This window comes from Balearica regulorum, chromosome 22 (genome assembly GCF_011004875.1).
Source record: "Balearica regulorum gibbericeps isolate bBalReg1 chromosome 22, bBalReg1.pri, whole genome shotgun sequence".
Lineage (NCBI taxonomy): Eukaryota > Metazoa > Chordata > Aves > Gruiformes > Gruidae > Balearica > Balearica regulorum.
Window position 1 is genome coordinate 2,990,370 of NC_046205.1, and position 136,426 is coordinate 3,126,795.

Genomic DNA, 136,426 nt, shown 5'->3' on the forward strand with positions numbered 1-136,426 from the left:
AAGTTCCTTGTATGCTTCCATACCAGGAGGAAGCATCCCACAAGGGATGCTGTGCCTTCAGCTCCAGCTCTCCAGCTCCAGCAACGGTGCTGCGGAGGGAAGCAGACCCCACAGCCAACACAGAAACCTGCTCATCCCATATTTTAGCAAAGGATCAGGACACATCCATGGATTTATAGTTTCAATCTCATTCTAAAAGATGCATCCCTGTGCCTCAGAATGACTCATTTCTGGTACAGGGCAGCTTTTTCTGCCCACCGCCTGGAGTTGTGGAAAATCCCAACTCAAGTTCAAGTCCCCAGCCATATCATTGCCCATCAAACACTATCTACTCCTTTATGCTCAAGCCAAAAAAATGCAAACCTCAAAGACAGAAAGAAAGAAACCCAAACCACCATGTTCAGTCCCAGACAGTACAGTCGTGCGCTTCTCTCATTAACACAGGCTGCCTCCAAACGCCAGAAGTGCAGCAGAGTTGGGGCATCACCTGGGATCACACTGCTGCCTGGAAAAACGCAGTTGGCTGAAGGAAAGGTGATTATCCCTTGGCTGGGTTTTTTGTTTGTTTTTGTGGGGTGTAGGGGTATCTTTTTCAGTAAAAATAATGGATTGGAACTGGTGGCTCAGTTTTCTCATTTGGGGCAGGTGACGTGATGGCTGAGGTGAAGGTGAGAAGCGGAGAGGAAAGCTTAGGGACAAAAAGAAAAAGCCCAGATGTTTTGGGATTTTACTTATAAACCCCGCTGTCATTGAGGATGGGTAAAGCCCTTTCAAACCATCAGGACCCACATTGTGTGGCTCTGTGTGGTCACCAGGGCTAGAGCCAGAAAGAGAAGCCACCACCATCACTGGCAGGTGCTGTGGGTTTGCTACAGGCACAGGGCTCCTTAACCCAGCTGCCGAAAGCCAATGCCTCAGCACAGGGTTGCAGTGCACGGTGTAGACAGACCCTAAATTGAAGCTGATGGTGACACCGGGAGCCGGACCCGCAGCAGCCCCCAGGCACGCAGCTCCCCACGCATTCCCTGAGCTCTGCACAACCAGCACTGGTACTGTCTGCAGGCAACGTCCCCGGCAGAGCCGTGCGTCTGACATGCGTATGATGCAGCCCTTCTGCTACCGGAAAGCAGGAAAAAAACCCCATCTCTCACCCTCTCTGCCAGGCCCCAGAGGACAAATCTTCCTGGCTTGGGGCAGGAGATAACTCGTGTGCCTCTTGGCCCCGCTCGATGTGTTTGCAAATCCTGCCGGTGTCAGCTGGCTCAAGGCATCCTGCAGCATGGAGAGATGGTCTCCATCGATATTCAGGGCACACAGACGCAGGGAGAGAGGAGACAGGTAGGGAGAGCCTCTCTGCCACGGCCAGACGCATGAATCCTGCTCAGAAGGCAGAGCAGGAGGGCGGCAGTTTGCAGGGTCTGTGTTCTGCTGCAGACACCAGCCAAGCTCTGCTCTCACAGAATCCTTTCATCCCTGTCCACAGCTACCCCACACCGGCACTGTGCTCCGGCGTTGTGCTCCAGCCCAGGCCCACAGGTCATGACCGGGACCCCAGAGCTGTTCCAGGGCTTTGCACACTACAAAGAAGTGCCCCCCCCCAACTCTTAATTAGCCAGAGAATGTAAACGAGCATGGCGTGTGCCCAGGCCTCTCCTGCAGAGCCCAGGAGAAAGTGCCACATGCTCCTGGGATCACTGTCAGTAGATGAAAAAGCCATTTGGCACCCAGGCTGCCGGCAGCGGGCTTGCAGCAGGCTCTGTGGGGCAGCACGAGCAGCAAGCACCCACCAGCAAGAGAGACCAGCCAGCTCCCACACCAGCTCCCAAGCATTAAAATCCCTGGGCCCTACATGCATCCAGGTCAGGGACCACAGAGGAATCATTGCCCAGGACCAAGACCAGTGTCCTGGTATCATCGTTCTCTCCTCCCCATCCATCCATCCATCCATCCATCCATCCATCTCACTGGCCATTGCTCCCACCACCAAACCCCAACCACCCATCCATCCTTCACCCTACATGCTCCTCTCTCCATTTCTTTAGCCCTTTTTCAGTCTGTCTCCACTTGTTTAAGATCAGAAAGTTAGCGTTGGTCTTCTCATCCACTCTGCAGGAGTCTCTCTAGCTGTGAGGGGATAGAGGAGGATGCAAACAAGCATCCTGTGAGAGCAGGACCAAACTCACCCACCCACCCTGTGCCTGGAAAGCACCCACCACCTCCCACTGTGTGGCAGAGATTGGCGGGGGCAGAAAGGGTTTCATTAGGAGGGACCCAGGGCAGCCAGATGCCGGTAAGGACCCTTTCAGAGACATCAAAGGGTTCTCCCGTTGCTCGAGGAAACTGTAGGTTTATGCGTTGCTGGGTTCCAGCTTCGGTTTAATCCTCTCCTTTTGTTGGTGTTAAATAATTAAAAGTGACTGGTGCTGCAGAAGAGCAGAGAGCGCACAAGAGCAGAGCCAGTGACCCATCAAGCACCTGAGACTAATAAATATAGATTCTAATTATTACTGACCTAAGACAAAGTCTCTATTGTCCTTTTACTGGGTGTGGTTCATACTACTCCAAAAGGCCAGGCTGAGCCATAATTTACATTTTATTTACCCAGCACATACCAGCCAGGCACCAGTGCTCAGCACCCCTGGGCACAGGGCAGAATAGCTCCGTCTGGGCATTTCCCCCAGCCCTGGGCTGGGGTAGTGATGCTGGCACAGGCAGCGCCCAGGTAACACCATCACCCATCGCAGCATCTTTTAATTCAAGCTCTACAGGATAGAGTAATTCAAAGAGGCTAAAACAGCAAGGGAGATCAGACAGGACCTGGACTATAACCTTCCCAGCCCCGATTCCCCCCCACACTGTCCTCTGAAACAGAGGCCATGAGTCAAACTCTGCCTCTTCCCCCCCCCTCCACCTTACACCCTCGCTCCTCTCAGCTTTAATTAAAAAGAAAAAAAACCATGTGCTCAAAGCAGGGAGATGCATCCTGTGGTGCAACGGGGATGAGACACCTCGTCCCTCAAAGACATGGTCCTCCTGGGACCACGAGGGTCCTTCTGGCAGGGTGAGAAGAGCCTGGCAGCGAGGTGAAGCCACAGCACGCTCCGTCTGCAGCAGCTCCTGGGTCTCCAGCCCTGTCCTGCGCCAGTTGGCACCGCTGATGCTGTGGTGCTCTGGAGCACCCTTATCTCTCCAGGAGAGGCTTTCATTGCAGCCCTCGAGCACTAGGAAATGGAGATACTCAACTCGCTGATACTGATCTGCAAATCAATCAGAGGGGGAGGATGGGAAGGGGAATAGCTTGTCGCTGCCTGTCACTCCACGGAGGCTTTGCCCTTCACTGGTGACAGCTGATTAATTCCCAACCGAGCTGGGGTAAAAGTAGTGCCCCTGTCTGATGAACAACAAGGAAACCGCCAAGAAGTTTAGTCTCTGCCTACAAATGACCCACCATGGAGGCAACAGCCACCAGGCAGCTTGGGGGTCCCCAGGACACAGAGAGCTTCGGCCATACTGTCCATGGGTGCCTGAGGTATGATCCATGCCATAAGGGTTGTAAATCTGCAAACTTTCCTTGCCAGGAAGCTCTCTCCAGGCTGGGCTGGCCGTTTCCCTTGGCTAAGAGAAGGAGCCATTGCTAATGCCCAGAGCTGGCGGTGCCATCCCCGCTGCGCTCAGGAGGAGGGACAGCAGCAGATCTGGGAAGTTTTGGCACTTGGAGATGGGCCCAAGCTTGCTGTGGTCACAGGGCAATGAAAACACGGTGGCAAGATGGGCTCCCAGCCCCGTGGTGGGAGGATCCAGGTGGGCCCCCACCAGCTCCTGCACCTACAGCAGAGCTTTTCCCCAGGCTGCTGGGGTGGGAGCAGGACACCAAGAAGGAGGGGATGGCTGGCTGCATGCCTGGCACAGCCCCTGCCTCCGGACACCCACGCAGGGCTGCGGGGTGCCCCCTCCCTCCTCTCCCCTCCCGGCAGCGCAAAGCACCAACCTGCCCTCCTGGATGCTGCTTTTCTGCTGGTGTTTTGTGAGTCACATCACTGATGTCACCTCTCTGCGTCACCGGAGCTCAGAGACGGATTTAATGAGCCTTTGTTTTCTTCAGCTAAGAAAAACCTCAAAGAAGCTTAGTCTGAAGCATCCTGAGGAGCCAGCAGGTCTCTCTGCTGCTGCCACTGTCCCCACAGGAGCACAGATATAACCGCAAAGGGTCCAGCAGGCTGGCTGGCAGCAACTGCAGAGCATCAGAGATCTGGGGGACAACATGCCAAAGAAGTCACACAAGAGTGCTTTTGTCCTCACCAGAGCCTGCCACATGCCACCCTTCTCACTGGACACGGCAGGTGATGTTCTGCTATGCCTTGCGCTTCCCTGGGTGAAGCCACATTCTGGAACGAGGGAGGGGTGGCAAAGCGGCAGTGGCACCATGCCTGCAGTCAGGGGACCCTCCAGCATCTCTGAAGGCTTCTACACCAGAAGCGCAGATGTTGGCCATTGCTTCTGGTTGGCGTTCATACCCGTGTGCTGGCACTTACCCATCGACACCGTGCTCTTGTCCGGCAGTTTGGGGCCACCAAACCCAGGAGACAGGGCCACAGCTAGCATCTTCCTTGGGCTGCCCAGCAGCTTTTGTAACATAAGCCACACCTGAGGAGTGAATCCTGATTTACACCAGTATAGAGGGAAATTTAAGCCTGTGGTGTTTTAAATCCAGAGGAACAAATCCTTGCAAAGCAGAAGGGAGCAAAATTCATTATAAAAATCAGGGGAAATGAGGAGCATTTTTCTCTTTTTTATGAAGGTCACTAAAAAGGGAAGCATCACGTGGGGTCCCTGGGAAACCGGTAATGTAAATAGTCAGCGGACAGAGGGCATCTTCTATTAATGAAGGTGTCTTGCCAAAATACATAGGCATCATATAAATTATTAGATAATGAAATTCCAGTTAATTTGCTGCCTGGTCAGCCACAGCCCTTCTGCCACACTCCTGAGCCCAGCCAATAACATTAAGAAAGAATTACATTGGTACTAGGGCAGCTGGTCGACTCGATTCAGAAACCAGCACCTTCTCCAGCACCAGGTGGGGTGAATGCTGCAGCCCCACAGCCCTCTCTGCTGGGTCACACACCACAGCTCTCCCACAGACGATGGGTGTCCGTGGCTGCAACGCAGTCCTCGAGAGCCAAAAGAGAGGAGTCTGCACTAGTTTGAGGGCAAGGAGCCAAATACTTATTTCAGAGGTTTGCTTGGTAAGTCTCCCTTTCCCAGGGGCTCTAGAGAGCTGCTGATGTGCAAAGTCTCCAGCCGGTGGGAGTCTGTCACCTCTCAGCACGTTTTAGGGCTGACAGGCTGGGGTCTTAGCACTGCAGACCAGAAAAAGGCCAGAAAAATCCAAGGCAACTCAATATTCTTCTGTGTCAGTACCATAACCCCCAGCTCCAGGCTCAAGTGCACCCATTTCATCTCAGCCAGCGTCCTGCCCTCAGGAGCGGCCAACAGCAAATGCCTCGGGAAGGACACAAGAAGGGGATGACCACATAGGAGCTCTTCCCCAAAAGTCTCTTCCAGCCCTTACCCATTTGCAGTGAACAGCCCCTGGACGGATCCTTCTGCCCTGTTACTCCCAGACTCCACACCTTGCCCGCAGCTCCCCCCTCTCTCCTTCTGGGACTGCAGACAAGGACAGGGGTTGTCTCTGTCCATTGGGACCCGGAGGGGTTCCCAGAGGGCACGGAGGTGACAACTGCTCCCTTTGGTCTAGTGATGCCTTGATCCCATGGGTAGAAAGACACCTAAGAGGGAAAAGGCTGGGGGCATTTTTCACTTCAAAAAAGGCTGCAATGATTGAAAGCAAATACAAGGTGCAGGATCAGGTCTTGCACCTATAACCTGGGGTGGGTTTCAAGTATAAATCCCGTTACAACTCCTTCCCATTACCCTTCTCCCTCTGCTGCTCCGAACTATTGGTGCTCCATAGCACCAAATATTCAGCATGCTCCATGTAATTTTAAAACCATTATGTAAGCTGCTCTCTCCCCCCATCTCTCGATGTCTCCAATTGGTGTGTCAGAATGTAATTAGCTTTTGATGGGATGTTAAGATTTCTTGAGCTCCTGTGGAGAGGCAGCATGGGGAGAGGCAAGGCAGTGGATTGTGATTGTCACTCCCCATGGTAAGTGCTCAAAGACCCTGGAAGACTCATTTACAAAAATCTAAAATAAAATAAATAAAAAATACCCAAAAGCAACAGACCCAGTAGGCTTTAGTTTAATTGAATGAAATCACTGAGTTGTTTTTTTTTTTTTACCTCTGCTTTCTCCCACTTGGAGAGAAATGGAAATTAACTGTCTCGTGACCAAGAGAAGAGTACCATGCTGTGGCAATGGTCAGGGCTCTATTGCAAATCCAGCTCGAGAGGCTGAGAAAGTCTAAGCTGTTCATCCCTGCATGTCCAACTAAAAGCCATGCTGTAAGCTTTGCTGCGGCAACCAATCTCATGAGTACTCCTTCGCCCGCACCAGGACTAAGTCCTCCAGCACTTCATCACAAACCCACCGACCCCCAGCCGTGCCAGGGCAGGACACTCCACCCAAGCAGCAGAAAGGGCAGGTGGTAGTTTCCTGCAACCATATTCGCAACAGCACATCCGATCATGGCAAAGTGTGATCCACAGCCCAGCTTCAAACAAGATGGCACTTGAAATCCAGATCTGCAATTTAGGGGAAGTTTGGTGCCTCTAAACAGAGTGGCAATCTCAGCTGCTGTTGCCGCTGGTGCTGAGCTCCTTCAGTGCTTAGCAAGTTACAGCTCTCCACCACGGTCTGGCAGGACAGCAGCGTTACTGCATCCCACAGATGGGAGATGTGCACCAAGACATGGAGTGCTTTCACCAGGGAGCAGCATTTACCAGCAAGGCCAGATGTTTCAGCATCTAGTTTGTCATCCCCGAGTCCTTCTGCAGTGCTGGCTGTGGGATCCCACTGGAAGAGGAGGACACGGGGGGTCTGCAAAAGGATGCAAGTCCTTATTCAGGTAAACCACGTGGGAGATGGGTGCTTCAGGGCTCACGGCTCCAGCCTTAGATGCTGCAACAGAAATCTGTCATGAAGCTTTTACAAGAACAAATTCACACTGGTGTCACTTTTTCAACCTCACAGATACAGTATGATGGGGAGCTGCAGGACCTGTGCCTTAACGATCCATGCAGGAGATACCACATTTTCAGAGACTTCTCCACACTCTTCCCCACTAGCTGAACCCCGTGGCAGCATAAAACAAGGCTGGAAATTCCCCCAGAACAAGTTTTCTGCAATTTGGCCAGGCCTGAACTTTCACAAGAGCATCTGCCCCAGCCAGCAACAGCACATCAAGCATTTACATACCTACAGATGGTGCTTATATCACCGAGCAGTATGTTTGTCTACTCATCAGCCCTGTCCCAAAGCCCATTAGAGTCATCGGATGCTTTTCATTAACTTCAGCGGGCTCTGGATGAGGTCGGTTTGGTCAGAGTCTCCACCGGCGCAGACAGAGGCATTCGAATGAATCGTACAGGATGCTCAAGCACACGTGCGTTCAGATCAGCCCATAAACACAGAACTGCCACAAATGCACGTGGCCTGTTATTAATACACCTCTGGCTCTGAATTAGTTGATGATGTGAAACACAGACACATCCAATACAATAACGAGCCGTTCCCATCAAATGCCAATTCAACTGGATAATGGGCCATATTGATTGCTTGAAGGGCCAGACCAATTTCACTTGTCCTTTTAGTGATTATTATGACATTATCTATATTATTTCTGCTCAGCAAAATTAATTCCTCTCTCCCCACCCCTGTTCCTCTGGATGTGAGTCCATTCAAGTCTCCATTCTTGCTAAGACAGAAGCTAAGGAGACCTCTGCAAGGACTGGACTTAATTCATTTCTAAAGTGTTGTCAGGCAATTGGATATTTTTTTTTTTCTCTAATACTGCCACTGGCATTAATGGAAAAAAAACAATAAATGTATCTGGTCACCTAAGTAGTCAGCCTCCCCTTTCATGGCTCTGCTGACATTTCTGTCTCCAGCCTGGACAGTAATGCATTCCATTTTAATTTTAGCAAACGCTTTCTTTATGATCAGAGACATTTTTCATTTGTACTTGTTTGCATCTCCCTTAAAATTCAATATTTCATTGGGGGATGCAGGGTTATTGCCTGCTCCTCAAAATAAAGCATACATGGCACAAGGATATTTCAAATTATTTTCTCCAGTTTCCTCCACTCAAGAGCAGCAATTGCCTTTCCAGCCACTCCTGGGAGCAGGAGCCAGATCCCAGTCCCTGTACACAGCCATGGTGCATCCAGCCAGCAGGACCATGGAGGAGAAAGGGGACTTCTTGGGGCTGCCCTATAAAGCATCACCCCCAAAAAAGCAAAAAGAAGGATTTGAACAAGCTTTTGTTATCCTGGACCAAACACACCTGTGGCTGCATTTACTCCTGCGAGCAGAAGCCATATGTCCCTGCAGTTTCATCTGGACAAAACTTCTACAGAAGTCACACGTGCAGGTGAAGGCAGTTGCTGTTTCAGGGACAGCTCTGTCCTGACACACTGACCTCCCCCATCTGCCAAACTGCCAGAAAACCACGGACATCAGAGGCTGGGCGAGCTCAGGATCCCTGCTGGCTTTAGACACTTGTAATTCTTGGGTGCTCTGAATATAAAATAATAATGAGATCCCTTTGCAGCAACCTGTTCCTCCCTTCTCAGCCAGCTTACCCCCAAGAGGTTTGGGCAGGAGCAGGTGGAGCTCCCATGGCACCTACATGAAGAGGGTGCGATTGGGAGACTTCAGTCCCCAGATTTGGGGTCCAGGTCTGTGGGAGACCCCAAAAAAGTATTGGACAACATCCAAGCATTTTGACCCAGAGCAACTGACTATCAGAAGTGGTTGTCTCTGAAATATGTGGTACCTTGACACTCACACACTCTGAAAATAAGAACCCACCAGTTTTACAGCCTACCTGGAAAAAACAGGCAGATGGCTTGCAAGGTGCAGCACCTCCTCTGGCTTGGGCAGCTTACACCAAAGGGGCACTGGCCTCTCTCTCTCTGCTTTGCCTTTCCCAAGTGTCCACTCTGACACCCGTGCAACGGCATTTGCTGCCAACCCACCTTCTCCACAGCAAAAAGCAGCTCCTTTAAAGGTTGCCTTTGGGACCCGTATGTCTCAGAGGATAATTACCAGATTCTCTTACCCAAATACCCCTCTGATCTCTGGCACTAAATAAGAATTGACAAGAGAAGTGGGTTAGATATATACATAGCAATTTTCTAATTTTCTGAGTAAATTTGGTTAAAGCTGCTGAACAAGAAAGCCTGAAACCTCAGTAACAGAGCAACCAGACAGGGAGAGGAATGACAAGAGCTCTGAACTCAAACATGGTTCTGCCCTGACCATTTGAAATGCTGAAGGAGATGTTTGTCCTCCCTTGGCCATTACACCAAGGCTGCTGAGAAAGGCTTCCCAGCAAACAGTTCTTGACAATATATTTATATCTCCACTGGAGTCCAGCACAAGACTCCTCAAGCAATCTGAATCCATCCTTTGACTACCTTGAGTCAACAAAACAGAGGGAAAGGTTTTGCATACAGGCTGCTAAAGGTTTTGTATGCTGGAGACTGTGCATATACACTTTGAATAATTATAAAAAAATTGTGGGTAGGAGGAGCCCCTTTGGCAACCTATGTGCTTGCACAGGAGGATGGAAAGACAATTTAGCTGGATGTATTTCTGCAAGATGAAAGTGGCCAGCACTGGAGTTATTCTGAAAGCAGGAATCAGCACAAGAGCTTGTCTCCCAGCTTCCCTGATCTCCCGTAACAACGGCACAGAACAAAAGGTTTTGTCTCTGATCAAGAAAGGGAGGGGTGTCCTGGTTCCTTGGCAGCTGCAGCGCTGGGACACAGCACCTCTGCCTCATCTCTGTCGACTGCCATTGCAAGAGGTCTTTGGGAGCAGTAAGTGGATCGGCTTGAGGGAAGGTACCAGGAGGGACCTGGGCAGGGGGATCAGATTCCCTCGGTGCAGGACGTAGAAGCAGCCCATGGAGCTGCTGGAGGAGTAAGGCACTGCTCACCGTCAGAGCAGCAGAACCTGCCCAGAAGCAATTTTGCCCGTATTACCCACATCACGGATTTCTGATTACGTGCAATGCAGCAGCTTGGCTTTTTCCCAGCGAGACTGACTTGCTCAAGCAGCCACCGGAGCCACCAGCCTGTGCAGCAGATGTCAGGGGGCCAGGTCCACCCACGCCCCGCGTAAATGGCTGCAGTGCTGGCGGCTCTGCTGGATCCCACTCTCAGCTGAGGAAAGATCTGGCAAGTGTCCCTTGAAGCCATGTCTTCTCTGCTGTTCTTTTGCTTAACTCATTTCTGTTAGCTTTCCAGGACATCTTATCACCTTAGTCGTGGGTTTAGAGTTCATCTAATACACTAGGATGTTACCTCCTCTCTTCTACTGTCTTGCTTTCTCCCAAGCCTGATCCTTTCACACTTGCAAATATCTATATTTTGGTTTCCAATACCAGGAATTTCATTTTAATTACTCACCATCTTCAGACACAACAGAAGATGTAATGCAATTGTTTAACATTCAGAGATCCTCTAGCTCTGCGCTTTCATGTGTTTATTAGGCAGTGCCAGAAAACACCACCCAGTGAGCATCCTGGTTCCAGAGCAATGCAGTGCCCGGTGTGTCAGTCCCTCTGGAGCACACGTTGAAGGACACCTCTTCTGGTCAATGAGAAGAGCCCAGCAATAACAATCCATAAAACTAAACTGCATTAAGAAACCCCCTAGACTCATCTTCCCATATCTAATTAATTTAATGCTACTAACTAGCCCCGTCATCCATCCTTTTCAGGTTTTATTACAAGATTTTTAATAGAGTTGGAAGGAAAATTGACTTTCTCTTGGTGGGGGTAAGTGACATGTTAAATATCAGTCCCAAGAAAAAGTTAGACACTCAGTATTTAGAAAGGAAAAGAAATTGGAAAAAAGAGGAGGAAGACCAAACGAAGCCTCGGATGATGGAGAACACTTTCTGTGCCCACACTGCCAGATAATCCTGATTGAGCTCCTGATTTGTTCAGAGCCTGCCAAGAGGAGGCTAAGAGATGAGCTGCCTCTTAATCAAATCAGCTCTGTCTCTCCTACAAGCCTGATGACACCAACACATGAAAACCATGGAGATAACAGAGGGTTCCCAAGGGCACGGAGCTGACAGCAGAATTTCCTTGCTGTCTTGAAACCGCACCAATCAACAACCATTTCTTCAGAGAGGTTTGTGCCTCCTGGCTTTTATCTCCATGTTTTTTTCTTTCATCTGCATCAGCTCCTATACACTGAGGTCCTTCAGTCTGAGGAGCAGGAGTCTGGTTGCAATGACATGCCTCCAGAACATCCTAAAATCTAGGGACGAGGCTGCCTGCCTTGGGGACACTGACATGTATCAGAACTGAGATGTTCTTGCTGGACAGGCATCAGCAAACATCACAGCATCCACCAGCTCCGTGCCTTGCTCAAGCTGGACAAAGCCATATTACTCACCCCTGGTATAAGACATCACCTTTAATTTGCTAAAAATTTTAGCTGCTCCTCATAGCTCAGGTGCTCACAAGCTTTCCACTAAGAATATTGATGGGGTTCTTCTAATCTTAAGCCTAGGGATCTCTGGAAAGTTTCCCGACCTCCTCCTTTCAACTGGTAAGCTCTCTCCCCTGCCCAAATTGGCCTTGCACCGGCTCTTTTGTTAATGCAACTTCCACTGTCACCTCTCTGAAGAGCACACTTACCTGCTTTATTCATCTCTGGATGTTGCATTCACCTTCTCTGGGCAGCTTGTTAAAAATGGATCTGTTGGTGCTTCTATTGATTTCAGGTGCTATTAACACTAATCGCCCTTCCTATAAGTGGATTTCACGCTGCTTTTGCTGAATACTTGTTCCCCTCCCTCCACGCTGGCTTGGTGCGGGCTGGCAGGGGGTCTCTCCCATCGACGTGTAAGTCAAAGCAGGTTTGTGTCGAGGATCAATGCTGGAGGTACAGTAGGACTGAGCACGGGCTCAGCACTGGTGTAAACTGGGAGTAACGCCACACGTCTGTGCAGAAGGAGGTGGAGGTGCAGGAGAGGAGAGTGAGACCAGCACCCCCGATGAACACCCGGCATTTGCTTTGCTCTGAACTTTCTTGGATCAGGAAACAGAGTAATCTTGCAAGGAGGGATTTCTTCCTACTTTCTCATCTTGAAGCATCCCAGCTCAACAGGCACTGAAGCCTGAAATCCTTTGCCCCGCAGTCCTGCTACAGCAACAGCAGCACCAAGGAGAAGTGTCTGGAGGAGACAGCAGTAGAGATCAAAGGGAAGCTTCTTCCAAATGTCATGGCCTGGGCTGAGGGCAGTCCAAGGACAGCTGTGGAGGTGCTCAGAGGGGCAGAATGAGCCTGGAGACCCCCATATCCATCCCTAGCCCGGGGATCAGAGCCAGGATTAAACCCAGCAGCTCTGCACAGATCTCTGTGTCTGGCTACTTGGATGTCTTGGGAACCACCTTGGTATTTTAAGGTCCTGGAGTCAAAATAACAGCAAGTCCCAGGTCACCTCCACTCTGGAGAGCAAGCTGCTGAAATGGCAACATGTGCTGATGTTTAAATATTAACGAGTCAATAGCCATTAAATCCTGATAAACACCCAGATGCAAAACACTAAATCTGGGAAACTAATAGGATTATTAGTGCAGCGGGGGGCTTAACTGCAGCAAAATTTGCTGGCCAGTTCTGCAGCTGTGTTTGGTTGGGTCTGAACCATTCCCAGCCTGGATAGAAAGAGGAGTTGCAACCAGGGAGCTTGCCTGTGCCACAAGCCCTTTTATGCTCTGTGTGTGCACGTGCATGTGAGCATCCTCTTCCCAATCTTTACTGTGCATCTGTAGTCCACAGGAGTGGACTTTACCTTTCTGAAAAAGCCACAAACACGTCTGTCCCTTGGAGGATCCTTCAACAGTCTCAGTGAGGAAGAGACCCTTTCCCTGCACAGCACCCACATTCTGGCCAGTGGCCGTCTCACAGCAGAGACAAGCAAGACACTCCTTTACATACAAAATGTTCCTCCAGGAAAATAGATGAGCCTGCAGGTGGCCTGCTTCTGGCCCTTTTCACATGAAAATCCTTAACCACAAGGTGTTGCACCAGATGTGAACCTCCACCTTCAGCTCACAGGCACGGTCCATCCAGCCCAGAAATGGCTCGTCCAAAGCACTGTCTGCCTGGGGGAAGCCATTTCTCTCTCTGAGAGAGACTCAGAGCCACCAAACTTTCATGAAGAGGAGAAAAAAATATAGTAGAGGAGTAGCACCTGGTGTAAGAGTAGCGCATTGTGTCCACATACATATATGAGTCTAGCTCTTTCTGACTATATCTACATGGTGGAGAGCAGCATCCTAAGGAGATGTAGCTACCTAGACTCTGCAGAACACCTCACTAGCCTGGTTGCAACGCTCCTGACACCTCCTGCAGACCCAGCTCCAAGATTCCTGCCATGAGGCATCAGGATATGGGAGCATGCCAGCATTCTACAGAGGAATACTCCAAGGAAATACAAAGAACCAGCAGCGTGAGCTGGGCAAGAGACATTCATCCACATACCACCATGCACCTTCAAAGAGAAGGCAACCTGCTGAGAAAGGACAGCAAAGGCAGAGATGTTCAGCTCGCTGGAGCGGCTCCATCGCAGTTCCTGGGGGTCAGACCGTGGACCCCAGGCTGACACACAACACTCAGCCTTCCCCCCACAGAAGGGACTGTGTCCTCAGGTCAGTCTCACATCATGGGCAGGGTACCCAGGGGAAATGCAGGAGGGGGTGGGATGCACCCTGTACGAGGAGAACGCTCCTCCAGCCTCTGCTAAATCCACCTCTGCCATCCAAAGGACAGGCTCCGTAGGGAGCAATGCAAAAGCAGTGTTTGCATGGCTCAAAGAGAAGCGAGAGGCTATACTTTATATCAGCAATAAATGTCAGCAACTTAAAACAGGCTTCAATTTCTAACTGTTGATTTTCAATAAAAATAAAGGCTGAATCCTACCAAGCCTAGTTAACTTGCAGGCAAGCTGACAGACCCAATCAGCTTGGTTTTCTTTAAACACGGTGGTACAGGAGTATCTAAGAACTCTTACCTCCTCGTTACAGAATAGATCCTCGTTAGAAGTGGATCTTCTACTTGTAAGTGTGCCCTTACACCTCAGCGTATACAAGAAGTCAAGGTCAGACGTCTTCCAGTGCAAGAGCCCTCTTATCCCCCAGGTGCTCTCGTATTTACAGCATTTCTCTCAGTGTTTCTTTTTCCTATTATTTATGTCCAGCCCAGATGTAAATGACTGAAGTAATAAAGCTCCCACCATTTCCTCTGGAAGATTATTCCATGGTCTAACAGACTTTGCCAATTTTTTTTTTCATTTTTCTTTTTTTCCTTCCTGACAACTGAAACTTGATGCAGTTTAATTTCATCCCATTACATCAAGGTATGGAATGAAATGAGAAAAATCGCAACTGTAGAGAAGAGTGCCTGAGAGGGCAGAAGAACCTAGACCAAGGACCCAGAGAGGTCTGGGCAGGATGGGGCTATAGAGTGACAGATCCTGTTATAGTCCCAGTGCCATCCCCAGCCTGGTGTAGCACGTCAGATAGTCCATCTCTATCTTCTCCCCAGTCTCTGTTTTGCCCATAAACTGGAATAACAACCACCAACCTGCTGAGGCTGGGACTGCACTGAAGAGATGCTCCCAGCAACCACTGGCTGGGTAGGATAGACAGAAACCCACATAATTTTGCATGAAAGAAATAATCTCTTCTGCACTCGGGGGAGAAAAGTTCAGGGTGTTGCAGCTGTAATAGAATACGCTCCTCCTTCCCTAATCAGGATGTGTTATTGGGGAACAATTAAAAAGAAGTCAGGGGTAATTAAAGGTAATTAAATGCTCTCAGTGGGGAGCGAGATGCCTGTGGGATGCTGCATAGCTGACAGGCAGAGAGCTCTCTGCCTGCATAGCACATCTGCCCTCCAGGAAGGTTATGAGAAAACCCAGGATGGGGTGCGGGAAAGGCACCCCCAGCTCTGCACCTGGGATGGGGGCTCCCGCAAACCACACAGGAGCCGACCCTCAAGCCCAGACAGGCTCAGGCTCAGGCTTTTGGCTTTTCCCGTGTGGGACAGCTTCCCCACTGTAGAAGGCAGGGAGAGGTTTCTGAAGGAGCTTGGCAAGAACAGGGCTGGGGGAGAGCTACGTTCCAGGGAGGAGCCCGCAGTGTGACTGAGAGCACTATCCCCAAAATGCGGCGGGATGAGACCATGCCGCCTGCAACAGCTTGGCAGACACAAACAGGATCCAGGAGGGGAATAAAGTGACTGGTGGGACTGGAAAACAACCGGCTGCAAATCACACTTCAGCCTGAAGAGCTAAATCATTCCCAAAAACTCAGCAGTCACTCTCCAGCAGTGTTCATCCTCCCTGGGTTATCAGGAAAGGCTAATAACTATGGATTTATGCAGCATTCCTAGTTAGACACACAAGACATTTCATAAATATCCGCTTACAGTTTTATATGAATTTCAACAGCATCCGATTGTGTAACAATAGGTGGAGCTAGAACTACTGTCAGCTCACGAGAACGAGAGCAAAGCGATGTGCTAAAGCTAGATCCAGAGTTACGCCTGCGTGGGACATGCCCCATACAGGCTGACTTCAAGACCAGCCTGAGCACAGCTCGTGGTGCACAGAGCCTGACTGCCAAAATACTTGGCATGGGAATGACTTTTGCTTTGGGAAGGACAATATATCACAGCTCTTACCACAGGTTTTGTGCCTGGATGTGTCCACACAGCTGGCACTGCCGAACCAGGACTCCAGACTTGGACATTGTTCAGTTGACCCAGAAAGGCCAGACCTCCAGCTCTGTAATTCCAGTTTAAATCAAACTAGAGGTGCACAGCCTGCACCAAGGCACTTTGGGGTGGATCACATTGCCTGTATAGATGTTACCAGGGGATGCTTTGTTCAACCAGACCAAGAACTAGATCAAGTAAATTGCCAAGGAGTGAAAACAACCCTGGACGGTGCTCAGGAGGGAGAGCTGAGAACAGTATTTCCAGCAGCACAAAAATCCCCATAGCTTTGGCTGCAGGACAGAAGGGACCCACCATATCCAAGCTCTAATCCCTGCCCCAACTTGTTTTCCCCCTCTCCCATCGAGGAAGAGCTGGCTGAAGGGATACTGAGTGTGCGCAATGTAAGGTTGTGGCATTGGTGCAGCAGGAAGGTGCTGGCCAAGCCGCTTCAGACAGCAACAGGAGCCAGGCTAGCCTTTCCAAGGCACATCGGTACCCCTCCTCACCCACCCAAATCGTCTTTGGCAGGGATGCTGCGCTATCTTTACTCAAACCCAGGTGACAGCTAATGGCTGTTTAGCATAAATCCAAACTGTCTCTCCTGCCTTCCCTTGGGACGGAGAGAGAAGGATTTAGCTTCTCTGAAGTGAAGAAAAACAATCCTGTGTTGGAAGGGGGAGTGAGGGTGGTGGGGTAGGCTCGCAGCAGCCCCAGGGTAAGGGATGTTCGGGATGCTCTCCCCTGCTTCAGGTCAGAGCAAACTCCGGGAGCAGCCAGGGCTGACAGCTTTCCCTGGGACATCTCCTGCTGTAAGGAACTGCAAAGCACTAACCCTGCAGCTGAAAGCAGGAGGGAATTACCACCCGCTCCTGCCTCTGCAGTAGCTGAAGGAAGCAATGCCCGAGGGGGCGGGAAGGGGACGCATCCCCACTCTGCAACGGGCACAGCAGCAGCCCCATTGCTCCTACAGCAACCTGACGGTGCTCAGGAGGGCAGGTACTCTTTGCCACTGGGTTTCCCACGCTGTCCAGACAGCTCTTCCCCTCCACCTTAAGGGCAGAAAGAGGGCAAGGTGGACAGAGTCATCTGCAAAAGGCTGCCAGTGCACAAAGCACTTCTCCCAGCCGCAAAGCGCAACCACCTCTGGGCTGGCTCACAGCAACAGCAGTGGAAACGTTTAGCACAGGTTAAAGAGGACATCTCAGTTATACTGGACAAAGAGCCAGAAATACAGATAAGGAAACAAACCCTGAAGAAATAAATGGCATGGAGTAGCTCAAGAAGTGGCAAGGGCAGTAGCGTACCTTTCTCCTCTCCTCCTTGGTGCTGCTGCTCCTCTGTGGGGGACAGGAGCACCAGCTGCTCCCCCGATACCGCAGGACCCCAAAAATCACCATGGAGCCTCTCATGGGGCTGGGGGAAGAGCAGAACAGGGTTTGCTTTCCCCGGGTGATGGGCTTTGGTTTGACTGCAAAGCAGAAACACCGAAAGGCACAGCCAAGCTAAGGACTCTGCCTCCCGCACTCCTGCGGGCAATGGTGAGATCAAACACTAACCTGTCATTAAAATACATCTTTCTACTTCATGGATTCAAAGGTGAACTAGAAATCCTTGGAGGAAGCCTGAAACAACATAAGAGCTGTGGGTCACCCCACACATTTAACTCTGAAACCTAAAGGCATCCTGTGCAGGGGTGGCTCAGTGCAAGGTAAGGGGAGAGTGTCTCTCCAGCATTTCATTATAAAGTGGTCAAAATTACAGCCAAAACCAGATCCTGCAGCTTGTTGACTGGACTTAGGGCAGGGTCTCAAACATCCCAGCTCGCACTCAGACAGCCCTGAGCTGTTGCCATGAAGATGGTTCTTAATTGCACTAGGCCATGCAGAGAAAGAAAAAAGAAAAAAAAAAAAAGTTGCAAACCAACTGCTTTGATTAAAATTACTTATATTGGAGCTGTTTTGTTAAGACACAAAACAACCCACTTTATAGCAAGAGCTCTTTGCAGGAGCTGGTGTTTGTAAAATTGGTTTCTCATCTGCTCTGAAAGCAGAGCAGGAAGGTGATACCTCGAGAGGGACAAGAGTTTCCCTCAGCCAGAACAAACCTGCCTGGAGCCCTCCGTTCCAGTCCCCCATCTCAGTCTGGGGACATTTGCCAAGGCCCCAGCTGGGACCAGGAGTTCAAGCTTTCTCTGCTCACACCAGGCTCCTCCAAGGTGCCCAGCAAGCCCGAAGGCACAAACAGGCTGGAGGCACCTGCACCCACTATTGAGGGGCCAAATTTTTCCTCTGAGTACATTTTCCCGTGGGAAGATTCTTCAAGGAAATCTATGAAATTTGAAATTACACAAAGGTTTAAGCTCCTCACCAGGGCTGTGGCATCAACAAGACGCTTCCTCTATAAGCAAGGTGACCTCTCTGGTCCTCCACGTGGCTGGGCCACCAGGACCTTCAAGCATCTCCTCTCATATAAGGGGTTTTAAGGCAGCATTTTAAATGAGACCCCCTTCCCTCCTACCTTAACAAAGGGCAAAAAGCCTCATTGACAAGGCACATTAAAACTCCTTTAAAAGTATCAGAGGCAGAAGCCTTGTCCAGGCTGCAGAGCCGCTATTGATGCTGGGCACCAATTGCCCTGGTTGGCTGGGCTGCTCCCCGAGACAGCTGTGGGCAGCCGCAGGCAGCTGGGGTCATGCTGGTTTTAATGGAAACCCGTTCACCTCGGCCGTATTCAGCACACGGTGTGAAGTGCCTCTCTTTGTGAGACGCACTAAGTAATCCCGGCTTCCCGGTAAGATAATTAAGTTCCACTCAACAGCACGACTGCTACAATTTAAAGCACGCACACAGAATGAATAAAGGGTTGTGTGTGTGTGGGGGGGGTCCCCCTAATAAAAATAATTGTCTTTTACCAGTTGAGGGTGTTTTTTCTCCCCTTTTCAGCAGAATTGGCGAAGCATTGAGCTGAGCCCACTCGATGCTGAAGGTCATCCTGTCTACAGCAGGACCCCATGGATGGGGTGCTCCCTTTGCAGCACCAGCTGGATGCACACAGAGGAATTCTGCAGAGTCCATAGTCTAAATAGACAAGAAAACAACCACAGCAGAGCAATATGCCTTTAGGAGCATCAGATGATGCAAAAATAGAGAATTTCTGGGATGACATCCTTATGTTGCCTCTGTTTCTGGAGTATGTTTGACATACCCAAAGGAATAAACACCCCCGTGAGCTGGCCCTGCTGTTGCCCACACTGTACCGTGGTGACAAACAGAGACACAACGGCAATGACGACAGTGCCCCGGGGATCCCTGGGCTGGGTAAGACCGATGCATCCTCAGGCCTGTCTCCATGCATCCGTGTAGCTCTGGGAGGCCCCATATGGCCAGGGCTGCTGGCACCCGCGAGGTAGAAGAGCCGCTTGGGTGGAGGCTGTCTCCGAATCCCATCTGCTGAGCCCCTCCACATAGGACTGGCACAAGAAGGGGCTAATTCCATCCCGGATGAAGCCTGGAAAGCCAGAGCATCTCAAAGGGAGTGGGATCCAAATTCAGGAATCCATGAAATACCTAGGCTTTGGACAAGATGATTGTTGTCTTAAATAGCAACATTTTCACCTGCAGATCCCAAAGCATCTTGTAAAACACTCACCTGCTCCATCACAGCAGCAGCACATCCCTGACAGTCAGAGAGGCATCAGAGGACCTACCCAGCAGCCAAATTTGGGCTGTTCCTACGCAGCGTCTGAATCAGACCCATCTTCATAGATCTGCTGCCACTTCAGTGGAAACCAATCTATGCATGTTAGCATCAAGAAAGGGTTAAATTCCCAAGTAAGCCGGTAATTACATTTTTACTGTAGTTTAAAAAGGCCGTTTGAGGCCCTACGGAACAAACATTTTCCCTTTTAATGACACTGTAATAGATTAAGAGGGACCTGTCTCCCAGCAAACATTAAACAAAGGAGATGGATTACCCTGGCGACCGGAGCGAGTTGATCTCCTGTGCACAGCTTGTGCATTGAGACAACCAGGAAAACAGCTGCAACAGCTTCGGCACAGATGTGGCACGGGCAGGTCAGGACGGGTTTCCTTCGCTGCCCCTTCACGTCTCCAAACAGCCACCGCGGAAGTGAAGCTGTGCCAGAAATAAAGAAAACAGAAAGTGCTTTTGGGATGGGAGGAGGTGTTATTGCAGATGTTTTAGTTATTGCAAGATATTGCCTGGGAGGAGGAGTGAAAGAGAGAGACAGTGGGGGAAAGGAAATATTTATCAAGCTTCAAAAGAAGCAGATGGTTGCAATGGAAGGGAAAGTGCACGCAGGATGGCTCCAGCGGGAGCAGGATTAGCCCCAATCTTGTAATGGTTTTAAGTGCTCCCTGCTCTGAGGCCACCACGTCACTGCGAAACCCCAGGGTGCTCCGTACCAACCTGAGTGCTCCGTGCAAAGCCGGGTACTGGTGTCTGCCCAGTCCCAGGGCTTTGGGAGTATCCCCCATCAGCACCACCAGTGCTTTGCTCTGAGATCAGCATCCAGCCAGGACACAGCTCCCTCAGCTGGCCCCAGGCCACGTCACCATCCCAGGAGGCTCGGCCAACACCTGGGCTACCCTCAGGACATGAGCCATCTCCAGCCAGGACTGGCAGGGACACACACTGACCCCTTCCACCACTCGCAGCGGGATGCCAGCCCAGCCGGGGCTTGCCGGTGCAGCCACATCCAGGAGAAACGCCTGCGACCGGCAGGATGGAAATCTGCCTAATTAGCGCCAGTAAAAGCAGCAGCAGCAGCAGGGGCCCAGGCAGCCCCTGCCAAGCAAACATGTTCAAATCAAACTGCAGCTTCTTTGCTCCAAAGTTTACAAGATGTTTCTTTCAAACCCTCATTAAGCCCTTCTGTCGTCCCCCCTGCACCGCCTGGCCCCCGTGCCGAGGCCGAGATGCCATCGCACGCAGCCGCTGCTCCAGCCCCGTTCCTGCTCTGCTCCTGCTGCCGCGGGGAATGCGAATGTCGGCACATTTGGCACGGGTGGCGATGAAGGGCCCAGGAAACCTGAGGGATTGGACTTTTCCTCTTTCTGGGTCATCCTCCAGACACAGCTGCCTTGGTCAAAGGACACGGGATAGCGTTTTTCAAAGTGCTTTGGGAGTCTCGGACAGCAGGGCAGCTTCCCCTGAAGCCGTAGGTGTGTGGACTCATGTTTAAACCCAAGCTGGCCAGCCAAGACCCTGGCAGGCATGCAGAGAAACAGGTATCTCCAAGGTGCAATGCATCTCAGCCTGGGACAGGCACGGCAGGAGACGCGTCTGCGTCAGAGTCTGATGAAGGACCCAGCTTGCAGCAAAAGGCTGGGAAACTCATTGACCTTAAATAGGGGCTGGCAGGGAGATCAGCAGGGAAAGAAATTAAGATAGGTGATGGACATGTCAGATGTGTCACCGCGACACGTTAGAGACAGGCAATGGAAAGGAAGGGTCTCCAGAGGGAGAAGGCCAGACCCTGAGGATGGATGCAGGTGGGTCCGCAGGGATGGGATGGGCAGACAACTAACTGGGACACAGTGGGGTCAGCAAGTCCCTTGACATGGAGGACATTTCGTGCTTACCTTGCCTTTATTCTCTCCTCTTGACTTGCTTTTCTGCTGTTGTTGGAGACCTGGGATGATGGACTCAAAGCTCTTACATGCCACAGGGATTTCCTGGTCAGTACGGCATTGAGTGGCGGCAGGACAGTCTGAACCAGAGCTGAGCTCCCCTGGGCACACGTCCCCGGGCAAAGCAGGCAGGGATGCCGGCAGGGTGTGCAAATACATCCCTACCAAGCTGTTCCTTGGCATCAGCCAATCAATGGGAACAACCCATGCCTTGAACACACTTTTGGAAAATAAGTTAATTTCCTTGGACTCTAATAAAACGTTCGGCAGCGAGTCCTAGCTCTGGGTGAGTGCCCAGGCACCTTCCGGCATTGCAGCAGCCTGGCCTGCTGCTTCACCGCTAATTGCACAGCCCCAAACTGTCCGTTCACCAAGCGGTGCCTCAGGTGTTGGGATGCAGCATCGAGGAAAGTGCCAAACTGCAAAGCCCCACACTCTGCAAACAGCTTTCCCTCCCAAGCTGCGTACCCACCCTTCGGCACAAGGACCTGGGTGCACCTGACCAAGGGTGAAGGACCCCAAATTTTGTGCCAGGGAACAGCATCCCCTTGGCACGTCCACCCTGAGAGCAGTGAGCTGGGTCATGCCACGAGGCCCTTTCGGCACAGAGGAGCCCAGCCAGCACCGCACTGGGAAGTGGGATAGCGGGAGCAGTCTGTGTCAATATTTATTCAGCATTTTGAACAATTAGTCCTTTTCTTTTCCTTTTGCTGTGCTCATGAATGCATTAAGTGCAGTTTAGAGGCAGCAGAGAGCCTGAGAGGCAAGGAGGCAAACATCAAGAGGGGAAACGGGATGGAGCAGCTCACCCCAAGTCCCCAGCCACAAAGAAAAGCACCCCTCCTGCTGCCCTACGCACAAGCACTCAAGTCCTCCTCCTCTTGGAGCACTGCCTGATTTTCACTTTGTTGGCTGGATCAGACAACCGCTTTCCTGCCCAGTGGGACATCCCTGCAAGTATCACCTCACGCCTGGACTTTGCAGAGGCTCTGTAGCTGGCCACCTCCATCACTTGCAATTAGCAGATGATAACGCTAGCAGAAAAAGAGCTACAGCTCAGTTCTGGCCTATTGCTGATCTCCCACCACTGCTCATTACTCACACGTGGTCAGGGTCCCTACGCAGCATACCCACACCCTCCTCCTTCGGAGCAGGTATAGCAGAATTCATTGCAGGAGAGCACAGATGGTCAGTTTGGGTGAAACTAAGCAGCTGAGGGACAAGTAGGTGCTGAAGCAGAGCCACATGCGATCAGCACAGCTTGCAAAACCTGCTGGGCGAATCCCCAAGGCAGTCGCTTGTAGCTGAGGTTTGCTCTTGCCCATCCCAAGCCAACGCATTTGGCCAGCCCTGCCGTACGCTGCTGGGCAAGCGTGGGAGCCCCGGCGCCTGCCAGGAAAGCGTCGGTCACGGTGACAAGTCGTGGAGCAGGAGGTGCAGCTTGAGGTACAGCCTCGGTCAGTTTGGGAGGTTCGTGCCCTTGTGTCGGGTGTGAGCTCACAGCCCGGCTGTGCGCCGTGTCGCACAGCATCTGCACAAAGAGACGCACGCTGATAGAACACCAACGAGCAACAAGCACGGCTGTAACGGGTGTAGCTGGTAGCGCTGGCTCCAGATCAGAATAAACATCAACAAAGGATATGATAAAGGCAACTGGCAGGCTCTCGGTACTGCAGAGCAAAGGGTTTTCTCCCCATCGCTGCTCCCTTCCTCGTGATGGCACGTGCTGGGCCGCTGTGCTCCCACCGGCAATATTGCTCACAGCACACCAGCACCCTGCAGCCAGGATGGGGCTCGTGCTCGGCCAAAAGACAGGAGAGAAGGGACTTAGTAAGGAGACGTGCACAGCGGGGTTGGTACGGGGCAACGCAGACCCCAGCCCCGCTGACATCTGTCTTCGCTGCTCCGCTGGAAAGGCACCCCGAGCTTCGCAAAAATCCCTTCAGGTTTTTGAGGGGGTTTTTGGGCTGGAGGAAGGCCAGGGGAAAAGCACGAGAAAATATCTGGTTTCAACACCAACATAGTGGTGCGTTATTCCCCTTTTGATGCTACTTTTTATTTTGATTGAAAAATATTTTGTGGTCTGACACAAACCTCACTCTTGCCTGAAGAGCCAATGTCAACACAAAGTTCTGTGGTTCCTCAGAGGGAAATGTTTAAAATCACAGAATAAAAAAAAAAATAGAAAGAAGCAGCCTTCTCTTTTCCTAGCTTTTCCTCTTCCTTCCCAGGGATTTTCAGCATTTTTTTTTTTCCTCTTTTTTCCCTGTAAAACAAAGTCACCTTTTGGGGTCTTAGGCTTCCTGCCACACCACTGACAGCTGAAGCAGAGCCCAGCTCCCCCGTGGCAGGGCAGCACCCAAACCTGCTCCGCTCCCACTCCAGGGTATCGTTCCAGGGAGAACACCCTGGCAAGCTTTTCCATGCAAAATCGTTCCTCCTGGAGCCAAGCCAAACACCTTCCTCTCTTGACATGGTGTGCAGAGGCCAGCCAGGCTGCCGATAGTTATTTAGTTAATGCTGGAAAAACCTTGGATCAGGAGAAAAAACCCCAACATTTTCCCACAGAAAAATGCAGCCCCCAGCCCCTTCCTCTGCTCAATTAAGGCAACGCTGCTAATTAGGCTTCCATCTACCCATCTCACACCCTTTCCTTGGCCAGCAGTTTTCTGCCCACCCTTGTGCAGTCATTAGCCAGCCTTTCACTAAATGAAAGAGCCCATGAAAGCCATGAAATTGGGCAAGGGCAAGCATGCAAACAACTTCAGCTTCTGGATCTTGGCAATATATTTAATTTCAGCCAGAGAGAGAAACTCAGACTGAGAGGTCTTTGCCAAATGGGCAGCATATCCATGGGTGTTTAAGGCATTTGTGCCCCACCTTTGCGTTTGCTCTTGCTGCAGCAGCATGGAAAGGGAAAAACCTATACGTGCACGTGCATTTTTGTGTAACTGTCTCCATGTAGGCTTGCTCAAGCATCTGCCCATGTGGATGTGTTTCAGGCTTACTGAAGGGTGTGAGCCTGTTTATTTGTGTCTGTTTATGTATCTGCATTCTGGCTGTTTGTTGGTATGGGCTGCATTTCCCTCCGCATATGTTTCCGTGGCTACATGCCTGATTGCGTAGGAGAGTTTCCCGTGGCTTTTTTGGTGCCATTCCCAGGCAGCTCCAACAGCAAAAGGCACACGCTGCAATGGGAAATTATTAGACAACAAGGGAAGACGAGGGGAAGCACTGAGAAATGGTTAATTTGCAGAGAAAAGCAAGTGGGGAAATGAGTACCCTGGTGGGTCTCTTCGATGGCTCCTCCCAGACACACGGAGCAGAGATGAGGTTTGGGAGGGGATGCTGGGGTTGCACAAGAGGCACCCGTGGCCAAGCAGGGTGAAAGAGAAAACCATGGGGAGGTTGCAGGTGCCCTGCTTTCAACCTACGTCTCATTCCTTCAGGGTTTTAAAGGGATGCTTCCCACTCACCCTGTCCTGGCATCTAAACCAAGAAGCATCTGGAGCAGGAAACCTGTCTGCCAGCATCTGCACAGCTCACAGGAACGCCATGCCCATACTGGTGTCCTACACCACTGCACAGGGCTCTTCCTGATGGAAGGGTCTTCCAATTCCTTCCACAGTGACTCCAAACACAGCAGCCTTCAAGATAACCAACCTGAATAGCCAGCTCTGCAGTTCAGACGCTGAAACAAGACAAGGACACATCGAACACTGAGCTGTGATGGCCCCAGGAGGCACCTGCACTTCAGGAGCTGCTTTCACCCAGTCCAACAACAGACAGAGCACCACCATCCTGCAGGCATCTCACACCGTTTGACCAGACTGTTGCTCAAGCTCCGACAACCCAAAAGCTCCTCACTTCCCAGGGGTCTGTACATGAGGCCTCCCCTGGCCCTGAGGTCCTGCCTTCCTTCATTGCTCTCACCTGTGAAACACCTGAGATGTGCCTGCCCTCGCTAAGGAAGGTCAATGACTTAATGATTCATTCATCCATCCTTCATCCTACGAGCTTCCCTCTCCCTGCACCAAGTGATTGGGTGGCTTTTCCCTCCTCTGAAGGACTTACAAGAGGATTTCTGGTTGCATTGGGCCCCTAATGCTGGTTCCATATGGTCCCTCCACCCTGTATTCTGGGTTTATCCACTACTCGTGACCAAATTTCCCTTTCCTGGGTGCCTCTTTGCACGTAAGTGTGCAAAGCATGCCCTCCTACCTGCCTGCTCGCTCCCAACAAAGGTAGTAGGAGCCACTGACACCCTCTGTGTGGGGGCTCAGCCCCATAGCAGAGAACAGATTCCCCTTTCACAAAAGGATTTGGCCCTTCTGATCCCAGGACGTCCTCAGTGGCCAGACTTTTACTTTCCAAATTCCTTATAATGTTAGTGGGGTAACAGAGAGCAGCGCATGGAGGACCGTGGGGTGCAGGTGGAAATAAGCCCCCACAGCAGCCTGCAGGCACTGAGCGACGTCAGCTCCTGGTGTCTTCCCCCATCCAGACCGGTGTTGTCAGCCCCGTGGTGGACCGCCCCAGCTCTGCCCCATCGATCTGCACCCCTTGCATGGAGACCAGCCCGTGGCGCAGCCGTGGCACCATGGGGGTGCTGGGCAGGGGCCGCTCCATCTGCACAGACCCACCAGCCCACCAGCTCTTCATCCTCTCTATCTCCAAGCAGACACGTAGGTTCAAGCTTTCCTCTTACCCCACGAGGTTTCCCTCCCATCCACAGCACAGAGCAACCCACGCAGGCCGCTGCGTAGAGGCATCTCTCGGGTTATCTCCACGCCAAAGGTCTCTGGGGATCCCAGCTATTACACTCTTATCAGCACCCCTCTTTGGTTCATCTCTTTAACAAATCTTCCCTCTGCATCTTGGTGGAAACAGCCCAGAGATAACAACAGCAGATATGCGTTGACCTATGGGATTCCTGGAGCGATCAAACTGTCAGATAACAGAATAAATCTTTCTCGTGGGCTGGGGATTAAATCAGAGAGTGTTAGCTGCTGCGGCTTCTTATTTATTTCTGTTCTCTTAAATTGCATTTCCCTTCCCCCCATGAAGAGCGCTTGCTGCCTACAGCTGTAAATTACTGCAAAAACCTTTATGGTAAGTTTAGACACTGAGTCTCTTAACCTTGCAAACACCTCTTGTTTCTCTTAATGGTCTCCAAAAGCTCTTGGGAAAGAGAAAACAAAAAGGGGAATATGATTTGATAGTAAGTGCCTACCTGGGCATTGCACAACAGAGTGACCCAGTCTGAAGATCACCTAAAACACACGGGCTCAGTGTGTAACTCTTGGCTGTTTCATTGACCGCCTTCATGACCTTGGATGCAGCATTTAATCTCTGCTTCGCCCAACCCTTCATCTGTCTCTGTTCTCTGCAGCCTCTCAGGGCTAAGGACGGTCTGCACCCTGCAAGCAGGGCTGCAAGGAGCTGAGGGCACTGCACTCGTACACAAACACATGTCCTGCCCCCAAAACCGAGCGTTTCCACATTTCCTTTGGCAGGGGCTGCACCTGGATATCTGGGAATTGGGCAGCATCTCTGGGGTTTGAGTGGAAGATGACTATGACAGCTATAGAGCACAGGACTGCTGGGTTAGGTCCAAAAGAATGGATGGAGAAATACCCAGAGGGGGTTTGGTCTTTAGTGTCTATTCAGCAGAAATTTTTCGATGTGGTGAAATATGTTGTCCTTCCAAAAAAAAGAAAAAAAAAAGGAAAAAAGAAAAAAAAAGAAAAAAGAAAAAAAGAAAATAGAAAAAAAGGGGAAAAAAAAGGAAAAAAAAGAAGAAAAACCCCAAACCCATAAGTGTGAAATTTGCTGTGAAGTGATGACTCTCCTGGAAAAGTTTCTATACTTCAGTGCATAAGTCTCAGTTTCAGAGGAGGGTCCTGCCCGACCCCCTGATGTTCCACCACCAGCTCCCCAGGGTGAGCTGCCCCGGGTCCCTGCGAATTAGCAAAGCAGCTGCCTCCAGCACAGTGTATTCGGATGCCGCTGAAGACACCGGATGGGAAGTATGGCTGTAAGACCCTGCTCTCCCTCCGGCAGGATCCAGCCTCTCCTGCCCACCTCCCCACAGCCCATCACCCTGTTCCCGGTGGTACCCAGCCCGCTGCAGGCAGCCAGCCCTGCCCAGAAGATGGGGCTGGGAGCCAGGATCCCGGGAGCGCTGTTTGAGTCACACCAGACACCACAAATCCAACAAAATTAGTTTGATAGCTGGTACTATTCAGGTGCAAAAAGATCTACAACAATGCATGTCCTATAAGGAAAAAAAAAAATCTCATTGGAGCTGACATTGCCCAGGCTTCACGCCGCCGTACCGTGCCGCAGCCGTACGCCTGGCCTGCGGCGGGGGGACTGACACCAGAACCAGGCTCCGCAGGCCAAATTAGGCTGGCGGCCGGTATATCAGTGTTGAGATTGGCAGATTGATATCAAGTCCAAATGTGGCGCATTAGCTTGAAAACACCTTTTTCTCTAGGCTGGGGGAAAGCAATCAGAAAGGAGAGCAGCTTGCTGCACGCTGCTGCCTGCTCCTGCAACGCCAGCTCTCCTCTCCCTCCCCTCGGCAATTTTCACCGGAGGAAACTTTGTTTGCATATAAAGCGACATTTCTCGAGTCACCTCCAATCCTATTTGCACCGGCCGGCAGTGTTGGGGGCCAGGTCTCCTTCCTGCCTTTGCCAGACGAGCTCACAGCCGGATGCGATTGCGTGAGAAAGAAGCAGGAAGGGAGACGGGGGGAGGCAGGGACTGACGCACGGATAGATGACGGTACAGGTTTACGTAGACAAAAATCTCCTATGACTTTCTCACCCTTCCTTGGAGTAACAACTTTCTGAATCCCATCCCAGCAGTCCCCCATCCACGCCCTCACCAGGACTTCAGTGGATTCCTTGGGTCCTTGGGGCCGAGCTCGGGGACAGCCATCCCCTTCCCAACCCCGTCCTCGTCCTTCCTGCAGCCACTCCAGCCTCCCTGCCACGATCTAGACATTTCTCGCTGTAAAGCTAGTCCTGGCAAAAAAGAAAAAAAAAAAAAAAAAAAAAAAGCAGGCTATGAGACCTAGTTCCCAGCCAGACATTTCTAATGAATTTTGATTTTACAAAAACAAAAATCCCAGAGATGCCAAGTCAGCCGATCCCTCTTCAAACCGCATTAAGTGTCCCACAGAGCAGGGAGAGACGAGCTGCTCCATATTCCCTGTTTTTTTTTAAACACCATCCATTTAAGAATGGTGAAAGCTTGATCAATAGGCAGCACCAGCGTGGGCTGCCCGAGGTGCTCGTGTGCTGTTTCATTCGAGGGCGATTGCTCTGCCGACAGCCTGCCGCCCTGAGCCCACGCCGCGACCGGCGGGGGATGAGCAGCCAAGTTCAAAGCCATCCCTCCGAACCCACCCGCTGCTGCGTCAGCAGGGCTCAAGCCATGGGGGGAGGCTGCTTCAAGGTCTACGGAGCAAAGCACATGGCCCATCGTGTGCCGGGGAGATGGCGCTTCTTTTCATGTCCCAAATTAGAAAACAAAACAGCACAAGCACCCCGGGGGAGCGGCGGGAAGCTTCCACTCGAACGGCAGCGAAGAAGTTTCAGGGCTCAGCGAGAGGAAGAGAAAGATCAGCGCGAACGGCAGCTGAGCAGCGGGGGGACGGCGGTGGGGGACTGGTGTGAAGGTGGGGACGTGGGCTCGGCTGGCCGAGGGTGTTTTTCTGCACCTCCAGTGCCAGAAACATGCCTGAGCCACCCCGACACTCAGCTGAAATCCCACTGCTGCCGGCAAAACCCCTGGAAAGTCACCTACGTGTGCGATTGCCGTGGGCACCGCTCCTTTGGGCTGCACTGGTTTTGCAGCGGCAGCCCCTAGGCTCTCAGGGGACCACTTCCCTGAGTCCCAGGGACGGTTTCACCCTGCTGCTGACCTGGCTGCAGCCCCCGTGCATCCCTGCGAGGATGCTTCAGGCCCTCATTTTCCAAAGTCCTCAGTAATTTTGGGTGCATTCATCTCTGACTGCCCCCAAGAGAGGCCCAAAGTTCAGACACAGCTGAGTGCCTCCTCTTTAGAAATCTGGCAGCTTTACCAACCAGCTGAGCCCTTTTTAATGGGCAGCGAGAGCATCCCAGGCGCCCTGAGCAAGTCCTGCTTTGCTAAGCACTGGGCTGTCCTTGGCCAAGAGCTCTGTCAGAGCAGGGGACAGCAGGAGGACAGCAGGATCGTTGTGCCCAGGGTGACAGTGAGCGATGGGAGATGTTCTCCCCGGTACAGGGGACTGCCCTGAGCCCTTCCCCAGCGATGCCGCACACAGGGGAGCAGCCCACCAACTCCAGCTCAGACAATGTCATCCCAGTTTTAGGAAGGGAGAGGTGAAGTGCTTGGAGATCTTGTCCTGAAAGTCCCCCAAAGAGCCACCAACAAAACCAAGCAGCCGACCCAGATCCCCTCCGCTCTTGCCTTACCTGAGGGGACACCTTCCAGCCCACCAGCAAACGGGCAATTTTTCAATCTATTAGCACCACCAATGCGGTCTTTTTGGGACTGAAAGTCCTTCCATGAACTTCGTCACCTGCTGGGAGTGGATAGAAATATGTGACTTGGCCATTGACCCCAAAGTGCAGAGGGTCTAAGCGCACGGAGACATGGATCCATGGATCCAACACATGGAGATGTGGGTCCAGCCATCATTAATCTGGAAGGGCAGATTGAGCACCCATCGTTGGCCATTGGAGATTTCCTATTGACTCAAAGTGCTTCAGGCTGCTCAGGGAGGGGAGGATCAATTATCCGCTGCCATTAATCTACAGGGACATCCAAGACCACAGATAAATCACAGATAAAAGCGGTTCTACCTCTTCCAGTGGGAACACCTTCCCTGTCCTGTAAACCTCAAACACATAACACTAAAAGGAAAGTTAAATGATTAATTTGTTTTTCAAAACTACATCCTGAGAAAAATAACAAATTTTGTAGCTGGAGGAAAATTCTTTTGGCAGACCGAGCCCCCGTAAGCTGTTTGGGAGTTCATATTAGTTGACTGACTGTGCTTACGCATCTGTGATTAGACACTTACTGTACAGATTTTTTTTTTTGTTAGCCTCCCTATTTGAAATTCTCTCCAAACTTCCTGAGCAGGATTTTCTTGTCCAACCATTTCTATTTTATATCCATGCTGAAATACTGCTTTATAAATAGCAAGAGCTTTATCTTGACTCTAACCAGCAACCTCAACTTAAAGCTAAATGCATAATTTACTGCAAATTAAACTTAATGGGACTGGAATAATTATGTTGACTTTTGGAAGTACTTAAGGATAAATACATGATTAGATATTTTGCACACCGTGAGGAAATATTTATTTCGAAATACAAATTCTTCCCATTGAGCCTTTTGATGGAACATTTAGAGGTGACACTATCAGCATATAGATTACAGTACCATTAAGGCTACTTAAATAAATTACCCTGCTGCATTCACAGCACTGGAGAGATGGGAAGTCTCCGGCAAAGCGCGGTGTCTGTGCCACTGGTTCACTGCGCGGGCATGGGGAGCTTGGTGCTGCCCTGGACCGGGTTCTTCAGCCTCCGCTCCCCGTGCCCATCGTGGAAGAAGTGCCATGGGCATCCCTGCAGGGCCAGGCTGTCCATGGGAACAAGGTCATCCTGCAAGGTAATCCCACACAGGGACCCTCCACGCACTTCTTTCCAAAATATGAACCAAGCAACATTGGTACTAACTCATATTTTCTCCCCAAGGGATTTGTTTTATATAGAATTGCTCAATTTTAGAGCTGGTTTTCTTTTTTTTCTCCTGCAAGTCAGAAATTTAGGGAAACTTCAGCAGGAGAAGAATTTGCAGAATCCTTATCAGCAGTTCATTCTATAAAACCAATCATGACCACAAATGACTCCTGCTTTTTACTTGTGTTTTAAGCTCTGGCTGCTCTTAGCTGCCCGAGAGGTGAGCGAAGCATTTCTAGCGAAGCACTTGTCCGATGGGAAATCCCCGCTCACAGCTCTGCGGGTTAAGGCAGCCCCGTGTTAACAACCAGAACATCAGGTGGGGGGAAACATGGAAGCAAAGTGTCTCACCCTCCTCCTCCTTCTCAAGCTCTGGCTCCCACAGCCGCTGCTCGGCAAAGATAGAAATCCCCAGCCCGGACCAGGCTGCTGCCAGCGTCGCTCCCCGCTCCCATGGGATATCAGGCACCACCCTGGGCTTAAAACAGAAATGATGGGGTGTGGGGGCTCTTTTGTCTTTTAATAACGCTAGCAGGAGGAAGCTTTCCTTTTCCATCTCCTGGGGGGGCTCCCCATTGCAGCAAGAGACCGTGAGTACCCCAAACTGGCTGGTTTGGGGCTTTCCTGGGTCTCCAGATCATGGTCCGGATGGACCCGGGAGCTCCCCATCTCCCCACGCACCCGCAGGGCCAAGGGCTGAGAATAACAAGGGTGTAATGTAAATGAAACCTGGTGGTACCTGCACGGGACGGACTGAGTTACGGAGCTGAAACATGGTATGTGTTGGATTGGGGCGGGGGGGGGTCCAGCACCCCAGCTCACCCATCTGGACCGCTCCAGCTCCCAGTTTTGGAGTTGAGCTCTGCTGGTGGGAGCACAGAAGTAAGAAATAAACTGGGGTTAAAACTTTTTACACGTGGGCCCTATGTCAGCACGAGCCTGTGTATCCTGAGGAGCACCCCAAAGCTCAGCATGCAGAGGGCATCTCGCATCGCTCATCCCAAGGGCCACATTTTGGTGTTGTTGAGACCAACCACTCATGACCAGTCCAGGCTGTTGGGCTCATTTGCAAAGCAAGGACGGACAGCCAGGACAGGCGCGTGATAGGCTTGTCCCCATTCTGGTCCCATTGGATGAGCTTGGGAAGTGTTGATGCTCAGCAGGGTCTCTGGGCACTGGAGATCAGAGAGGGGATGGAGATGATCTGTCCAACCTGAGCCACGGACAGCACTTAGCCTTGCAGATACATCACAGGTGATAAATGGGCTGCTGTAACTAATTGAATTTGGGTTTCGCTTTAATGAATTAATTTGCCAAGGTTAATCTGGAAGGTTTTAACACACGCCTTCCCCAGCCCTGCTTTTGCCCTCACCCTTGACTCAAGACAACTTTTTAAATGCCACATAAAAAGGAACAAGCCAAAAGCTGAGAGGGTGAACTGCCACGAGCTGCTGAGACGGGCAGAAGTGGGGAGCCCCAGGTAGGACCCCCACACCAGGAAAGAACCCTCTTTGCCTGAAGCACTGGAGGAGAAGAGGGAAGAGGAAGTCCTCGCTGTGCCCATGATTCCTTTGGCTACCTCGGTCATGTCCCTCGATAACTGGGTGGCTCCACCCACTGAGATGGGTGGATGAGATCTGGGCACCCTCCTGACAACACTCCCCATGTCCTAAAATTGTGCCTGGGTTGCAGGCTCTCCAGGGGCTCTGCCTGCAGACCCTCATGAGCCAAAGACTCTCAAGTTCATTTTTCCTGCAACCCCCACCACCAATGGTGCCACCACCAATGGTTGAGCAGCCCCAAGGACAGGAGCGCTGGTGCGAGGAACAACCTCCCTGCACATCCCGTTACTTGCTGACCCAGAGAGGAGGAAGGAGGGGAATGTGGATTGCTCCTGCCCCAGAAAGATCAGCGCCTTTCTCCATCCCACGGCTTCATCGGGCATCATGTGCTCCAGATGGGTCTTTGTGCAGCAGTGGCTGCTGTGGGAAACGGCCATATCCAGTGACACGGCATGGGGACCACCAGCGGGTATTTGTACAGGACAGGATGGCCATGACGGGGTTGCTGAGGACAGAGTGGAGCATCCCCTGGGAACACCAACCCCTCCAGGCAGGAGGACGGGGGTTGATGGGGACAGAGGTCCCACCTGCCACCTCTGCAGCTACTGCTGGACACCAGCCAGGGGCCAGAGCCGGGCTCCCCCAGCACATCCAGCACTCTGTCAGCCTGGATTAGGGAACAAGCCTGTGAACGGAACAAGAGTATCAAGGTCACCTCCAACACCACGACACCGGCTTTGGGAAATTATTACCAGCTCTACCAGGGCACGTGCGCTCCAGATAACAGCACAAAGGAGGCATTGAGTTGGGGAATGATTCCCAAGGGCCAAAAGTTGGGCATTGGACAGCAGGTTTGGATTAGTTACCGAAATGTGACGTGCTCCTTTTAAGCGCCTCTCATCTGTCTGTGCCTGGCAGAGAGCAGCAGCGAGACCCTGGTGCCTGCGGCCGTGCCAAGGCACTCTGGGCTCTGCAGAGCGGGGAAAGAGGATTCGCCCCATCTCGTCTCCATCCCTGGGCTACCCCCCAACACATCACTCACCAGGACACGCTGATGAACCAGAGGTGCGACAGGAGGGACATCTCCAAGGGACATCTCCATGGGATGGGGACCCAGACTCCTGGTCCTGCCCCGTCTCCGCAGGACAGTGCCGTTACCTGTTGGTGCTCCTGGGCTCTCCGTGCCTCTTCGAGATGTTGCAGGGATGAAGCAAGGAATGAAAGCGATGCCACCCACTTCACCGAGCTCCTGGAACCTGAGAGAGCCACCAAACCCGGCCACCATCGCCCTTGTCCCCACAGAAACAGCTCCTCCTTTTACCTTAATGGGGCATAGCAGAGAAGGGGCAATTCATCGTTCTTGGTGGGAGCGGGGCCCCAGGGAGCAGCTGCTGTTTCTCTCTTCATTACGGACCAGTTGATGGAATGATGGCTTTCATAAAACCCCGAGGAAAGGTTTTTTCATCATTAGCAGCCGGTGACAGCAAGTGCCCAACGAGCTGTGGCTGAAATACAGCTTGGGAAGAGCGAGGCTCCAGCTCTGGTGAGGAGGGGACCACAGGGAAGAGGGTGACCAGGCACCGAAGAAATCAAAAGCAGCTCTGGATGGACGAGCCACCAAGCTGGTGGCCAGCCCAGCGGTGCCTTGGGACCGGGCTGTTGGCTGCAGGGGAGCCAGGGAAGCCGGACGCTCGGAGTCGCATAGCAATAACCTTGCAGGTAGCAATCTTTTGCTTTAGTTTTTAGAGATGCAAATTTATCTGATGCTTTCCAGTTTGGTTTGGTGTCAGGGTTGGTTTTGTTGCAGTCACTGCCACGGATAGCGAGTGGGAAGGGAAAGGAGCAGGCAGCAGTGGGACATTGCCGATGGCCTGGGGGGTACAGCTCCCCAAGCAGCGGCCGATGTCCCCAAACAGCCCCAACCCCCCCACACCAGGGAGCAGGGCACTGGAGGCTGCAGGGGCCAGCCCAGCTCGTACCCCCCACCGCCTGGGGCACTGCCGCTGCTCAGGGCCACCCTGTCCCTCCTTGGGGACGAGCTCACCCCCAGGGACACCCCTGCCAAGGGCTGACCCCACAGCCCAGAGGTGATGTGCACACCCAGAGCCCTTCCCAAGTGCCATTCTTGATGTTAATTCGCATTATCCCCCCCCTTTTTATTATTTATTGGTAAAATGTAATTACCGCATCCTTCACGAACCTTAATTAAAGATGAAAAACAGTCCTGACAAGTCAATTAGATTTTTTTTTTTTCCTTGGTCTCCATTAAATTAAGACTCAAGTGTTACTGGAAGTGTTTAATATCACAACACATTTAACTGAAGGCTGCTTTGTAATAAATAAATCACTGAAGACAAAGCAGGAGCTTTCTGTTCCTGAAGGCTTTTCTTACAATAGGATTTCATTTTCCAGCTGGGAAATGCACTGAAAGAGTTTCTTCTTCCTCCATAACGCCTTTTCCAGCAATGGAAAACTTCTGTTCAGAAGCGTCGCATGAAGCTGCGGACACCCAACAGGTTGGCTGGCAGGTCTCGCCCGGTCTGAGATCTCACCGTGCTGTTATTAGGAGGAATCCCACAGCAAAGCTCTGCAACCCCATCTCCTCCGCATGGCAATGGGCGAACACGACTCCTCTGTGCCATGAAGGTTTTGCAGTCCTGGAATTTGGCCCTGGAAACGTACTCCCCCCAAAATACCCTTGAAAAGCAAGATATGGCCCATACCGAGGTCTTTTCTACAAGCTGCCTGGTGGGTACGTGCATGTGGGCTCCCTACATCACAGCGAAAGAAATCCAGAGGCCATCACAAATTTGGAACATTTATTTATGCAACTGATTTTCTTAAAAGGAAAGAAAGCAAAAAATAATAATAATAATAATAAAAAAAAACCCAGTTAACAACAGCTGGATGTGCGTGGTACAATCCACATCAGACATGGCCCTCCTTCACCATCCCTCCCTCAGTCCCCCCTCTGCGGTGGAACCGCCTCGTGGTACCAGTCCCTTTGGCAGCAGCTCTCGGATGCTGCCAGCTTTCGGGGTCACTTTTTCTGCATATAGACCAATTGTTCCAATTTGGTGTTTTTCTCAGGTTTTAATTATTTTTTTTGTTTTGTTTTGTTTTTATCAAAAAGAAAAAAAGCACCACTCCAATCTGTAATACCAATAAACATTATCCATCTTAAGAACAGTATTTATATTTTTATATATATATTTCTATATATATATTTCTATGTACAGGATGTCCTTGCCTGATGTCATATGGGCATCTCAGTAGGAGTTGGAGATCAGTTGGTTTTTATAGCACTTTGATTTCAAAGTCTGCCCTTCACAAGGGATGCCCTAAAAACCCAGAGACAACCAGCAAGGAGATATTAAAAAAAAAAAAAAAAAAAATCTTGCTTTTAAATCATATGTACAACTCCTCCAGTCTCTGTTGTCTCATTAGGACTAAGTAGGGTTTCAATATTCCTTTTTTTTTTTTTTTTTCCCCTTTTCTTTCTGGCAACACTTTACCTGCGATTCACTGCGGGATGCTCCCTCCCTCTGGACCGGAGGGAGACACAGATGGTCCAGGCTCCCGGTGTGGGATGAAGGAGCAGCAGCATCCCTCCAGCCCCCAGGCTCTGGGGCTGAACGGTGCAACCAACATCCCAGTCCTGGGAATTTCAAAGGTTCAGCTCAGCTGTTTTCATACAAACCCAAAAAATTTCTGCACCCTGGGACCTCTCTGCATCCACCACCCTGCGGGTACCCCGGGACAGTGTGGACACATCTACAAAGAGATGGGGATTGGGAAAAGGACGCTAATTTATTCCAAGTCAAGCCTTGCGATGCGAGCTCTGGTATTACCAGGTACTGGTGTAACCAGACCGTTCTGCAGGCTCTGGTGGGGTCAACAGGGGTGATGAGATAGCGTGGGCACACGGCAGGGTTAGACAGCAGAGACAGAAACAAAGGGGAATAACGTTCTATAGCCCTTGGAATAAGTTATTGTCAGGCCATGTGCATTATTTGGCGAGCATACGGGAAAGCCAAGTGTCTGGGCAAAACCCACCGATGCTGCTGAAATGCCCATCACCACCTCCAGGAGTTTGCAAGGCTGCAGGTGGGACATCCTCCAAGGTGCAGAAAGGACACTCTTGGTGCTCTCCTCCAACCTTGCAAGGTGGATGGAACTACCTCCTGGGTTTGCTCACCCTGGGGCGCAGCTGGTTTGACTCTGCAGCCTTTGTGCTGCAGATCTGTCCGACCAAACCACATCTTCCAAAGCTTTGAGCCATGGTGTGGATCTGAATGCAAGTCCTGGGGAGATGGGTCCCCAGCCTCCGGGCAGGCAGGGCAGGGAAGCTTCCCCTGCCCTGGGGAGATGGGGCTGAAGATGGGGGGGATGAAGGATGGGGGGAGCATGAAGGACGGGGTTGCCCACATGCATCCTCCAGTGTGTGGAGGACAGTTTCTCATCTGTTCTGCTTCATCCCCCCAAACAATGACTGTGAAGGGTTCTGCCTGGCCATCCAGACAGAAGCAACCTCCCCTCCGTTCCTCAAGTCTCTGAGGCAGATCCCAGACCTGCATCCCTCTGGTTGCACCTTCTTGAGGTCATTTGCAAGGGAGAGAAAACCCTGACCACAGCTTGATCACAACAGCTCTCCCCTGTAAGCAGACACCCCTGTAATTATTATCATATCAGACAGAAAAAGTGACATCTCACACCCAACCAGAGCAGGATGAAGCCAATAAAGTACCAGGTACCTTCAATCACTGTCCCCGTACGCTTGTTCCCGGGTGGCACCAGGGGCGCAGGGACCTCCCCGTGCCCAGCCCCAAAGCACTGCCGCGGCCCAGGGCTTCGGCACGACTCACCCCACGCCGACGCCATCACCAAAACTGACCGTCCCGCTTCGCCACCCCCAGCAAAAGCCAAGCAATTCGCAAGGGAAGGGTTAAAAATGGACCCGTGGGCTGGTGCCTTCGGGTCAGCCCAGGAGGAATTAATTGCTACGGATGGAGAAGATGGTGCAGAGACACAGGGGAACCATCACTTGAAAAGCTTTGCAAAGGCGCCAGGAGGGGTCTGGGTCGGTCCCTGCAGAGGGACATCATATGCCCAGCGCCGTCCACGTCCCACCACCGTCCCACCTCCCCGCTCTGACCAGGGCTGGATACACCAAGGGTCGCAACTCACAGAACTGAAAAAAGCGAAGATCAAACTCATGGTGCGAACGGGCAGAAACTCCAGAGCTCCTCTCAGGGTCTTCGCCCCAGCTCAGAGCACGTCCCCACCAAGGGCAAAAGCCGCTGGCAGCCATCTGGGCTCCTTGGAAGAGCAGCTTCGACTCCACGCACAATTAAAAAGCAACATCTCTTCTCCAAATATCCATCCTTCCCTGCTAGGAAACGGCCTCAGCTACTTCTGTCCTCCTCCTCCCCTCCCCGGCCTCCGCTCCAGCTGCTTTAGAGATGCCTGGGCAGCGCCGCGGGGCCGCATCCTGCGCACACCAACCCCACGACCGTGACTCAAAGTGATGCAGGGACAGGACGAGTCGTGGCATCCGACCCGCGGCCACTCAGATGTGCTCAGGGCGGGAAGAAAAGATGGAGAGCGGAGGATGAAGATGGGGAGCAGCCAACACGTCCTCACATCCTTTCGTTTTTCTTGATCTGATGGGTTTCCTCCTTGGGTCCTTTGCCGTTTCCCTCCTCACCTTCAGCACTAACACAACGTCCGAGCGCGACACGCACGGTTGGCACGACCCCTGCGCAAGCCCTTGCCGCCGCTCTCCTGGCGAGGTGCTATCTGGTCTCCAGGGACTCCAGATATTCCAGTGCTATGTCATAGCAGAAATGATACTGCTCCTGTTCGGAGACAGAAAAGAGAGCGTTATGATCCCAAGCAAATGATTTCCCAAAGCTATCTCTTCTGAAGGCAAAATAAGTTTCCCTAAGGAAAAGGCTGTGAGGGGCTCTACAGGACAAACATGTCACCCCCGGCAGGGGCTGTGTCCCTCTCCTGTCCCCCGTGACAGCCCTGCTGAAGCGACAGCCAGGAAAAACTCCACTTTCGGCAAACGACACCCATCGCTGGGGAAGGGGATGAGCCACCCCTCGGATCCAAGCGCACTGCACACACCGAATTTCCTGCGTTGTGGGGACATGCGGCACCTTCGCCTGCCCCGAAGGATGGACAAGGACTGCACCGTCCCCTTACCATGAAAATACAGTTTATTCACTACACCAGGGTACAAACCAGGCAGCACCAGTGCAGGACTCCACTGACCAGTCTCACCCATGTCTGACCCCCACCACCACTGCAGTGATTGACATGTGTCAATCAGATGGTGGCAGAGCCATGGGAATGATAGGGTCTGGGGTCAGAGGTGTCTGAAATAAAATCCCAGGCATGAAATCAAGGAGAGTTTGTATTTTTGAGTTCAGCGGAGGCTGCAAATGGGGAGTGTGCCCAGGCAAGCATCCACAGTCCGGCTGCAGGATTACCGGAGATGCCCTGCTCCAGCTGCCAGGACGTTCCTCGTCACAAATTCTCCTGCTGCGGAGAAAACATAAGCCATTTTCCATCCCTGGCAGGGATTTGGTCTGGGCATTTGCTTTGTGTGGGGGACGAGGTGCAAAGGGACATCCCAGGAGCTTTCCCTTCCAAAAATCCAAATTTTCCAAGGGAAATGCCAAACAAATGAGCATTTTGGTGCTCAAGTCAAAGTCTGATTCGCCTGCGACGGCAGACCAGAGCCAAGGGGTGCGGGTGGGAAAGGTCCTCTCCGGCCTCACCCATCCTTTCCCAAGACAACTACAGATGCCGTCGGCATCCTCCCACCCTTGGCTCACCCCCAGCTGGCTCCCCAGATGCAAAACGGAAAGCCCAGCATGGCTGGCTCCTGGTTTTATAGCAAAAACCACTGAAATTGGGCTTGCGAAGGCAGTGTCGTCCATCCTTGTTTACATGACCTGCTCTTGCGCTCTCCTGTCCTCGTACAACTCGCACAGACAACTATGGGGAGTTCAGACCTTGGAAGCGCCCGTCTCCATGAGATGTTGCTCCTTCAAGCATCCAACAAGCAAAACCAGCCAGAGCAGGGGAAAAAAAAACAAAAAAAAAACCAACCAAAAATCAGTTTTCCGATGGTGCTGTGAGCACTGGGACATCGTGGGAGCATCCTGGGTGCGACAGCAGGGAGGGAAAGTGGAGAGCTCATCTCCTGAAATCCTCATCGGCAGCTCGAGCACCGGCACGAAAATCCCGTTATCCCCACGCGGGTGGGCGGCTGCTCGGGGACCCCAGGTGGGAGCAGGCAGCAGGGGAGAAGGGCTTCAAAGTGAGGAGGCTGCGACAGCTTAGATTAAAAGCACATAATGCTTTTTGGATTAAGAAAAGGGATTGTTTCCATTTATCATCGTATAAAAATAAACTCCACAGGCAAACAGAGGGGGAAGATGCACAAGCAGCGGGAAACTGCTACGCGCTGGCTGCTCTCCACTGGGCTGCGGCTCTTTACACCGGGCGAGGATCTGGCCTCCCAGTGACTCCAGTAGATTGGGATTCCCAGAATAGACGGTTCAGGTTCATTTGAGGCTGGAGGATGCTCGTGTCCTGATGTGAAATGTTGCCTTTTTTTAATACCTTTGCAATTTAGCCCAATGGGTCTGGTGGCTTCATGCTTGTCGCATCATCTTTCCATTATCTGCATCCCTCCCTCTGCTCCCCGTCCCCTCCCTCACCTCCTCCTCCACTTTAATTCCTAATGCAAATCGCATCCCCTCCACAAAACCATTTCATTTTCCAACTTGGGGATTTTATAATCCGAACAGGGTAAACATTTCCAGCTGACATGCTTTTAAAACGTTACTAGACACCTGGACTCCTCCACCACGGGGATGGACACATGCCTGCTCCCTCCCCTGTCCTGTTATCCACGGGCTGAAATCAGGCACAGGCTTTTCACCTGCTGACCCGCTGCCACCTCCAGCCTCCCCGTCATGAACCGTGGCTCCATCGCTGCCCCCCAACAGCTCGTCCACCAATTAATTCTTTGACATTTCCAACAGGAATCTGTCTGACTCCACCTCGGAGTTGCTCCCGGCACCGCGAACCCTCCGAAGAGCTGCAATTACACCCTGTGAATTAATGCGAACCTGCCTTATTACTCCTGGGAAGGATTTCCAACAAGTCCAACGCCAGCGCTAAGGACACGTCAGCACGGCAAGATGAAGGCAAGCCCGAGGCTCTTTTCAAGAGCTGCCTCGCCTCCCTGTCCGCCCCAGCCCGCAGCACGGTGCTGGCACGCTCACCAAGACGTGCTCTGCATGAGGATGCCCATAAGGCTCATCAGTATTTGGGATGGGAAAGGAGGATTTCTGGGAGGTGAACATCCCCCGGCACCTCTCCTCCCTGCCGGAGGGATGAGTGGGAACCAGCAGCCGTGGTGGATGCCGGCGGCATCTGCTGCTTACCAAGGTCTCCACCATATTTGGTTTGTAGTTGCGAAGGGTCTTTGCAGCATAGAAAACATCTGCCATGTTGTGATACTTGATCATCTCCAGGATCATGGTGGAGGCACAGAAGGTGCCACTCCGGCCACCTCCATTCCTGGTGGGAGAAACACACGTGTCGGAGGTGAGGATGGCATTAGAGCATCTTCCTGCATCTTTTAATTCCCCCCTTTCTCTATCCATCCCTGCAGCCCAGGAGATGTCCCAGAGCAGGGGCTCATACCACAGGGTCCCCCCCAAGGTGGGGGACCTGAACCAGATCCATGTGGTGGCAGGAGCTGTGATCCTGCCCTCCGGTCCTCACAAGAACCACAGCACAGCATGAAAACACTGTTTTGGACCATCGAGGCAGGATCTTGGACATCTGGGCTCAGTTTCCAGCCCTGCCACGGACAGATTCCTCGTGTGACCTTGGGGAAGCCACTGTGTTCCCCTCTGCAGTGTGACCCTGGGCTGATGGAACTTTTGGGCAGTGCTGGCTGGAGGAACTGTCCCACGTTTCACCCCGCGCACAGCTCCCTCCATCCTGGGCCAAAACCATCCCACTCCACCGCGTCCGATCCCTGGCAGCAAAGGGGACCAGGGAGAGGAAGAAAGAACATGACGTCAGTGTTTCATAAAGCTTGTTCTCAAATTATCCTTCAGCTAATGAAGACAGACAAGGCTGTAATTAATTTTTGATTAAAGGCTCGCCTGCTGTCTCTACCGATCTACGAACGTGCTAGGTCCCATCCAAGGAGACGTGCATGGGTGTTTGTCTGAGCTGGGAGAAGGGGGATGGAGAGCATGTCCATCTCGATGAGAAGCAGACAGTGGGAGATACGCAGCTCCCGTTGCATCCCTTTGGAGCCCGGTACATGCACGGCACGTGGTGACAGGGCTGGGACCTCTGCCGAGCCCCACTGCAAGGCAGGAGACCGGTGTGAAGGGCAGGGTCGCTGCTAGCGGGTGTCACTCCCACTGAGCACCCACCTCACGGAGATTTGACACGGCAACCACAAAGTGCTCGCCCAAAACTCATGTTGTGGGAGAGAGAGCACTATCTAGGGACAAAGGGCTTTTTAGAGGATTTCCAGGCAGAACCATGGACACGTGAGCTGGTGGCATCTCCCCCCACGCCAGAGCCTGCTCCCCTCCGGCTGACACTCACAGGCAGTGCACCACGGTCCTGCCATCGCCGCTCTCCTTCTGCCACCTCTCCACTTGGGCCAGGAGGTGCAGGAAGGACTTCTTGGAGTCCGGGGTGTCTCGGTACGCCGACCACCGCAGGTACTGAAAATGCCGGACCATCAGGTGCCCCTCCTGCAACTAGAAAAGCAAAACCTCATCAGCTTGAACCCACGGGTTGCCCTCATTTGCCTCCGCTGGAGGTTGGATGGAGAGCAAGAGGGGTTTGTCACACATTAATAGTAGCGGAAGAGACTGGTGCTTTAAGATGGATAGTTCAGCCCTCTCCTCTGCAGCTCACACTGGTTCCACCACCTCATCCCACCCAGGAGAAGATCCACTGACATGGTTTATCCTAACTCACAGCATCTCAGACTGTCTGTGTATCTCACCAATCCTGTTACCAGACCCCTGAGCCTCCCCAAGGCTTCTCCATCGCGTCTCTGTCTCGCACGCAGAAGATCCCAGGGCACGTTTTGTTGTGTTCACCTTAAACCGGGAGGCTGATGAGAAGCTGCCGCCCATGGAGGCGGGGAGCGGTGGAAGTGCCTGAAGATCCCGGTAATCTGGTTAGTTTTACATCCACAAAGCCAAAGGAGGCCAGACTTTAGCCAGGCGGTGTGGGGCTCTTGCTCAGAAGTACTCGGGGTATCAGGAGTACCCGATGGGATGAAACCATGGGTCACACACTCCAGCCACATCTCAGGGTTCAGTGGCACACGTGTGGGGAGCACACGTCGGAGGAGAAAGGGGAATCAGATGCAGATGGGGGATCCCCAGCTCTGGAGGGCTCCGTCCACCCAGTTTCAGATGCCTGGTGTGTGGAGCGAGCACCAGACCTCTCCCAACCAGCAGGACCCCATTCCTGTGGCTCTGCAGGGACCCCCAGCCTGCGGGGTGGGTGCTGGGGGCATCTGGTGCCCACTCCAACCAGCACACTCCAAACACGCTGGGGCTTTCCTGAACCTTTTCGGGAGCTCCGATGCGGGTCAGCGACGTGGCTGGGGTGGGCTGACCTTCCTGGGCTGGAGCTTCTGCTTCCAGCTGGAAGCCAGGAAGGCAGATAGGGAAGACGAAACAAATGAGTGGAGTTAAAAACAGGAGAAAACTCCTCTGACAGCCTGGGAAGAAAAGTTCTGGGATCTGCTTTGAAGCTCAGGTGAAAGCTCTGGCTGGCTCTGCAGGACTTGTGACACCCCCCAACGCCCGGCTCCCCTCCAGCCAGCAAGGCTTGGCAAGAAGCAGCTCCTTGCATTTACCAGCTCTTCCAACGACCTGCTCCCTGGGGAAATCTCTTCTTCGATCCAGAGATTTCAATCACGCTGCATTTTGATTTAGCAGGGGCTATACTGTACTGCCCGAGAGCAAAGCACGTTGGGTGAAGGATTTCGTGCTGACACCCAGAAAATGGCAGATGCTCCCATGGGGAGCGTGAACCAAAACCCTCTTTGTGTTAAGAGTCCAGATAATCAGGATTTATCTCCTCCAACCCCAGCTCCATGCTGAAGCACCCTTCCCAGCCAGGCTGTCAGCCAAGCCGCATGCTCCCTTTCCAAGCTCCCCAATTCCCATCTGCCGATGACTTCCACTGGGGCATTGGCCTCAGCCTCCTGGCCACCCTCAGGAGATGCCACCTCTTCACGACCAGCTTTCGTAGTTAAATCGTACAGTTCTGCACCTACATGGGCTGCTCATCGCAGTCCCTGTCCCTTCCCAATTTCACTGCATTTCTCTTCATTTAAAGGCAAGGTGAACCAGCCAAGTGTCAATGCAACAAGGACTACAGGTGAAATCTTGGGTGGATCTTCTCACCCTGCAGGCAAAAAGGGCTCTGCTGGTCCCAGGGGAGCCGCTGTGCCCACGCGGGGAGTCTCCATCCTGTGATACACGCGTGACAGAGCAGAGATGGACCTCGAGGCAGGATGAGAAAGGTCTTCCTACAGAGTTATCTAAAGTCTTGCAAGGAACTATGAACTCCAGAAAGGTTGGATGGAGCCAACGGCAATTTTACAGGCTCCTCTCTGCCAGGAGGAGAGCTAGGGCTGCATCCTCTGGAGGAGCTGGATTAGGTTGAAGAAGACACCAGCACTAGAGCACTATTCAGTTAATTTATATGGAGAATTACCTGGCCGGGCAATGCCAAGCTCTAGGACTAAATGGCCTCACTAGATACATCATCCTTCTGCTCTTCAAAGGAGGTCCTCACTCATATAAAGAAGCTCTTGGTGATACCCCAGCCCTTCCCCAAAGCAGCGGCTAACAAAATCAATCTTCCCCTGAGCTCACCCAACCCAGACCTCTGACTGGGAAATGCCTGGGGTGCACCCGGGTGCGCGCACACACACACACGCACACGTGTGAACCCCCCCCGCCAAGCACCCTTCACTGGCATGGAGCTAGAGGGGAAACCCTCACCCGTGTGATGTTCTGGACTCGGAAGAGACGGGACACGATGTCCTCATCCGCCGCTCCGGAAACATATTCCACCTCCATCGGACCGTACTGCTGGAGTCCCGGCTCAGGCCAGTACTGCAAACAGGGCTGTGAAGAGAAGAAGTACAGCTCACCACAACTGAGGACATTCACTGGGGCACGGGGAAGGGCATCATGCATCACAGGCAGCGTCAAGAGGCATGGCGAGGGGCTGCTGGCACAGGGGGTGGCCCCAAGATGGGATGCTGGACCCATGATGCCGCTACTGTCACAGGACCCACAGCACACTGCTGGATGGAGTCAGCTTGTTGAGGGACCAAAGCTGAAAGGTCAGGTCCACCCCCCCAGCATCCATATAGCCCTCTCCCCACTACAGAAACACAACAGTTGATGCTGCTGGAGATGGACTTCGCTGGTCCAGGACGATGCAGGATGGTCTCTGCCTTGGCAAGCACGGGCCTGATCCTGCACAGTGATGGAGCAGGGTTTGGTTGCTCCAGGTCTGCTATCAAACCCCACTGGCTTCAGATGCAGCTCTGCCATCAGTAGCAACAGCACCATGGGACAACGGTCCCTCTCTCCCCATGGCCAGGACACGCCAAAAGCAGCCAGGAAAGGGCTGGGGAGCAACCCCTGCTCCCCACCACGTGTCCAGCACGGCACTGATGGGTGGCTCGGCCCAAGGGTCACGGACATGAATATTTTCACACCGCGACAGCTGGGAAACCAGCACCGACACAAAATATATGATGTTTGTCACCGCGCTTTAACAGGGCATTTAGCATTTTAGGCCATCTAAGGGCTTGGGCCTAACTGCATGGCAAATGTGTTTGAGAAATAATTGGTTATTAATAGGGGCTATAAATCTCAAAGATCTCTAAGTCTTCTAGACTCAGAGCTATAATTTGGATATTAAAACTTCCTTCAGCAAGACGTAGTTCAAGTGAGGGATATACCCTCTAAGTCACCTTTCAGAGCTGCCTGCTGTAAAGGGTGATTTATTACCTGTTGGTCCTAAACTGGTAAACATTTAAGATCCAGCTAAATATTGTAACACAGACATCCCCGAAGAATAGACGTCCAGAGAGAGAGGCAGGACTGAATAATGAAGAAAAATTGCAGACTGCCTATCGGACGGTGCCAGGGGACAATGGTTGCTGCAGGGGACGGGGACCTGGGGGAGGATGGCACGGGAGCGGGCAGCTCCTGCGAGGCCGAAGGGCAGTTCTGGAGCACGGAATGAAAGAACAGGTTGAGAGAGAGAAATATAATTGGTTTCGCTGCCTCCCTCCCTGCCGTGGTCCACTGCGGCTGGGTTCAGCTGATGTTTGTGCTGCAGACAGACCTGGTCACAGCGGAGGGACAGTAATACGGTGGCGTCGCTGCAGCAATGGGTTTTCGAAGGGGCACTTGGTCCCCAATCGGTATTTCCCCTGGCTGGACCTGCCCGCTGCTCAGGCAGCATAGCCGCTCTCCTCCGTAGCCCCGCTTGCGGACAAAGCCCTTCCAGGCTCCAACACCTCTCTGCACACAGCGGGAAGCCAGCCAGGTCCATCCCACCGAGAGCAAAGCCTGCTGCCAGCCCAGAGCTCGATGCAGCAATGTGCCAAGCCCCGTCCTCGTGCCGGGACCGGAAAGCCTGCTCGCCCATGCCAGGGCCACCCTTGGGTGCTGGCTCTGCACCGACAGTCTCTGCTCTGGACTCGTAGAGAGGCAACAGCCACCATGAGAACTCACTTCTCACATTTTCAGTTGAAAACACCCTTCATGGCTCTGCTCCGAGCGTCTGGTTCACAGTCTCATGAGCCACAGACCACAGCTAAAGCCTTTGTCATCATTCCTGTGGTTTTGCACAGTCACATTTGCACGACGGACTTCAGTAAAGCCAACGCACTTGGTGTGGTACTTGTATGAGCTACTGGGAAGAGAAGCGCCGATTCCTACAGGAGCTAAATCAAACCTTGACTGAAACCCCCTCCACAGTCCTACAGAGAGGGTGCAATTTAACAGACTGCTAGAACATCATTGAGTTTCCAGCTTTTGGTTCACTATTAAAGGAAATGAAGTGTTCTCCAGCCACTCCTCTACCAATTTATCCTTGTGCCCAGTCTTCAGCCTGCTCCTTCCTCAAGAAGCTCCAGAAGATCGTCAGCAGCCATCACTTCCAGTCAATCTGGTGGGACAACGATGGAAACTGTGTTGTGATCGCAGAAAAACCCTTCAGGAAGGAAGGGCTGGGGAGGAGGGGACCCCTGGAGATCTTTGAAACCAAGTCCATGAGAGGCTTCGTTCTCCAGCTTAACCTCCAGGGATTCTGGAAGGGGATTCCCTCAGATCTGCCTCCATCAAGGAGCTGCGAGCTGCAGCAGCAGCAGGGCCTGACCTGGGCAAGGTAGGTACGTCGGCTCCTCTGCACATGAAAGAACCCTTGGGACGTTTGGTGCGGAGAGGTTCACGTTCAGATAAAATAAGCCTTTACAAGGCAGGAGATGGGGATGGGAGCAAATGGCCGGATTTTGTCTTGTGGAACATTATCAGGAATTCTCGGCGCAGGATTTCAGAGGAGCAGAAATGCTGATAAAACAGATTTTGGTCCTTTCTGCTTACTTTGAATCTCTGAAAGAGAAAAATAGTCCCATCGTACTGTGCTTTTTTGTGCTTGTTCTGTATCTGGCTGCACCAAAACTTTAAATCTTCTTGTGGCATCTGCTTCATGCTGACAAGATACACGTCAACATCAGCATTATTCCCAACGTGTCCATTCCGTGCTCAGGTGGCTGAAAATTAGCAGTACTTGGGTTTCTCCATCGGTTTTTAGGCTTTTGAAAACCATACACTTCTCTGCTCCCAAATACCGAAAACACAAGGGTGGTGAGTACTTAACAAAACCCTATCTTAACATTTTATTCAGCCTAAACTTGAGGTTTAAAATGCCCCAGAGAGTCCTTTTTAATGCCCAGGTTTGTCTCTGCTGAAGCAAATGCTCTGTTATCGGATCTTTCTCCTTCTTGCACCGATGGCAACTAACTCTTCTACTTTGCATTTTGTAGATGTTCTTACACTACAACCCCTTTTTCAAGAGAGATTACCCCAATCTCCACAGGAAGCACACATAAAGTGCTGGTGAAAGAAAGACAGCCCCAGCTGCATTCCCACTGGGCCCCACATTGAAGGAAGACCCCCCAAGAAGACGACGAGCTGACGCTCAGCCAGCGGTAGGAGCTGTGGAGGAGCAGAACAACACCCAGACATCTGGAACCCCCAGATCCGCACCGACCAAGCCTTGGGCTGACACAACGGCCCAGATGGGCAGTGCCGGTCCATCCCCACCAACACGACACCGGGAGGGGACCAGGAGGCCGCTCCCACTCCGTCCCCACCAACACGGCACCAGGAGGGGACGAGGAGGCCGCTCCCACTCCATCCACGGCTTCACCGCACCGTGTCACACCTCCTGCCCCAAACAGGCCCTTCGTGTGGGACTCCCCACGCTGCCATCTGCGCAGACCGATGTAGCTACGGTGCAGCCCCCCCCCGGGGCCGGCCTGCCTCCCCCCGCCATGCCCTGGGCCACCAGCTGCTGCCGGTCCCATGCCAGGGCCACCACACGGCCAAGCTCAACCCACCGCCAGTGCCCAACCTGCACCTGCCGAACAAACACCACACGGCGACGGGGCTGGGCTAGACACAGCAGAGATCTTGGGCAGCAAGTAAGCGCCATCGAGGTAGAAATACATCAGTATAGGAATAAGTAGCGATACTTTGCCTGATATCCCCAGTAATAAATCTTTTCACGTTCTCCTGTCCTGTCCCTACAGCCTCACGGTCACTGTCTCGACATGCAGGCCGGGGTGCTGCCGTCAGGGACGTGAAGGGTTCGGCTTCCAGAGGCCCCCGGCACTAGCGCTGCACCCACCAAGCCCAGCAAAAGGCCAACCTGGGCTAATCCAGGGGCTACACCAGCACCCAGGGCCACCCAACCCAACCCCTCGCAGCTCCTGGGCACTCCATGCCCCTTCCTCCCCCAGCTCACACCAGGGCAAGGGGCAGCAGGGCTGCAGGGACCACGCTTGGGCTTCTCCTGCCCATCCAGCATCATGTCTGGGGACAACCACAGCGTTGTGCTGGCAAAGCCATAAATTGCTGGGGGATGCCCCATCCCTGGAAGTCTCCAAGGCCAGGCTGGATGGGGCTTTGGGCAACCTCAGCTAGTGGAGGGTGTCTCCGCCCATGGCAGGGGGTTGGAACTAGATGGGCTTTGAGGTCCCTTCCCACCCAAACCAGCCTGGGATTCCATAAATCTGTCCTACAGCAGCCACACATTGGACTTACCAGAGGAAGAACCTCTCCCATCAGCATTTCCTAAGGCTTCCTTTAGAGAAGAGGTTTTCACCGGAGCATTTAAACGAGATGCTACTTCACGATCCCTTTTCCTTTCCACGGAACAGGGAATTTCATGGTTTGGTGAGAGCAGACCTCTAACACCTGCTGTAGAGGATGCTCCACGCTTCACAGCCGTTTATGCAAAAATATAATAAATATCACCGTGCTCGTAAGAAATTAGATCACGAGTTCATGGGTTCACAGTAAACACGCAGCACTACACAGCACAGTCCGGTCACGGAAACTCCCCCTAAATTCGGTCCAGAGGTAAGATTGCCGAGCGGGTGATTCGACCTCCAGACAAAGAGGACAACAGCCAATTCAACCGGCACCGGGAAGCAGCAGACAAACGTATTTCATCTCATGCCTTGTCCCGATGAGTTTAAAATGGGCATCGCTGAATCGGTGCCTTGGGTTACGGAAATCAGAGATCTTCAATAGCATCCGAGAGCTCTCCAGGTCTGCACGAAGTCATTGAAAAGCAGATCAAAGTAGGAACACGAGGTCGAGCAAGGTCCACGGACGGAAACATACCCCATGAAGTCACGAAGGATAAAAATGCTAATCCAGAGAGGGGGGTGTCACTTGTACCGACCCGGGTGCTGAAGGCTTCTGGGCTTGTAACACCGTCTCCAGCAGAAGACACCCAGATCGTTCCTCACTTCTAAGCCAGTGGTCTCCAAAGTGGGGTGTACAAGACAATCCATCGGGATGCGGCAGGAAATACTCAAACTTCTATTTATTTTCATTGTATTTCTATATTCTCACACAGAGGTGGTATATTCTCAACAGTAAATGACTTCTTCACAACACATCGGAAGGAGACAGGGAGCAACCACGAAAACCTCTCGTACCCCACAGGGATTTGCTGCTTATCTCGCAGTGAAGGGTTGGAAAGAGCCGTCGACCTTAAAGGAGTTTTATTTCACAAAAAAGACAAGCGTTGCAAACTTGCCGATGACCAGCTGCTGTTGTAGGATGCTACCTAGCAGATACTGCCCCAAAAATAAACACGCTGAAGGTGCCATTTGAACGATGAGTGAGAAAGGAACTGCTTTTTGAAAGGACCTCGTGCCGTGGAGAGAGCATTTGCTAAAAACCCCCAAACCCAACACCTGCCAGTTGGTTTGCAACCACAACTGGCTGGCACCGGGGAAGACGGACGTTTACCGGCCAAGAAAACCCTTTGTCTACACAGCGGGGGGATTGAAAAACGAGTATCGGGGCTTAATAAGCGCCTCCGACGATGCACTTCTTCCAAGTGCATCTACACATCTGCACGAGGAAATTTTTTCAGCAGGGACAGTTGTTAAAACCAAGTATTCAAAATAAACTGGACTTCCAACCAGCCCTTCGGACGGCTGTATCACAAAGTGCTAAACCAAGGATTTCAAAACTAATGAAGCGTAGGCAATCGCAGCCCTTGGAGAAGAGAGTGATCCCACCTGGCTCCAACCTTCTCTCAGGTAGTTGTAGAGTGGTGGCACACTCCTATCAGTAAAAAGTAAGGTCTCCCTTCAGCCTCCTTCTCTCCAGACTAAACCACCCCGGTTCCCTCAGCCGCTCCTCATCAGACTTGTGCTCCAGACCCTCCACCACTGGGTTGCTCTTCTTTGGACACACTCCAGCTCTGTAGAGCCTTCCTGCCCTTCATCAGATCAATGCTCCCGCACAACTTGGTGTCCTCTGCAAACTTACTGAGGGTGCACTTGATCCCCTCGTCCAGACCATTGATAAAGAGATTAAAGAGAACTGGCCCCAGTCCTGAGCCCTGGGGAACACCACTTGTGACCGGCCACCAACTGGGTCTAACTCCATTCACCACGACTCTCTGGGCCCAGCCATCCAGACAATTTTTTGGCCCATTCAAGCCATGAGCAGCCAGTTTCTCCAAGAGAATGCTGTGGGAAACAGTACCAAAGGCTCTACTAAAGTCCAGGCAGACAACATCCACAGCCTTTCCCTCATCCACTAAGCAGGCCACCTTGTCATAGAGAGACAGATCAGGTTAGTCAAGCAGGACCTGCCTGTCATAAACCCATGCTAACTGGGCCTGATCACCTGGTTGTCCTGTACATGCCGTGTGATAGCACTCAAGATGATCTGCTCCACAACCTTCCCCAGCATTCAGGTCAGACTGACAGACCTGTAGTTCCCCGGATCCTCCCTCCAGCCTTTCTTGTGGATGGCCATCACATTGGGTAACCTCCAGTCAACTGGGATCTCCCCGGTTAGCCAGGACTGCTGATAAATGATGGAAGTGGCTTGGTGAGCACTTCCACCAGCTCCCTCATCACCCTTGGGTGGATCCCATCCAGCCCCATAGACTTGTGTGTCTCTAAGTGGTGTAGCACATCATTAACCATTTCCCCTTGGATCATGGGGGCTTCATTCTGCTCCCCATCCCTGTCTTCCAGCTCAGGGGGTTGGGTACCTGGAGAACAACTGGTCTTAGTGCTAAAGACTGAGGCAAAGAAGGCATTAAGTACCTCAGCTTTTTCCTCAGCCTTTGTCTCCATGTTTCCCCCCACGTCCAGTAAAGGATGGAGATTCTCCTTAGTCCTCCTTTTGTTGTTTATGTATTTATAGAAACACTCTTTATTGTCTTTTATGGCAGTACCCAGATTAAGTTCTAGTTGGGCTTTAGCCGTTCTAGTTTTCTCCTTCCATAACTTCACAACATCCTTGTAGTCCCCCTGAGTTGCCTGCCCCTTCTTCCAAAGGCCATAAACTCTCCTTTTTTCTCCGAGTTCCAGCCAAAGCTCTCGGTTCAGCCAGGCGATCATCTTCCCCACCGGCTCATCTTTTGGCACGTGGGGACAGCCTGTTCCTGCACATTGAAGATTTCCTTCTTGAAGAGTGTCCAGCCTTCCTGGACTCCTTGGCCCTTCAGGACTGCCTCCAAGAGACTCTGCCAACCAGGCTCCTAAACAGGCCAAAGTCTGCCCTTGGGAAGTCCAGAGCAGCAGTTCTGCTGACCCCCCTCCTTACTCGTCCAAGAATTGAAAACTCTATCATTGCATGATCACTACGACCAAGATGGTCTCCAACCATCACATCACCCACAGTCCTTCTCTGTTCACAAACAAGAGGTTCAGCGGGCACCTTCCCGAGTTGGCTCACTCACCAGCTGTGTTCGGAAGTTATCTTCCACACACTGCCTCTCATTTCAGCACATCCATGAGCAGATTGCTTTGTTAAACATGAACCTGATCTAAGAGCAACTCCTCTGAGCCAGCGTACGAGCTGGGAAGCAATTTGGGGCCAGCTCTGCCTCCCCTCCTGGCAAACCTCCGCAAGGCAAGAGACTCCCCCAGGACATCCCTTGATGCTCAGGGTCTGTTTAATGTCACCCCGTGCAAAGGTCCTTTGGAGCACGTTGCATTAGCTCAGCCCGGAGGGATGCGTAGGTGTGCTCCATAGCTCTGTGCATGTCCAGCATATTATTTTATATATATATATATAAAAAATATATAAATAAACACCAATATATTTACACACCACTCAGTACCCGTGCTGCATCCATCTGCATCCTTGCGACAAACAATACAACTGCCGTCTTGGGTCATTTACATTAAGTATCTGATCTCAACTCGTAAAATAAGCCAGCTAATGAAGTCTTCTCCAGACATCCATTAAGAGCCTATAATGCTAATTTTATGTAAAAATCCAGTAAGTTTCCTCATTGAATTAACATTACAGACCTGTAGCGGACTTTTACATCCGCTCCGGTGGTGGCAGGAGCGCTCCAGGCATTCCCCTGGGGAGTGGTGCGCTGGGAAAGCAAAGCGAGGTGAGACTGAGCATGGACACCTCCCCTCCAGTTTGGCCGATCTGCACATCCCATCACACCGCAAAACCCACGGGACAGCCGCTTTGCAGCAGGCATCCACAAGCCACCAGTCCCCTTGGAAGATGGACACGGGAAATCCCCCGTGCCTCAGTTTCCCCTTTGTAAAAGGAGGAGAAAAATCAGTTCTTTGTAACGACAAGGTTATACTTGTCGATAACCTTGTATCTCCCTGGAGTATCCACAAAGATGACGGTACAGTAATGCAATGCCAACGCAACGCCAACACGACGCCAATGCAACGCAGCCCGGCTGGTTTGCTGTTGCCACGTGTCTTTGGCTCCAGCTGTCTCTCCAGCCAGTCCTGTCTCCCCTTGCAGAGGAGAGGGAGCAAGGCAGTGGCTGCAGCACTGCCAAGGTGGTGGGGACGGAGCAGGACAAGGCCACCTGCAGGGCTGGCGCGGTCCCCAGGGCAGCAGCACTCACCCAGGCGGAGTTGGACTGGTTGAGCTGGTTGAGCATGACGATGGAGGTGCAGCCGTAGTCGTACACCAACCGCCAGAAGTCGGTGGTGGTGTTCTGCAGCGGGTGCAGGGTGACGATGAAGGCAGCGCTCTTGGTGTAGCTCTGTGGAGAGGGAAGATGAGCACTGTTAAGGACACGGCGGTGGCACTGAAGCCACTGCTGTCACACCCCAAAAAAAAACCCAGTGCCAACCAGAAGATGAGTGCCACCAAAGCCATCTTCTCCATGCTTGAGTGGAGCTGGCGTCCCTGGCACGGCCTCATTCCCCCCGTGCCCTGGTGCTCAGGAGATGTTATAAAACCAGATCTAAGTGACCCCTGCCCGTGGTGGGGATGAAAGCACCCACTTTCTGCTCTCGGTTCTTGCAAGGAAGGGTGTTTTGCACAAATAACCAGGGGGAAGATGTCACCTTCGAGCCAAGAACAAGCAGAAGCCATGGCTGACAGATGGCCCCAGCCCTTAGCTCCGAGTGAAAGCATCACCCACGCCATCACCCCCACCCACCCCATGTCCGGGCACCGAGAGCAGCAAAGAGACAACGGGGTCAATGGCCTTCTGGGGGAGGAAGGGAAACCAGAATGAAAGACCCTTAGAGACTGCAAGAAGAAAGGGGGGGAAAAAGATGACTGTACTTCTTGTTTGTGCTTCGAAGGAGATTTGACCCCTCGATCATCCCAACGCCAGCTTGGCAAGGGATGGGGGCCTCACAGCCAGGCTCAGCACTGCATCAATCGGACTTTTAAATTAACACACTTTAGCTAAAGCCTCTTCAGATAGAGGAACAGACCAGAACATGCGCTGTGCCCGCAAATTAGCACAGCTCTCTGCTAAGGGAGTCCTCTGCTCAGCACCGGTGATGGGCAGCACAGACCAGTCTCATCCAACAGACGGATGGACTGAGCAAACTGCTTTGCACTTAAAGAAAACGAGACTTGACTTTTTTTCCCCCCCCCCAAAGAGGGAAATGGGTTTTATCCCTTCAGCGAGAATTTCATCAAAAGGGCTTTTTCTGTCTCTAAAGGAATTTCTATTCTCTGACCCTGCAGCAGAGATTAAAGGAGGCTCAGTGGTGTATAAAAATAAAATAGATATACAAACACCAAGCAAGCTGAAAACAAAGCTCCCATCCCACCGTAGCCAAAGCCACCTCTGCTTTACAAACTGCTTTTTGCTGCGAGAGCACGTAACAGGGAGACAAGATCTGCACAAAGATAAATCACCAGTGGGGTAAGAAAACACAGGGCTCAGCCTGATGCCAGTGCTGAACTGGGGGGGGACAGTTCGGGGAAGGTGCCCGGGGTGCGGCAGGGCTCAGCGCCACTCGTGCAAAGCACCCCGGCTTGTTTCAAGAGGAAACTGGTTTCGGTGATAAGTGACCCATTGCTCCGTGCGAGCTCGGAGCCTGCAGCATCCTCTCTGCTCTGCTTTGTGGTCGTCAGCAGGTCGGAAATAGCTTTGCCATCACGGGTGTCATTTCTGACCGCACCGGGGGGGGGTGCACGGTGGCTTTGGGAGCAGTTCAGAGACCCCTGCATCGCGTCAGGAGGATGGGCAGGAGGATGGGCAGGAGGACGGGCAGGAGGACGCACGGCAGGGTGCTGGCAGCACACGGGGGTCTCGGTGCTACCAACCCCTCCCAGAGCTTCCTCTCCCTCCTGCGCTCCATTTTGCTACAAAATACATGAAGACCCTTTGTGTGCAGCTTGTGAGAGCCACCAAAAAGCTCTTTCAAGACAAGCAAGATGTTTTTCCACGAAAGAAGTGCTGAAGGACCCCAGCCCCAGCCCTTCCTCCCCCCGCGCGCAGCTGGGGGCTGCCACGTGCCTTCGTGCCCTCGTGCAAAACGAGGCCGTAAATTCAAACCAAGCGAGGTTTTACCATGAAAAGCTGCCCGAGACAACCCGAAGCGGCCCCTTCCCTCCCCGCAGCACGCTCACGTCAGTTAAGGCCGCGTTGATGTAGTTGTTGCTGTCTCCATCCACGGAGATGAGGAAGGGAAGGCATCGGTCGGGCGGCAGGACGTCCATGCTGCGGTTCCTCTCCCGGTTGCGGGGCAGGAGAGCGATGCTGCACTCCTCCACGTCCAGGTGGGGAGTCACCGAGTTCAGGGTCTGCGGGTACACGTGCTCCCCCTCAGCTCCCTTCCTACCTGCGCCGGGGCCAAAACCCCTGCCTGCTGCTCGACGGAGCCTGCCGCTGATCCCAGCGGCGGTGGGCAAGGGGGTGTCGCAGGGGGGATGCAGGGGTTTTGCGGCCGCTCACCTGAAACTCTTCCCGCAGCTGCGAGGAGTTGCTCTGCGGCTCTATCCTCACCATCTCCTTGTAGGTGGGCTTGAACTCGCTGGCGGGGATGCTGGTCTCCCCGCACAGGCAGGCTTCCAGGATGGCGTCGTGAATGAAGACGTACTGCTCCTTTCGGGGGGAGGGAAGGGGAGAGGGCTGAGCCTCTGCAACCAGCTGGTGACAGCAGCCCCACACGTCCCCGGCTGTTTCCGACACCCGCTCACCTCCGTCTGTATCATGTTGATCCTCCGCGAGCACAGGGTCTTCACGCAGTTGTAGATGTCCACGACACCCTCGCACTCGGCCATGTCCAACATAACGTCCAGGACGATGTAGCAGCCAGTCCTCCCCGTGCCGGCACTGGGGGTGGCGGGGGGAAAACACAGCAAACGCGTTCTCAGTCTGCACCGAGCCCACACGCAGCCCGAGATGTCGGGGAGGGCTCGACATACGGCCCCTGCCCACGGATGCGGGGGCAGCCAGGGTCCAGGCAGGGCTGCCAGGACCTCACACACCTCCGGAACCACAGCCCGATTTTGCCTTAAAACACCGTCCCCACCACCCACCCAAACACATCCCAGGGGCCACAGGATGGTCAGGCAGCGGGTGGGAGGGTGGGCACCCACGCCTAGGTTCATTTTTGCTTTAAGGCAGCAAAACACACGCTCTGCGCAACAAAACCAGCAGCTAAACCATCTGCGTGCCGATAGTCCTCCGGGATCCCATCCCAGAAGGGCTGAGGAAGATGCTCAGCACCGAGCCCCGAGAGCAGAGGGAGCTACCCTGGCACAAAACGGGTCCGAATTCCCTCGGGTGAGGGAACTGGGTCAAGGCTGAGCCCAGCAGGATTCTCCTGGAGCCAGACGACCCAGCAGCAGAGAAATCCCAAATCCTGGCATGGTTGGACTTACAGCCGAAGACCTACTGATGCTGCGACGCCCCCCCCCACCGCGACACGTTGGGAACAGAACCACTCCCCACCCTGCTCCTTTCCTGCAAAGTCTTTTCCAGTGAAATACTAATTTCTGGGGCTGATGAATCACTCATCGTGATTATCAGTGATTACAGGCTATGGGCACTAATCACACTCGCTGTTGCCGGTGAATGAATACTGATGAGGCAATTGACAGGAAGAAATCAAATAAAAAAAAAAATTCCCTCCCGCTCATCAGCTCCTCCTTGTTTGCCCAGCGGAGGAAGAGCCATTAACCCCTCACATGGGGACGCCTGCTCAGGGGACAGAAAGCCACCGCTCCCACTCAGACATGCCACCGGTGTTCTCCCAGCTCCGGTGTCGGGCTGTCCTGCTGTCCCTCCCCGCCTCTCTCTTCGGCCAGACCCAACGTCCTGACCATCAGCAGCGGCCGAGCTGCCTGTTCCCCCCATGCCACCCTTACCCACAGGGACAGAGCTGTGTCACCAGTAACGGGTGCTGAGGCAGTCCCCAAAAGAGCGCTGCTCCCTGCTTGTCCCCCTGATCCAGCTGCAGACCCCCACATCCCTGCTGCCACCAGCCCACTAGTGACATTTCACAGCTGGATGCCGTCGTAGAGGGACATCCAACCCCACGCTGTCAGCCCCGGTGCCTTCCCTGCCCCAGCCTTTCCCTGCTATGAACCCAGTTTATACATTTTATATCTCCCTGCTGAATATTTTAGCATCATTCGGAGCTTTTAGCATCATTCCAAGCCAGAGCACCCACCTAAGACACAGCGTGCTCCCCCCGGGGCCACCCAGACCCCCCAAACCCCAGCCCGGAAGGGAATGCTCCCCCCGCAGCTGGCTCTGCCCCACGGTTGCGCACGTACCTGCAGTGGATGACGATGGGGCCGGCGTCGGGCGGCGTGGATGCTTTCACCCTGCGGATGAAGGCCAGCAGCCCCGTGGCGTGGTAGGGGACGCCGTGCTCGGGCCACGACGTGAAGTGGAACTGCTTCACCTCGTGCCGGGCCGAGTAGCCCCGCTGCAAGGGAAGGACGAGACGGAGTGAGGGTACAGGGCGGGCAAAATCCTGCCCAAGCCACCCAAATGCCAGATTTTCTTGGGAATCCATGATTTTGCCAGCTCAGCATCCATCCAGACAGACCACACAGTGGCCGGCTGCTTCAACAGCCCCACAGCTCCCTCCTCCTCCTCACTGCAAGAGGGTTAAAAACCAGCCGAGGAGGAAGAGAAGGTGACGGTAGCAGCCACGGGTCTCATTCCACGAGCATCTTTGCTACCTGCCCTATAACTAGACAGTAATTTCACATTCCTGTAAATTAAGGGGTAAATCGCACCGGCTCCATCCCCAGGTACCACGCTGGAGACTAATGGCCACATAACCCGTGCTCCATTCCAGAGGAGAAAAAGCATCCTTCACCCCGGTCGCAATTACACGGCGCTCACACGGAAATTAAACACTCGCTCACTGCCCAAACCAAAGCGGGGCTGAGCCGCTTGGCCCGGCGGAGGGCACGGAGTCAGGGAAAAGGCAAAGGAAAAAAGCTACCAGCATCCCCGGGGTTCAGAAGCTGCACCTCAACTGGGGGCGGGGGGGGGGAAGCCCCAAGTTGGGGTAAATAAACAGAGTATTGGTAAATGCCAGTCTAGCAACGGTTAGAGATGGCCAAGGCAGTCGGTTCTCTGCGGGCGAGGGCAGGGTTGGGCAGGTCGTGGCCGGCAGGAGCAGGACCGTACCCTCTCAAGAGCGAAGGTGCGGACGGTGTACTCAGCCAACGTCTCCGACTTCACCAGGGTGATCTTGATGTCCCCATACATCTCGGAGTCATCCGGCCAGTACTTGGAGCATTTCACCTGCAAGGAGAGGACAGGATGGGGTTTTGGCTCTGCGGAAGAAGCTCCTGGTCAAGCTGGAGCCCGGAGGGAGAGGGATGGGGCAGGGTCCTTACCCGGCCCACCTCCACCAGCTTGGTTATCATCACGATGCTGGAACAGTGCTCCTGCCACACCATGCGCCAGAAGTCATACACCATCTCCTGCTTGGGCCCTGCGGGACGGAGGAAAGGCCACAGGGGATGAACGGGCACCTCGACAATCCCCTCCTACCTCTGCGGCACTAACACCCCCGCAGCATTTTAAGCAAAAAAAATAAAAAATATCAATCCCCAATAGCCTCCGTGGTGGCTGAAACCATCCCTTCCCCCCGGGGACGCATGGTGCCGTGGGGTCGCAGGAGGGGTAGGAGCTGCTCCACATTGCTACCGCCCCGTTTGTCCCCGAAATGACCCACTCCCTCCCTTTTCTTGCCCACACAAGGTTAAATCCTGGCTGGTGAACCCGGAGCTGCTGCACCGCTGGCCAGGGGAGGACGGGGGGGCACTCACCTTGCGTGGCTATGAAGTGGTTGGACCTGTGGTAGCCCTGCAAGGGAAGCAGAGACATCAGTCCCAAGTTGGGGGGGGGGGACAGGACACGGGGACACTCGAGAGCTGGGGTACAGCCCTGTAAAACATTTCCCAGTCACCCAAGTGGCGGCAGCTCCCCGCATCTGCCGGACCAGATCCTGGCCACTGGTGCGGTGCTGCTCACCACTGCAGGACGAGGAGGAGGAGGAGGAGGCTCAGCAGCCGCCCGGCACCCGGTGCACCCTGTCCTGGGAGGGTGCACGTCCCACATCCCAGGAAAGGTTCAAGTAATGCCCAGTCCTCATCCCTGCTCTGCACCTCGTCCCCAGCAGCACCCCGCAGGGTCTGCCGGCTCGATCCCGGCTCCTGTGCCGCTGGTGTTGCTGCCGAGCACGGCAACGAGAGCCCTGTTAACGATATCCCCTCCCGCAGCAGCCACGGGGCACTGAGCAACAGCCCTGCGCCCCTCCTTTATCCCAGCCACTTACTGGGACCATTCCCAACCCTTAACAGGGATGTGCCAGCCCGAAGAGCGCAGCCCAGCGAGGCCACCGCCAAAGGGACCGGTGACCTGGTGTCCCACACCTCGACCACGGGACGGTTCAACCACGTTACACGCGTGGAGGTGACGGCAGCTTCTCCATCCACCGCAGGTCCTTTCACGGGGGATTTTAGTGGGTTGAACTCCTGCGAGCGTGCAGCCCCGGCTCTCCGTCACCCCAGGGAGGACGTGCCACGGAAACCGTGCTTCCCCCTTCCCCGGACCATACCCAAGTTTCTCCACACATTTCCCCAGCCTGCCCCTCCCAGATGCTATTTAACACCCCACTGCCCGGTACGATGCCTGGGAGGAGACAGGAGCAGAGAGAAGGGACGAGAGGGGAACCATCTACTTACTTCTCGGTTAATCCGAATCTTAACGATCCCGTTGGGACACAGGTTTGAGAGAAAAAGATCAGAGACAGAGACATTAGTGAGGCACAGCTCAAGAGACAGGTTAGAGCACCGGCCCCGGAGCGGGTCATGGAGAGCCACGGGGGAGAAGAGACACGTGAAGACAGGGGACAGGCGTGGGGATGCTGCTCGGGCACGGGGAAGCCATCACGGTGGCATCAGGCCACCACTGCCAGATGACATCCTCTGCAAAGGAGGGAAGAGTGGGACTCGCTGCTCCTTCCAGGAGATGCTCGAGCCCTGCACCCAACAGAGCCTTCCTGCACCTCCCCTGGTCTCAGCATCGCTGGAGGTAACAGGGGACATCTCTCTCGGGGGACATTGCCCTGAGGACACCAGAGCCGAGCTCTGCCCAGACTCACACGCACCGACCCGGGGGGTATCCCAGCGTGAGCTCCCAGCCGGTCCCTCAGCACACTCAACCTCGGCATCCTCCACCCAGGGAGGAGGAAGGTCCATGGCCACGAGAGCAAGCGAGGGGAGAAGAGAGGATGGAAGAGGGGACGAGAGAGGGAATGAGAAAGGAGGGATAGAGCGGAGCAGAGAAAGGAGAGACGCAGCAAGCAGAAATTGCTGATGAACATAAATAAATCAGGCAGGATCTTCACGGCGCGTCTCAGGGCTGCACAGATCAGCCCATCCCAGGCTAAGCTCCTCCAAACGCTGCTGGACAGACCCTGACACTCCACGGGGCCCACAGGAAGGTCCTGTCCCAGTCCAGACCCCCCATGGAGAGAGGCACCGTCCCCACTTACATCGATGTAGTTGGCATTGATGTAGTCTGAGTTGGGATCGCCCAGCAGCGGGTGCAGCTTCACTCGGTGACGGTCATCTGGAGAGCAATGGGAGAAGGGACCATCAGCGCCCGGGGGGACGAGCACGGGGACAGCACGTCACCCCGCCGGGTCCCGGGACACCCTTTGAAATCGTTTTGCACCAGGAATCTGCAAAACGCAGGCAGGTGGGTTATATTCAGGAGCGATGAATACAAGCTGGTGGAGATCTTTCCAAAGATGGTGGCTTAGACCAGCAGGGACACAGGGGAGCAGCTTTCAGCACGGTATCTCCCTGAGCTCTGCCATGTCCTGCCAAAGACAGAGAGCACCCACCCCCCAGCACCCTGCTGTCCACCCCAGCGGGGCATCAGGATGGCCAGACCCCAGACAGGTGAGCAGAGAGCTCTGCCCAACCTCTGGTGTCCACCTGGGGTCCCGGACAATGCTGGAGTGGAAGGGATGAAGCTGTGGAGCAAAGCGTGTGGGAGGTGGAGAGCTCCAGAGCTCCTGGAGGGCCAGGTTTGGTGCCTCCATCCCTGCAGGAACGTCACCAGAGATGCAGCATGGAGCAGTGGCCGTGCCACACTGACTATGGAAGGAGCTGGTGAGGAGCATCCTGTCTCCTACGGGGTCAAGCCCTTACCCAGTCTTCTGTCCTAAAAAACTCATCATTTAACCACTTTGTCTCATCCTGCACGTCCACACCAGAAGTCCCCTGGGCCAAGGCTGCAGTTTCTCCTAAGTTCATACAATAAAACACACCCCAGTTATCTGGGGCCTTCCAGCACCACCCAGAATATCATGGTGGTGCTATCATCACCCCAAGATGTCCCATCCTCAAGAGTTATCCAGCTCCAGCCCTCCAATTCGCTCCGGTGTCTGATGCCCAACAGGAGCTCTCAGGCTGGGAACCCTGCACTGAGCAAGGACCTCTCTGCTGCCCTCGACCAACCACACCCCACCAGTTTATTCCTTGCTGTGGACCACACACCTACCCAAAAAAAAGCCCCCAAAGCCCTCTAGAAGGTTTTTGAAGCTGTTCAGGGTGTCTAAGCCTTTGCGAAAGGCACTCACATGTCGATACGTGATCCTGTCTCCCTTTGGTCTTGTCTTTCTTCTTCGAAGCATCCCAGCCTTCAAAGAAACTCTGGAAGGAAGGGATGGCTGTCACGACCCGAAGGCAGGACTGTGGGCTCCCCCCGAGCCCCACAACCTTCCCGGGGAGCAGGGCAGACAGGGTTGTCCCTCCACCCCAGCAGACAGGTCCCGCGGCCCCAGCTCCATCCCCATAGCACGCTCTGCCAGCCACACACTTCTGCTGCATCCACAAAATGCCCCTTTTTTCCAGCGAATTATATACTGCCTGGTTTTTCTTCTAGGATTGGTTGTGGTTTTTTCCCAAATCTCCCCAGCCCCTTTCTCTCCCCAGCACAGAATAGGTTTGTGTGCAATAACAGTAACATTCATAGATTGGCATAAGAGGAGGAAAGTGGAAGGAAATTACATGTTTTCTCCCCTCCCATAATATCTGAGTGCTTTCAAATGACTAGTTCCAAGAACATAGAGCAGCTTTTCAAGGAGCACTAATGATTATAGCAAGCCTTGGTTTGTCCAATACATGAAAGGGGGGGGGGGGAAGCTCCTGCACTTGAAACAACTAAGCATTAAACAGTAATTTCACTGGGAAATTTCAATCGCCAGACCTGTGGGACACCGAGGAGTCAGGAAATCAACCCCGCCAGGCACACTGCGGCAGAAGCGTGCAGAATAACGCACTCCATTACAAACGCTCCGGCCCAACGAGGTGGGATGGACATGATGCAGCCAACGACCCTCGCGGGGGACTCCCCTCCCCCTGGGACGACCCTCTCTCGCATCCTCTCCCTGGGGTCTCCACGGACTTGGGAGCTGCCAGACTGCGGAGGATTTAGGCTATGTCCGTGCTTATCACAGGACAAGCGTGTTGGAGAGCAGAACGTCATGAGATTGTGGTGCTCAGGAGGACCTGAGAAAGGGAGAAGCATCCCCAGCCCCTGCGGGAGAGGTGGGATGACACACTGCAGACAGGAGAGGTGCAGGCTGGCTGGCAGAGCTGCTTTGGCTCATCTCAGGGACCTGTTCAAGATGACGATTAAATCCCGAGGTGCCAGGACCAGAGATTTGATCCAGACCCAGGACACACCGCACGTGCTGATGCTGTCTGCACGGAGAGCTGCGAGCTCCAGCTCCTGCTGTCCACTGCAGCTCCAGGTCTGCACCATCTTCTCCTTGCACACAGGTCCTACCCACGCCACCTCACCCATCCTACCTCCCGCCCTCCCCGAGATGCCAGCACAAGATGATCTCACCTCGTACTCCTGCTTGAAGCCGTACCCTTCTGCCGTCTTCATCTGGTTGATATGCTGGAGGAGATCCGCCACCCGCACGGCGGGATGGAGCTGCCCGGTGTGATACGGGGACCCTTTGCGGCCGCACTGGCGGCGGGGGGAGCCCCCCAGTAGACTGCTGGACTCATTGACCACGCTGCTGCGCTGGTCACCTGCGGAAGGGGAGGGAGATCCGGGGGTGTCGAGGGAGCAAAGCCTTGGACCGCATCCCCATCACCTCCTTGCACCGCTGGAGGAATGAGAGGGCACCTGGAAACACCCCCGGGAGATGCTGGTGCTCCAGATGGTCTCTCTCTGGGGACCACAAGTGGTCCAGACCCCCTCCGTGCTCCCTGCAGCTCTTCCTCCACCACGAAGCCAGAAGTGCCCACTATATCTTGAGGAGGTTAATAAGCTTATTTCCCTTCGCCTGGAGCAATTAATCCAGACGAGTAAGAGTTACGTGCCCAAACATTCACGCAAAATCCTGACTTGAAAAATCACATTGCCGAAGTCTCCAGCCCAGCTTAACAGTTAATTTTCCTCACAGCGCCTTATTCCTAGCACTGACACAAACGGAGCTCGCTGCCGTTTACCGGGGGAGTTTACGCACCATTCACCTGGTTTATGCCTTTGCCATGCAATTACCAGCAGAGCCAGACTAAGACCTCACCTGCGTTTGTCAGGGCAAGGTCCCACACCGCATCCTGAAATCTGGGTTTGCGCAAAACCCGATGCCCTCCGCTGCTGCCAAGAAACGCAGCAGGCACGGATCCCGCAGCGGCAGGCACGGATCCCGCAGCGGCAGGCACGGATCCCGCAGCGGCAGGCACGGATCCCGCGGCACCCAGCCTGGAACGCCGTCCACACGCTGCTGGGAAGCAGCTTTGCAAGCCGGTGCATCCTGGATGCCGTTTCCCCTAACAACACTTCTAAAACTCACCCTTGCCGGCTCGCTCGCAAAGCTCCCAGGTTTGTTTTTTTAGGTCTGCTCGAATACAAGGAGCAGCCCCATAGCCCCTGCCCACACCTCCCGGCTGCCGGTGCGACGCGGGTGAAGCACGTGCACTGAGCAGCGTCTCCATCAGACGTCGCAGCCTCCAACCTTTTCAACCTGAAACATCTCCCTCCCAAGATGCCACCACGTGGCCGACCCAACGGGACGGCGCGGGAGGGCCACGCTGCGCCCCACGGCACGGCTGACGGGCGCACCGGCCGCCGGGTTTAACGAGAAATCAAGTGCAGGCGTTTGCAAGGTGCCGACGGCTCCGTGCAGCCCCACGCTGAGGACCCGCTTGGGTTTCCGCGACAAGCATTAGCGACTTTGTTTAAATGCAAGGAAACTGAGGCACGGTGGGGAACAGCCCCCAGCCGGTCACGGAGCAGCCCGTTCATTTACCTTCATTAATTAACGATGCTTACAGGCAGGGCGTGCTGTCCCCAGCTGCGGCAAAGAGCCCGAGCTCCCCACGTCTCCTCCTCCACCAACACCGAGCAGAGGGACGAGCCGGCAGCCGAGCGGGTGGGAGCAGGATCCGGCCCCACGGCCCCCTTCCCTAAGGAAACGGAGGAGCCGCAGCCCCAGCTCAGCCCACTCAGAGCCCCACCAGCCTCACAGCCTTTCGAGGACAGTAACCGAAAAATAATACACCTCGCTAGATGCTATTAAGAGGAGGAAAAGTTTGCCCCCTGGGCTTCTATTATCCACGAGACAATGCCGAGAAGCGCATTAATCCCTCCGCCGGTGGAGAAGAGCTGCGGGTAAGCGGCATCTTGAAGTTACTGTAACAGATGTTATTAGCATATGGTTGAAACTGGGGCATCCGACGAGTTATTTTACAACTAAATCAGCACGGAGATGCATACTCCAGTGGGTGTTAAATTATCAGTCTCCCTCTGATGTGAACGCGGTGGCTCTTTAACCCTTCGAAGCCCAGGGCTGCGCAGGACACCGTGGAGCAAAGCCACGCCGGGTGTGCTGGCTGAAGGTTGGTGTAAAGCTTTCAACCTGGCCTAAGCCAAAGAATTGGGGTTCGCCCACCTTCAGGGGGCTGCAGCCAGCGTTTGAGCTCGCGTCCAGGCTGCGTACGGCCTCAACCCTCCCAGCCACCGGCACAGACCTCCGCTTCGAGAGGTGGGAGATGCAGAGACCCAGCTCAAACCACCCACAACGTGGTTTTCCTTCAGCAAAACCTGGCTGATAATAAAAGCTACTGCAGACGCAGATTACATCGATGCCCTTGGGAGTTTCCTTGCAGGGCACGGGAAAGCCTACAACGTGTCAGGCTAACATAGATGCAATAGCTACTGACGAGCCATGGATAAATATTTCAGCTGTTTCTGGGATATTTAGGGATAAGCGGGGACCCTTGCTGCAGCTGGATGGGAGCAGGGGGGATGCTGCAGTGCCCCGTCCTTACCACGGTTGCTGTAGTTGTGGGTGTCCATGAAGGAGAGCCCCAGGCGTTCGTCCTCCTGCAGCGTGCTCTGGTCGGTGAAGCTCCTGTCGATGGCACTCATCATGTGTGTCTTCTCGTGGCGGTAGTTAATGGTCGCTTTGGTCATGTTGACGGGTTTTCTGCGGGGGGATGCAATGGGGAGGAGGGGAGAAGCACACGTAAGCAGGGCTGATCCGACAGTGCCGTATGATCCCCCCAAAGCTACCGGGCTCGGATTATTTCGGGGAGCAGGATGGATTATTTCCCCCAGCGGTCGCCACACTTTGTTTCTCCGGTGCCCTGAGCCAGTTGAAAGCCCCACATGGATCATCCCTCCCCGGGTGCAGCAACTCCAGCTGCTCATCCTCCCCAAAACACCCCGCGCCTGGAACAGTCGGGAGGGCTCCTTGGGCAAGCCAAGGTTCTCCTCGACCGGTTGGCGTTGCACAGGGCAGCCCCAGCTCTCCTCCAGCTCCTTTCTCCAGACACTGCCCACCCATCGTCCCACGCCACCTCGCTGCGACGTGCACCAGCTGCCACGCCACGGGCATCGCTGTGCCGCACAGCACGAGCGCAAGAGGTACAAGACAGACGTGGACCTGTCGGAGCAGGGCCACCGAAATGACCGGAGGGCTGGAGCACCTCTCCTGTGAGGAAAGGAGGAGAGACTTGGGGTTGTGCAGCCTGGAGAAGAGAAAGCTCCAGGGAGACCTTAGAGCCCCTTCCAGTAGCTAACGGTGGCTCATGAGCAAGCTGGGGACAGACTGTTCAACAGGGCCTGCAGCGACAGGACAAGGCTATGGTTTTAAACTAAAAGAGGGGAGATTCAGCCTAGATACAAGGAAGAATTTTTTTGACGATGAGGATGGTGAAACACTGGCACAGGTTGCCCAGAGAGGTGGTAGATGCCCCATCCCTGGAAACACCCAAGGTCAGGCTGGACGGGGCTCTGGGCAACCTGGTGTGGTTGAAGATGTCCCTGCTCATTGTCAGGGGTTGGACTAGATGGGCTTTACAGGTCCCTTCCAACCCAAACCAGTCTGGGATTCTAAAACCATGCTGGGAGGCCAAATCCATCCCCCAAGGGACAGGCTAGCCCCCCTGACCACACATGTGCTCAGCACCCACCAGGGAGGCTTCTTCCCCCCCCCCATGCAAGGTCCCCGTTAGGCACCTAACGAAGACGTTGGGAAAGCCCAGGAGCTCTCACTGGAACAGAACCTTCAAGACAGGCAAAAAAACCTGACGGAGTGTTTTTGAGAGGCAACATCAGGCTCCCAAGAAGCCAGAGCAGGATTAAACCAGGGGAAGGACAAACAGGAGATCCGAGCCCACGTCAGCATCTTGGTGGGGCCGGGACAGCGCACGACGCGGCCAAAAATCCAGAATTCAACCCAGAGTCGCTGACCCTTCCCCATTACGCTGCCTTCAGTCTCTAACGAGCTCGGCAGCACTATTTTCCTGGAGCCAAAGAGGCCCTTAAAATGGACTCAGCAGAGAAAAGGACTTGTTGGAGCAGCAGGGCGAGGGGGGCGGCCGGGAGGAAGGGCGAAGGAGAGAGAGAATGACAATTACTTACGGGTAATAGGAATAAGAATAGTAGTTCCTCCTGGCAAGCGTGCAAACAAAGAGAACAGCAGGAATTGCATAAGCAGCTTTTCTCCGGCATAGGGAAGGGGGGTTACGGGGCAACTCGGCTGCTGGAAAATTAAATGCACCGTAAAGAAACCTGGCTCTCCTTTTGTATCCGTGGGTTATTTGCTCCAGGCAGGAGCCAGCGTCCCAGCTCTCAGGGTGACCACGGTCACTGGTGGGGTGTCCATAGTACCCTTGTCCAAGGGGTTATTCCACAATTTTTAAGGCTGAACAGCAAAGGTGTCGAAAACGTAGGGAATCCCCCAGAGAGCTGGTTAGGGGCCAGGTAAACACAGCAGGGAAAACGGGGTCGGGACGCCACGTTTCCAGTGCACCATTTGTTAGAGGTGCACGTATTCTGGGGGTGCAGTTCCATTCCACCACGTCCAACGGCAAAATGTTCTGGAGGAGATGTATGGGCTCCTCCCAGCTTCCCAACAGCCCCGAATTCGGGGCCCTCGGGTCCGATTTGTGGCTCTGGTTTCTCCTCCTCCTCCTGCCCCGCAGCACGGGCAATGGGAACGCAGCAGTCGCACTCATGGCTTTCTACCCACAGCATCGTTCCCGAAAACACCTCGGCACCGCCGGCATTTGGTCCATCAGGGACGGATCCGATGCCGTACACACAGGCATCGCCCCAGAGCGACGGCAGGCAGGGAGCCAAAAAACCAGTCCTGCACCCCTCGCAGCGTGCGGGGATGCTACAGCCTCACTTTTCCAGCTGGTGTAAATCAGCAAGAATCCATAAAGAGATCTGCAGATTTACACGGGCTGAGGTTGTGCCCTGTTATTTTTCTCTCCCCCCCCGGCTGTTAACATACTTTCCTCCCATCATCCCGAGCCCTGCACGGGGAAGGCGCGTAATTGCTGCCCTTTCTCCCTGTTCTGAGAGCCCCCCCCGGCTCGGCGCTGCCTCGAGCCCCGCACGGTACGAAGCCGCTTTCCAGGGCGCTGCACCCGAGTGAAAAGCAGCGGCCGCATCCCCAGCGCTCCTGGGGACGAGTGTCCCGAAAAGCCCTTGTCCTCCTCCTCCCTCCCACCCCACTGAGCTCCCCGAGTGAAAGCCCACTGCGACGGCCACGGCCACATCCACGCCAGCTGTGCTCAAATCCCCAGCTGGAACGGGGGAGCCTGGGGAACCCCCCATGAGGGTGGGAGAGCAGTTCAGGGGTCCCCAGGAACCATCAGCCCTGGAAAACCCTCCCCTCCGGTGTGCACCCAAATTTTAATGACTCTCAGCCAGGGACTGCTCACATTTCACCCAAAGCTCAGTGGTTCCCCACAAAAACAAGCCCAAGAGGATGCAGGAGGGTCCAGCCCTGGAGGAAGGGGGGGTGCTGCTCTTCCCAGCGCTCTCGAGGAACCCGAGCCCAGGATGAGCCAGAATCTGCACGGGTATTTCAGCAGACACACCGCGCCGCTTTCCAGGCAAAAGCTATGGATGGAGTTCTTTTTACTGGCCATCACCCCAGAAGCGAGCACCCCCAGAGCTCTGCTCCCCCCCACTGCTGAGGGGTGCTGGGTGTTCCCCCACCATCCTGGGGGCACGGCAGAGGGGTGATAGCGGAGAGGTGCAATGCCTTCCCCTGCTCCCCATCTCCAGCTCGATGCAAAGGAATCGCATGCGGCCACATCCCCCTAATCCACCCCCACGGCAGTGCAGATTAAGCTGATTTTTTTTTTTTAATTTGGGGCTGGAGGGGTGCAGGGGTGCACACCCCAGGGTCCCCCAGCTGCAGGGGAGAGGAGCTGGCAGGCTGGGGACAGCCTGGGCTGACCCAGGACCTCTCCAAGCCCTGGCCAGAAGCTCTTCCATCAATGCAGAATTGACAGAGCCGTGCAAAGCCGAGAAGGAGCAGAAAAAGAGGCAAAAGACTGAAAAACACTGGGGAGAGGGACAGCGGGACAAAGCTGCAGAGCCCCCAGGGCAGAGGGACGTCCCCAGGACCGTGCTCCTTGGTCCCCAGCGCCTCCTGTCACACAGCGAGCAGGGCACCATGCCCGGTGGGACGCACGAACGCACAGAGGCACAGCTCGAGGGAGGGGCTGGAGTCCGCCCAGTGCGGCAGTATCAGCACCAGTAACTCCCAGTTAGTGCTGGGATGGTGGGAAAGGGCTGAGCTGGGAGGAGGGGATGGATGGAGGCACCAGCCACGCCACCAGGTCTCCTTACCCTTTCCGAATGACGACAATGATGGCTCCCAGGAGGATAATCAGGACGATGAGCCCTCCGGCACAGATCCCCAGGATCAGGCCCATCTCCTCGGAGTGCTGGGACACCTCCAGGGGACGCTTGCTCTCTTTGCAGGCAGCTGCCAGGGGACAAGGACAGGCAGGAGGGGTCAACGCTCAGCTCCAAGGCGGGGGTTGACAGCATCAGATAGGAAAACGCTGGGATTTGTCCCGTGGGATGCACATTGCTCCTTGAACACATTTTATTCCACTGAGATGTTACGGGGCTCTGCAGTGCCACGCCGTGACCGGGGGCAAGTCCCCCGCCTCGGTTCCCACAGGGTGAGACAGTCCCTTCGTGCCACCTCTCCTCACACCCAACACGAGCTTGTCCGTCCCTGGATTCAGCATCCAGCACCGCCGACTCCGGCTTCCCACCACAATAACAACATTAAGAGGAAAAAAACTCAACCAAGGGAAAAACCCAGATGCCAAAGAAAGCTGGAAATAACAGTGCGGGATGGGGCTGTAAATAAATAAACCACCGCGTGCACCCCAAGCGCCGCCAACGCTGGTAACGACACCCGCCGGCGCGGCGCTGACCGCCGGAGCCGCCGCGGGTTTAAGTCCGCAGCCTCGATGGCATCGCACGGGCTGGGGAAGGGGGGGGGCTCACCTTTGCGGGCGATCCGGACACAGTTCAGCCGGGTTTCCTACGGAGGAAAAAGAGGGGGGTCAGTGTCCGATGAGCATCCCAGTGGCTCCACTCCCCGCTCCGAGCGAAGCTGGGCAGACGCAAGGCTGATCCGTTGGTGCTTGGACCCCCAAATCGAGGGTGTCTGCAGGTGATTTGCGCTGCAGGACCCGCTGTTGAACGAAAGGAGCTCCTGGGGACACACATCCCAAGAGATGCTGTTGAACGGTCTGTCCCCAGCGTCCCCCTGTTTAGCCGAGGCTATCGCTCCTGGCACAGAGAGGGCGGCGAAGCTCAGGAGCATCGAAGGAGAGACCCAGCAGACCCATCACACCACAGGTCACCAGCGTGTCACCGACTACAGCTGAAACACTCCCAGGCCATCGTTCAGAGCTTCGTGGCGGGGGGTTTAACGTCAATCAAAGTTTTCAAGCCCCATCTCCAGTGCTCCGTGTGTGCTGCCAAGGTTGCCGTGAGGGCTTCCAGCTCAGGTCTGCAACAGTTTTTTGCATTTTTAGGGATGGGTTCAGTTAAAATATTCCATCTCTCCTTGTATCCAACTTCTGTTGCAAAACAAAAAGCACCATTTTGGCAGGATTGCCTTTTTCCCCCAGTATCCTCCAGCCCCTCTGGACAGCAGTGCTGGCAACGCTGCTCCATCCCGCCCTCGGAGCGGGACCTGCCCACGCAGCGTGTCCGGGACAGGGCCGGCTCGGGCACAGCTCCCCCCGAGGTCGTCAGCTCTTCCTTCTCCTGCTTCTTGCTCCATCTGGCTTGAAAACCACAAAAAATCCAAGCTGGGATCCAGCTTTTTCACAACGTCTGATGGTAGCCGGGACAAATCCATTGCCTCCCAGCGGGAAGGCTGTAAAACAGCGTCAGCCACCAGTTATTATCCAGCAGTGCCCGAGCGAGCCAGAGCCGAGTTCCTCCCCGTCCATCTCGGCTCTAATTACAACCCAGCGAGGTGTGAACGATTCCGGAGCAGAAAAAAGGATTCAAAAACCAGCACCTTTCCAGCAAAATGGAATATTTCTGCAGAAGTCGTGCAGGATGAGGATGCTGCCACAGTCCTGCTGCTTCGCTTTCACAGCTCATCCTCCCCGGGGTGGGACGGGAGCTGCCGGAGCAGGTGAAGCTGAGAAGGGTCCCCAGGGAGTCCCGGTGGTCCCGACGGTGATGGAGTGGGGCTGTTACAGCTTTGCCGAGAGAACAGGCAGCAGCAGGCAGGGAGAGGGCAGCCAGGAAACGTGGCAGCTTCCCAGGGTCCCAGTGACACACAAACGGCTCTCGGTACCCAAATGGTCCTTTTTCACCCCAGGATTTGCCCTGGGAATGTGGTCTCTGGTTGGGGTCCTGGTCGGTACCACAGTGGGTGGCGGAGACTGGGCTCCATCACCCCCGGCATCAGCACTGGGAGGAGGACGGGCACAGTGGGGGGGGCAGGAGGAAGGGGGACACCCAGCCACATTCCCAACATGCCGTAAGGGTGCTCTGGAGCACCAGCTCCCCCCGGGCAGGACGCTGGGGGTGAGGAGAGCGGGGGGGGACCCAAGGGAGGGGGATCTAAAACAAGTCCCATTTTTCTGACCCCCCCAGATGCCAGGTGGGCTCCTGCCTGGTGCAACAGGGACCCCAGACACCCCACCGGAGGGAGCGGGGTCCCACGGCTACTCACCCCTTTGAGGTTGCTCATGGCTTGGAAGTAGATGAGATACGCCTTCTTGGGCTCCAGCGGCGGGTTCCAGTAGCCGCTGTAGGTCTGGTTGTCCCCCACGGTGAAGGGTTTGGCTTCGGTGAGGCTGCTGGCGGGCAGCTCGGCCCCAAAGTAGTGCACGGAGCCACGGGACACGGCATCGTCGAAGGTCAGCGGCACTGGGAAGCACTCCTGCCCACCCAGCTCCCGCTTGAGCTTCTTGGGCCGGTCTTCTTCTACAATGACCTGGTAGGTGCTGGCGAGGACGGGCGTAGGTTAGCTTTATTAACAGGATGGTCCTGGCCCTCCCTCCACGCCGTGCCGTGCCGCCCCGTTCGTGGGGTTGCACCCTTGCGCAGCCCCGACCTACCTGATGGGAGCCCCTCTGCCCTGCGCCGGCCGCAGCAGCACCGTGATGGTGCTCTCCGACTCGCTCAGCGGCGACGGCATGTCCCCGTAGTCGAAGGTGGGAGCTGCAAAGGGAACAGGGGTGAGTGCTGGTCCCCAGCGATGCGCTCAGGGGTACCCTCCAGCTCAGGGGGGAAACTGAGGCACCAGCAGCCTTGCCCATGGCAAAGCGTCGCCGAATGGTGTCACGGGGAGCATTACGAATACAGAAAACCCTTCTAGGTCTTGAGCCACGTGTCGCAGTTGGGAGAGGACCCATGGGTGTGCACCGAGGGGATTATCAACACCGGTCTGGCAGAGGGGAAGAGACAGGAGCGGGATCCGACCTCGGCAGGACCCGGCCTTTAGACGCGCCCCACGTGCCTGGGGACGGCACGGCTCCAAACCGCCGGCACAGCGTGAGCGTCCCAGCCAGGGCAGAAGCACGGCCAAGCCAGCCCAGCAGCATCCCCAGACCACAGCGGGGGAACCCCCCCTCGCTTCCGGCACAGCCCCGCGGTCCCCAAACCATCATTAGCAGCCGCTGGGGTCCGGCTCGCGCCGCTCTGCGGTTTCGGTGCCCCCATTAGGGCTCATCTCAGCCCATTTGCTGCAGTTAATAACGACGCCGCAGACATGAGCAAACAGCCCCAAGTACTATGAGGCTAATTAACGAAGCCAAATTAATCCCTCGTTTGTACACTGATAGCTCAGACAGCACCGGCGCGCCAGGCTGGCCGCACTCCCCAGCCACGGACCCACGCTCAGCCCAGCTGATGGGTTGGGGGGGGCTGCTGGGGGGCTCACGGCACGGCTGCCACCGCCAAGAGCATCCTTCGATAGCAGCAGCCGGTCACCAAAATCCACGGGAACGCACCGGAGCCCGGCACTGCCATCAGATACCTGTGCGGAGGACGGCCCCAGCCCCAGGCTCGGAGCCCAGGGGAACCTACCGGAGATGTTGGTGGTGATCTCAGTGAGCGCCGTCTGGCCAAAACCTTTGCCGGTGCGGGCCCGGACCGAGAAGAGGTAGGTGGTGCCGGGGTGGAGGTTGGAGAAGACGTGGTAGGTCTCGTTGCGTAGTTTGGAGACGGTGCGCCGTGGGCCGGGCACGTTGACCGCCGGGTCGGAGGACTCGATGCTCTGGTAGCTGATCTGCAGGGACAGGGCAGAGCATCACCAGCGGGAGAGGGGAGAGAGCCCGGGCAGAGACGGGGCTAGAGGGATGGATTCAGGGGAAGGGATGGTTGTAGGGACCTAGAAGGGAGATGCTTTTTGGGGTAAATCAAAAGGCAGAGGCTCATCGGAAAAGCCCTTGCTGGATAATACCGGTGATGCCAAAAGCAGGACTCCCCAGCAGGACAGACCCTGCTAGCAGGAAGATCTCCAGACAAAGGGCTCGGGGGCAGCAAGAACCCCGCGGCCACCCTTAATCCCCGTGACTGAAAGCGGCGGTTGCCCCAGATCCCCCCTGTGTCCCTGTGGGTCCCCTGTGGGTCCCCTGTGGGTGCCGCAGCCAGCCGGGCCGTACCTCGTACTGCGTGATGAGGCCATTGGGCTCCACCGGTTCCTCCCACTTCAGAAATATCATGTCCTCCAGGGGGGTGAAGGTGAGGGACTCCGAGGCGATGCCACCAGGCACTGGGGAAGGAAAAGGGATGCGTGCTCGGATGTGGCAAGAAATGGGGCTGGAAGGGGAAATCCTCCAGGAAACCCCTCCAGGCACTTGCAGCAGCTCTCCCCCGCGACCGAGCCACCGCATCCCCTCTGCCACGTCACCCAGCTGCGGCACGTGCCCAGGGAAACGATGCTCCCGCCGTGCTCCCGGGCCCACTGGTGACACTTTGCCGTGGGGCAGGGAAGTCCTGACGCCACGGCGCAAACCCCGCAGGTACCATTTCTGGCATCACACGCGGGTTCCGACAGCACAGCAGCAAGCCCCCGTGCGCCATCACCAGCAGAGCTCACCTGAGTTCACCAGCACGAGGAAAGGAAAATAATTCCCTTTTCCCATACAACCCAAATCCCCCCCCGGAGCCATCGGCATCCTCGGGAGACGTCGCCGGTGCTCCCCTACTCCGGCGAGCAATAACATCCTCATCTGCAGACGGGCTTGACGTGCCCCAGCTTTCCCCTCTAATTAACACCACCAACAATAATAACTGCAAACAATAACAGCGATCGACAGCAGCGGGATCAATATTCACTTCTTTACCATGGATTTCTTGACCCGAGGGGGTCAGGAGAGGCGATGGCTCAGCAAAGACCACGATTCACCAGCAGCATCCTCCGCCGCGGGCGCACGTACCCCGACCGCGCACCCTCTCATTGCAGAGGGACGTCAGCTCTTCCCCCTCTATTTTTCTTTTTTGCAGCTTTTGTTCAGATCTAATTACAGGGCCGAGAGAGAGGGATCGCCTTCCACGTGCTTCCCACCGTGCAAATACACAATTTCCACTTGATTTACAAGTTAATTTAATCAGAGGCGCCGTGTCCTACACGTGTACACAAGGCGCTTATTAAATTCGCGGAGAATTACGGAAAGCTTTAGGGCAAGAATGTGTGTACCTATGTAGTTATTTTTATACGTATATAGACTGTGTGGGTTTTTTTATATATAGGTATGGGCACCACATGGTTGTGCACGCTGCCGGCAGAGGCACACAACGGCTCCCAGGTGTGCATACACCCCTCTGCCATCCATATACTCACACATATATTTCTTTACGTATTTATCTATATTTATTCCAGCTGGCGCTGCGCGCGCTTTGCCTGCGAGGGGGAGAACTGGCTCCCCACGCGCGCCTCCCCGCAGCACCGACGCGCTGCAATGGTTATTTCCACACCGGGATCGAGTCTCGTCGCTTCTCGCCTAGAGCAAAATCTCCAGCCGCAGGTCATCGACTTTCCCCACCTCCCCTGGATCTATATGGGGCACTTAAACGCCGGCTGGGCAACCTATGGATGGGTCGGTCTCTTCTCTCAGCGCTCTGCCCACGCTCACAGGAGCCAACAGGACTTCACCCAGGCTCTAAAAGGGGATGCTATGAATTATGCCCCAGAAATGGGTTTTCCAGCCCCAAAACAGGGTTTACCACTTGAAACGGGGCTCTGCATCTTTACAGACCGAGACGAGCCCCAGCGTTGCACCAGCGGCCGCTGCAGCCAAAGCTGGGCTCGTGCCAAAATAAACCACAATCAAGGGTCTTCTCAAACGGCGGCTCCATCACCCAGTTGCGGGAGCTCGAATCCTCATCACCCTCCCAGGCAGGGAGACGCTGGGCCAAGCCTGCGTGTTATATTTGCAATATATCCATAGGCAGATATCCATCGATGGATCCCACCCCAGACCAAACGTATACGAGGCTCCAAGTTCAATCCAAGGGGGAAGCCGCGAGCCCCGGTGAAGCAAGGCATAGGGAAAGCAGCTGGAGTGATTACAGTATAGCAAAAAAAAAAAAAAAAACAAACCCCAAACCAAAAACCAACCAACATCTGGAGCTCCGGTATTAATATTCAATAAGAAAACAGCTGGAGCAGTCACAGCGCAGTGAGAACAGCTGAAACAATTATAGCCGGAAAATAAACTGTCAGGAGCATGAAGCTGGGTGCCCCAAGCCAGGCGGGCTCGGGGTTGGGGATACTGAAAGCGCTGATGCACAGAGAAAGGTGCTGAGTTCAGGCTTTAGAGATGAAAACGGGACCCCGAGACCCTCCCGGCTCTGCTCCAGCTCTGCAGGCTTTGTTTTCCAGCCCGGGAAATGGGAACGATGAGCCACACACGCACTAAAGCGGCACGTTTGGTGGGTCCCAAACCGAGGTGAGTCCCACGCTGGGGGATTTCACGGCAAGCTTCTCCTCGGGGGTCAGCCGGGAGGGCTGGAGCCAGCTGGAGCCTTTGCAGTTATCAATTCTTCAACTTAATTGCTGATTCTTGATGCTAAAAAGTGCTTCATAGATTAATTACGTTCTTGCTTAACGGTAAACGCCAATGACTCTGCGAGAGCCAGGGATGCTCCGGCCACGCTCAGCACCCACCCCAGGGCACAGCGGCTCCTTGCACCCCACGCAAGCCCCAACCGCTGCTGCCCTCTGTGGAGCAGGATGAGACCCCTCGCCCCACCGGCTGCAGGACCGGCAGAGCGGCAGCACGTGGGGGCTGCCCAGGGGTCCTCGAAGGCAGCCGAGCCGTCACGGCATGCGGCGGCGATGCCGGTGGGGCAACGAAGAGGATGTGACGAGCTGAAGCTGTTGTTAGCGGGAGCTGCCGGCCCTGGATGCAGCGCGTCGCTGAGGGGTGGCACCGCAGACACGGAGCCAGCTCTGTCCTGAACCTCCTGCCACGTTCACCGGATCTCCAGAGCCCAAAACGCCCCGAGCACTCTGCCGACGGAGAGCCGCAGCCGGGGACCGCGGTGCAGGGTGAGGCCGGGCCTGGGAGACCTCGCCGGTGGCCTCAGCTCCAGCGCGTCCTCAGGGCAGGGCTGGGTGGGAGCAAGAGGTGCCAAACCCAGGAGTCCTGGAGCAACGCTGGAGCCTCCGGCGAGGACGTCGGGCCCCGCTCAGGTGGCAGCAGCGGGGACCCAACCCCGGAGCATGGCCAGGACGGGGAGAAGAGAAGCGGCTCGGCTGTTCAGGAGCAACGTTGCGGGCGAATAACCGGGGCCAGACACTCCTTATCAACACACGCTCACCCGCAGAGCTCGTTGGCACAACCCAAACCCACCCGAGAGCAAATTTAACCGGGGAAGAGCACTGGGGAAGCCGAGCGAAGGTGTGCCGAGCTCTGGTTAACAGCACTCTCCCAGAAACGTAACGATGCCAAATTAATCAGCGGCCAAGCAGATAAAAGACATTACCTAAGTGCAAAGCATTAATTGTTTTAATTGTTATTACTATCGCTGCCAGGCTCTGGTTCCGCGCTAAGAGACGAGCCAGGACGACTCGTGCCGGGAGGAGCCGGACGCCAGCCAACTCTCGCACCCTCCGCCGGACCGAGCACGGCTAAAACACTCCGCTCCAAGGACGAGGGCAGCGATTCTGCAGTGACGTCCCCAGCCAGTCCCCTCGTGTGTGTCCCCCCAGCACCTCCCTTCCCCAGCCACCATCATCGCCCCTTTCTCTCGCCTCCCCTCGCACAGCCCCAGGGCTGCAACGGCCTTTTCGCCTCCCCGTTAGCGCAACGGCCGCAGGAGATATTCCCATCGTGCCCCTGGCCACGAGCCACGGATGTGCACCGTGTCACGGGAAACACGCCGGCAGCTCACCAGCCACGAAGTCCTATTTTTGGGGACGATGCGCCTCCCCGAGCGGACTCACCATCCTCATCCGTCTGGAATACCACCTCCTTGCCCTCCTTGCGACCCTCGGGGTTGGAAAGGATGAGCTTGACGTGGATGTTCTTGTAGGGCAGGAGGTTTTTGATGGTGTAGCGGTTGGCGTTACGCTCCATCTTCACGCATTCCCGGAAGGTTTGGTTGTGGCCGGTGCCCACGAAATAGCGGTAGCAGAGCGAGACGGTGTAGGTGTGACAACGGGTCAGGTTGTAGCCCAGTGGCTCCCACTGCAACGTCAGCTGTCTGGACTGGATTTCGGAGAAAGCCAAGCCTTTGGGGGCCCGCATGGGCTCTGTGGGGGAAGAGGGACGGAAAGAGATGAAACACCCCGTGGGTTTGTGCGTGTTATCAGGGAAAGCCCCTTCACAGCACAGGACCAAGACGGGCGAGTGCAGAGAGCAACCCTGACCCCAAAACTGGGACCAGTCCCAGCGCAGGATGCTGCTGCCCTGCAGACAGGGCTGGGGACATCGCCGGGTCTCACAGCCGCCAACACCGCAGGGACAGCGGCCCCCGTTGGCTCACCTTCTACAGAGGTGAAGCCGGGTACCGGCCCCAAGCCGGCGCAGAGCCACAGCGCGCACCGGGAACATCCACGCTGCGAATGGCCCCAAAAATCCAGATAAATATGCCCGCACGACGGGAGCCCTCGTGTTTTCCTCGAGCCCATGTCAGGCTCTCAAAAGGACAGAGTCTGAGCACCGTCACCGGGAAGGAGTTTAATTAGCTCTAATTGGCATGAACAGGAGAAGCTGGATTTAACGAGGAGCCGAGCTCCTTTGCCGACAGCGCGCACACACAGAGGCGGGTTGGGTTGACGGCAGTAAACTCCCCTCGTACCCGAGGGTGCGGGAAGGACCCCGAGAGGGAAGGAGGGTCTTTGTCCACCCTGTCCCAGAGCTGATCCCCAGCTGATTCCCCTGGGATTTGCACTGCAGAGGAATTTGGGCAACTCGGAGTTGCAAGAGGCTTTTGCAACCTCAGGGGATGCTCCGGCAGGTCCCATGCCCTCACGGGACTGTGCAAAACCCCAGTTGGTTCGGGGGGGGGGGGAGCACAGCAAAAGGCACGTAGCCCCACACTGCACGGAGCCCAGCCTGAAACCCGCTGCCACGTCTGGCTGTACCAAAACCCACCAAACCTCAGCCCTGACGCCCACCAGCATCGCTCCCATTGGGTGGCCAAGAGTGATGCCGGTGGCGGTCCCCCTCCTCTCCCCGAGGCCTCCAGAGCCCCCCCCCACCTCCCTGGGCAGCACTGCGTGGTGCCAGGCTTCAGCCTTCCCCTCTCCTTTCTATTGCAGTGTATTTAAACGCTCCGGGGGGGAGCCAGCAGTACGGCACCCTGGGGCCGATGACGGCCGGTGGCCATGTGGGGAATCTGCCCTTGACGCAGGGGCTGCAGGACGCATCTGTCCAGTGACTTTTTCCAGGGTCCCCTCCCGGGTCAGATCCTGCAAAGGACGGGAGATGCAGTGCTGGGCAGATGGGATGGCAAGGCTCGGAGGATGCTGAGGATCCGACCGCAGCCGCCTTTTGGGTGGAGGAAGGGCGGCTGTGTCACCATCTGCAAACCCACCGTGACCCAGGGGAAGCCGGGGAGAAAAATACATTGTTATAGAACGTGGGAAGAGCTGGGGAAGCCTGAACACGGTAACCATACGATATTAAATACAGGGTGCTGAGCGTCAAACAGCGCCTGTCATCGGCTTCAAGGTCGTACAGAAACCCGGGCTTTCCCGCAGCACCTCTGAAAACGAATCTGGGATGAAAAGCTGGCACCGGCCCCTTGCCACGATGCTGGGTTGGGGTTTGCATCTCACCCTCTGCCCCTGCGCCAGCACCCACCGCTCTCCTCGCACGTCCAAGCACCCCCGTCACCAAAGCTGACCCCACGCGCGGGCTTCCCGCGGCCCTGGGGATGCGGCCGCATCCTGCTCCGCTCCTGCCGTGGGTAAGGAGGATGCGCCCACCGGTCCCCGTCGGCAGGGCGATGCTCCCGGCTCGCTCCCAGCTCAGCAGCACAGACCTCCTGCTTGTGTTGGGCTGGGTTTTGGGGTTTTTTTGTGCGGGGTCCCAGCCCAGCATCGCAGCAGTCTGGAGGTGAACACGGCACGACGATCCCGTGCCTCCGTCGCACAATCTCGCTGCCTTCCGCTTCGCTCAATTACGAGCGGTTGAAGCTGCCATCGGGAAGGCGGTTGCCATGGAGCGTCTGAAACGCCACTGGCAGCCCCCAGTCCCGTCACAGCGGGGGACAGGGACGTCCCCCAAACCGGGTCACCCCCCCGCAGGGATGCAGGGTCAGACTGCCCTGCAGCCCCACAGCGCCGGGGGAGTCTTCCCCCCCCCCGTCACTCCCCAGACCAACAGCGTGGTTGCATCTCTTTGGCAGAGAAACCCCAGCTCCCACCTTCCCTGGGGACACCCCAAGGGGACTCTGGCAGGGATGGGGTTGCCCCGAATTATCCCCAGGTCATTGTCACCTGTGGGAAGGCAGCCGACCCCCCCCCAGCCAAAGCTACCGCCCCTCCAGTGTGGCACAGGATTAACAGAGTTTTAACAGAAATAGTTTTAGAGGCACCAATCGCTCAAAACCAGGGACTGGAGAATAATCTACGGCTGCCTCCGAGGAGCAAAGGGGAGGGGAACCTCGCCGGGACAGCCACGGGGCTCATCCTCGGAGACAGCGGTCCCGGGATGTGGGGACGCCCTGAGCGGGGTCCAGCCCTGAGCCCGCAGCCCCGGCCGAGGGGGAGCAGCCGTCTCCTGCCGGCGTTTGCCCGACTCCAGGGACGGGAACCGGCCGCAGGGCAGCTGCTAACTCCGTGCAGCGCCGAGCCTCCCTGCACCGGCTGCCGTTGGCTCTGATCAGCGAAAACCCACCGTCCCTCGGGACGCTGTCAGCCCCTCTGCGCAGGCTGACTACGCTGGCTCAGGATCCGGCATCGCCCTGCTACCCTCCGGCCACGGCACAACGGGGGTTTAATTAGCGGTCCCTCCCGAGACGCTGCGCGCAGCCGCTAAAAAGCCAATTAAAGGTGAATCCGTTGGAGGAGCGATGCTTCAAGTTCCTAGACCCCATCAGCAGACACCCTCAGCACCCATCCAGCCCCCGCCGCGCTCCCTGTCCGGGGCTCAGGGTGGCTGAGGACCTTGCCCGAGGCCACCCGGGATGCAGCGTGGGACCCACCTGCGCACTTGGTGCGGCTGATGAGGGGTGGCCCCGGTTTGCCGGTGCCCCCCTCACCGGGCCGGGTGAGCAGGACACTGATCTCGTACTCCGTGTCCGGATCCAGGTGCCAGAGCTTGTAGGTCTGCATGTTGACAGCGTGGACCTCCGACCAGGGCCCCGAGGTCATGCGGTACTCGATCTCCTTGCGCACGATGGGGCCGTCGCCGATGATGGAGTTGGTGTTGAGCTGGATGATGAGGTAGGTGGAGCCGGCCCGGAGCAGCTGGGGGGGCGCGATGGGTGTGGGGGGCTCTGGAAGAGAGCGGAGACGGGGCAGGTGGAGCATCCCCCTCCCGAAGCAGCGTCCCCAGCCCCGGAGCCAGGTCAACACCAGTACAACCCCAGGTACCACGATTTTATTTTATATTAGCTACAGTCGAGACGTTCACAACATCTCTTCCCAAACCCATCGCCTTGGTGCTGCGGAGCACGGGACAAACTCGGATCCCTCGCCCAGACGAGGGGATCGACACCAAAGTGTGGGAGGGCACCAGCCGGTCTTCACACTTCAGCCCGTGCATATGCCCTGCGTCGCTTTTAGCGAGGCTTTAACAGCTGCAACAGGGCTTCATCCGATCAAACCTTAATTATCTTTATAGGATACACTGCCCAGCGTGGTGCTACACACTTTCACCATAATTAATTAATTCCCACCTACTGCAATCAAAAAATAAATGATCTAAAGCCACCGGGAAAGGTAGTTTCCTGGTTTTATGCTGAACTGTACGTGTGTGGAGACTCGTTCCCAGGGATAAACTGCGATCCCACCAGCCGGAGCATCCCACTGCCCCGAGCATCCCACCTTCCTCTTCCTCCGCAAACAGCGGAACAGAAATAGCCCGTCCATGATCCCGAAACCCAGACGGCATCAGCAAGTCACCCACCTTTCACGATGAGCTCGGCGAAGTTGGAGACGCCCGCGCCGCGGCTGGACTGGGTGACGCAGCGGTACAGGTCCTGCTCCTCCTTGGACACCTCGTCCAGCTGGAAGGTGGCCAGGAAGCGCCGGTGGCTGATGTGCTTCACGGAGGCGGCGGGGACCACCTCGCCGCTCTGCCTCTGCCCCACGGGGAGAGACAAGACGTCACCAGGAGGCACAGCGCGACGCCCAGAGCCACCAAACGTGTGTCCCCAAATGATGTCTGCTTAAAAGCTGAGAGGGGGATCGCCCTTCCCTCCTGCCCAGCGGTGTCTTCTCCCCCAGGGAAGGCACAGAGGTGTCGCGGAAGCGATGCACGGGGTTGACGGTGCAGGCGCTGGTTTCACCGCCGCCGTTGCTCACCTGCATGAGGAACCGCTCGGCCTCGGCGGCTTTGCCGGCGGCCACGCACTGGAAGGTGGCGTTCTGCCCCGCGTTGACCTCCACGTCGCCCAGGCGGGAGAAATGAGGCGCTTTCGCTGCCGAGGGATGCAAGCGTCGGCATCGCCGCAAAAATCCCACCACGGCCCAAAACCCCTCCTGGGATGCTGGGGCTGGAGCTGAGCTCCGGATGGGCTCGGTCCCCACCCTCGCAGCCCAGCCGGGATCCCTCCCCAGCAAGCCCACGGTGAAGATCCTGGGCAGGATCCCAAGCCCAGAGCCAGGGATTTGTCCCCGTACAACCAGCCGGCGTCCCGGGGATGGATGCAGCCTTCCCCTCCCGCAGCCCCCATGCAGGCCGTCGGGTTGGTAGAGGGGGACAGATCTCCAACCACATCCCTGAGCCTGGAAGAAACAGGGGGGGGTGAACCCCAACAGCCCATGCGTTGGGACAGCCTGGGATGCTGAGGCCACGTGTTCAGTCTGCACTTCTCCCAGGTTTTATAAAAACTCGGTGATGGAGACGGAAAAAGGAGCCCCAGAGAGGATGGAGCTCCACCACTCCAGGTGACGACGGGACCCCCAGGTGTCCCCAGGCTGCACCCCAGTGTTAGTCCATCAGGTCCCCCCGCCCAGGACCACCCCATCAGGTACCAGCTTCAAATTCCACCACCCAGCTCAGCAGCACCCGCCACCCACAGCTCTTCAGGGCCACCCACCCGCAGGTCCCGTCCCCTGACACTCACAGCACGGGTAATTCAAGAGCAAGATGTCATCCAAGCCAAGATAACCCCTGCGCTCGCTGGAGACCACCGCCTCGAAGAGGACCTGCGGCACCAAAACAGAGGGGTCACCCGTTCCCGGGGGTCAAGGCCACGCAAGGAGGGGGGGGGGGTCCGTGCCGCGCGAGAGGGGGGTCTGCTGGGACTCACCTGGTACTCGCTGGGCCAGAACAAGCTGACAGCCAACTCTGCCTGGTGCCACTGGCGGCCGTGGGAGCCGGAGGCATTCCAGACAGCGCTGCCCACCGGGCCCCCCGTCACCCAGACATAGGCGTTGAGGGTGCCGGGGCTGTGGCCGTCCCGGCTGTACATGAAGTAGCTGAACTGGAGGCAGTGGGTGTCATTCTCGCTCAGCGCCTGGAAAAGCAGGTGAGCTTTCTGGCCCGGGGCGTGCTGCGAGGAGTTCACCATCAAGTAGGAGCCTACGGCGGGAGGGAGAAAGGGGAACAGTGGGGAATAATCCCTCTGTTTCGCATCTCCTGAGCTTCGCCGGCAGAGATGGAGCAGGTGGAGGATGCGGGATTGCAAAGACGCGCACGACCCAGCAACGATGCTGGGGTCCCGCTGGGTCCCGATCCGTGCCGGCCCGTGGGGACACACAGGATAGGAGCCAGGGACCCAGGATGGAGTCAGCGTCAGGTGCCTTTTGGGGCAGCAGCAGGACACCGTAACAGGACCTGGCCACTGGACGAGGAGGCAAGGATCAGCCTCGCTGCCTCCAGGATCAGCCGGTCCCCCCAGGACACCGGGGTTGGTAACGGCTTTGATGCCACCGGAGACCCTCCACCTCCTTTCCTTCAGCGCTCGCAGCTTTGGCTGAGTCAACGCTGCCCTCCCCAGCCAGGCCCCAGCCGTTTAATTTCCATTCCCATCGCCTCGTATCATTTACCACGCAGTTGTCGCCGAGTTTAAACTGTGCTCAGCAGGTGCTCGCGGGGGGGGAAAAGCGCTCGTCGGCTTAAAGAGCGGCAGCACCGCGGCTCTCCGAGATGCTGGCACCATGGCTCTCCGGGATCCGCACCCCGGACCCGGCTCCCCACCACCAGCAGCCGCTGGTACCCCATCTCCCATCACCCAAAATCCCCAGCAATGAAACCAGGAGTCCCGGCGCTTGCCCCGGTGCAACCCCGAAGCCGTCCTTATGGGGCAGGCAGAATGAAAATCCCAAAGGGGATCCCAAAGGCAGCATCCTTCCCCGCCCCGCGTGCTCCATCCCGGCAGGAGGGGGACGCAGGGGTCTCGGCTCTTCGCAGCAGCTCCCGGAGCCGCTGGGTACGGCCGTGGGGCTGGGACGCAGGGCGGATGGGAGCTGCCCCATCGAACCCTCCTCATCGCTGAAGGAGAGGGAATTATTAATATCCCTTCCGTTTTAATAACGGCAGCAGCTGTAAGTAACAAAGCCAGGCCATTTACTCAAGTCTACCATTGTTTTCCTGACAGTAGGTGCTTAATTATTAATAGCTTTCACCACCAGTTAATTTAGACGAATTCACATGCTTTCCTCCCATTGGCTCCCAGTGGGTGGGCACCAAGAAAAACCTAACGAAGGCAGCGGGGGATCGTGGGGGCCACCCATCTGTCCCCCCCCCAGCCCTGGGAGCTGCGCCTGGGGTGACCCCGAAATGCAAGGGGGGGGACCCCAAAACACCCAGGGGGTCACAGCATCAGCTGGGGAGATGCAGTGCCGGGTACCACGCTGCGGCTCATCCTCCAGCACACCCTGCAGAGACGGGGGCTGGGGCAGGGGAAAGAAATCACCAAAAAGCAAAATTTTCACCGTGTCGCCAATCCGCCTGGCCGCCCGGCGCTCCCAGCCCCTGCAGGCAGATATTCAGGGGGAAATAAAACGATAACAATTTATTTTCTCAGAGTCAAGTGCCACCACATTTCACAGACAGAGGGGAAGGCACTATGTCCGTATTCCTTCCTCCCTTTTTTTTTTCCCCCTCTCATTTCCCCTGGCAAAATTATTTCTGCACTAACGAGATCAGCTCCATTTGGGCCAGGCGACAGCGGTGCGGAGAGCGAACACCGACGCGCCGGGGGACATCTCCCAAAAGCCACCTCCGCCCGCTGGAGCTGCCGGGCTCTCGTTAACGAACGCAGACCCTTCCTCCTCCCCTCCCTTTAAAAACAAAAAGCCAGAGGACTGAAATAAAGAGACCAAGACTAAAATTAAACCACTGACAAGTTATTTTAAAGGACAGAGGACATCCATTAAGGTCATCTGGGACCACGGACACGAACGGGCGGTAATCCACCCGAGCATCGCTCATCTGCCGGGGTTTCCCCCCTGCGCTATTTTCCCCCCTTAATTTTCTTCCCAGTGTTATTGCATCAGAAAAAGCAGGCTCCCACCGCTTGCTTTTGTGCTAATTATATCCTCCTCCCCCGTAAATCACCGGTCCCAGCTTCAAGCCCAGGGTAGGGGCTGAGGGGGGGTTTCAATGCAGGAGAAGCAGAGGTACATGTCCCTGGGTTAGGGTGCTGCATCCTGCACCAGAGCAGGATGGTTTGGGGTTTCAGTGAGGTTGTTCGGTTGCTTTTGGGTTTGTTTTTTAATGCAACCCGATAAAATGGGAGCACAGCTCGGCCGGGGTGCACAGGGAGCTGGAGGAGGCAATGGGACAGCCAGCTAGTGACAAAAGGGTGACAAGGGGGTGACAACCCCCACACACAGCCGCTGCCATCACCCACCCCGCAGGACACAGTCCCACCGCAGGTCACCAACCTGCTCCTCTCTTGATCCGGCTGGGATGCTGCCGGGGGGGGCAAGGGGGCTGCACGGCTCCTCCCAGGGTGACACAGCAAGGAGCCGGGGGTTCCCCTGAGCCCTTCTGCTTGTTCCCTGTTAATCCACCACCCCTGTCAGGGTCCCCCCTGAGCCCCTACCCCACCGGGTGCTCAGCTTCTACCAGGATCCGACAGCTTTCCCAGCCAGGACAAGAGCAGAGCTGCAGCAAGAGGTACGCAAACCGCCAAATGCCAGTTTTGTAAAGCTTAGCTTAATTCCTGCCAGCAAAGCCAGAGACGGGAATGAGAGGAAGGGGCGTCCCAGCACTGCTGCATCCCAGAGCTGGGGGGACACGGACAGGCAGGACCACTGCCGGCAGGTAAATGCAATATCGCAGCTCGTCAGCACAGCTGGGGTTAATTTTGAGCCCCGTCCGTATGTTGGCATTACACAGCAAAAATCCATGCCAAAAATCATTTAACGGGGAAAATAATTTCCAAACCTCCCACGAAATGGGAGCAACAGAAACAGCCCCGGGGCATCCCCTGGTTGAGACTTCAAACCAAAGGACAGGATTCAGGCGCACATCGATACTGTGCTTCGCTCATTAAATCCTTCCTCTGATCCTCAATTTAAGGTCAGTTTGAATTGAGATGCTGGTGCAGGCGAGCTGTCACCCCCCTTCGTCACCATGAATAACGAGTCAGCCCCTCCGTGTGTCCCCGTCCCCCCCGCACCAGCTCGGCTGCAGCAATATGATTTAATTCAGTTTTCAGGTGGGCTTTTAGAGAAGAGCCCAAGTGCTCTGCAGAGAAAGGGAAAAGACTCAAAAAAACGCTAGATAATATTTCAATCAAACAAATGAAAAGAGAAACAAGTTCCCAGCAATGTTCCCTAAGGAAAAACCATCAATTTGGTATGCAAAAGTCGACAATGAGGTTTAAGCTGCAAAATCAGCCCGGAGGGGCTGTGCACAGAAAGCCTTGCACCCACCCCAGCCAAGTCCTCACGCAGGGTGGGTCTCCAGCCAAATTTTCCCACTTATGGGATCATCAGCTCTTCCTTAGGATTCAAATCAGGTCTTCCAGGATAACTCAGCACCTCCGATAACCTTAGCCGTGAATCTGAGAGCAACGAGCTCCCGAGGATTTTCTCCCCAGCTCCGGGCTGAAGCCCCCTTTGCCCGCAGGGCAGGAGCAGCTCTCCCCATCGCGCCACCCTTCCCAAGGATCCTGCCTGCATCCCCCTGGGAAAAACCCAAAACAGCCCAGAAAGAAGAGAAAGAACCCGCCTTCCCCGTCTCATCGAGTTTTGCCTCCTACAAAACCACCAAGAGAAGAAAAATAAAATAAAAATAAACGGAAGAGCTGTTAGAAGGCAGCAAAAGGCAGGCAGGATGACAGGCAGAGGGCGGCACCGCCAGCCGAGAGGTGCCAGGGGACCAGGTCTGAGCGCTGCAGCGTCTGCCTCCGGGAAACCGCTCTGGAGGATGAAGCCTGACGGTGTCTCCTCCTACGTTGGATCTTCTCAACACATCAGAGCCGGGACAGGAATCGGGTACCCGCTCCCCACTTCCGCACCGAGCCCCAGGACAAGAATCTCCTGGGGAAGACCCCGCCACGGAGTCCTTGGACAGACCGGAGTAACTCCCCCAGAAGCCAAAACTCAAGCTTAATTTTTTCAAGGTTGTTACGGATATGCAGCAGGAGCCGGCTGGAAGCCGTGCCGGAGCTATCAGCTGGAGGAGCAATTCCTCCAAGGGGATGGAGGGAGACGGAGCTCATCAGGGTGGGGACAACGGCTCTGTCCCCCCCCAGCACGGCTGTGCCAGGGCATCACGATGCGGCCGTGTGGGGAGCACGACAGCAGCTCCGTGCACGGACAGACGGAAGAGAAACTCCAATTCACAGAAGGTTTATCACTGAGTTTGGAAGGAAAACCCAGGAGAAAAAAAAAAAGCCATTCAAGAGAAAACGCACCCGCCAATACGACGTGTCCTTATTTCTGAGTACAGCTGCGCAGAGTGGGGGTGCTCCGGCCCCCAGGACAGGAGGGCATGCAGCCTCCACGGCGAGGTTTTGCCACAGTTTCTCCCAACCCAACTCATCTCCTTTGAATTTCCACAGGCAAATTCAACCAGTGACAAAAAGAGGTGCCTGCCCCTCTCCCAGGGAGCCCCTGGAGCTCCGCAGAGCATCCCTGTCCTCCACGGGGCACCCCACATCTCTGCGGGGGTGAGGACAGGGACCCGACCCCGGCTCTGCCCCGGGCTCCATCCCACACCTGCCCCAAATTCAAACAGGACTTAACCTAAACGCCTTGGTTTATTTTGATGTTCATTAAGTAACCTCAACTTGTTTTTCACCCCAGGAGTTCGAGAAATCAGCCTGCTCTCACTCCCCTGTCCCATCCCTGCCAAAAAGGGCTCTGAGATTGGGCCAAATCCTGCAAGCCCCGGGGGTGCCCAGCAACGCCAGGCGCTGCAGAGCACGGCACGCGCCGTCCCCTCCTCTCCCCAGCTTCAAAACAGCGGGGCTTCAAGAAGAGCCACTGCAGAGCCTGAAGGCAGGTACGGACCAGCCTGGCAGGCAGAGGCGATGCTCGGGGGAGAGCAGGGGAAAAGCGCACCCAAAACATCCGGGGAAAGTTATTTCGGTGCGGATACAGCAACGGTGTGACCTCGTGCCTGCCTTACCCGGCTCCCTGCAACTGCTGCTTTAAAGAGCAACAATAAAGAGCTGGAAAAAACAAAAATAATCATGATTGCAAGGTGGGAGACACCCATCCACAGGAGAGACCCATCTGTCATCTTTAGGTGAAAGAGGGAGATAAGTCAAGATGGGAAGAGAGGGAAAACAATCCCAAAGCAAACAAAAAAGCAAGAAGAAAGAGGGATGCAAAGGTAGAGGCGGGTGGCCAGCAGCCAGCATCCGCTCCAATAAATCCTACGCTCCTTGAAACTGGCTGATCTCCAATAAAAATTCATTTTAATCTAAGTCCATGAGACTCCTTTGGAAAGTGCTCCCTGGAGAAGCCCCGGCGCTGCAAAATGCTCTTCCATCCACCGAGCCGCCGGTGGGGACCGAGAGCGGCGACAGGGCTGCAGGAGCCCCGTGCCCAGCTCCCCGTGCACACCGGGGTGAAACTACACAAAACCGGGGTCCCTGCGCCCGCTGGGCACATCCCTCTGGGCGTCACCACCGATCGGCACCGGGGACGGGTGCCCGACCCTGCCGTGCTCCACGCTCCCAGCTCGGCCCCAGAGCATCCCACCTGGGACAGTTGCATCCACGTCCCCGTCACCTCTGGGGTTTATTCCTTAAACTCTTTGCATTCATTTAAGCCCCCGTCTCCTGCTAAACCACAGTTATTTCCTCGAGCAGAGAGAGCAGCCCCATTTCACCTTCAGCCCCCTGCGAGCCCCCCAGGCTTTAAACTCAGGCAGTTGGCTGCAAATTTTAAATTACAGCTGAAAAATCGAGCAGAAAACCCAACTAATTACAGGTTTAAGACCCTCTATCGTGAGCCATCTCAATCTCCAGCTCTGCTTCCCTCCTCGCTGCCCCAGGAAATCCCCTCCCCAAGACACACACAAATTAGGGTAGTTCAGTTTAAAACAATTATTTGGAAAAGCATCAAGGGAGAGCAGGGAGCTGCCAGCGGTCCTACAGCCAGGCTAAGGGTTGTTCTGCCCTCCCCTGGTGCCCGGGACATGCCAGGGGGGACGGGAAAGGAAGGAAAAGATGATGAAGAGAGGAGAAGGTAAAGGAAGAGGAGGATTAGCAGAGAGGAAAAGCCAAATTAAGCCCTGGCACGAACAAGGCATGAGATAAACAGCCGGAGGCAGATTGATGGAGCAAGTAAAGGGTTTTCTATAAAGCAGTTGATGTTTTAATGAAAAAAAAAAAGTCATTTTTATTATCAAGCTCTAAACCAGCTTTTCTCTCTTTCTGCCCAGCTTCAGCACAGGACCTGACCTCCAGGCTGGGCAGGAGACGACGGGGCGCCGGGACCAGGCAGGAGCCAGCAGTCCACGAAAACGAGGAGCACTGCAAGGCTAGTGCAGCCCCTCGGAGCTCCTTGGGGACAGGGACAACTCAAGGGGACACAGCGGGACACAGTCTAAAGCCGGGAGCAAGCAGAGCCCTCGGCCGGCACCCAGGCACGGTGCCCATGCCATCGCCGTGGGAGAGGGGGCAGCTCCCCGGCTGGCTCTGCTCCCCCAGCCCAGCAATCAGAGCAAGGAGTTAAGACTCAAAAAATAACCAAAACCAGTTTAAAAGCAATGAGATTCGCAAAAAAAAAAAAATCAACTCCATTTGTATTTTCTTCCTTACAGCTCCCAAGACTTCAGGTATGCCTCCAACTTGCAGCCACGAGCTTTCTCCACGCTTGCAAGAGCCAGAAATACATTATTTTTTTTTTCCTCCCTTTTCCACATCTCCCGGAGATGGAAATTTCTCACAAGACCCCCGATCTGCAAAAGCAGCACGAGCTGACGTGCCAGCGAGCAAAAAGCAGGCGGCAGCTGCAGATCCCGGGCAGGGAAAGCAGCTCCAAAAGGTGCCCCTTTACGCCGGGATCTGGGTGCATCCTGGCTGGCGGTGGCTGCAGATGTCACGCTCGACGCCAGATGGGGAATTTGGCATCGTTGGAGATGCTGCCGAGACCCACGGGAAGCGTGGAAAGCCGCCCGAGCCGCTGCCATCCCGCTGCTGCGGGCGGGGAGATGCCAGGGCGGAGGGGACATCCCCCACGCAGCCCCCAGCCACCCCACGGACCAGGACCGAGGGTTCCCCGGGCGGCGGGCAGCAAACGCAGCGATGGCAGAGGTCACGTGCAGAGAGAGCAAAGCTGGAAATCTTGGCTTTGCGCCCCAAAAACACACCCTAGGACTGTTCGCAGGTTCCTCCTGCCGCAGGATGGGTTGGGGCGACTCGGGGTTACACCCCAGCAAGGCAGCGACACGGGGCTCAGGGGTACCCAGAGCCATCCATGTCCCTGCCATGCGGTTAAAAGCCCTCCTCCTCCCCCCCACGGCAGCGGCAGGGTCCCACGTCCCCTGCCCCCAAGCGACACCCTCCCCAGGACCACACAGCATCCGGCCCCACCGCGCTGAGGACCGACGCAGCTCATCACACCTCACCAGCAGGCACAGCGGCACCCTGCCCACGCAACCGAGGACAAGTCAAGCCCAAAACATCGCGAGAATTAAATCAGGATGAGTCGCGCCGTCCAGGTCTGGGGTACAGGATCGAGGGGGCAGAGGCTCCCGGGGACGCGAGGGGACAAGCGTGGCCCCGCTGGGGACCAGGACTCACCGTGAGGCAGGTCGGCCGTCAGGTGCGGCATCATATAGCTGCGGATGAGCTCCCACCCGAAGTCATCGTCCTCGCCCTGGGTGTATTCGCACTGGTTCGGGTCCCCGTCCTCCTCAAAAGTGCAGCCGGCTGCGGAGAGAGAGACCCGTCAGCCCCCGCTGAGACCCCGCAGAGCGGCTGGTCCCTCCCCAAAAGCCCTGCCAGGATGGTGCGCTGCACCCCACAGAACGTGGGGGGACCCCAGACACCCCCCTACGTGCACCCACAAACCAGGGTATGGTGCTGTCCGCTGCTAGTGGCCCATCTCTGCCATCCAGCTCCCCCATCAGTGAAACGAGCTGGCAGGTCTCAGCTCCCAGGGAGGTCTCAGCTGCAGGAGCAGGATGCAGCTCCCAGCTTCGCCTCCCAGGGCCGGTCACTGAACGAGGGGCTTCTCCCAAGAAACAGGCGCTCAGCTGCAGCGGTCACAAGGATTCGCAATCCCCAGGGGGGGCTGCTGCAAAAATCCTGCTTCGACCTCAGCCCTTCCCCTGCCCACGCGGGTTTTGACCGTGAACTCTTGGGCGTCTGGCCATCGCCTGACACAACAGCAGCAGGTCTCAGCTGGGACCTCCAACAACCTGCAGCAATCACCCCCCTTCAAATGCACCACTGACCCCCCCACCCCCAGCTGTGGCCTGGCACTCCCGAGCCCTTTTATTTCTCTTTTTTTTGGGGGGGGGTCGGGGTTGGGTTTTATCCTTTGCAAAGAGCAAAGCCGAAAGCCCCGCACCACGAGTCGGAACGAACAGCAAGGGTCCGCTCGTCCCCACGTGCGGACGAGGTGACAGCCCCCCCCATCCCGCATCCAGCCCCCCCATCCCGCATCCAGCCCCCCCCCAAGGAGCTCTGGGGCTGGCTTTGCCCATGGGGCCGCTCCGGTTCGTTAACACTGACCTATTGTTCCATTAAACCCACGGATTACAGTCGGACCAGGGCACCAGCGCTAATTAATACGAGCCCCTGGGCTGACGAGGGCAGGCACGTTAAGAAAGCCCTGAGCAAGCAGAACGAACAAAGGCAAATATCCCCTAACGGACCAGCATGAAAGCAGAGCCAGGCCAGGGGATTATTTCTTCTGGGTTTTGTTTTTTTCGTTGGTTGTTTGGGTTTTTTTCCCCTATTTTATCCCCAAATTACATCAGTAATTCCCCCCGCCGCCCAGGGATTTGACGGTTAACGGCCTCGCTGCTGCCGGCGTGGGTTGTGCTTCCCCACGCCGGAGGGATGCTCGGATGTGTTGCTTGTGCACAAGTCCAAACACCGTAAAAAAGCCTGTAAGATGCCCAGAAATTACGATTCCCAACTCTTTCACATGTAAGAACATATTTGGAGCTGTTTTCCTCCACCTTACACTCATTTTTTTAAAGCATGAGGGTGCACTCCAGCTCCATCATCGAAGTTGTGGAGGGTTTTTTTTTCCCCTCCCAGAAACACAGGAAACTTTTTTTAAAAAAAAAAAATTTCTCTCCTATTCATATGCCTGGAGGCACCAAGACCTCACAGTTTTCTTAAAATCCTTCCCGAAATGGAGCGTCTGCCCAGCCCACGTGCGGATGTGCCCCCGCACCACAGACCCCTGTCCCTTCAGCTCTTGCCATGAGACATGCCGGATTTTAAAGAGTCTGAAACTCGGCTGCGCTTTCTAATGGAAGAAAAAGCACAAATCTGTCAAAATTTTCCAGGAAGGAAAGAAAAAAAAAAATTCAAAATAAAACAAAGTGTCAGAAAGTAAGTGCCAAGTGATTTAAAAAAAAAAAAAAAAAAAGCCCAAGTGTTTCTTTCCAAGATCTGCTGAAACTGGATATTCTGGGAGGAAGAAATTTGTTCTTAGTGTTGGGTTTTTTGGGTTTTTTTTTTTTTTTTTCCGGTCTGAGAAACCAGAAGGGAGGCAACAGCATTTCAGGCTGGCAGAGCCCCATTTCCCAGGGAAAAGCAATTCCTTCACCCCCAATAAACTATTCCAAGCCACTAACGATGTCAGGGGAGACGTAACCTCCTCCTGGGCCGCATCCCCACCACCCGCATCCCGCTGCCATCCCCAGCGCGGCCACTGGCACCAACAGGTCCTGTGCCTCAGTTTCCCCACAGCTCCATCCCCCCAAGGCTGGATCCTCAGCCACCTGCGAGACAACGCCCGGGCTCCAGAAGCTTAAAATGCAATTACGTGGAGTAGATGTTTTGCTGGCAGAAGCACAGCTGGCCGAGCCGATCCATCTCCCTCCTCGGACAGGTTTATTGTTATGGCTTTTCCCCCGGGCGAGTCTTTCCTCCCATCCGCTCCCCCCCCCCCCCCGCCATCCACAGCACGAACCGAAGACGACTCGAGCGGCCGCTCCATCTCGCCGACAAATTTGTCTATGATTTGTATGCAGAGGGTAAAAATAAAAAAGGGGTTTGCGGAGCCTGAGCTGTGGGATGCTTTGGGCACCATCTCTCCCCATCCAAGGGTAGGGCTGGAGAGAAGCTCGACCTCCAGCCCCTTCCCCATCACAAGATTAACAAGGGCATTAAAAATTAATGTCTGAGCAATTAAACATCAATATCCCAGCTGCGGGGGGGGGGGGCCTGTGGATACCCCAGCAGCCATGGAAAGTCAGAGGGGGTAAACTCAGAGCTGCTTTGAAAAAAATTCAGCTTTCAGAGCGTTCGCAAGGAGAGCAGGGAGACTGCAACCCGAAATACCCATCTGCGGCAACGGGGACGGTGCTGGCAATCCTAAGGGCAGAGGGACGTGGCCTGTGGGAGCTGGCCGGGACCGCTCCAGGTCTGGATGCTTCTTAAAAATCACCGGTGGGAAACATGAAGCCCCCCAAGTGCCAGCCCCTGCGCTGGCTGGGGGCCAGGGAACAGCAGCTCCCGGCAGCGGGATGAAGGCAGCGAGTGCGGGAGGAGGTGCGATTCCAACTGCAAGAGCAGCTAAAAATACTGCCGGGGGCGTGACAGTCTGCTCCCCGGGGGCACGATGCATGCGAGATGATGCCTGAACACCCCAAAGTCACCTAAATCCCACCCCCCCCCAAACCCAGAGCCTGCCCCAACACATACCAAGGAGGAGACGTACCCCGTGAAACACCCCGCGGGGCAGCCCGGCATGAACCCCCCCCACACCCCCAGAGTGCCCAGGCAGAGGGAAGAATAGGGGCGAGGGCTAACATGGGGGTTAAACGCCGGATGGACCACAATTTTTTTAAAAAGGAAGTAAAAAGAGGTGGCAGGGAGATTTGCCAGGGAGACTGGTACCAGTGCTGCCCAGCATCCCCCCACCCACCACATACCAGTGTCACCACTGGGGCATGCCCGGGTACAGGGGTGAACACTAATATGGGGGTTAAAGACCAGATAGATTTTTTTTTAAAAGAAAAAAAAAAATAGTTGGCTTAATGGATTCACCAGGGAGACAGGTACCGGTGCTGCTCAGCATCCCTCCTGGGTACCACTGCCACCCAGCATCCCTCCTGGATATCCAGGGATGAAGGGGAGGAAAACCAGGGAGGGGAAGAGGAGGAAGAATGAAGGGCTCAAGGAGAGGGAAGAAAAGAAAGACCAAACCACCAAGTACAATGGATGGCGTCTAATTAAATCTCCATGGCCACCGAGGAACGTGGCCGCCTGCCCACCAGCCCACCCAGCGCTCTTTCATCCGCCGAGTCTACGCTCCTCTCGCTTCAAAGTTAATTACACACTTAAACCTTTTCTGTTTAACCTCCTGCACCGTGGGACATGCTCCACGGGCTTCTCTTTCTCTTTTATTGAGCAGCCTTGAAAAGGCTCCCATGCTAAAGGGCGGCCCAGCACCATCCCTGAGGGGATCGCACAGTCCCGTATCCCAAGAGGGATAACGACGCTGCCCAGACCCTGCAGGGCATCAGCTGATGGGGAAACTACACGAATAACGTACCTAAAAGTGGAAAAGGCTTTATAAAAAAAGAGGGTTTATATCCAAACTCTAGCAAGCACGGGCTCCACAGAGCTATGAAATTCAGAGCGGGCACCCAGGACTCCCAGTCCAGGACGAAGCAAAACCAATTGATGGAAAAAGCCCTTTTTGCTCCCGTCTTGGCTTAGCTGGGACTAGATTAGCCCCACGGTCATCTCTGGGGTACAGCATCTTGAGGGCACAAGCCCCCGGGCACCCCATGGCACAGGCACCAGCTGGGAAAGCTAACACAGGCGACCTTTTGGAGTCAGGATTAATTTTTCATCCCTGGCCTTTTCCTGCAGCTCCTGCCCCCCGTCCCGGGTAATTATCAGCAGGAAACGGGGTCTCTGGTACCCCCAGGACACAGCGCGCACCAGCCCAGCATGCCAACACCCCGGACAGTGGAACAGGGCTACGACCCATCGTCACCCTGAACGCACCGAGACGCGGCGGGGACGAGCATCTGCCGAATCAGCATCTCCCAAATCAGCAGTTGTCACTCATTCCCAGGAGCAGGGCCAGAGCCGGAGGCTACACAAAGTCCCACGGCCCCAGACTATCACCCAAGACCCCCCCTTGGGTACATACGAGACAGATGCTCTTTTACTGCACCAAAGGATAAAGGGCTAACGCTCCTGCCGCAAACAGGGAAACTGAGGCACGCAGGTGATTCGGCAAAGTCCCGTAACACCAGCAGCAACCAGCATCATCCCCCGGGGACGGCAGAAAGCCCAGGCAGCTTTCTGGGATGCACAGCCCTGCTCCGGCGGATGCCGGCGAGATGCCATCCCTTCCCCAGCACCCCCGCGGAGCTGAGCCAGCCTCCCACCTCCCAGATCCCGGCTGCTATTTAAAGGTGATTTTCCTCGGCACGCTCCTCCAGGAACGGGCCCTGGGAAGGAAACGCTGGGAGGTGCTTTCCTCCGGGCGCCAGCAGACACGGGGGACAGGGAACACATACTGCAATTCATCTAAAATTAGATACACTTATTAACCAGCAAGATCTCGTACGTACCATACCGCAGGCTCCCGGTCGAGGTTATTAATGGATAAGGGATCGGAAACTCCATTTCTATCTGCGGGGAGCCCGGACTCACGGGGGGTGATGCTATGCAGAGGTCTGGGACTCGCTCAGGGGGATGCAGCGCTGAGGAATCCAGCTCGGCGAGAAAACCAAGACGCAAAGCGGGTCCTGCGCCGCAGCATCCCGGCATCTGATGGGGATGGAGACCCCTGGAAACCCCAGCCGTGCCTGGGGCGGCTCCGTGGGCAGCCCCCAGCCAAGCCCAAACACCCCGGGGCTGGGTCTCCGCGGTGGGATCAGCTCTTCTGGTCCTGGCGAAGGGGAGTTAATTTAACCCACCCCCCCTTAGCTGCACTTTGCACACTCAAAGGGCCCAGGGCACAAGTGCAACAGGCACCTGCAAACAATTTTGTGCATTACACGCACCAGAGCTTATGATAAACACCTTCCCTGATCCTCTCTATTCCCCACTTCTGTGAAATAGAAACATTTAAAAAAATTACTGATTTCCTGGCCCCGATAAAAGCTGATTAGAAGAATATGGAAAGCAGCTCCATTAAAATTCTTGCCAGTAGTTTGTTTTGCTTCTCCAAATCATTTTAAATATTGCATTTAATAGAAAAATAATTTGCTCAGCTGTAAGAAACATCAATTTGCAACTTGAAGCCTTGTATATTAGCCAAAGAAGCTAATGTGTAAACATTAGCAGCTCCAATAACGCATGGGGTTTAGCCAATGCAATTCCAGGGAGAGAGCAGCCAGATATTAAGACAGAGGATTTGCATAATAAGTCACTTATGCCTGATAACCTCGGTGTTCAGAAAGTGCAGGACTAGGAGAACAATATCCATCTACCAGCAACTACAGAAGACGTAAATATGCTTTTTTTTTTTCCTCTTGTCTGTTAGACTCTTTACAGTTTTTACCTGCAAGCCCCCACGGAGGTGTTAAACCTCCTGCAGTGAGTTCCCAGCCCCTGCTCCGGCCCGGAGCCTCCGAGGGACCCTGGGCACTGGGGTGGGAATTGGGAGATGTGGATTCCTTACAGACATCCCCAGCCTGGGGGTGGGGGGAGCAAATACAACTGGGAAAAAAATAAACTCTGAAGGGTTTGCAATGCCTCAGGGCCGGCTCGGGCTTGTGCAAGGACCACACGCGCCGTGCATCACCCACCTTACCATGAAGATGCATTTAAAAGCAAAGGGTGAATAATTAATCTTGCCAGAACCCTTGCCTGGGGCACATCCAGCCGGGAAATGCAGCTCCTCTTCTCTCCCACCTCCCACAGCAGCTCCTGGCGTGGGGGGTATCAGCATCGTTGGGACCAGGGTGCTGCATCACCCCGACGCGGGTGCAAGCAGGCACTGCAACTCCCCAGGGTTTTGCAGTGATGCTGCGGGGCACAAGCCGGGAGGTTTCGGCCCCCCGGCCGGAGCAGCCGGGTGTATTTAACACAACATCCCCCTGTGCTGCCCCTGCACAGCACCTGGAGCCGGCCAGCGCCGCTCCGGGGCAGGGACCAGCATCCTTCCTCCGTTATTTACACCCAGGTCAGAAGAGGTCCCGCAGCACAGAAACTCCCCAGCCAGGAGGCCACTAACCTGCAACGCAAGTGCTTTAATAATTAACCATCACTTAATTAACATAGTCGAGGCTGCCTCTTGACTCCATAGGAAGAAAAACAAGGCAGGCCTTTGGAAACCTCTGTCCCGCCGTTATCGATTGCTTGCTGTGCAATTACAGCTCCCAGGCCACGGAGTCACCTGGCACCTTGTGGGGAAAAAAGGTTAAAAAAAGGCAAAAAGATGAAAATAAAATTTCAAAAGTGAGAAAGAAGGAACGGGGAGCTTGTTTCTCTCCCCAGCTCCTTTATTACCAGCAGGTCTCCATGACCCTGCTGAAGGCTACCTGCCCCATGGACCCAAAGAAACCTGGACCATGAGACCGGAGGGTGAAATGCCACTTTTGGGGAACCCCCCAGGACACAGAGATGCTCCTTCAGCACAAGTTCAGGCAGAGAAAGCAGCTGCCCCAGGACATGGCAGCAGCATCGCCACGGCTCCAGGGCTCTCGGACACCAACCCTGGCTGCAGAAATCACGGGGAAAGACCCAGTTTTCCAGAACAATCCCATTTTGCAGGGGATAAAGATGGGGGGGATGGGGAACCCTCAGTCTGCCCCCGTAGCCCCTCACCCTCTGGGTACCACCTCTCTGCAGTGATGGATGGGGGAAGCGAAGCACGCCGGTGGGCTAATCCTCCCGTGATGGAGCACGTGCCAGCGCTGGCAGGGCTTGGTGCAGCAGCTCGGCCGGGTTATTTACGGCCTTTCAAGGCAGAGAACGGAGCCGCTTGCATCGCCGAAGAGCCCTCGTGCGGCAAAACCAGCCGGTGATGGGGCTGCGCGGTCTGCCCCGTGCCCAGCACCCGCTCCTCAGCCCTTGGGAAAAACAAGAGAAGGGAGGAAGAGGAGCAGGGAGGAAGGTCAGGGCACAGCAGGAGCACATCTCGGTGCAACGCGAAATCCAGGTCGACGTCGGACTTGGAGAGCTGGGAAAATCAACATGGGAAGATTGACACCGAGGTTTAAAGGTGGCGATGCGGCTGACATGGGCAGATCAATCACCCGTGCGCCTGGCTGGTGCGGGCTCAGCTACACCCTCTGCTATCGATGGGGGACCAGACAGGATCAGCGGGGGGGAGTTCCCGTGGGGGGAATACAAAGGCACTCCCATGCCCAGGGAGCCCGTGCCACAGCTCTGGGGAACGTGCCGAACCAACACGGGCACCCTCCAGCCAGGCAAAGGTGGGGTACAGCTAACGGAGCCCCACCACCCCACTAGCACATGCTTTTGTACCAGTCCCCAGGTTGGGCTCAGCCATCCCTGGCCAGTGCCGGCTCAGGCATCCATCCATTCCCAGGGCAGGGGTAAAAACCAGCAGCTCCCACCCAGCTGGGGGTCTCCACCAGCATCCCAGTGCCACCCAGTGCCACCAGAGGTGAAAACCTCTTTAACCAGGCAGATAATTTCCTCGGGTCCCGCAGATGCGGACACCCACACAGACATCAGGTATAAAAGCAGCCGGTGCTTGGGGACGGCATGCCATAAACGCAGAGTCACAGGAGTCCACAGACGCCTTTCCGCAACAGTTTATTTACTGCTTTTAATACCTCCCGCCCCCCGCCCCAGCCCCATCAACAGCAGCACCGGCTGCAAAGCTGGGTTTGCTTTGTAAAGGACCAAAAAGAATAACTGAATTCCCCTTCTTCTCTGGAAAGCTGCTTGAAGCTCCCCCCCCTCCCCGACGTGGTTTTCATAGGGCCTGTAAAAACTCAGCTGAGACACAGGCAGGTGCCCAGCCCCTCTCCAGCTCTGAGGACAGGCAGGATCAGTCCCAGCAGGGACACCGTGGTACCGCCACGCTGCTGAGACCTGGCAGACTCAGTGCACAGATCGGTTTGAAACCACATCCCCGAAAGCAAAGTTCAGTCGCACAAGATGAAGTTGTGGCCAACAGCCAGGGTGCAGGATGGATTCACAGGCAGCGTCAGCAGCTGGGAGGGCATGTGGTGCATCCCCCAACTCCTTCCATCCCTCCCACACAGGGACCCGCTCCCCAGCCCCATGGCAGCACCCCAAGCCCCCTGCCCTCCCCCCCCCCCCAACCATCCAGGCAGGGGAAGGCATCACCCTCCCTGCAAGCCCAGAGACCCCCCCAGGCTGGATCTTCAGCAAGCCCCTGGGACGCAGCACCCCTCCACCCCGCGGGCTCCCACGGGAAGGCTCAGGACCCTCCATCCAGCTCCAGGGAAAGGAAAACAGCTGCTGAGCAGCGAGCACGCTGGGCAAGGGGGGCTTGCCTGCAGCACCCCTTTCAGACCCCCAAAATCACCCCCCCACAGCAGACCCCACTCCTCAAACACCATCCCCCCCGCTGCCACCTCCCCACCATTTCAGACACCCAAACCCTCTCTCCTGGTATTTCCTTCCCCAACTTCTTTTCCTTGTTCTTGCAGACCAGGATGCAAGCCCTGCCTCACCCCCATCTCCCCAGCACAAGCACTCCCACCCCCCCAAACCACAGCCACCCACAATGGGGTGCCCCAATACCCCCCCCCCCAGGGCCGGGCATGGCCCCGTTGGGACCCCGTGTGCAGCCTTGGCTCTGGGCAGACAGTTTGACCGAGGCTCTGTGCTCCCACCCTGCCCCAGCCCCACAGCACCCTCAGCCCACGCCAAGGCAGGCTGGGCTCTCCGCTTGCACCGGTCACACTCCAAAAACCCCAGGATTACACTAATTATGCAGCAATAACTGAAAAATTTGGTGGAGAACACGGGTGGTCAGAGAAGAGACCTTGCAGCGGTGCTGAAAGCGTACATAGCGATTTGCAACCCAGTGCACCCCCTCCCCGCACGCATCCTGCCCCAGCCAAGTCCCAGCTCCCATTCCCAACCGGCTGCACCCACCGAACCCAGCCCAAGCAGGACCCAGCCACCCCGTGGGGAAAAAGGCAGGAGATGGCCCCTTGCACAGAGAAATGCTGTTGAGAGCCAGGCACGGGGAGCAGCAGGTCCCTGGATGGGAGCCCAGGTGATTTACTAAATTAAAAGTTCAACTAATATAAAGAGAAACAGCCCAGTGCAGAGATGCACTGCTTTAGTTTGATATTGTTATAATCAAAGGAAAGCAGGCTGCAGAAAATCAATGCGACATTACCACTCAGACGGCTGAAAATACAGTAAAAAAATAAGCAGCAAGGGGACAGTCCCTGGGAAAAGACCCGGCTGGGCACCGGCCAACCCCCCCATCACATCCCCATCCCCATGGGGAGACGTCAGAGCCTGCCCTGGCACCAGAGGGGCCTCAAAAAGTCACTGGAAAGCTCCAGCACCCACCTCCATCGGGTGCCCCATCACCACCAGGAACACAGAACCAAACGTCCCAGTGGGGACGCTGAGGTGCCGGGGGGGGGGTGACCAGGGATCACCCATCCCCGCTAATTCAATTAGCTAAGCTGCAGCACCTAGCGATTACACAGGAAGAGCATTTATTTTGCTAACTACACAGGGCACTACCACGCCTCCGCCTGCCGCAGGGTTAGGAGCGTTGCATGACCCAGACCTGGCACACAAGGGTGCCTGGGGCTGTCCTGTCCCGTGACAGGCCCTTGTCCCCACGGGTGGGCTGCCAGCAGCAGGGAAAGGGCTTCAGAGGAGACACCATCCTTGGGCAGGTCTGCCTGGGCTTGCTGCACAGGTTTCAAAATCCCCACTGTTGAACCCTCCACCACCTCTGCTCAAGATCTGGGGGGGAACTGAGGCACCAGGGCTGTGCAGCATGGGACAGGAGGGGGCTGCACCCCAAGGAGCCCTGCAGAGCATCCCCAAAGTCACAGCAGCTCCAAAGATACCTCCAAATCCATCCCAGCAAGGAAATGCAGTTTGGCCATAGTCCATCCCTCCACGAGTAGCCACGATGCTCCATCCCCTTCGGCCCATTGGAGGAAAAGCCATTTGCACCATCTCCTGCCAGACCCCCAGGCAGCACCCCAAAGATGACACCACCCCCCCCACAATGGGGGAGCAGCTGGGATGCCGCAAGCATTTCATCTCTTCCAGACCGGCCACCGCTCGCCTCCCGGTGACATCCTCCTCCCGGTGACATCCTCCTCCCGGTGACCCATCCGGCAGCTCATGGTCCAATCGCTGGGTGAAGCACACTGGACTCCTCGGCTGGGCTAATTGGACTAATTAGGCTGAAGGTCTCCAGCATGAAGCAGCACGCCAGGCTCAAATGAATGCCCAGGGGCTGCCACCGCTCGTCTCCAGGCTCAGTCATCTGCCAGCACCAGGAACAGCCACGGGGACAGTGGCCTCGTTAAGGCGCATCAGGTCATCGGTGTCCTCGTCCCCTCGTCCTGTCCTGGGAAAGCTCAGAGCATCTCAAGCCAGCCTGTCGCTGCATCCCAGCCACAACTGATTAGTTTAACGATGTCAAGAAAGGTCTGATCCACATGGGGGGGGGTCCAGGAAATCAAAGCTGTTTACTGGCTTATTAGGGCTCCCCAGACCAAAGGGGTCCCCAGCACCCAGTGGGTGCCACACTGGGGCAGAACCCAGCACAGCCCCCGAGCAGGGAGCGATGGACCCTCTGCCAGGCAAGGAGGACTGCAGCCGCAGGGAGCTGGGGAGCTCTGCACCAGCACAACTACCCTGTTCTGGGCGAGTCTCCAATATTTTTCAAGCCAAACCAAAAAAAAACCCAACAAAAAAAAGTGGATGACAAAAAATATTCAGAGAGAGTTGCTCTGGCTGCAACACATTTACACCCCCCAGCTGCAGCGAGGGTGCAATGCTGCGCTCCCTGCTGCGTCCCTGCCCATCGGTGGGGGGAGTAGAGGGGTCCCCAGGCAGTGGGGTGCACCAGGGCATGGCAGACAGTGTCCCCGTTCCCCCATCAAGGATAGGACTGCCCAAAGTCCCCCCCACTGCCGAGCTGGGGCCACAAGACAGGAGGGGTACAAGCACCCACCCTCCCCAGCTCCCATTCCCCCAACATCAGGAACACTTCAGGGGGCAGGAAGGTCAGGAAACAAGTTCATGGCCAAAGACACTCAGGAGGCTCCTTCCAGCTGTGAGTCTGCCAAGCATAGGGGGTCACGCACCAGGACCCCCCTGAACCCCAAACCGCAGGAGCATCACCCTCCCTGCACTCCCACTGCTGCTCTGCCTCCGCTTCGGAGCGAGCAGCCGCTCCAGCACCCTGATGGCCGGCCACCCGCCAGGAACAGCCCCCGTGCCCCCCCCGACAGCCCCACAACAAAGGGGGAGCAGGGGGGGGGCTTTGCTGTCCTGCTCCTGCAGCAAGCAGAGCGCCAGCACCCAGATTCGGGGTCTGGCAGAGGTACGTGGGGACAGATGGGGACAGCCCCATCCTGGCTCGCAGAACACGCAGCTGCCACAATCCACACCAGGATTCGCTCTCTGGGTGGGAGAAATTGAGGTGCAAAGCCTGAGCCCCTTAAACCCACGGGCCACCCCAGGGGAGGTCTGTCCCCCACCTGAAGCGGGTGCTGCAAACCGGGGCCGAGACACCCCGGGTGGGACCCGGCAGAACACGAGAGCAGCCGTGGGACGAGGTGCAGCTAACCACCGCCCAGCAGGCAGGAACAACGCTCCCGGCTTACGGAAAAACAGCCCGACAGCAAACCCCAGCTCGGAAGGGCAGCCGACGGACGAGCAGCCGGTGCCAGCAGCAGCTCAGGGGGACACGGCTGCCCTCGCAGGCAGGAGACAGGCAGGGGCTCTGCCTTTGCTTTCCAGCATCTGGAACAGAGCTGGACTTTGGCTTTTCATCCAGCCAGAGGGTGCAGAAGACGCCGCTCCCAGCACCAGGAAAGGAAACGGCTGGGGGAACACCCAGGGAAGTCCCTCCGGCATTTGCCAGCTCCACAGCCCTCCTCCTCCTCCTCTTCCTCCCCAGAGGTGCCTTTCACCAGGCAAGGAAGAGCAGATCCCACCTCCCCAGGAGCCCCTCCAGCCGGGGAAGGCGAGGGCACCGCGGGCTGGCACCCACCCCATCACCCACCCACATCCATCCCGGCACAGGGAAAAGCAGCAGCAGCTTCTGCCAGGCCACCTGCAGCGGAAAGAAAAAGCTCCATCTCCAGGACTTATTTATTTTAAGGCTGCCAATGAGGAGGCAATTAGGTCTAGGGGGACTAATTGCTGGGAATCCTCCTTGTCCCGAGGGGAAAGCCTCAGTTTCCCCAAGTCCAAGGAGAGGGTCCCCAGCCTGGAACAGGAGAGTGGGATCCAAGGAAAGCTGCAAAACAAATCCCAAGCCACCATCGGGGAGAAGAGGAGGTTTGGGAATCCTGACATTTAATCACGCAGTGACTAAAGGTTCCCAGACATGTCTAATAAGACAATTACAGTGCATGTTAATAATAGATTATTAAAAAGCTTATTTATGGAGGTTTAAGCAGGCAGATGGCAGGACTGTGTCGATAAGGCTCTCCGGAGCCTGTGCTACCTCCCAGCTCTGAGCACGCAGCAGGGATTTACCTGCCTCTGCCTCGCCAGCCCCTCGTGCTTAACCCTCACACGACTGCCGAAAGCAAAGCGGCAAATCCCTGGGGGGGGTTGCAGCCAGGAGAGGATTTTTATGGGGTGCTTTGGGGTGCTCGGGGCTCTCAGCCTCTCTGCATAGTGAGGACAGGGTGTGGGTTGCGTGCGATGGAAAACATCCATCCCGGGTGCAGTCGGGGGGAAAACCAACACCAGGCAGCAGGGAGGTTGTCGCTGCCAAGGCAGGGGGGCAGAGCCACCAAGAAGCATCTGCCTTTGTCTTCCAGGAGGCATCTTTGCTCCCCACGGGCCCTGATCCTGCTGGCTTTGCTCTGGGAAAGCTCCCAGTAAAGCTGGAATGGGGCTGGTTTGTCTTAGTTTGGATAACAAAGGGAAAAATGTGAAGTTTGGGCCAGGAGGTGACTCACCAGGATCCCTGTTCCCAAGACCAGGGCAGGTCCAAGCACCCAGAGGAAAAACATTAAACAGGAGTTTTGGAGCAAGGAGAAGAGAGCAAAAATGGTGCAAATACAACTGCAAGTCTTGGGGGAGGCAGAACAGGCATTGCCACCCTCCACCACGGAGCTGTGGGTGCAGAGCCAGAGGGACAGGTCCATGCAGGAGCATAAACATCACTGGGAACATCCCTAAATTCTGCTTCACCCGCATGGACAGTGAAGGTCCATCACGCTCCAGTGCAGGAAATCTCCACCCTAGGCACAAACGGGTGCACCAGCACGAGCGGGATTTTCCAGAGCATCCCAGTGCAGGAGCCTGGGGGGTGTCTGCACTGTCTGGGGGTTCTGGGAAAGGCCACGGTGCTCCCAGGGCATTAAAAACACACATGTAGGAACAAGCAAGAGAAACTCTTCCCCGGCACAGCCGAGCAGGCAGGGAAAAAAAATCCAAGCCTGAAACAAGCTGACAAGGAAAATGTAAAACGCTCTTGCACATTTTATGTGCTTGGCAAAGGCTGGAGGGGGGGAAGGCTCGCTCCTGGCATGGGAGAGCCCATCGGCACCCAGGTGAGGGAAAGCAACACCGGGCAAAGCGCTGGGATGAGCAGGATGAGGCACCTGAGCATGAAACATGGATCCCAGCACCCCAGGGCGGGTGGAGGGAGCTCCCCGCAGCACCCAGGCACAGCCCCTCACTCCTAACCCTCCCCCAGCCCTGCCCTGGGATGCTCAGGCTCAGCATCCCCCTCCCCCCTTCTCCGAGCATCCCTCCGTGCCCCCCACTGACGAAGACGCTGCGGGTTAACAGCTGGGGGACGCCAGGCAGATTTGTTCCGCTCCCCGACCCCAATCCCAGCCCTGGGGACAGCGTCTGCTCAGCGGTTCCCATTCACTCGGCCGAGACAACACAGTCACCACGGGGTCGGGGTCACCCGTGCCGCCTCCTGCCAGGCTGCGGGCAGGACCCCCGGGTGACCCCAGCCCTCCAGGGAGGGGCTGCTCCAACACAACCAGCAACCACCACCCCAAACCAGTCCTAGTGCCACCAGAGATGCCACCGACCCCAGTCTGGGGCTCCCCAGCAGCGCTGGCCTCCTAAGTGGAAGCTCCTAACACAAATATTTTATTTGCTTAATTGCTGCTAACGCAGTCAAACCCAAGTGCAAACAGCTTCCGCATAATTACGGTAGGAGTGCCACACAGCACCGGCAGCTGCAGGCGCGTGTCCCCAACGCACGTCCCTGCTGCCAGCGCTGTCGGAAAACAGTCCGGGAACACGGGGAGGGGGGACACAGGCTGCGGTACACCTGGAGAGCAATTTATTGCTGAAGTTTCAAGGTGCACGGGTGCAATACAGAGGAGTGGAGCTGCACCCTTTCCTGGCAGGGGAAGGCAAAAAGAGGAGAAAAGAGCTGAGTTTGCAAAAGCGACTGCCCCGTAGCCCGGCAAGCCAGCCTGCTCCCAGCCCGAGGCTTTCAGCGAGGGGAAAGGCTCCGTGGTTTATTGCAAAGAGTCCAGAGAGGAAAGGTGGGGCTGGCAAATCACACCGGTGACAACTCACAGGTCCCCATCACAGGCAGCCGACACTGCAAGAGCACAAGGGACCACTCGGTTTGGAGGGTCAGCAAGCACCTTTCAACACCACCCTGGCCCCCGCCATGACAAACACGCCGCAGACATGCGCCAACAGTCACCGTGAAATCTTAACAAATCGCAAAAGTTTGCGTGCTCCAGGAAGGAGCAAAGAGCATCCCGAGCCAGTGGGGAGGCTGCGAGCGGCGCACCCAGCTTCTCTCCCAGCTCAGCCCCTTGCTCATCCAGGTCAGGCGGTCACAGGCACGCCGTGCCTCAGTTCCCCCGCTCACATCCCTTCTTTACAAAGGAGCAGCAAGAAAACCACCCATCTTCCAAATACCCAAGCAGCTGGTCCTCCCCACGACGGGCTTCAGGGTTTCTGTAACCCCAGAGCACATGTAGACAGTTTAAATATTTTTTTGCCAGCCCTGCCTGCTGTGCAGCCCCACACCCCACAGGGATGAGCCAGGCAACGTCCCCACAGCGGGCCAAGCCGCATCGGCAAGAGCGAACACCGGGAATCATGTAAAAAAGCAGCTGGCTGCGAGGGCGACAGAGCCAGGGGTTGGAGGCAGACCCCTCACCGCTGCCCAAACCCAGCCCCCCCCGGCTGCATCGCGGAGCTGAGCCTGCTCTGCGTCTACCGGGGGAACACTGGAGCAAACACCCTCCTGATTTCCATCCGGGCAGGCTCCATCCTGGTCTTTGCAAATGCCACCTTGCAGGGCAGGAAGCCCACGGGGGGAAAAGGGTTTGCTTGGGAGGGAGAGCCTCTCCGCAGAGCCCCCCCCCCCCCCAGCACCGGGTCCCCACTACTGTCCCTCTAGCCCCTTGCAGGCAGCTGCAGCTCAGCCATGAGAACACCACGGACCCCAGGGCTGCCCCCCCTCCTCTCTCCGACACCCAGGGGGTGCAGAACCCCCTTCCTCTGGCAGAGGACTCCGAGCCCCTCGCCAACTGCGTGCCTCAGTTTCCCCATCGCCTCTCCTTGCTCTGCCCTGAAGCACAGGGCTGCTCTGCGCACAGCTCAGCATCTCCCCCCACCCCAGCCCGCAACTCTCCCCCCTCCAGCCGCCCAAGCACAACACGAGCCCGTTCCCTCCCCATCTCCTCCATCTCACATGAGCTGCAGAAAGCGTCAGCTGCTTTCTATTTCTCCCATCCATCGTCCCCCCTGCCCCCCGCACGGGTCAGCCTTATTTTGCTTACTGCTGATGGGCATCACTATTTATAATTTTTGGAGAGAGGCCACTACCCAAAACAAAAAAAAAAAAAAATCAATGCACCAACATAAGGACTGCATGCAGGTGAGCTACTTCGTTTTAAAGGTAAAAAAATTAAAGCCAGCAAAAAACAGACTTTAATGCACTAAGCACCACCCAAGAGCCACAGCACTGAGGTCCCCCTGGAGCAAAGCACCAGCTCCCTCCTCCCCCGTGCCTCAGTTTCCCCTGGGAAGAAAAAAATAAGCACTCACAGCCCCAGGCAGCACCTCAGGAGCCCCAAATTCACCCACTTTGCAGTACCCAAACCCCGTTTCCGCTTCTCGGAAGGGTCGGGACCAAGGTGTCCCCCCACACCTCGCCTCTGCCTTCAGCCCTTCCCCAGCCCCCGCTCCTTGCCCGGGGGACCTGGGGGGCCTCAACGCTGAGGTGGAAAAGGAGAAAAAGGGGAAAGGGGGGAGGGGGGAATCTTAAAAATAAATAAATAAAACAAAGTAAAAAAAAATTGAAAAATCGATGGTGCTTGGGTAAAACTCTAATTCTATCCCAGCGATACAAAGGGAGCCCGGGAGGCTGCAACCGGAGAGCGGCCTCGGCCGCCACCTGTTCCCCCCCGACGGGCCCCCCCCGCACTTGCGGACGAAGCACCGGGGCTCCCGCCGCCGCTCCCCGGCTCAGCACCGGGCTGCGCCGCTCCCCGCCCGGCCGGGCTCCCGACGGCGCTGTGCGGTGCCCGCCGCTCGCCTGAGCCACGAGTCCCTGGCAGAGCCCCCCCCCCCCCCGCCGGGGTGAAGTTTTCCTTCCCGGGGGTGCAGCGGGAGGGGAGGGCGGAGGCGGGACGGAGATCGCCCCGGCACCGGGGAGCCGAGCGGAGGCCGCCGGGTTCAGCTCCGGCCGGTGCAGACGCGGGGTGGGACGGCGCAACCGAGCCCCTCTGCCCGCCAGCGCCCCGCGGAGCCCCGGCCACCGGCGTCCCGGACTCGACGGCTGCTCGCTCGCCCCGAGGAAGCCCCGGCGAACGGGACGGGCGGGAGCAACCTCGCAGCGGGACCGACGGACCCCACCCCCCCCGCCCCCCGGCCGGCGGTGTTGAGCAGCGCGCCCCGAGAGCAAACGGAACCCCCACCCCCCCCCACACACACCACCCCCGTTTTACCGGCGGGCGTCTCGGTGTCCAGCGCGTAGACTCGCAGGGCGAGGGCGAGCAGCAGCGCCCGGGCGCTTCGCATGGTGCGGCCGGGCCCGGCGGGGCGGAGGGGCCGGGGCGGGAGGGCCCGGCGGGGCGGGACGGGCCGGGGCCTGCGGGGCCCGCGGTTCCGGCGCAGCGGGGCACGCGCGCCCGCCCCGCGCCTCAAATAGCGGCGGCCGCGCGGCGGCGGCTCGCTCCGCCCTGACGTCAGCACCGCGCGGGCCCCGCCGCCGCTACCGCGGGCAGGCCGAGGGCGCCCCCTGCCGGCCGCCGCGCGCACACACGCAGAACGAGCCCCGCCCCCGCGTCCCGCCGGGGGGGTTGGGGGGGGGGGGGGAGAGTCCCGGGGGGGGGGGGGGGGGGGGTGTGTGTGGTACCGGAGGGGTCACCCGGTACCGGGGAAGGCTGCCCGGGAGCGCCGGCTGCTGTGGGGGTGCGGCTGCGGGTGAACGGGGGGGGCCGGTGCAAGAGCGGGGCGGAGCGCCCCGGTGCAGGAGGGAGCGCGGCTGCGGGCGCAGCCCGGTGGAAGGGGGGTGCGGGGGGGGCCCTGGGGAGGGCGCCCTGGCTGCAAAGGGGGTGCGAGGCTTTGGGGGGGCCCTGGGCGCAGGCGGGTGCCTGCCTGCAGAAGGGTCCCCAGGGACGGCGGGGGGGTCCCCAGGGGTCCCGGCTGGGGGGGAGGGGGGTCCCCACCGGGCTGGAGCGGATCCTGGGGGGGGTCCCCAGCTGCAGAGCGGGTGCTGGGCAGGGGGGTGCTGGGGTGGGTGGTGCTGGGGGCTGCAGGTGGGGTGGGGGCGGCAGCACCCTGCGTGGGGGTCCTGCACCCTGAGAGGGTCACACCTGCAGAGCTGAGCGGGGGGCGGGGGGGGGGGGGTGCGGACACCCACCCCGGGACAGGCTGTGGGTGCCCCCGGCCCCTCGGGGGGTCTCCAGCCCCCCGCACCGAGGGGCCGTGCCCCATGCTGCGCGGGGCTGAGCGTGGGGTCCCCGTGGGGCTGGGCGCTGGGGACAAAGGCCCCGCCGCTCCTTGGGGACAGAGGCGCCCGCCCGCCCCGGGGGGGGGTCCTCAGACCCCAAAACCCCCCCTGGTCCCCTGCCACGAGCCGGATGTCCTCGAGGGACGCGCGCGCGGGGGTGGCAGTGGCACCCGGGACCCCGGTGACACCCAGCAAAGGCACTTTTTCCCTGGGGTGGGAAGGGGGGGACGGATGGAGGGAGGTGCAGGACGTAACTCGAAGCAAGCAGAAGGGAGAGAAACCCAAAAAAGGTGTAAAAAGAGGAAAATCTCCGGCCCTTTCCCGGCCGGGGCCGCGGGGCGCAGGCGCGGGAGGAGGCACAAAGCGCTGGTAGCCCCCGGGTGTCCCCACCGACGGTGCCAGCGGGGATGAAAGGCGCCTTGTTCACCCACATCCTCTCCAGCCCTGTTTCTGGAGGAAAATGTTTTTCCAAAGGTTGGGGCCGAGGAGCTGGGGGGGGAGCGTTGCATCAGCTTCGCGACGTGATCCGCGCTTGGGTCACCCAGCCCCGGGCCGGGAAACCGCTTGGGTGATGAGAACGTGGAAGGCGAAGGGAACGATACCACGAAATATTGGGACTTTTTACCCCAAATCACGCAGGGAGAAGCCCCGGCACGAGCAGCACCCTGCGATGACGCAGCCCTGTCCCACGAGACCCGGCAGCACCCGGTGGGGTGGGGGGGACGGGGACAGGGGACCGTACCCGGGTGTTGCTGAGCCCTGTGAACCCGCCGGGAAGCTCCCAGCCCTGGAAGTGGGACGATGACGCCCCGAAAGCTTCATCCGCGTTCAGCTCATCCCCCAGATGCTGCCGAGCCGCTTCTCCACGTCGGGCTGCCTTAGTAATTTGGGGTCAAATCCCCGAAGAAACGCCTGCCAGGAAAACCGGGGTGCACAAACCACCCCCAGAGCGGGTTCTTGGGGTACAGGCGAAGGACCGGGCACCCCGACAGGGCTCACATCAATGAAGAAAGGCCATCGCCGCCGCGGTTTTACTCCCAGCCCCGGCTGCATCGTTGCAATTTCATTTCAAAGATGAATTTTGCCTGGGAGTTGCTGAGGAGGTTTTTTGCAGAGTAAATCATGGCGGGCGCTCCCCGGGACGAGGGGATCGCTTAATTTACTGCACGTGGAAAACACGGGATGCACCGGCTAAATCAGAGCTAAAAATAACAGCCTGGGCTTTCATCCCCGCAGGGAGGAGGAGGAGGGGAGGAGGAGGGGAGGAAGGCTGCAGGGTGGGCGCTGCAGGGGTGTGTGTTTGGGCCAGCCCGGGAGCGGGGGCCTGGCCCAGGGACGGTCCTGTCCCCATGGCTCCCCGGGCATCGTGTCCCCTGCCCAGAGCCCCAGCGCTGGTGCAAGCGGAGCAGAGGAACCTGCTGGTGACAGGTGGCTCTGGTGACAGCCCCGGGGACGCTGCGCTGACCCACGGACGCTGCGCTGACCCACGGACACTGCACTGACCCACGGACACTGCACTGACCTGGGGACGCTGCGCTGACCCACGGACACTGCGCAGCCCCGGGGACACTGCGCAGCCCCGGGGACACTGCGCTGACCCACGGACGCTGCGCTGACCCACGGACACTGCGCTGACCTGGGGACGCTGCGCTGACCCACGGACGCTGCGCTGACCCACGGTCACTGCGCTGACCCACGGACACTGCGCAGCCCCGGGGACACTGCGCTGACCCACAGACACTGCGCTGACCCACGGACACTGCGCAGCCCTGGGGACACTGCGCTGACCCACAGACACTGCGCAGCCCTGGGGACACTGCGCTGACCCACGGACACTGCGCTGACCCACGGACACTGCACAGCCCCGGGGACACTGCGCTGACCCACGGACACTGCGCTGACCCACGGACACTGCGCAGCCCTGGGGACACTGCGCTGACCCACGGACACTGCGCTGACCCACGGACACTGCACAGCCCCGGGGACACTGCGCTGACCCACGGACACTGCGCTGACCCACGGACACTGCACTGACCCACGGACACTGCACTGACCCACGGACACTGCACAGCTCCCTCCCTGCCTCCTGCTCCCCGGGGCAGGGGCTGAGCAGGGCTGAGGTGACCCCAGAGCCGCCAGCCCCAAACGCTCCCCCCCGGCAGCGTCCCCAGTGTCACCCCTCCCTGTGCCATAGGACCGTACAACGTGCTCCCTCCATTCCCAGTTCCCCCCAGTTGCTCCCGGGTGGCACTTACTCGCAGGGATGCGTCTGTCCCCAGGGGACAGAGCGAATGTGTCACACCTCCCGCTACGGCACCCATGCGTGTCCCCCAGCCGGGACAGCACGTTTCAGGGCGCAGGTGGAGGGCGATGGACGCCCAAAGCCGGGCATGGATGTGGCCCCATCCCCAACCGGCACCACGTTGCCCCACGTCGAGCACGGAGCGATCCCCACAAATCCTCTCCCAGCGGCACTAAAAGCCTGTTAAAATCGTGCCCGATAAAGGAATTAAGCCGCTTAGATGCTCGGCAGCAAAGGCAGGAGGGGGCTGGCTCGGTGCTGGCTCTGCAGGGTCGCCCGTCCGTCCGTCCGTCCGTCCCTCCCCAGTCCCCAGGGAAGGGAAAACCCCCCCAAAATCTTCTCGGAAGAGCACCCGGGTCACGCAGCACCCGAGGGACGAGCTGGGGACGGTCTCTGCGCAGGCTGGGGAGGAGTCCCAGCAGCTGAACCCAAACACCCCGGTTCAGGGGGGAAATGCGGCCGAGGCCAAGCAGGATATTTCCAGGATTTGGGGGGGAACCCACCGGGAAACCCAGAGCTCTTAAGCCACACAAGTATTTCTGAGCGATGCACCGCACTTTCTACGTCCTTTTAAACGTCCAAATTGTGTTTCCAAACCAATTGCTTCACAAACCGCCACGGGAAGGGTTGTTGGTTTTTTGCAGCTGGGATGTTGCAACAAAACTGTCCCCCATTTCCCGGTGGGTGACCATCCTGCTCCGTCACCCCACAGCCCAAACCACAGGGAGAAAAATCCCAACTGCAACCTCCTGGCGTGAGCGCTGGGATTAATTCGGTAACACATCCGTGCTGCTTAACGAGGATCGTTAACGCACTCTAGAGCTGCCTCCCATCGTGGGGACGTGGCCCGAATTTTGCGCGAGAGGAGCTGGAGGGAGACGTGGGCTCCACAAAGGCGCCGTGTTCCCCGCACAGGGCTGGCGCCGGCCCAGGGCAGGGCGGCGCGGGCGGCTCTCAGCTCTCGGGGGGCTCCTTCCCCGGGGAAGGGGCTTGGGGGAGCCCCCCCGGGGTGGCAGTGCTGCTGGCTGCGTGGAGGGGATGGATGGAGGGATGGATGGAGGGGATGGATGGATGGATGGAGGAGATGGATGGATGGAGGGGATGGATGGATGGATGGAGGAGATGGATGGATGGAGGGGATGGATGGATGGATGGATGGATGGATGGAGGGGATGGATGCATGGAGGGGATGGATCCATGGAGGCGATGGATGTATGGAGGGGATGGATGGATTTACGGAGGGGATGGATGGATTTACGGAGGGGATGGATGGATGGAGGGGATGGATGGATGGAGGGGATGGATGGATGGAGGGGATGGATGGATGGAGGGGATGGATGGATTTATGGAGGGGATGGATGGATGGAGGGGCTGCATGGAGAGGCTGTGTGCATGTGTGAAGAGGATGCACAGAGGGGATGCATAGAGGGCATGTGTGCATGCATGGAGAGGATGCATGGAGGGGATGTATGCATGTGTGAAAGTGATGTATGGAGGGGATGTATGCACGCATGGAGGTGATGTATGGAAGGGCTGTGTGCATGCATGGAGGGCTGTGTGGCAGAGATGTATGCATGCACGGAGGGACACATGAAGGGACCATGTGAATGCATGGAAGGGATGTATGGGCGCGTGCATGCATGTGTGGAGGAGATGCACGGAGGGGCTGTGCGTGTGTGGAGGGACTGTACATGTGCACGGAGGGGCTGTGTGTGTGCATGGAGGAGCTGTGTGTGTGCACGGAGGGGATGCATTCAAATTGCCAGCGGGTTTGGGGACAGGCAGGAGCTGCCCGCAGGGCTCTGGGTGAGGACAGTTCCCCCTCCAGCAGAGCCAGCTCCGCTCCCAGTTGTGTAACAGGTTGGAAAGGGAGGGAAACTGGGCAAAGGGCCCGTCACCGCCTCCCGGAGCTGGGGGCAGGACCTGCCTCACCGCGGTGCTGGGGCAGGGCCAGGGGGTGCAGGCAGGGGCCCAGGGGTGGTTTTGGGGGTGGCAGAGCACAGCACCCATCCTGCATGGAACGGCACTAATCCTGCATGGAGGGAAGGAAGGAGGGACAAAGGGAAGGAGGGAGGAAGGACGGACGGACGGACGGACAGCACTGCTCCATGCAGCTAAAGCGATGGGAGTTGGTGACAACCCATCAGGACCCAGCTCCACCCCATCCCCGATCCCTCCTCAACCATCTCCTCGCACCCTGAGCAAGAGCTGAGGGGCCGGGGGACAGCGAGCGCTCAGCATCCCGCAGGATAAACCCGCGGTCTCCCAGCCCTTCCCCTGCCCCGTCTCCCCGCTGCCGTCAGCCCCTGAGCGCCTTGCAGGAGCAATCGAGTTAAAATGAAGTAATCACTCGTCAAGTATAGTCATTTGCAGGAAAAATATAGACCTCGCCGTGATTGCAAATGGTCTCGACTGAAACCGTCCCTCCCATTCGACGGATAAATGTTTTCAGCTCCGAGGTGTTTGGTGACAGCAGACTGAAACGCAGCCGTCGCAGCCCCACCACGTCTCTTAGGAGTCAACAGTACTTTGGGGAGGATGAGTTTTTGCTCTCAGTTATGTCCGTAAAAAGGCAGATCGAGGGGGGGGGGGCTGCCCCGAGCCCTCACCCCAGCACCCGCAGGATGGAGCTGCAGCACCCACTGGCCTCACCCAAACCAGCTGGACGAGCATCTCCACCCTGACCAGGGCTTTCCATGCCAAAACCCTTTAACTTTTGATTTACCTTCAGAACGCCACCTTTTGCTGCCAGCACAATAATTCCCCATTTTTCCCCATCACAGCCGCAGGGCGCGCGGCCGGTCGTCACCTCCCCAGGCATCGCTCCCAGCGCTGCCTCCCCGCAGCGAACGGCTCCTGCAGAGCTGCAGGGACACAACCCTCAGCAGCCTGCACTGAAATTTAAGCAATTTCACCCCCTAAATTTTTACCTTCTGCTTTTTTTTTCCCCCTTTTCCTTTCACACCAGCCTCCCTCCCTCTTCCCCCTACATCCCCCTCTTTCTTTTTCTATCCCTACACCTATTACACCCCCATCCAGTTCTTTATCTCTAATAAATCTCTGCTATTTTCTCAAATCACCTGCCTTTTCCTAATGCCAAAAATCCTTTTTCTTTCTTAACAGACAAAATAGATTATCTCATCCCGCCGCTCTCCTCCCCGTCCGTCCAGCCCTGAGCGGTCAGACGCCCGACGCGGTGCCGTGGCCGGATGTAATGGGGCTATTAGATGAGTTATCACAGCCTGAAAGGATGAAATAACTTCTGTGTCTTCATCCAAATAAACCTTCCTATTCCTGTTCAATGCAACGGATGAACAAGAGTTCCCAGAGGAAATAGCCGAGAAAATGTTAGAAGATGTTATTTAAGACCCGACCCCTTGCTCAAAGGGCGCTGGGGTTTCTCCGTGGGGAATTGGGATGCGCAGGGATCGGTGCCCGACACCCAGAGCTGACTCCTCGCCCCGGCTGCTGCTCCGACGGCATTTTTTCGAGTGCTCGGTGGCACGGCCTCGCAGGTGCCCGACGCGTGGCTGAGTTTGAGGACCACGCACGTCCAGAAAGCTGCTTTTTTTTCACCCCGGGCGCTGATTGCAAGGAGAAGCGTTGCTCTCCGCCTCCGAAGGAGCTTTCTCAAGCCACCCCTGCGTTTCCCATCAGCTGCGTGCAATCTCCCTGAATTTGCAGGTGCAACGGCCCCCGGCAGCATCCCGGCCCATGTAGGAGATGCTCCGGAGCCAGCGAGGCAACCAGTAGCCCCTGGGCTGGCCCCGTAGGGCAGCAGCAGCGCCCCGGCCAGCTCCGACTGACCTCCCCGTGCCCACAAATGTCCCCAGGGGGATTTTAAAGGGATTTTAAAGGTATTTCATTAGAGCGATGCAAAATCCAAGGAACGGTCCCAAGCGGCAGCTCCGCTTCCAAACGTAAAATCCCCGCAGTTCTTAGGGCTACGCTCGTTCCCTCTGTGCCATCCCGTTTCCATCCTTCACGGAGTGTGACACCGGGGCCGGCACCGTCGGCGTCACCTCCAGGCACGTCGCAACGCTCCCGGGGCTGCATCCACGCGTCCCGGTGCTGCATCCACGCGTCCCGGTGCTGCATCCACGCGTCCCGGTGCTGCATCCACGCATCCCGGTGCCGCATCCACGCGTCCCGGTGCCGCAGCCGCTCACCAGCCGCGTCGCTGCCGCCCGGGCAGGCTTAGCACGAACGTCTCCTCCATGCCACCCTTTTTGGGGCTTATTTCTCTCACTTTGGGTTATTTTTGTCTTTTTTTTTCATTTCTGGAAAGACTGAAGAGCTCCGTGCTTCCCTAAAACCAGCATCTGCTGGCGCTGCCATGCGGAACAGTTAAAATCCCGTTATCGGGGACGGGAGGGGCAGAGTCGGTCCCTTCCCCTCTTCCAGAGCTGTCCAGGAGCATCACATTTGCTCCTGGGATTTTTACAAATCACTTTTAACCCAAAAATATTCCAGAGTACCACGCACTGCCCATCTGTCCGTCCGCTCAGCGCTTAACCCAGACCAGCTACGATTCCAGCTGTATAGATTTGCCCATCCCTAAGTTTTGCAATAAAATGACGTTGATTAAAAAAAAAATAAATAAAATTATTAAACCTGAGCAGATCTACACCGAAACTCTCCGTGCCCTCGCTGTTGCCTTGGGTTGGGTTGGTTGGGGGTTTTTTTGGGACGGGGGAATGTAAATCAGCCGGGGCGTTTTGGGTCTCTGATCGCATCCAAAGTCACAAAAGCCATTTATTTTCAGACCCGGGGTTTGGATATTGCTCAAATTTCTCATAATCATCTCTCAGTGCTGACAGACCGGAGCCCGAGCACAGAGACGGGTGTGCAACCAGCCTTCCCTGATCATTTAAAACCCGACTGAAAGGAAAGGAGGGAACAATATTGTATCCAGCGTTTATTTATTATTATTTTAATCTGGTTTTACAGCTTGTTTGGGTTTATTTTATTCAATTTTATGTACGGGGGAAGGGTCAGCTCTCCTCCCTCTTGTTTATCCTCCTCCGAGCATCGGCAGCTCCAGTTTGACGGTTTTCCAAACCCCGTCGGAGAAAGGATGCGCTCGGCGGTTTCCAACGAAAAGAGCTCGTCGGGCAGTTGGGCAGAACAGGGAGGAACAAACCCGGCCGCTTTGGAACCACCAAATCCCGGAGATCGATCGATTCCTTTCCCAAATAAGACGGTTCACGCTCAGAGTTTCCTGCAATGTTGGAAGCGTTGCGGGTCTGCAGTCGACGGGAGCAGAATGGGAACGTATCAGGACCTAGAGCCGGGGGGAGGAAACCGGAGGAGATGCTCGGGCGGAGGGGTGCAAAGTCACCCAATGGTGACACCTTTGGGTGCCGTCGCGACGATGCGGGTCCCTAAAGCGGCGTCTCGCTCCCCTGGCCGCACTCCTTCTCTGCCTGGCTGGATGATGCTCTGCGGGCATCGCATCTCGATTCGACATCCACCCCCCCACGCCAATCCCTGCTCCTGCGCCGCCCCGAGCTGGGAAGACGCCTGACCGGGATGAGTTTTGCATTAATCACCACTGAGAATCCCGGGATAGATCAACTCCGCTGCACAACCCACATCTGTCCGGCACGGGAAAAAGCGACGATGGGAAAAGCAACAGCAAAGACCAAGCAAGGACGATGTCCCGGGGTTGCGAGGCAGAGCTGGCGGGCAGCACCCGGAGCCTCACAGCATCTCCCTCTCCTTCCTTATTTACGGCTCGAGATGCAGCCTCCTTGTTCATCTCACTGGCAGAGGATCAGAACTCATCGATTCTCTGTCAGCCATCACACGTTGCCTTTCTTTCTATATGTATTTTTGTTTAATTATTATCTGACAATGAAACGATCTAAAGGGAGGTAAAAAAAATCGGAAGGGCAAGAAGCAGCCATCGGCGTGCGTAAAAAAATAAAGCCACTTCGGGCATCTACCCCAAACCGGGAGCATCGGGCACAAGTTTTAGGTGAAGGATTCAATAGAGTTTATGGGATGGTCCAGCGTCACCAGAGGTGTCGAGGGATTCAGGGATAAGCCAAGGATTACGTAAAGTGGGTCTTCAAGCACGACGTATTTTTTATCGGAAGATTCAGGCACATCTAATAAAAAGGTGATTGATGTCACGGGGCTCTGCCAGCACTTCTGGGTTTGGGGTGAATGAGGCTCAGAATGGGAAAATAACAGTTGAGCTGTCCCTGAGCCCTGCAAAAACCAGGGGCTGGGGACGGGGACGGGGACCAGGACCCACCGATGGGCACAGGAGGAGGACGGGCCGGTGGCTGCAGTGACCAGGAGAGGGAGGGAGCAGTGGCTGGCGGAGACGGGAGCTCCGTGCTCGGTGGGACGGGTTGTTTCGCAGCATCCCTTCCTCTGCCTGGAAAAGGGAATTATTTTTCAGATCATTTCACATGCCTTGTGCTCTTGGTGTGTCCCGGCCCTGCATCTCAACCCAAAACATCTGCAAGGGTGTCGGGTCCCCGGGAGGTCCGGGAGAGCTCGGACCACATCTGGCTGCCGTGGGAAGGCCACCGAGATGCAACACCGAGCATCCCCCCACGTAAACCCCCCCTTAGGGCAATCTCTCCAGCCTCAGCTTTCTTAATTATTCCTCAGAGAAGCAGACACACCTTCAATTTCTCCACCAAAAAGGGAAAAGGCAATAGATTATTATTCTCCTTAATTAAAAAGCGTGTCGATCATGTAAGCAGTTCATTAATAATTCCACATTAACTTGATTAAGTGCTAGGACCGCTGGAGGCAGCGCAGTGCACACGGGGCTCCCCGGGGCCGGGGTGAACCCGCTGGGCTCGGCTCAGCCTTGTAAATCCGGGGAGAAATTCTCTGTCCTCCACAGGTCTTGAGGTTTTAGGGATAAAATCACTGCAAATGTCACCCTGGTGTCACCCTGCTGTCACCCAGCTCGGTGGGTGCTCGCTCCCACCCATCCCCGCGTCCCCCCAAGCTCCGGGCTCCCCAATGTCTGCAAGAATAAACCCACCTCGCTGACAGCACTTTTGCTTTCCAGCCATGAACAAGTATGAATAACTTGAATTAATCAATAGCTGTGATATATCATAGCTCGTTAACAATAACAGGGGTTTAAAGCAGACGGGAGCGGAGAGCATCGCTCCTTCCCCTGGCCAGAGCACCCACCTCGGCGCCGGGTGCTGAGGAACCGTCTCCTCTTCCTCCTCTCCCCACCCACTCCTAAACCCTCAGCTGCAAAGCAGATTTTCGTGCATCTCTCCTAAAAAAAAAAAAAAAAAAAAAATGCAATTCCAGGATATGAAGTAGTCATTAATCACCAGGAAATTGTGCTTGTTACAGGAGAAACATTAACAAAATAATCATAAATTGTCTGCCAGCCCTGATTTGCGAATGCATACGTTTCTAAGGGTATGGAAAGGCATCTCATTTGTAGGGTGTAATTAGTTATTAACCCTTTGCCACGCGGTGCAGAGCGCGGGCACCCGCGTCTCCCAGCGCACGGGCTCGGCGGCATCGCGAGCATCCTCCCTGTGCCCGAAGCCGCTCTTGCAGCCGCCCCGCCATAAAAAATGTTAAGCACTCTTGGCGTCCTCAGAAAGCTGCAGGTTTTGAGGCTATTAAAATCCTATTATTTTATTGCCGTGATTAGATTAAACCACTGATTTAAAGCAGCCAGCCAGGCCGGAGATGGCTGCGCATCCTGCTCGGCCTCCCGAGGACGGTTCCTCCCCAGTGGTAAAGATGCTGCCAGGATACGGACGTGCCCAGGATCCCACCAAACCAACGACGCGGCTCTGCCGGCGCTCGACAGCTCCTCGCCGTGCCATCACCGGCGGCACGGGGTTGCTCTGAGCCCTTTCAAACTCACTGCATGGATGGGGCAGCCCTGGAGCTGCAGGGAGCACATCCAGCCTGCCCGCCCCCCCCGACGATTCGCGCTGGATAAAACAGGGTGCTGGTAATTACAGCAAGGAAATCCACGGGCTCATCTAATTCCTCTCTGCGGCCCACGGCTCCGATCGCCCTTGACCTCGGGGGCCGGGTCCCCAGCTCCGCTGTGGGGGTTTTATCCCGACAGCATCCGCGTAGGGAGCTGGAAACCAGCTCCAGCAACCCGAGGGTTGGTAGTCGGTCCTGGCTTCGCTTGCCGCAGCCCTCCTGTCTGTCCGGGCTTTGGTGTCGTATCGGGTTTAATACCACCGAAATGTATCGATGGAATTAATCGCCATCCCGCGACGGAGGTGGCCCAGGGAGACGCGATGCCGCACGTCAGGATCTGACCGACCTCCTCCCGTGGTGGGTTTGGCTCCTGGAGGGTGAACGTCGCCCCGGTCCCACCCTCTCCCTCCATCCAGCTTCTCAAGTCGTCCCATCCTGCCCGGAGAGAGCAATCAGTGTCACGAGCGGTGTCGGTGCTCTGCGGCACACGGGTGCCGTCGGCTCGGTGAGCGCGGGGTGTTTGCGGGTGCGTTTGTCAACTTGTAAATCCCACGAGTGTCTGAAGGCTTTTACACCCGCTCCTGTCACAAGTGACACTGAAATTTCTCATAACGGAGGAAGCTGGTGAGAAATTTTCTTTTTCTCCCGGCTCCCCTGGCCTGTTCGGAGCCTTCGGCAGGGACGCGCCGAGCCGAGCCCTCCCTCACCCCCCCCAAAAGTAGTTGCAAATCCTACCCCAGAAGAGCAGGGAGGCAGAAAAATCCCCATCAGCACCTTTAATAGGATTTTTTTTTTTCCCAAAACTGGACTTTTCTTTCATCTCAAGCCTTCCGCTCAGGTGAATTCACGCTCCAAAAAAATGTTGTTTTCCTTTTTTCTTTAAAAAAAAAAAAAAAAAAGTGAACTAGCCAGCGAGTTATGATCTTTCACTTGAGCCTGGAGGGACCGTCCCCTGCAGCACCCAGGCTCCTTTCGGCCGCCCACCCAGGTCACCGGGGTAGGGACCGTCTGGGGAGGGCACAGACGAGGGACAATCTGCCGGCAGGAGATCTGCTGGGCACGAGCCGAGTAACTTCTCACTCGGGTATCGATGGATGGCAAAGCAATTTTATGGGAATAAAATACCGGGTGCTTGAGAACGGGACTGGGGGAGCGGGAACCGAAAGTGGCTGGATTTAGGGGTGACGCTGATGGGCACGGACAGCCAGCGGCCGTAAGGCAGGGAAGGAAGCGTGACCCCCCCTCCCCCAAAACCTGCAAAGTCTCCAGGAGGTGCAGGATTTGGCCGCAGGATCCCGTCGGGGCTCCCAAGCCACCCCAGGGGCAGCAGCACCCGCCCCGCCGTGGGGTTCTCACCCACGGGACGCTCGGTCCACGGCCGGGACCAGCAGAGCTCCCGGGCTGGCGAGGGGAGGGACGGCGTTGACGAAGGAATCTGCTAATTGCACGTAGAAGCGGGCTGTGATGAGCAAAGCGGGATTTATTGAGCTGCTCCCGCCACCCAGCCGGAGAAGCCCAATCTCGACGTGAAAGAAGAAATTATTTTTAAAACCCGCTGTTTGTTCTGCCGTGACAGGTCGATCCGTAAGGCAGGCGTCTTCGCTTCCCTTTTTTTTCTCTCCGATCTAATCAGTTTTAATTGGAAGAATAAATGAGACCTTTCCTTCGAGATAATTATACAAAACATTGAATTAAATGACTATCAGGAATTTTTTTTCTCACCACTCGTGTCAGGCAGCTGTTGTTGGAAATAATCATCTGACGAACATTCGCAGCTTTCCCTGCCTACAGCAAGCACGTACGGCCCTTCCGGGGTGGCGGGAAGCCACGGGTTAATAAAGCAGAGAAAAGGGGCTGTTCTCCCCCAAAATGTCCCATCACACGCACCAAGACCCGAGCGGCCCCGCAGGCCCCCGCTGCCCCACTCCATAGCACGCTCCTGCGCCCGTCACCGAGGCCTCTGGGCTGGCACGGCTCGGCACAAGGAGTACAGTGATTATTTTCACGAGCGTTTGGGGATAAACCAGCCCTGAAGCGGGATCCCGGCAATCCCAGGGGAATCCCGGGCCGCCCCGCAGAGACCCCGCCGACTCATCGCAAGTGTGGCCGGGCCGCCTTAAGGCGGGCGGGGGGCGGGGCCGACCCGGCGGGGGCGGGGCTATCAGCGTGACGCTACTGGTGCCCGCGCCGGGCTCAACCGAGTAGTGCCGAGTCGAGCCGAAGGGGACGGAGCCGAACGGAACCGAGCCGAGCCGAGCCGAGCCGAGCCGAGCCGAGCCGGGATGCAGCGGGTGGCCGCGCGGGTGCTGCGTGGGGCGCGGGTCCCCTTCGTGCGGGAGCGCTCGGCCACGGCGCGGCCCCCCCCGCGGGGGCTGCTCTATGAGCGGCACGGGGAGCCCCCGGCCGTCGTGCGGTAAGGGGGGGCGCGGGGGGGCTGTACTGGGGTGCAGTACGGGGGGGGGCAGGTATGGGGGGGCTGTACTGGGGTGCAGTACGGGGGGGCAGGTATGGGGGGGCTGTACTGGGGTGCAGTACGGGGGGGGCAGGTATGGGGGGGGCTGTACTGGGGTGCATTGTGGGGGGGCAGGTATGGGGGGGCTGTACTGGGGTGCAGTACGGGGGGGCAGGTATGGGGGGGCTGTACTGGGGTGCATTGTGGGGGGGCTGTACTGGGGTGCATTGCAGCGGGGGGCAGGTATGGGGGGCTGTACTGGGGTGCATTGTGGGGGGGCAGGTATGGGGGGGCTGTACTGGGGTGCAGTACGGGGGGGGCAGGTACGGGGGGGCTGTACTGGGGTGCATTGTGGGGGGGCAGGTATGGGGGGGCTGTACTGGGGTGCAGTACGGGGGGCTGTACTGGGGTGCATTGTGGGGGGGCTGTACTGGGGTCCATTGCAGCGGGGGGCAGGTATGGGGGGGCCGTACTGGGGTGCATTGTGGGGGGCAGGTATGGGGGGGCTGTACTGGGGTGCATTGTGGGGGGGCAGGATTGAGGTGAGGGCGAAGCTGGGGGTGCAGTGGGGGGGCATAGGTATGGGGTGGGGGCCGGCAGAGGGGTGCAGCGGGGAGGTGCAGATGGGGGGCTGGGGGTGCTGGCAGGCTGCTTTGGGGGTGCGTTGCAGGGGAATTGGGGGGTTGCCCGCCCCAGGGGAAAAGGGGGGGGGGAATGGGGTGTAGCCCCTGCAGGACCCCCGGGGCGGTGCCAGGGGTGCTCAGAGGCTCCTGAGCAGACGGGGACCCTGGGGGTGCCCCCATTTCCCACATCCCACCATGGTCTCACAGGTGGGCGCTGGGGGGGGTGTTGCCTCCCCATCCCCCACCCGCCTGCTGCCGCTCCTTCAGTTTGCCTTAAACCCACACGTTTTTCCCAGGAATCCCATTCTTGGTTAATTTGGGGTACGATAGGGAGATCCAGGCCCTCGGCATCGCTGCGCCCCGGTTTCATCCTTGGTTGCATCACGTTGATGGGGTTTCTCTTTGAGGTCCGGCATCACACCCGTCAGCATCACGAGTGATTTTTGGGGGCAGCACCCTGCGCTCAGCGGCAGCGCAGGATTTTCCTTCGAAAATGGCCAACAAAAACTTGCAAGGAGAAAGTCACATTTTTGTCGATTTTTATGTAATTTTTTTTTTTTTTTTTAAGGAAGGAAATCTCAAGGACTTGCTGCCCCTCTTGAACCAGCTCAGGTCACCCCCAGAAATGCAGGAGGTGCCAATACATCATCTGGGTGCACCCAGACACCCAACCCCGGGGTTTTCAGGGGGGTTTTTTTCGGGATGAATGATTGTTTTTTCTTATGACCCCTTAATTGTGCAACGGTGCTTATCACCGCTGGCAGCTCCTGAGATTTGCAGCCCCATCACTTGTGCAAGGCCGGTCTTGTGCTTCACGACTTCTCTTTTTTGTGGATTTCTGAAAATATCCCATTTCTCGTAATGCTAAAGCGAAGCAGGACGAGCCGTAAACTCCCCGGCCAGCTGAAACAGTGGCTTTTTTATGCAACCTGATGAATTTGTTAAGATTAGGGAGCGTTACTTTGCTCGCTGACGTGGGATTTTGTTGGGTGGTTGGCTTTTAGCAGCCCCCATCGAAAATCTGTCCGTCTGTCTAATATAAATCTGATTTTTTTTAATGGGATGGAAATCTGGTGGTTTCATGCCCGAGGTGCTGGCGTAGGGCTGATGCTTTGCAGAGGTGCTGCGCGATATTAACTTCAACCTCAATATTTAACCTCATTTAAGAAAAAAGGAAGGGATTTCACTCAGTTGGACACGCAGAGGGTGGTAAAACCCAAAATGATTTAATTTGCTGCCTAACAAGGCAGGAAGATATATACGGCATGGAGATGGCGTTGCCGAGGGCTGGGGAACCGGAGGCGCGGGTGCCCCATGGGTCCCTGCATTTTGTAAGGCTGGGTTTTATTTTATTTTTAAATTTTTTTAAACCTTAAAGAGGACGGAGTCACCGTGTTCTCCTGCCGAAGCCTTGCAGTTTGCTTTGAAGCAGTTTGCGAAGAGCTACCTTCATCCTGCTAATCCGGGCAGGTGGTTTGCACGGCAGCCGCTGCCGCCTCCCGCCTGGCTGCTAGGCGCACAAACTGACTTCATAATTCATAACTTTGCCAAAAAAACGCATGGTTTTGAGCAAAACCCACCAAAGTCAGGACCCTCGGTCATACCCAATGGCTGCAGGGCCGTATCCTGTACCTCACCTGTGCCAAATTCTCCACGTGAGGTTTTTGGATCCTCCTGGGAGCCTTTCTCGCGTCTCCTCGTCCTAATTGCTAATTAGGAGAGGAAAATATTTGCAAAAGCCAGAGACCTCCCGAGACGGGTGTGCAGGGACGGGACAGCCGGGGTGATGGCGGTGGAGGGGGATTTGCACGATGCAGACGGAGGATTTCTGTGCTTGGGGCTGCTCCCACGGATGAAGGATGCTCAGCAAAGGTGCGGGCTGTGGGTTTGCCGCGCGGGCGGCTGAAAGCAAGAGCTGGAGCCTGATGCCCTCACCCCAAACCAGTACTGGAGCATACGTAGGACCTATAGCCGGAGCTGCAGCCGGCGATGCAAAGTCCCGTGTGCTTTGTGACACGTGCATGGCGCTGTTTAATTCAAACCTTGAAGTCATCTCCAAACCAGCCGGGCAGCTTGGAGGAGGGAAGGGGGAACCACTTCACTGGCACAGGCCAAGCCACAAAAAGAAATTCAGCGTATTGTTCCTCATGACACGTGCTTAGCAGCGGGTAACTGCAGGAAATAACTGCTCTTAAAATTGGCAGCCTTCGCAGGGCCCCCAGCTCGTTTAAATGTTGTTAAAATTGCCTTCGCCTTGCAAACGGGCACAGCTGGATGGGTTTGCCCTGGCTGGGAGATGGGTCAGGCAGTCATGGAGCCCCAGTTCCTCTTTCCCCTTGGTCCGTGGCACGGTGCTGCTGGGTTTTCTGGAGGAGCTTTTCCCTCCCCGTGCGAGACCCAAGGTATTCCGAAAGTTTTATACTGCAATTGCCCCGGGGCTGTGCACGCAGGGAGGATGCGTTTGGGGGAGGGAGATGAGCCGGATGACCCAGCCCCGCTCTTCCCGCGGTGTAAGAATATCTTCATCCCATTTAAAACAGGCTTTGTGGCGAAGGGATTGGGGTCGTCATCCCTCTTTGGGGGGGCTTTTTTCTGTGCAAGAGCTATTTAGGGTTTGGGTGGATACGGGCATTGCTACCTGCTGCTCCCGGGGAACCGAGGGGTCTCGATGGGCTCGTCGGAGTTGGACGTTGGGTTTCTTCTCTGGAGGAGATGAGGCTACAGCGACGTAGATGAGATGGGGAGTACGGTGCTGTTTATTTTAAGCATAATGTGTAGGTGATACAGGCATCTCTCCGGCTTAAGCCAAGGTGCAGGAGGCATCAGCCCAGCCTGTATTAACGCACTTTTCCTTTGCGTCTTCCCGTTCAGACTAAAGGACCTCGAGGTGGCCGAGCTGGGGGACTCCGATGTCCGCGTCCAGATGTTGGCAGCCCCCGTCAATCCCGCCGACATCAATATGATCCAAGGTAACGCCCCGGCTGCATCTTTTTTGCATATTAATTCTCGTGGGATGTCTCAGAGGGTTTGTGAGCGACTCCTGGGGTGGGGAGGTCTGGGGTACGACGAGAGCTGCAGCTCAGCTCCGGTTTCCCGCAGGGACCTACGCCATCCTGTCCCCGCTGCCGGCCGTGGGAGGGAACGAAGGTGTCGGGGAAGTGCTGGAGGTCGGGCGGCACGTGGCAGCTCTGAAACCTGGGGACTGGGTCATCCCAGCGGGCGCTGGACTCGGTGAGTGCGTACCCCAGCATCCTCGGGGGATTCTTGCTCGTCCTCTGCATCCCCTCACCTGCAGAGCGTCTTCTCCAGGGATTTTTGGGGTGCTCCAGCCCGCCGGGATCGTGGTCGTGCTCTCGTGCGAACCGGTGCTTCGGGAGCTGCTGCGGGGATTTTGGGAGTCCCAGAGCAAAACCGCTTCTCTGCAAAGCACCGTCTTTGCTGGGTGCAGGTAGAGCCACGTGCCCCTCCTGCTGACAACTATTACATCTAATCGGATGTGACTTAAAATGAAAAAAAAAAAAAAAAAAAGCTCCATTAGAGAATGTTCCGGGCGAGGGGAGCAGCAGTTGGAACCCATTTAGTGCCGTATTAGCCTAATTGAAAATATAATGGGCTGGATCGTCTCAGACAAGAAGCATCTCAGACAAAGGCATCTTCATTTCTTACCTGTTTATATCTTGGTGTAAGTTTTATTCTTTCTGCCATGTATTTTTATTTTGAATTTTTTTTTATTTTTTTTTTTAAAGCGAGCTCAGTACCTGATCCCCAGCCACAGCAAAAGATGCTGCTCGTCCCCTGCAGATGCAGGGGGGCCCCAGGGAAGGCCGGGGGTCCCCAAGGAAGGGGACACATGCGATGCAAAAATAGGGAGCGCTTGCAAGAGGAGCGGTAGCGACACCATTGCTTATGCTAAACCTGAATTTAGAAATAATCTACTTTTCTATAGCATGGACCGTTTGGGGGGCTTCTGCGCCGTTATAAAGCATCGCAGCAACCTCTGCTTCTGTGGAAACAACCGCCGTTTGTCACATCTACTTCAAGCTTCTTTATCCCAGTCTGTACCCAGGATAAAGCATTTAACCTGTGCAAGGTCATGGTTATATCTCATTACGGTTTTCTCCTTACCAGCGCTCTGACGGGAAAGCACGGGAATTCATTTCCCAACAAATGTCTCTTGTCCTCCTCCAAGATGCCAATGGCCAGAAAAATTGTCAGTTCTGGTTTAGTGTAACAGCTCGTTCTTCACCTGTTTCTTCTTAAAAGGCTTTTTCACTTAATGGGAGAAGGAAAGCTGTCTAGTTAAGATCCAAATGTGATGGTTTTAAAAATTAAAAAAAAAAAGGTAAATGGATGATAGAGAGTTAAATCAGATATAGAGAGACTAAATCTGAGTAAATTGGCTTTGAATGTATGGGCTGTATAGGATGGGGAGCATTTCCATTAGCTCTGCGCACAGTCCCTGTGCCCAGGGAGCCCTGGTCCCGTTATCCCTCCGGGAAGTGATTAGACTTTGCTGGGTGATCCATCTCGGTGGGCAGCGGGGGATCCATCCCCTGCCTCTCGCGATATTTTGGCCGTACGCATACAGGAAAATGTTTCATCGTTCACTCTCCAGGATTTACACGGTGCGTGGCGTGGCGACGCTGCCACGACCAGCGTTCAGGCGTGAGTTGAGGTCTCATAACATTTTCCTTTCGTTGCCCGCCTTCCTGCCGCACTGCCTGCGATGCTGCCGGTACCCAGGGACGTGGCGGACGCAGGGAGTGTTCCCCGAGGAGACGCTGCTGAAGGTGCCCAGCGATATCCCGGTGCTGTGCGCCGCCACCCTGAGCGTCAACCCCTGCACGGCGTACCGCATGCTGGCCGACTTCGAGACCCTGGCACCGGGTACGGCTTTTCCGGGTGGAAAAATATCCGGGTGGATTTGCCATTTGCTTCTGCAATGTAAATCTGGATTTATTTATATCCAGGTGACTCCGTCATCCAGAACGCTGCCAACAGTGGCGTGGGCCAGGCCGTTATCCAGATCGCCAAAGCCTCCGGCATCAAGACCATCAACGTGGTGAGGGACAGGTGAGTCCCCTGGGCCAGGACAAGATCTCCTGCGGGGCAGGAGCAGCCCTCGGCCTGGGCTGGAGGTGGGCAGGGGTTTGGGAGCTGGATCTGCTCACCCTGCTCATCCAACCCGGGATTTTCTCCTGTTTGCTCCTCCAAGGTGTCCCCCAGCCTCTGCCCTGTTGTCCCCAAGCTACATCTGAGCAGGAGGGAGGAGAAGGTGACGTTGTTTTCTGGCTCATCGAGTCCTTGTTTGCGTTTTTTCCCTCCCACAGACCTGATCTCCCAAAGCTGGTGGAGAGGCTGATGGCCCTGGGCGCAGACCATGTCATCACAGAGGAGATGCTGAGAAAGCCAGAGATGAAAGATATATTTAAGGTACCTCAGTGCTGATCCCACCGGAGGGACCGTCCGGGGCTGTCCCTGCGGTCCAGCATTGCAGGGGAAGGCGCAGGGATGGTGGGAAGGACAAATCTCTGGATGAGGATTTAGCCCCAGATCATACATTTTAGCTCTATGACTCTTTGCTGCTCCCAGGTAAATGTTGAGGTTAAGGCAGTTGCTCCCCCAAGAACCGCGGTCCCATCCTCAAAAGGAGCCCTAAAATTTGGGAACCTTCTTAATAAACTCTTGCAGAGCATCCCAAAGCCCCGGCTCGCCCTGAACTGCGTCGGAGGCAAAAGCACTACGGAGATGCTGCGGCACCTGCAGTAAGTTTGGCTCAGTGGTGGCTTGGGCATGGGGACAGTGGTGGGGTCCTGCTCCAGAGCCCTCTGAGCACAAGAGGTGGCCGGAGATGATGTTAGCTGATGTTGGCCATCGTTGAAGTTTTGGAGAGGGGAGGTGAGTGGATAAGAAGTGATTTTGGAAAATAGCAGTGACTTAAAGTTAACCCATCATCACTGCGTGTCTCAAACGGTGCCGGTGGGTGGAGGCAGCTGAGGTCCAGTTATGAAGGTCCACCAGGTCCTGGTCAGGTATAACTGGGGTGTTTAGCTTCAAATTCAGCTAATGGCACATGGGAGCGAGAGGGCAGCCCTGGAGAGAGGAGTCTGAGGGATAAGTGGGGGAGCTTTGGTGTGAGAACAGCCCCGTCGGTGCGGTGGTGGGTTTGGATGTCGCAGAGGAGAGGTTGCAAGGTCAGAGCTGCACGTTGGGCACCAGTAGCCAAATACCCCCTTCCTCTTCCAGGCCCAAAGGGACCATGGTCACCTACGGGGGGATGGCAAAGCAGCCTGTGATGGTGCCTGTGGTGAGTGCTGGAGATGCTCTTCATTTCCCTCAGGGCACGTTCCCTGCGTCCCACTGCTGGTGTCCCCGTCCCCTTGGCACTGCGGGAGGTCAGCTCTCGCCTGCCTCCAGCGACAGGGTTCATCTGCTGCCGCTGTCAGCTGCTGGGATGTCAAACTCATAGGATCATAGGATATCCTGAGTTGGAAGGGACCCATGAGGATCATGAGTCCAACTCCTGGCTCCACACAGGACCATCCGAATCAGAGCATATGCCTGAGAGCGTTGTCCAGACACTTCCTGAACTCAGTCAAGCTCGGTGCTGTGACCACTTCCCTGGGGAGCCTGTTCCAGTGCCCGACCACCCTCTCGGTGAAGAACCTTTTCCTGACATCCAACCTAAACCTCCCCCGTCGCAGCTTCATGCCATTCCCTCGGGTTCTGTCACTGCTCACCAGAGGGAGGAGATCAGCGCCTGCCCCCTCGCTCCCCCTCGTGAGGGAGCTGTAGGCCGTGATGAGGCCTCCCCTCAGTCTCCTCTTCTCGAGGCTGAACAAACCAAGGGACTTCAGCCTCTCCTCATACGTCTTCCCCTCTAGACCCTTCCCCATCTTTGTTGCCCTCCTTTGGACACTCTCCAATAGTTTTATGTCCTTTTTGTACTGTGGTGCCCAAACCTGCACGCAGTACTCGAGGTGAGGCCGCACCAGCGCAGAGTGGGACGATCCCTTCCCCAGGCCGGCTGGCAACGCCGTGTTGATGCACCCCAGGGTACGGTTGGCCTTCCTGGCAGCCTGGGCACGCTGCTGACTCCTGTTCAACTCGCTGTCGACCCAGACCCCCAAGTCCCTTTCAGCACGGCTGGTCTCCAGCGTCTCATCGCCCAGCCTGTGTGTACAGCCAGGGTTCCCCTTCCCAGGTGCAGAATCCGGCACTTGCCCTTGTTAAACTTGGAGCCTCCAACTCTCTTTTCCTTTAACTGATGGGGTCTGTTACGGGATGAGCGGCTCTGTGTCCCAGCGTGGGTCTCTTGGCTTTATTTCTGGAGGATTTGGGCCACTGTGAAATCCCCGCAGGGAAACGGCCCCGCGGACACCGAGCATCCGACCTCCCCGAATCCACGCCTTGGAGTCGCGTCCCCGCATCCCACTGCGCCCTGACGCACAAATGAGAGCACTAACGAGGGAGCGAGGAGCCTCGTGTCCACCTTCCACTGCCGTCACGCTGGGAGGGGACACACAGGGTCTCACCTGGTCGCGCGGATCCCTCTCTCCGCAGAGTGCGTTCATCTTCCGGGACGTGCGGCTCCGCGGCTTCTGGATGACGCAGTGGAGGAAGGACCACGCGCAGGGTGAGCCGGATGGGTGCTGAGGGGTGGCACCGGTGGGTCGGCACGGGGGTGGCTGCCAAACCACCACGCCGGTGCCGTCCTCTTTCCTCTTACTTATGTCACAAGTGCTGATAGTCCTCAGGGCAGCTGAAACACAGGCGGCTGGGTGACGTGGCTCGGGCAGGGACCGCAGCGTGCCACCACGCCAGGGGCTCCTGCCCCATCCCGCATGCCGGAGCTGGGAGCACATCGCACCCCGGCATCCCCGGGACCCTGTATGGCTTCGGGCAAGCGTTTGCCCGGGGACGGTTGGCGGCGCTGGCACGGGATGCGCGGCGGTGAGAGCTCCTTCCGTCCCTTGCAGACCAGGAGAGCCTGACCGGCATGATGGACGCCTTGTGCCAGCTCATCCGGAGAGGGCAGCTCACCGCGCCAGCCTGCACCGAGGTCCCGCTCCAGGACTACAAGGCAGCGCTGGAGGCCGCCATGAAGCCCTTCACGTCCTCGAAGCAGATCCTCCTCCTCATCTGACCTGCAGCTCAGCTTTCCCTTGCTGCTTTGTGCGCGGACAAGATGCTTGGGGGGGGTGGGGGGGAACCCTCCAGCTCCATTGATTTTTTTTTTTTTTTTATCCCCCCCCCCCCAACTTTTGGGTGCCCATCATAAGTTTTAAAAGCCTCTGCAGCCTTGCACGGACGGCAGCGCACGTAATTGCTTCTGGAGGGAGGCTGCTCTTGCTGGGGCGAGTTGGGGTGCAAGGGGACGCTCAGGGAGCCCGGGGACAGCAGCTCGCTTGGCTCAGGGTGTCAGACAAGCAGCAGTTCCCCCTCACGCGTGTTTTTGGGGCTGGGGGAGGCTGCACCCCCGCCTCCTGCCTGGCTTAGCAGCTGTGTTCTGTTGTTTGCACTGTTCCTCTGGGTGATTTTTTTTTTTGGGTGATTTTTGGGTGACTTTGCAGGGTAGCACGGGGCTGGGTGCTGCCCTTCTCCTAGCCAGCCCCCCCGGCGCTGCTGCAGCCTCTGAGCCACCTCCACATGTCCCCCCCCCCACGTTCAGCAGCCAGGTGCCCCTGGGCTGGGGGCACTCCCCCCATTGAATTGCAGAGAAAAAGCAAATTTAAAAATTTTTTTGTTTTTTAGTTCTTAATTTTTCCCTGCCCAGCCCACGTGATGCTGGCAGGACGGGAGCAGGGGATGCCCGTGCAGGGTGGAGGACAAGGGCACAACGGGCTTTTCCAGCCCTCGGCATCACCTCATCTCTTAAAATGAGCTCAAACAGGAGGAAAAAAAAAAAAAAAAAAAGAGAAATGCCAAGTTACCGATTACCAGCCAGTGCTGCCGCCCCAGGGGTGGTGTAAGACACCGTCGTCCATTCGGGGACAGCCCTGGGGTGGTGACGTTCGAGGTGGGGACAGGACCTGCGCGGCAGGGCACAGCTGGACACGTGCAGGGCAAGGGGGGGCTTTTTGCAATACCCAGATTTGAATTCAGTTTTGCTGCTCTTCCCGCTGCCACTACTGATTGTGACGAGAACCTCTTGGAAATCAATGGCTAATAGACGTGTATTTTTTTTTAAGATGCTGCCCACGCGTGTTTCTGTGCTCGGTCGGGTGCGTGAGGGTGGGCAGGGGCTGTGTGGCGTTGAGGGTGGGTGCACCCCACGCACCCCGCTCCCTCACTGCCTGGCCCTTTCCCCGTCCTAAATCCCAGGGATTTGCCATCCTATAAAACGTTAATTACAATTGTGTGTAAGCAATTAGTGTCCCGCTAAAAGCGGCTGCAGGATGGACGTGAGTTTGGGCAGACAGGGCTGGTTCTGCTCTCTTAGCGCCCATCAGGCACCAAAACCAGCATTTCTTACCCCAAATCTGTACCCCAAGACAGCCAAAGACACATTTTTTCCCCCCCAATTATTGCGATGGGAAGGACGAGGCTCATCCTCGAGGCAGCAGGACAGGGGGACAAGAGCCATGAGTCCCCTCAAAAGCCATTTCGAAGCAACACACTTCATTTTCATTTCAATTTTTGGTCTTAATTACGATACTCAGCCCGAGGGGGGAAGCTGCTGGTGATGTCCCTCAGGTCCGGGGCCAGCAGAGCTGTGGGGCGAGGGGCCGGTGCCCGCGCGGGGGCATGCCTGCCTGGCCTTCCGAGATCCACTGCGAGCAGCAGAGAAACCCCGGGTTACTTATCTCCCCCCAAATTAGCGGCTGCCCGTGCTTCTCCACTCACCCCTGGGTTCGGGGTAGGAAGAGGACAGTTCAGCCCTGAGCTGCAAGGGGCTGAGATGCCACGGGTGCGATGCACGTCTTTACCCCTCCTTCCCCCAGCAGCTCCACCGGGAAAGCCAGAGCCACAACCAGTCTCATCCACGCTCGCCAGAAGAGTGAAAATTCCCAAAGATATGCTATAAACCTTCATAAAACACTCGCCAGAAGAGTGAAAATTCCCAAAGGTATGCTATAAACCTTCATAAAACACTCGCCAGAAGAGTGAAAATTCCAAAGATGTGATATAAACCTTCATAAAACTGGGTGGAGGAGAAACTCATACTCCTGCTTGGAGCGAGGTTCAGCTCTGCTCAACTCTATTAGACAGCAGAGAATCCACATGGCAGCACTTGTGAAAAAACCCAGTGATTTAAGACAACTCGATGAGGGATGGGGGGGAAGATTTTGGCAATCTGGTTGCTCATGACTTGGATGGGCCAAAAAACTGGTGGGATGGCCGGGCCCAGAGAGTCGTCGTGAATGGAGTTAGACCCAGTTGGTGGCCGGTCACAAGTGGTGTTCCCCAGGGCTCAGGACTGGGGCCAGTTCTCTTTAATCTCTTTATCAATGGTCTGGACGAGGGGATCAAGTGCACCCTCAGTAAGTTTGCAGAGGACACCCAAGTTGTGCGGGAGCGTTGATCTGATGAAGGGCAGGAAGGCTCTGCAGAGCTGGAGTGTGTCCAAAGAAGAGCAACCCAGTGGTGGAGGGTCTGGAGCACAAGTCTGATGAGGAGCGGCTGAGGGAACCGGGGTGGTTTAGTCTGGAGAGAAGGAGGCTGAGGGGAGACCTTACTTTTTACTGATAGGAGTGTGCCACCACTCTACAACTACCTGAGAGAAGGTTGGAGCCAGGTGGGATCGGTCTCTTCTCCCAAGTAACAAGCGATAAGACAAGAGGAAACGGCCTCAAGTTGTGCCAAGGAAGGTTTAGGTTGGAGATCAGGGAAAAATTCTTCCCCCAAAGGGCTGTCCTGCACTGGAACAGGCTGCCCAGGGAAGCGGTGGAGTCACCGTCCCTGGAGAGATTGAAAAGCCGTGTAGATGTGGTGCTTGGGGACATGGTTTAGTGGTGGGCTTGGTAGTGTTGGGTTAATGGTTGGACTCAATGATCTTAAAGGTCTTTTCCAACCAAAATGATTTTATGATTCTGTGACAATCAGTGCAATAGCTGGCTGTGGCTGAGGGTTTTGCTGGAGAAGGTCAGCAGAAGGCAAGGCCCATCTCACCATTGCTGTCTGCTATTTAAGAGGTGTTTTTGATGGCATATTCCTATCAGTAAAAAATTTTTGAGCATACACCTCTCAATATATGAGTATTTATTTGTAAATCATATATATGTTCTCCTGTAGAAATATATCAGGTACGCTACAAGAGAAACACAAAGAGTAGAAACTTAAAGAATAGGCGATAAACTTTATTTGAAAACATTTTTTTTAAATTTTACTCTATTAATGGTACATCTCTCCTTTTTCTCTTGCTGAAAAAATACTATTCTCAATAACAACAATATTTTCTAGTGAGGGGTCTGATTGCCTACGCTTCATTAGTTTTGAAATCCTTGGTTTAGCACTTTGTGATACAGCCGTCCGAAGGGCTGGTTGGAAGTCCAGTTTATTTTGAATACTTGGTTTTAACAACTGTCCCTGCTGAAAAAATTTCCTCGTGCAGATGTGTAGATGCAATTGGAAGAAGTGCATCGTCGGAGGCGCTTATTAAGCCCCGATACTCGTTTTTCAATCCCCCCGCTGCTTAGACAAAGGGTTTTCTTGGCCGGTAAACGTCCGTCTTCCCCGGTGTCAGCCAGTTGTGCTTGGCAGGTGTTGGGTTTGGGGGTTTTTAGCAAATGCTCTCTCCACGGCACGAGGCCCTTTCAAAAAGCGGTTCCTTTCTCACTCGTCGTTCAAATGGCACCTTCAGCGTGTTTATTTTTGGGGCAGTATCTGCTAGGTAGCATGCTACGACAGCAGCTGGTCATCGGCAAGTTTGCAACGCTTGTCTTTTTTGTGAAATAAAACTCCTTTAAGGTCGACGGCTCTTTCCAACCCTTCACTGCGAGATAAGCAGCAAATCCCTGTGGGGTACGAGAGGTTTTCGTGGTTGCTCCCCGTCTCCTTCCGATGTGTTGTGAAGAAGTCATTTACTGTTGAGAATATACCACCTCTGTGTGAGAATATAGAAATACAATGAAAATAAATAGAAGTTTGAGTATTTCCTGCCGCATCCCGATGGATTGTCTTGTACACCCCACTTTGGAGACCACTGGCTTAGAAGTGAGGAACGATCTGGGTGTCTTCTGCTGGAGACGGTGTTACAAGCCCAGAAGCCTTCAGCACCCGGGTCGGTACAAGTGACACCCCCCTCTCTGGATTAGCATTTTTATCCTTCGTGACTTCATGGGGTATGTTTCCGTCCGTGGACCTCGCTCGACCTCGTGTTCCTACTTTGATCTGCTTTTCAATGACTTCGTGCAGACCTGGAGAGCTCTCGGATGCTATTGAAGATCTCTGATTTCCGTAACCCAAGGCACCGATTCAGCGATGCCCATTTTAAACTCATCGGGACAAGGCATGAGATGAAATACGTTTGTCTGCTGCTTCCCGGTGCCGGTTGAATTGGCCGTTGTCCTCTTTGTCTGGAGGTGGAATCACCCGCTCGGCAATCTTACCTCGGGACCGAATTTAGGGGGAGTTTCCGTGACCGGACTGTGCTGTGTAGTGCTGCGTGTTTACTGTGAACCCATGAACTCGTGATCTAATTTCTTACGAGCACGGTGATATTTATTGTATTTTTGCATAAACGGCTGTGAAGCGTGGAGCATCCTCTACAGCAGGTGTTAGAGGTCTGCTCTCACCAAACCATGAAATTCCCTGTTCCGTGGAAAGGAAAAGGGATCGTGAAGTAGCATCTCGTTTAAATGCTCCGGTGAAAGCCTCTTCTCTAAAGGAAGCCTTAGGAAATGCTGATGGGAGAGGTTCTTCCTCTGGTAAGTCCAATGTGTGGCTGCTGTAGGACAGATTTATGGAATCCCAGGCTGGTTTGGGTGGGAAGGGACCTCAAAGCCCATCTAGTACCCTGGTGATGCTCTCAGCTTTCAGCAGGTTCCCCGTGCAATTAAAATAAACTGGTGCCCCAGCTCAGAACAAGGATTTTGGTTATTTCTTGCACGGCCGCGGTGCAGCACCGCGTCGTGCCTCGGGTAAAGCCATCCTCCAGCCGAGCGTCCCGCAGTTTTGGAGTCAATGCAATATTGTTTTTCTTTCCCATCGGGATTTTTTGAGTATCGCCGGTGCAGAGCGGTAAACGGCCGCTCTGCTCCAGCGCTGCCCTTTGCTGACTGCAGGGAAGAGCCGCGAGCGGGACATTTACCTCCCCGGAGGGTGATGTGGGATGGAAAATTACTGAAATTACTGCTGCGGGAGGGAGTCTCGCTCCAAAAACTCAGCTTTTGGGTGTGAAAAGGGGGGAGTTAAGCATCGTCCCTTCATTTCTATGCATTTTCTGGGTCCAGGGGGGTGAGGAGAAGGGCGGTGGGGCGGGGGAGGTTGCTCAGGGTTGGAGGGGGCTGCTCTGCAGCCCCGGTTGCCTGGGGAAGAGCAA

General features: G+C 55.9%; 2 protein-coding genes across 2 annotated transcripts; one reads left to right on the plus strand and one right to left on the minus strand.

The window, feature by feature from the left end:
- Positions 1-36,382: 36,382 nt before the first annotated feature.
- PTPRU (protein tyrosine phosphatase receptor type U) lies at positions 36,383-108,817 on the minus strand. Its single transcript, XM_075773824.1, has 30 exons — positions 108,619-108,817; positions 91,151-91,279; positions 83,246-83,517; positions 83,060-83,141; positions 82,296-82,411; positions 81,898-82,072; positions 80,972-81,265; positions 77,763-78,071; positions 73,975-74,084; positions 73,397-73,598; positions 72,427-72,529; positions 72,039-72,312; positions 70,343-70,379; positions 69,668-69,806; positions 65,842-65,999; positions 63,404-63,594; positions 62,130-62,202; positions 61,035-61,111; positions 59,305-59,341; positions 58,870-58,967; positions 58,658-58,774; positions 57,787-57,941; positions 56,203-56,338; positions 55,958-56,107; positions 55,633-55,806; positions 53,657-53,797; positions 44,980-45,105; positions 42,548-42,705; positions 41,359-41,494; positions 36,383-38,748 (listed from the first exon to the last, which is right to left on the minus strand). Exons 1-30 carry the CDS (start codon positions 108,689-108,691, stop codon positions 38,686-38,688), a joined length of 4,305 nt encoding a protein of 1,434 aa, XP_075629939.1. The 5' UTR covers positions 108,692-108,817; the 3' UTR covers positions 36,383-38,685.
- A 13,211-nt stretch (positions 108,818-122,028) lies between these two features.
- On the plus strand, positions 122,029-132,107 carry MECR (mitochondrial trans-2-enoyl-CoA reductase). Its single transcript, XM_075773694.1, has 10 exons — positions 122,029-122,281; positions 125,815-125,912; positions 126,043-126,174; positions 127,687-127,830; positions 127,914-128,016; positions 128,274-128,376; positions 128,635-128,708; positions 129,190-129,250; positions 130,507-130,579; positions 130,923-132,107. The coding sequence occupies exons 1-10, from the start codon at positions 122,151-122,153 to the stop codon at positions 131,087-131,089; spliced, it is 1,086 nt and encodes a 361-aa protein (XP_075629809.1). The 5' UTR covers positions 122,029-122,150; the 3' UTR covers positions 131,090-132,107.
- The last annotated feature ends 4,319 nt before the right edge of the window (positions 132,108-136,426 follow it).

What these genes read in the sequence shown, in the direction of transcription:
- PTPRU (XM_075773824.1), bottom strand. Translation starts at nt 108,691, where the DNA reads ATGCGAAGCGCCCGGGCGCTGCTGCTCGCCCTCGCCCTGCGAGTCTAC. An exon ending in CCGAGCGGTTCCTCATGCAG is followed by an intron (nt 82,073 to 82,295) that starts GTGAGCAACGGC and finishes CCCGTGGGGCAG; the next exon opens with AGGCAGAGCGGCGAGGTGGT. An exon ending in AGCTGGTGGAGGTGGGCCGG is followed by an intron (nt 58,775 to 58,869) that starts GTAAGGACCCTG and finishes CTCTCCTTGCAG; the next exon opens with GTGAAATGCTCCAAGTACTG.
- MECR (XM_075773694.1), top strand. Translation starts at nt 122,151, where the DNA reads ATGCAGCGGGTGGCCGCGCGGGTGCTGCGTGGGGCGCGGGTCCCCTTC. An exon ending in GAGCCCCCGGCCGTCGTGCG is followed by an intron (nt 122,282 to 125,814) that starts GTAAGGGGGGGC and finishes CTTCCCGTTCAG; the next exon opens with ACTAAAGGACCTCGAGGTGG. An exon ending in CGACATCAATATGATCCAAG is followed by an intron (nt 125,913 to 126,042) that starts GTAACGCCCCGG and finishes GGTTTCCCGCAG; the next exon opens with GGACCTACGCCATCCTGTCC.